Source organism: Nycticebus coucang, chromosome 1 (assembly GCF_027406575.1).
Source record: "Nycticebus coucang isolate mNycCou1 chromosome 1, mNycCou1.pri, whole genome shotgun sequence".
NCBI lineage: Eukaryota > Metazoa > Chordata > Mammalia > Primates > Lorisidae > Nycticebus > Nycticebus coucang.
The window spans coordinates 161,821,636-161,964,906 of NC_069780.1; the positions used below are offsets into that span (position 1 = coordinate 161,821,636).

General features: G+C 37.6%; 1 protein-coding gene across 3 annotated transcripts; it reads left to right on the forward strand.

Annotated features, from left to right (window-relative positions):
* Positions 1–16,844: 16,844 nt before the first annotated feature.
* Positions 16,845–118,556, forward strand: C6 (complement C6). 3 transcript variants are annotated; one of them, XM_053591624.1, is made up of 18 exons: positions 16,845–16,986; positions 22,017–22,179; positions 23,517–23,673; positions 25,284–25,428; positions 31,678–31,819; positions 42,929–43,067; positions 48,085–48,285; positions 62,558–62,798; positions 67,080–67,202; positions 91,448–91,614; positions 92,920–93,145; positions 93,913–94,084; positions 94,369–94,480; positions 98,291–98,423; positions 99,364–99,552; positions 111,646–111,736; positions 114,253–114,494; positions 117,802–118,556. In XM_053591624.1, exons 2-18 carry the CDS (start codon positions 22,037–22,039, stop codon positions 117,981–117,983), a joined length of 2,805 nt encoding a protein of 934 aa, XP_053447599.1. In that variant the 5' UTR covers positions 16,845–16,986; positions 22,017–22,036; the 3' UTR covers positions 117,984–118,556. The 3 variants fall into 3 exon arrangements, with proteins under 3 accessions (XP_053447599.1, XP_053447608.1, XP_053447615.1); XM_053591633.1 differs by lacking the exon at positions 16,845–16,986 and adding an exon at positions 17,254–17,408; XM_053591640.1 differs by lacking the exon at positions 16,845–16,986 and adding an exon at positions 18,443–18,550.
* The last annotated feature ends 24,715 nt before the right edge of the window (positions 118,557–143,271 follow it).

Consider the following 143,271-nt stretch of genomic DNA (forward strand, 5'->3'; position numbering starts at 1 on the left):
TTGTCTATAAGATTTGGCATGATCTGTTTTTTGAAATTATTTTTTATTTTTATTTATAAATATTAGTTGTCTATTTTTTGAGACTTTGGGAAAAAAATAATAAGAAGAAGTTAATTGATGACTCCATACTGAACCTCAGAGTCAAAGCATTCTATAATAGATATACTCTTATTTGACAATGTGAATGTTACTTTCTTTGCATTACTTTATTATTATTGGTTAATACTTCATTGCAGCAATCATCTGATTTCTTTTCTGAATGTATTTATTTTCATTCGTTCTTTACAAGGTTTTTGTTTCTAGTCCTTATCTTTAAAATTATTGTTGTTGTTAAATTTTAAATGTTTTTAATTTTTTGAAGGCAAAATGTGGAAACCTAATAAATACATGTACATGTAAAAAATTTTTAAAATGAAAAATAAAATATATTATTAGAAAGGGAAAATACAAACATATTTCACTTATAAGTGAGGATGCAATATCCTAAACAACATATTAACAAGTTGAATTAAAAATTAATGTTCAAGTCTGGACACTGGGCTGGAGGACGGCCGCCTCCAGCAGGATGCCTCAGAGAGATCTTCACTGAAGCCGTTTGAGGAGCAGGGAGGAGAGCAAGATGGCGGCCGAGTAACAGCTTCCTTGCATCTGGGCACCGTGAGTCTGGGGAGATAGGACTCCAGGCACCTCTGGCTGGTGGGATCTGCCTATCATCACCCCTGTGAGGATACATGAAGTCAGCAAGAGACTTCTGGACCCCAAGAGGAGGACTAAAACAGTGGAAAACTGGCAAGTGGTCTTGTGTGTTCAATCGGTCTAAACCCGCCCGCAACTGTAAGTTCAGTAGCATCAAGACTGCAAACCGGAAAGGCCTTACCTGTGAACTGTTTTGGTGTCTTTGGACTTGGCACTCAGCTGAACTGGCTTGGGGAGAGCCTGAGTGGGAGAGCGGAGAGCTTTGGCCATTGTCTAGGGCCCCAGTCTGAGCCGCTGAGCCAGATGGAGCTAACAGTGTTTGGCTGTGGGCCACAGGGAGCCATTGTGAGTGATCTGCCCCGGCAAGCTCCACCCTCAGGGTCGCAGAGCTAGAATTGGGTGGGAGCTGGTAACCTGGTGACTGAGTAGCCTAAGGGTGGGGTCTGAGCCACCTTGCAGCCCTAACGCTCAGGGGCAGAGTGAGACCGGTTTTGGCACACTGGGTAAGTGGATAGCCATTTCAGCAGTGATTCCAGTGACAAGAACTTTCCTGGGAAAGCTTCTGCTCAGCAAGTTTATAAGTCCAAAATGACTTTTAAGTGGGCTGAAGAGAGATTTAGGGTGTCTACCTGCTGGGGTTTGAGAAATCAGCAGACTCCAGTTGTATCAGAACTGCGATTAACATCTCATACCCCAGAAGACCAAGTGTTGCCCAGACAATATTCAACAACATATACATACTGCTTTGTTTTTGGTTGTGTTTTGTTTGTTTTCTTGTTGTTTGTTTTTTTTGTTTATTTTGATGTTGTTGATGTTGTTTTGTTTTTTGATTTCAATCTTTTCTGTACAGATATTTTTTCTTTCTCATTTTTTCTAGTTTAATTGTAATTTCCCATTGTTGCCTTTTTCAATAACTAGAACTTCATTTTTGCTAGTGTTTCTACGGCTATTATTTGGATTTCCACCCAATTTTATCCCGTAAAGTTTTCTGTTTGGTTTGATTTATAGCATTTTCATCTTTCCTCTCTACTTGGTGGAGGTGGGGTACTGTGTCTGATCAGGTTAGCAAAGAGCTGCTGACCTCAAGGGAACCACCCCACTGGGCACCCCCAGAAAGTGGTTTTTTTCTTTAAGGTTGTATGAAAGTACCCTACCCTACTGTACACCTATATTGCTCTGTCTCCCTCTTTCTGTGCCTCTCTTTTTTTGTCAATATTCCTTTTACCCACCCCCTCTCCTTTCTCTATTTTTCTTTCTTTTTTTTTTTTCTTATCACTCGGTCCTCCTTTCTTTCATACCTTTTTTGCTCTTAAACCTTCTCACCCTTCTGGTCCTGTAACCCTTAGTCCACAGGCACGAGAACTTAAAGAGCAAGAGGAAGTGAAAGGAAAATTAGGGCAAGGAAACAGATAAAAGAAATCACCCATGAGGAAGAATCAGCAGAAAACTCTAGGCAACATGAAGAACCAGTCCAGAACAACCCCGCCAAGGGACCATGAGGTAGCTACTGCAGAGGATTCCACCTATACAGAAATGTTAGGAATGACAGAAAGGGAATTTAGAATACACATGTTGAAAACAATGAAAGAAATGATGGAAACAATGAAGGAAACTGCTAATAAAGTGGAAAATAACCAAAAGGAAATTCAAAAACAGAATCAAATAAGAGATGAATGATATGAAGAATATAAAAAGGATATAGCAGAGCTGAAGGAAATGAAACAGTCAATCAGGGAACTTAAAGATGCAATGGAAAGTATCAGCAACAGGTTAGACCATGCAGAAGAAAGAATTTCAGAGGTAGAAGACAAAGTTCTTGAGAGAACTCAGATAGAAAAAGAGGCAGGAAAGAAGAGAGAGAAAGCAGTACATTCACTGTCAGAATTATGGGACTTTATGAAGCTTTCCAACATACGAGTTATAGAAATACCAGAAGGGAAAAAAGAATGCCCCAGAGGAATGGAAGCCATACTAGAGAATATTATAAAAGAAAATTTCCCAAATATCACCAAAGATTCTGACACACTGCTTTCAGAGGGATATCGGTCCCCAGGTCGCCTCAAATATAACCGAGCTTCTCCAAGACACATTGTGATGAACCAGTCCAAAGTCAAGACAAAAGAAAAGATTCTGCAAGCTGCCAGGAGTAAGCGCCAGTTGACCTACAAGGGCAAATCCATCAGAGTGACCACAGACTTCCTCAAAAAAACTTTCCAAGCAAGAAGACAATGGTTATCTACCTTTAATATACATAAACAGAATAATTTCCAGCCCAGAATTCTGTACCCTGCTAAGCTAAGCTTAAAAATTGACGGAGAAATCAAATCATTTACAGAAATACAAACATTGAGGAAATTCGCCGCAACAAGACCAGCTCTGCAGGAAATAAATGAACCTGTTCTGCACACTGACCACCACAATGGATCAGCAGCAAAGTAAGAACTCAGAAATTAAAGGACAGAACCTAACCTTCACACTGATGCAAAAGATAAAACTAAGCAATGGACTCTCACAAAATAAGACAAAGAGAATACTACCACACCTGAAAATTATCTCAACAAACATTAATGGCTTGAATTCCCCACTGAAGAGACATAGATTGGCTGACTGGATTAAAAAACACAAGCCATCCATTTGCTGTCTGCAAGAAACACACCTGGATTCAAAAGACAAATTAAAGCTCCGAGTCAAGGGTTGGAAGACAATTTTTCAGGCAAATGGAATTCAGAAGAAAAGAGGAGTTGCAATCTTATTTTCAGAATCATGTGGATTTAAAGCAACTAAAGTCAAAAAAGACAAAGATGGTCACTTTATATTGGTCAAGGGAAAATACAACAAGAAGATGTTTCAATTCTAAATATTTATGCACCCAATTTAAATGCCCCAGATTCTTGAAACAGATCTTACTCAGCCTGAGCAATATGATATCTGATAATACCATAATAATAGGGGACTTTAACACTCCTCTTACAGAGCCGGACAGATCCTCTGAACAGAAATTAAACAAAGATATAAGAGATTTAAATGAGACCCTAGAACAACTGTGCTTGATAGACACATATAGAACACTCCATCCCAAACATAAATAATATGCATTTCTCTCATCACCCCATGGAACATTCTCCAAAATTTATCATATCCTGGGACACAAAACAAATATCAACAGAATCAAAATAATTGAAATTTTACCTTGTATATTCTCAGACCATAAGTCACTAAGGTTGGAACTCAACTCTAACAAAAACACTCGACCCCACACAAAGGCATGGAAATTAAACAATCTTCTGTTGAATAACAGATGGGTGCAGGAAGAAATAAAAGAGGAAATCATTAACTTCCTTGAGCATAACAACAATGAAGACACAAGCTACCAAAACCTGTGGGATACTGCATAAGCAGTTTTGAGAGGAAAATTCATCGCTTTAGATGCCTACATTCGAAAAACAGAAAGAGAGCACATCAACAATCTCACAAGCCATCTTATGGAATTGGAAAAAGAAGAACAATCTAAGCCTAAACTCAGTAGAAGAAAAGAAATATCCAAAATCAATTCAGAGATCAATGAAATTGAAAACAAAAGAATCATTCAGAAAATTAATGAAACAAGGAGTTGATTTTTTGAAAAAATAAATAAAATAGATAAACCATTGGCCAGACTAACAAGAAATTGAAAAGTAAAATCTCTAGTAACCTCAATCAGAAATGATAAAGGGGAAATAACAACTGATCCCACAGAGATACAAGAGATCATCTCTAAATACTACCAGAAACTCTATGCCCAGAAATTTGATAATGTGAAGGAAATGGATCAATATTTGGAATCACACCCTCTCCCTAGACTTAGCCAGGAAGAAATAGAGCTCCTGAACAGACCAATTTCAAGCACTGAGATCAAAGAAACAATAAAAAATCTTCCAACCAAAAAATGCCCTTGTCCAGATGGCTTCACACCAGAGTTCTATCAAACCTTCAAGGAAGAGCTTATTCCTGTACTGTAGAAATTATTCCAAAAAATTGAGTAAGAAGGAATCTTCCCCAACACATTCTATGAAGCAAACATCACCCTGATACCAAAACCAGGAAAAGACCCAAACAAAAAGGAGAATTTCAGACCAATCTCACTCATGAATATAGATGGAAAAATTCTCAACAAAATCCTAGCCAATAGATTACAGTTTATCATCAAAAAAGTCATTCATCATGATCAAGTAGGCTTCATCCCAGGGATGCAAGACTGGTTTAACATACGCAAGTCCATAAACGTTATCCACCATATTAACAGAGGCAAAAATAAAGATCACATGATCCTCTCAATAGATGCAGAAAAAGCATTTGATAAAATCCATCATTCTTTTCTAATTAGAACACTGAAGAGTATAGGCATAGGTGGCACATTTCTAAAACTGATTGAAGCTATCTATGACAAACCCATAGTTAGTATTTTACTGAATGGAGAAAAACTGAAAGATTTCCCTCTTAGAACTGGAACCAGACAAGGTTGTCCTCTGTCACCTTTACTATTCAACATAGTGCTGGAAGTTCTAACCAATACAATTAGGCAAGACAAGGAAATAAAGGGAATCCAAATGGGAGCAGAGGAGGTCAAACTCTCCCTCTTTGCTGATGACATGATCTTATACTTAGAGAATGCCAAAGACTCAACCACAAGACTCCTAGAAGTCATCAAAAAATACAGTAATGTCTCAGGATATAAAATCAGTGTCCACAAGTCAGTAGCCTTTGTATACGTCAATAACAGTCAGGATGAGAAGCTAATTAAGGACACAACTCTCTTAACCATAGTTTCAAAGAAAATGAAATACGTAGGAATATACCTAATGAAGGAGGTGAAGGACCTTTATAAAGAAAATTATGAAATCCTCTGGAAGGATATAGCAGAGGATATTAACAAATGGAAGAACATGCCATGCTCATGGATGGGAAGAATCAACATTGTTAAAATGTCTATACTTCCCAAAGCAATCTACCTATTCAATGCCATTCCTATCAAAATACCAACATCGTACTTTCAAGATTTGGAGAAAATGATTCTGCATTTTGTATGGAATCGGAAAAAAACCCGTATAGCTAAGGCAGTTCTTAGTAATAAAAATAAAGCTGGGGGTATCAGCATAGCAGATTTTAGTCTGTACTACAAAGCCATAGTGGTCAAGACAGCATGATACTGGCACAAAAACAGAGACATAATCACTTGGAATCGAAGTGAAAACCAAGAAATGAAACTAACATCTTACAACCACCTAATCTTCAATAAACCAAACAAGAACATACCTTGGGGAAAAGACTCCCTATTCAATAAATGGTGTTGGGAGAACTGGATGTCTACATGTAAAAGACTGAAAATAGACCCACACCTTTCCTCACTCACAAAAATTGATTCAAAATGGATAAAGGACTTAAATTTAAGGCATGAAACAATAAACATCCTCCAAGAAAGCATAGGAAAAACACTGGAAGATATTGGCCTGGGGAAAGACTTCATGAAGAAGACTGCCATGGCAATTGCAACAACAACAAAAATAAACAAATGGGACTTCATTAAACTGAAAAGCTTCTGTACAGCTAAGGAGACAACAACCAAAGCAAAGAGACAACCTACACAATGGGAAAGGATATTTGCATATTTTCAATCAGACAAAAGCTTGATAACTAGGATCTATAGAGAACTCAAATTAATCCACATGAAAAAAGCCAACAATCCCATATATCAATGGGCAAGAGACATGAATAAAACCTTCTCTAAAGATGACAGACGAATGGCTAACAAACACATGAAAAAATGTTCATCATCTCTATATATTAGAGAAATGCAAATCAAAACAACCCTGAGATTTCATCTAACCCCAGTGAGAATGGCCCACATCACAAAATCTCAAAACTGCAGATGCTGGCGTGGATGTGGAGAGAAGGGAACACTTTTACACTGCTGGTGGGACTGCAAACTAGTACAACATTTCTGGAAGGAAATATGGAGAAACCTCAAAGCACTCAAGCTAGACCTCCCATTTGATCCTGCAGTCCCATTACTGGGCATCTATCCAGAAGGAAAAAAGTCCTTTTATCATAAGGACACTTGTACTAGACTGTTTATTGCAGCTCAATTTACAATCGCCAAAATGTGGAAACAGCCTAAATGCCCACCAACCCAGGAATGGTTTAACAAGCTGTGGTATATGTATACCATGGAATACTATTCAGCTATTAAAAAAAATGGAGACTTTACATCCTTCGAATTAACCTGTACGGAAGTGGAAGACATTATTCTTAGTAAAGCATCACAAGAATGGAGAAGCATGAATCCTATGTACTCAATCTTGATATGAGGACAATTAATAACAATTAAGGTTATGGGGGGAAGGAAAAGCAGAAAGAGGGATGGAGTGGGGGGGCCTTGGTGTGTGTCACACTTTATGGGGGCAAGACATGATTGCAAGAGGGACGTTACCTAACAATTGCAATCAGTGTAATCTGGCTTATTGTACCCTCAATGAATCCCCAACAATAAAAAAAAAAAAGAAAAGAAAAAAAAAATTAATGTTCAAGTAATGTACTTTGGTCAAAATTGTGACCAAAGTGCAGCCATATTTTTATTATAAACAGAAGAGAATAGTAAAATAATTTAATGGAAGAATTATATGAAATGTAATTATATAGATAGATAAGGTTCTCCTATCACCTGATAATAATTTATCATAGCTGGAAGGAATGTTCTGGTCTTGTCCGGATTTTGCTGTTTGTCTCACAGTGCTTTTTCACATCTTGTAAGACAGTATAGCTATTTTTTTCCTTTTCTGTTTTTATTCATGACCGCAATTATTTTTTTCTTCTGCACTTACTTAGAAGAAAAGAGTGTTTATATATTTCTGTGGATGTGTTTGCCTCCTTCCAAAGTGCTGTATGAAAAGTGAATTGCTTGCTTTGCTGCAATAGAAATAGCTACATCTTGCTTTAAGTTTACATTGTTTCTTATTCAGCTGCTCTTGACACTCTTCCTCTGCCATAATAGAAATACTCTGTGTTTGAAGAGCTTTGCTGGGAAACGAAGAATCATACACACGCCTTCCTTAGAGATTTGAGGTGAACATGGCCCTCGTATTACACAACCCAACGGCACAGTTTGGACTGCCCATAAAGCAGTAGTGGGAACTACAGTTTAAGACATCATTGTGCTACCTTTTCATGTACAACGTATTTTATACCCACAAAATCCTTGCAGATTAGTGGTCTCATTTCCTTTTAAAAAATGATCAGAATGATCATAGTTAGAATGCTTGTTTTCCTTTTTAAAGATAAAGATACCAGTTGCTAACATTTCTGATGTCAAATAATTTGTGACTAAATTGGTATCAGGACCATAACTTTAGATGGATAATTTTTATGTTATGTTCTCAAATTAATTTTTAAAATACAGAAAATACAAGAACGCACATAACATTATATGCATAATAGAATACTAATTGAAAATGTGTACATGCAAAATATGAAAGTGGTAAAGCACATTCTATAACCGTAAAATGTCAGCTATGTTCTAAACTGGGATAGATACTGGGTTTACAGAGATAAGTAAACAGCATCTTTATCACAGTGGAACTAATAATCTAATAAGAGAGAAAAATATTAATTAAATAAACACAAAAATAAATATGTAACAACATATTTTGTAAAAGATGCACAAAAAATAAGTTGCTATGAATAGCACCTAATTAAAATAAATGAAGGCTAATTCAGCTCTGAAGAAGTTAATTGAAACTGACAGGAGAAAAATGAATAGGAATTAGCCAAGTCAAGATTATCAAGAAAAAGATCATGGATGATTTTCTTTTTGCTTTTCTGCCTTTCCAAATTTCTAAATATATGTGTGTGTGTGTGTGTGTGTGTGTGTGTGTGTATTACTTTACTAATCAGAAACAATGCAAAATAGCTATTTTTAAGAATAATCTTGTATTCTAAATGACTTCTGATTCTGACTCTGGCAGAGGACTCCTTATTGATACAACAAACCTCCCAGCAAAAGCAAATCTAAAAACTAAAATTAAAAAGTCAATAACCAAGGCAAAAATACTTTAGTAATCAAGATACCATCCCAGTGAGTACTTAAAGAACAAAGTAAAACAAGTTTGCTCCAAAGAGCAAAAGACCTCTAATTCCTCTTCTATCAATTATTTGTTGCATTAACTTGGCTAATTGCTTTAGTATCCAGCACCTTAGATTTTCCTTTACTAATATGATTTTACCTGCATGAAAATGGGGGTTGACACAAAGCCTTCAGTCTTTCTCAGCGAGAAGAAAATAATTCTCTAACTCATCCTTTTTACCTGTTTCCCTCCACTCTACTTACTAAACTCCTTTTTCAGTCTAACAGGTCTTAGCTCACATATTTGTCCTCCAACCTCTGCTACCTTCCAAATCTAATTCCACGTTCTTTCTCACAGCACTCTATCATTTCTTATGGCATTTGTCAAATCTGATATTATATGCTTTTTGTGTGTTTGTTTAATAATATTGGCTTCAGTTAGCATATTGTAGGTATATTCATGGGAGAAAGGATCATGTTTGCTTCACTCACATTTGTAAACAGGCTTTCAAAATACTTCTAATTTCAGGGTGGATTAGAAAATAGTTTGGGTTCACATTCAACTCTCTTAAGATTAAATTTTGACAGATTGATAAGAACACATGGCTTTTTATCAGGTCTTAAAAAGAATAAGTACAGCTAAATGACTGGCCTCAGTTTTGCAACTGTTTAAAAAACTAATCAAGAAGTCAGGAAAGGTTTTGTCCTTGTATTATATACTGTCCTATGTCAACAGAGTTTGGGTTTTTTGTAACTGTAAGAATGTTTCTTGTCACATTTATAAAAAATACAATTAGTCATTAGAGTGTGGTTGTTTTTAAAAGCAACCTCCTGAAACACTTTTCAATTTTTTCCTTTTCTTTCATTTCTCTCACTTCTTTGGCCGCAGTCCTGGTAATGTGCAGGATGACTGGGGACTGCTGTCTTCCAACGCTGGATTAAATACTCTCTGCATGGTGATGGTAATGGGATTGTCAGGCTTCCAAACATTTGATGGAGATGATTTCTCTCCTTGAAGAATTCTGAAAAGAATTAGTGTAATTTCTCAAAGAGAAGGTATGTTTCATCTCTCACTTTCTTTCACCCTTTGATGTTGTTAAACTTGCAGTTGTTTACATGACCCAATACAGCATTTCTTCCTTTGCCCTACAACCGCAAACATAACCTAAACACCAATAATGTCTAACCTGGACTTTTTTTTTTCTTTCTTTCCAGGCTTCAAGTGTTGCCTCGCAGAGGTCCTCAAACTTTTTAAACAGGGGGCCATTTCACTGTCCCTCAGACCATTGGAAGGCCGGACTATAGTTAAAAAAAACAACAACAAAAAACTATGAACAAATTCCTATGCACACTGCACACATTTTAGTTTGAAGTAAAAAAAACAAAGCAGGAATAAATACAATCACGCTGCCTCATGTGGCCCGCAGGCAGTAGTTTGAGGACCCCTGGATCATATCACCAAAATTGTTAGCTTTTCAGTAGTTTTCCACAACCTCAAAACTCAGAATAGAAATTTTCTCTCAAAATACTTTGTCAGTGCTATATCTAGGACCTCACATCTCTGTTCATTGCTTTTATTGCCTTGTTTATGAGATACTTAACAACCTAGAGAATAAGTGGTGTTCAACACAGCCCACTCAAAACTCTCTCAGCCTCCATATCTGAACTGGGAATTGCCTCTCTTTTTCAGCCTCCTCTCTCCTAATGACCTTGTCTCAAGGAAGCAATCCTGGCCTGGAAGCATTTCTATCTCTACACTGCCCTAGGACAGAAAGCATTTTAGCAGACATTTAATGAATGTATTAATTTCTATAATCTCTGGTCATTGTATGTAGTTCATAGAGATCAGGTCATATGTACCATTGACATAAGTTTGCACAGGGCTAGGGCTGACACCAGGTGACACATGTAGCTTGGATGAAGAGGACAACATTTATTCCGATTGAGCAGTGCCATGTCATGCAATTATGAAAGTATTTGAATATATATTTTGAAATCGTTTGAAAACCATAAAATACATCTTAGTTAGGGATCACTTGTTGTTAAGTAACAAAAACATATTCAAAGTAAATTTATTGGAAAACACAAGGTGCACTTTACAAAATACAAGGGAAGGAAGTGCAGGTGGACATCAGGAGGGAAATATTTACATTTTCTGAAGCCACATGGTCTTACATTTACATTTATTTATTCAAGTCCCCACCTCTTTCTTCTTTTTTTCTTATGAAAGACATTCTCTGCTCTTCTTCATTGCTGCTGAAGCAAACCTCATATTTAACTGGTGTCTCTAAGTCTTACACCCCAATCTTGGCACATGAAGTCCAATTGACCCAAACCCGATCCTGGCCTATCATCTTTGTCTAAGAGTCAGAATCATGAGATCTGAAACCAACTTAATCCTGTAGGATTAGATTTTCTGAGATCAGGCTGGACAGATTTTCTTTAAGAAATCATAGATCTAGGAGAAAATAGACGCAAAGAGAATAACCTGCATTTTAAGAAGACATAAGATTTAAATAAACATTAAAGAAATACTTCACCATATAATTTGCCTACTTATTTTGTTTTCTCTCTACTTGCCCCAATAGATCATAAATTCCATGAAGGCAGGATGTGATTTTCCACTTTGTTTGAAAACAGTGCTTTACAGTAAATTCTTAAAAAGTTAGTAAATAAAGGTCTTTGAATAATGATAATAGTGGCAATGACAGTGAATATGACCTAAAAACAAGTGAATAAGTGACTATATGCATAAAAGAGGTTATGATTTATGATTTCTGTGAGAAATGGATTTTAGACAATTTTTAATACCTCTTACATTTCTTTTCTATCTATCAATATTTTAAACAGAAGTTCTTGAAAGAATTAGCCAAATACATTCATCTTTGAATCTTTAGGTCTCATCATGGTGCTTGGTGCTTAATGGGTGGATGTTTATAGATTGAATGAAAAGGATATATCACTGGATTAACAAATTGTGGTATATGTACACCATAGAATACTATGCAGCCATAAAAAAGTTGGAGACTTCACATCTTTTATGTTTACATGGATAGAGCTGGAACATATCCTTCTTAGTAAAGTACTCAAGAATGGAAGAAAAGTATCCAATGTACTCAATACTACTATGAAATAAGTATGTAATCACCTATACATTCATAGGAATGGTTAAACATAACTCTAGTCCAGAAAGAAGGAGGGAAGAGGAAGAAGAGGGGAGGGGAGGGGAAGGCCAGGAAGAGGGAGTGTATTTGAGGGGACCTAATCTAATGTGCATAATGCAATGATACATTTCCAAACTATTAAGAATAGAGTATGAATCTCTTACCACAACAAATAAGTAAGCAAGGAGATGGTTGTGTTAATCAGTTAGATGTAAGCATTCCACATTGTATGTTAAATCAGCACATTGTACCTCACAGATGCATTAATGCACACAGTTATTATTTAATAAAGAATTTTTAAAAAGGATATATTGAGTTATTGTTGCTCCTATAGCAATCTGAAAAGTACTTTGCAAGCCATAAAATGCTAGCCAAACATTAGATAGTTATTTTCACTATAGCAGAGCTTTGGGGAAATTGCTGTGGTAACAGCATTCAAAATGCATGGGACAACCAGAGGTCAAGAGGCAAACTGAAAAGCTGACCTAAAAATCTAGGCAGGAGCCATTTCACCTCAATCAACTTTTTGTTGTTTTTTCCCAGAAGGCCCTAAATTAGAATCTAATTTGGTTGCTGTGCAATCCCAGAGAGGAAAAACTTGCAAAGGTTTGAGTTGTTTCATCTCAAACTGTACATCTAATCCTATTCATGTTAGATCAATTTTAGATTACAAGCCTAAATAATAGTTTGTTTTCATGCCAAAGAATCACCAAGAGTTTATTTGATTTAATATCATCAATATACATTGCTCAATGATTAAGCAAATGTCATAATAAAAACAATTCCTAGAGCACTTTGCTGCAGGAAAAATTGTTGCCTTATGCTAAACACATGAGAATCTACAAAGTAGTATTTACCTATACATAGGTGTAGGCATATTCAGCAATTTTCTCACATTCATTGTGTGTAAGACAATTCTATAAAAATTTATTTGCTTTTATGTTAATTAAATATAAAGATAAATATTATTTAGGCTTAGTCATTAAAAACTTTGAATTTATTAGGAGGATAAGAGAGAATAGATTATAATAAAACATACAACTATCCCAATACCTGGCAATATTAGGTAAGTTCCATGTAAAAGAGAGCTATGTAAGTTTAAAAGATGGAGGAATCACACAATATTTTATCTAAAAGGTGGACGTGATAATAAAATATGAAAAAAAATTAAGAAGTAAATACATTTGGAATGTCTCTTGAAGAAGTTATGCAATACACTGAATTTGAAATTGAGGAAGAAAAAATTGCAAGGAATAAATACATTGGCCAGAACAATGGTTCAAGTAGGGACTAGAACTCTGTTCTTAATTCAATGATTTCCTTGAAAGAATAACACTGAGATTTTGATGCCAGTAAGAGATCAGCTGTAGAATGAATAACTTGGCAGAAGAGATTAGAAGAAATTACAGGAGTCCTAAAGTTTAGAGACCAGCTAAACCACTTATGCAATCTATGAGATATGATTTCTTAAGGGCTGGAAGTGAAGTTGTAGCCCTTCCAGGTGGTGAGGTGGAAAAGATGGCGAATACATAGACAAGAGACACTTCAAAGACAATGGCTAAATAGAAGACAAAGTCTTTTTGTCTTTTTTTGAAAGCATTTTATCTTATCTCATAGGGCAGGGTAGTGATGGATCTTATCTTCAGAGATTTAGCATCTAGAAGGATTAAAAAAAATGGGGGAGAGAGGATTCAATTGCCATAATATGGTGTTCTATTTGGATATTATTAGTGGACTTGGAATACTGAGACAGGTGGACTAGGAAGCAATCAACACAACACTGGTGGATAATCCCATGGAAGTAGACGAAATCTCTAATAAAAGGAAAGAGGCTGAGGACAGAATATCCCAGAAGAGTATAGGAAAAGGATCACAGAGGAAAGCAAAAGAGGAATTTCCTAAATGTTCAAGGAAAATGCATGTATTGTATTGTGTCCAGAAATCCACCAGTGGATTGAGAAGAGGCTATTCTGTTTGACTTAAGAGCTTAGTAATAGTCATTGACAGACGAGTTCATGCAGGCTGGATGTATTGCAAAGAGTAAAGTGAATGAGCAGTAGATAATAAGACATTACATGTAGTCAATTTAGACCATTGTAATAATTTTAGTGGTAAAGGAAAAGAGAAAAAGAGCATGGTAACCTGAAGTCTATTTCCTCTGTATTTGAGAGTTTTGATCTATGATTTTCCAAGTGAAATAGTTCCATTAGCCATTTTACTTCATTTTATCTACTCACATATTGACTGACAAAGTACACTCTCAACAGTTTGTGAAATAAATGAGGTCATTAGCTTTGGCTCTAATGAGAACTTATAGTATTTTTGCTGTAATGTTAATATGTAAATACTTAGCATGCGAAAAAGCCTTCAGATAGAAGCTTCCACTGTTTCTTATCTTATATTTGGGGTTATTTTCTTGGCAGGAAATACCATCTGGCTGTGAATCTATCATCATTAGAAGAGGAATAATGGTTTGTAACAGAATACATATTCTTCTGGAAAATGATAATTGTTTCATCTTAACTTTCAATGTTCTGTCTCTAATTTCCTCTTACAACCTTCTGTTTCTTTATAATTATTGGCTTTTTCTACTGGTCAGTCACTAGCAACTTTCTATTTTATGAAAATAGGGCATTTTATGTGAAAAGATATTCCATGTCACCAACCAGTACTTTACAAGGCCTACAATTGGTGAAACAGCTCACTCAGTTCCAATAAATTTCATAGCAAGCTCCGTTTCTCAGCAGCACAGCAACATATCCAAATATTGTTTAGAAAGCATCTATACTCTTTGCAAAAGCAGACCTGAGTACAAGGGAACACAAGTAATTGACTCCTGTCTCAAAGATGATCTCCCACTCATCATTCCCAAGCAAGACTACGTCCCAAAGCCAAACAGACAACATGTTGTGCTTATCAGACCAGAAATTTCTCCCTATAGCTCATGACTTTTTCTGTAAAAGGCCCAACAGTAAATATTGTAGGCCTTTCAGTCTACATGTACAGTCTCTGCTCAACTACTTAACTCTACTGTTACAGTGCAAAAGCAGCCATAAACAATGATTATTCCATTTCATTCCAATAAAATGTTCTTTACAAAAACAGACCGGAGGCTAGATTTGCCTCACTAGCCGTTTTCCAATAAAGCTCTAAAAAATGTCTCAGAAGGGTACTATATAACTTAACCATCCATGAGGACCCAAGGTTGGGAACCCAGATAAATTGTTGAAAAGTTGTTACATTCTTAGTTGATCCCAAGTCAATTCTAGCGTTTGGATCACAGACATTTGTATTTCATCTCAATGATTCCCCCATACCACCTCTCTCCACCCTGTGTGGCGTCCTGCCTCCTTACTTCTCTTTCCTTCTTATAGTCCACATTACCTAAAAATCCTGCTGAACCTCATCCTATAGTTTCTGACCTTGCATCTCTCTAGATTATTACTTCTAGAGTTTGCCTTTGACTCCAAATACCTTGACTCAGGAAACATGTCTTTTACTTTAGAGCTTACAGGACCAACTAGAGAAAGAAGCATACACCTTAAATGATATGTTTTCTTGCCCAATTACCAAAGATACCTCTTTTATTTATTTTTTGGCTACTCAAGCATAAAGCTATATCAGCCCCACATCATTGTTAACAGCGGACGGCACCACCCCTTTACACCACTCAACTTTCCTCATAGCCTCAACTTTTAGTCTTTGAAGTCTCAATATAATATAGGAAAAAGAAAAAAGACTATATTTCAGATCATCTATATTGTGATTCTGACTTAACTCTGGCCTTGGGAAAATTGCTACGCTGCATATTAAAGTATGTTACCTTTGAGTGGTGGTTTCCCAGCTGTGCTCCAAAGAATCTTTAGACCTATTGAGATCATCATTTCCTACCATGTAGTGAAAATTTAAGTTGTCTGGGGAATAATTGTTTGAGCTGTTTTCCATATTGAAGATATAATGAATATTTTTAAAAAGATATTTTTCACAGCTTTGGAAAACATTTGAAAAAAACTCATTCTACAAATGAAGTAAAAGAGTTCCAATGAAGTAAAGTGATTGAGATCACATGGCTGGGTAGTGCAGAATTAAAACCAGAATATGTCTCATCAATCCCTGCAGTTTTCTCCTTTCTGTTGAACTATTTTTCTTCTTCTTCACCTTATGATGATATCCATATTAGTTAGTCTCAAGCTATATTATGACCCCTCACAGAAGCATCATTCTCATTAGTTATAAAGAGCCCTTTTGACCAAGGCTGTTTAAACTTTCCCAATTTTTAATTTTCTATTTTGTTTTACTGACATATGGAAGCATTTTTTCTATAATCAGTTTATATCCAGCAATCTTATTAAATTCATTTATCAATTCTAATGCTGGTCTATAGAGTATTTAGAATTGTCTTCATAGGGCGGTGCTGTGGCTCAAAGGAGTAGGACGCTGGCCCCATATGCCAAAGGTGGCAGGTTCAAACCCAGCCCTGGCCAAAAAAACTGAAAAAAAAAAAAAAAAGAAGTATGGAATTGTCTTCATATATAATCATACTGTCTACAAATAACATTTTCTAAATATTTCTCAATATTCTATAATCAGAAAAGATAAGAATCTATACACACTTTGAATAAATGGACACATTCCTAAGGAGGACAGCAATTTTAAGTAATTAATTTACAGGGCTTGTAGAAATGGAATCAGAGATTTTCCTGCAGTAACAAGTAAATCAACTTGCTATTTAGCCCTTGAATGATAAAAATCACTGAAAATTCAAGCCCCTGTGTAATATCTCACGCTTAGAATTTCAGGGTTACTGCTGATTAGCATAATCATTAGCAAAATTCGAGTTTGCACTGACAAACAAAATTCAAGTTTACTTTGACAACACTAGGTGTTGCTAGGTCTCTAGGATATGACAACATTACCTGTGTTAGCCAGCAGTTGGGAAAGGTCTGTTTGGATTAACGTATCAACCCTCTTCATTGTTTCCTTAGTAAGTTGCTGGTTAAGTCCCTGGACCCCACAAACTCTGCTTTAAAGGTGAGTGACATAATGATTTCATTTTCAATCTTAATATTTCAAAATCATTTTCTTGCATAAAAACACATAGTTCAGCCAATAGCCATCTTTTTGTTTTTCTTATAACATAAGAACTTACTACTTTGTTTAAATCTCAAAAAAACCAGTGGTTCATGTTTTTCAAATGTCTGTTCTTTCCAGAGGACATTTGAGATCAAGTTTCTCTATAAGTTAAACTGAAACTAAAAGTAAAACAAATATAGACTTTAGCCGAGGTAGTCATTGCCTGGACATCGGTCTACCTTGGCAACAGTAAATACCACTTCTTGAGCCTCTGAGCACGTACAGAAGGCAAAAAAAAAAAAGTAATAAATAAGAGATTCCAGAAACTTATAAGGAGATGGACAGGAAAAACCTGCTGTTGAACTAGAGCACCCTGTCAGGTAAGATGTTGAACTGCCTTGTGGACAAGTAGTTCACGTGCGTAAAGTATGTCAGAAGGTGACAGGTTAGAATAAAATGAACTGCATTTTAACTAGAATTCTGTAAATGGTTTAATGGGACCATTGGTTTTTAGAAAGTTCAAAAAGGGGGGGCAATTATGAGAAACCTGCAGAACTGCTGCCCTTGTCCTGTGGCACTGAAGGGGTGGTTTCTCCCAGCTCTTCCTCTATTCACTGAACTTTGTGTTGTTCCACGTTTGTATGAAAATCATATGGTAATGGGTAAAATAACTACAGGTAATTTTAGATGCCTCCAAAATGTCTAGAGATGTTGGAAATTTATAAATAAGGATCCATGTTATATTATATGCTGGGTATCATAACAAAAAAAATTCACAGAAATTATTATCTCCATTTAAATGAAAATTGTTTTTACATAAACAATGTTCTTCCTAACAATAAAATATTACAAAAGAAGATATCAATTAGCCCTTTATTACCATCTCAATTTAAATATCACTTTCTAAATTGTTTCCAAACAATTGTAGACAAAGAAGAGATCAGAATATTTTATACGGGTTCCAGTCTTGCAGTTTTTGATGATAACTGGAAAAAAACCTACCTATACTTTTTAAGCTTATGAAAGATAAAACAGATAGTGTCAGTTGAGAAATGGGAACTAGTAATCTCTTACAATTTAACTTCTTCCCATCATTTACATGCTAATTTCCCAAAATGCTTTAATAATATGTTTTCTCTACAATTGAGAGATTTTTGGAAAATATGTCTCTTCCAACACCTAATTAAAAAGAAAAGCACAAGTAAAGAGCAACAACAAAGATACATGTTTAGGTTTTCTTATTGAAAGGTTTCTGTGTGAGAAGATCCTGATTTTGGCAGGGTGGGGAAGGGGGGGGAAGGGAGGGGATTTGTCCCTCTAATCTGTTGACAGAGAAGCTTCACATTGCTAAGGAGCCCCAGCCCTCAAGGTCCCTGAAACTAGTAAAAAACTACCCAATCTGGGACTCAGGTCAGATGTTTAGGACCACACCATTCTGTGTGATCACAACATAAATTCTAACTGGCCACTCTTACTTGTCCCAGTGTCCTGTAGTTCTGTGTTGCCAAGAAAATCAAGAAGGGTAAGTTACTTGCCTGGAAATTAAAATCTGCAGGTGAATGGAGTAATTTTTAAAAGGGCCTTTTATTTTTATGATTGAAATAGTCTAGCGCTATCACAGCTTATCTGTGAGTTGGATAAAAAAGCACGTGTAGCGTCTTCAGTTCCTCTCTGCTCTCCCATACAGTGACAATGGCTTATAATTATTGGTGTCTCACACGATGCCTAGCAGCAAACAATGGAGACACAAATGTGTGTCAATTCTATATTAAACTGAAAGACACATTTGGCTATATGTCAATGGATTTTGTTGCCTTTATTCCAGCATTTCTCTCTGAGCTTGTAAGAGAGTTCAAAAAGTTTACTGATGTATTGCTAAGGAATAGTCTGATTTCTGGGCATATTGGAGAGACAATTTTTATATTTATCTCAAGACATTGGCTTGAAACAAGGTTTATAAAATGATGAACCCCATTTTAATTTTAGTAAAGTATCCTTTTATCACAACTAAGAAACAAAAACTTTATCATGTTAAAATATAATCAAAAACTCATCCTCTGAAACTCTTGAGAAAGCCATTATTTCTCAAGGAAATTTGGCAATATCTATCCAAAATTCAAATTTACATATCATTTCACTAAGCTATTCTATTGCTAGGAATACATCCAATGTTGCTATGAATATACTAAAAAAACATGCTTGCTAAGGAACAATAACAAAGATACTACAGCGTGTGTACTAAATATTCATAATTAGGATAATGGTTAAATCCAATAAAGTATATCCATATGATATTTAACTATTTAGCCATTAAAAATAATGAAGTATATATGAATCTATTGATATAGAAAGATCTTCTAAGCATATTATGAATTGAAAAAAGCAAAGTATAAAATAGTATACACTATATGTTCTCTTTTTGTGTATGTATTTAAATAATATGCATACATGTATATACATACATGTAAGCTGACATAGACATATGAGAGAATTTTCCCTCTATTGGATACATAGAGGGGAAAGTCATGATTACATGTGGGGAGAGCTTCTGGTCATAGGTAGATGAAAACCAGGACTTATATTTTTCTCTCCATTCTGCTTAAAATTTTAAAATATAGTGATGAATTATTTGTATTTTTTTAATGTCAGCAGAGGTTTTCTGGTTAATATTATAAACAATCTTAGTTTTCTTCATATATTTTTACATTTTTCAGAACACAATAAATGTTATCCAATAAACAAGGTGGACTAAACAAATAAATTACAAATGTATTAAAAATAAATTTGAATATCAAGAGACCTAGTTTATTTCAATCACCTATTCAAACTTCTTTAAGATAGTCACTCTTTCTGAAACAATGGCTGATGGATGGACAGATGAGTGTAATTCTAAAGTCTATGAAATAGCCACAATCCAGCAGAAATTTAAAAAAAATTATTACACAGAAAATGTCTGTAACTATGAGATCAAATTAAATTATTGAAATTTCATAAAAATGCATTTTTAACATGTGATCTAAATTCAATTGATTCAACAAATATTTATTCAATACACACTATTCATGCTTTCGGTCTTCTAAATGCTGAAATGAACAAAACAGACAAAAGAGATCAATACCATTTTAGTGAAGAGAAGAAAGGAAAGAGAAGATATTTATTTAAGCTTAAGTAATCATGTATATATTAGGAAGGGTTGTATATCAGGGAAACATACATCTGTGAAAGAGGAGAGAAAACACTACGGGGAAACTGTAATTTCAAATATGGTGATCGGGAATCTGATTTTATTTGTAAGAGGCAAAAGCAAGTAGAGCCTTATTTCTAAATATTTTGAACATGAATAGTCTTATTTAATATCAAAACTTATTTTTAATTGTCACTTGCTCTACTAATTTTGAAAATAATTTACCTGGGCAGCGCCTGTGGCTCAGTGAGTAGGGCGCCAGCCGCATATGCCAAGGGTGGCGGGTTCAAACCCAGCCCCGGCCAAACTGCAACAAAAAAATAGCTGGGCGTTGTGGCGGGTGCCTGTACTCCCAGCTACTCGGGAGGCTGAGGCAAGAGAATCGCGTAAGCCCAAGAATTAGAGGTTGCTGTGAGCCGTGTGACGCCATGGCACTCTACCTGAGGGCAGTACAGTGAGACTCTGTCTCTACAAAAAAAAAGAAAATAATTTACCAATAGGTGCTAGTACCCTTGTAATACTTCTAAAAGTTATTTTAATTTGAAAAGCTAATATTGAGTGATGATTCTATGCCAAAGATTATTCTGAGAATTTTATACCAACCTTCCTACCAAATCCTAACAAAAGCCTTATGAGAAGGTAAAAAATATTATTCTGATTTTAAAGAATTAAAATAATAATTTAAAATATATCTTTTTAAAGATAATGAAGCTGAGACACAGAGAAGTTGGGTGAATGGGTTTTGCTTTTTAAAATAAAAGTTACTACATTAAATGTCGCATCATTGTGTACACATAAATAGATATTAATTATGTTGCATATTTTGTTAGTGATAGTACAATCAAACTGGCAATATAAGGGGACAGAGATGGTTTTGCAAATAACTCACACGATCCATAGTGGATCTTTAAGGATCCATAGCATATCACTGGTCAAAATTTTTGCTGGCCACCTTCTTATGGCCTGGATGGTGGAGCTCATAGTAAGGAGAGTTGTTAGAAATTCAGTGAATGGGGCCAGACACAGTGGCCTACACTTACATAATCCTAGTACTCTGGGAGGCTGAGGTGGGAGGATTGCTCTGAAACTAGGAGTTTAAGACCAGCTTGAGCAAGAGTAAGACCCTTGTCTCTATCAGAAAACAAAAAAGATACCAGAGGAATGATCAAAATTTCTTCAATCTCAGAAAAGTATTAAAAACTAAAATGAATTTGAAGGTACTTTACACAAAAAAAATGAGCAGTTGTTTTAAGTATATTATAATACATGTCTCAAATACTTTTTTGAATGAAGTCTTATAACCTATCTCTTAGTGGTAACTTAGTGGTCTTGGGGTTGTAACTATGATAATCTCCACCCTAAAAAAAAAAAATTGTTAAAATAGGTATTGTATCATGAGTATGTGAGTTTGTAAAAATGGATTTAAGGCAGAGAAATGCAGGTATTTTAAAATCACATTTGAATCAGTGGACTTGTAAAGTTTTTTTTTTTTTTTGTAGAGACAGAGTCTCACTTTCACTTTATGGCCCTCTGTAGAGTGCTGTGGCTTCACACAGCTCACAGCAACCTCCAACTCCTGGGCTTAAGCGATTCTCCTGCCTCAGCCTCCCGAGCAGCTGGGACTACAGGCGCCCGCCACAATGCCCGGCTATTTTTTGGTTGCAGTTTGGCCGGGGCTGGGTTTGAACCCGCCACCCTCGGTATATGGGGCCGGCGCCTTACTGACTGAGCCACAGGCGCCGCCCGACTTGTAAAGTTTTGCTACCAGGAAGCATTTGTTATGTGTTACATCATTTTGTTTTAGGGCCTGCAGGCTCTCAAGGCATGACTGGACACTTCATCTTGTATTGCATCCTGCTGAGTGCTCTGATTGACAAGGGCCGCACCTGCTTCTGTGATCGATACCCATGGATTCAGTGGTCCAGCTGCTCCAAAACCTGCAATTCTGGAACCCAGAGCAGACACAGGTAAGTGTGAGCTACTCAGTTGGATGTTGTGCCCTGGGAAATGTCAAGGTTGGAATCAGCAGTATCAGAAGTGCCACAGTAAGTAAAGGAAAAAATTTCTCAAAGTAAGAACTCATAAATTTGGATGGAATTTGAGGTATTTTCCAAATGAGAAGGAAATGGAAAGGAAGTCTACTTTTGTTCTCTCTATAAAAATGAGGAAATTAAAAAAAAAATTGAGAATCTGTGCAATACTTCCAGTTGACTATTTAACTTACTTAGAATCACTATTCAAGCTTTTTTTTTTTTCAATCAGTGTATAATTCTGCTTGCCTAGAGTTAGTGAGTTAATTACAGAGAATCTTCTACTCATTAAACTGAGTTTAACAGGCCCTCAATTGAGTGGCACTTCTAGCTATTAGCCTGATTGTTGGCACATGCAAAATGGCAACAGAATTGTGCTTACTTGATAGCATTTAATAACTCAGTCTTTTCATCAATTCACACCACGCATCCCCCATGGTTTGTTCAAATCTGTTAGATGTTTCAGTACTATAGAGATGGTCCCACAACTTAGGAGGGAAAAGTATATATTTATTTCGACTATTAAAGTACCTTTTAGAGACTTATTTTAGGAAATTACTTTTATGTATGCAGTGTGAATCTCATTAAAATCACCATTTGACCTCCTCAATAAACTATCTACTAGGTATGTGAAACAAATTTGTTTATAGTAGGCCTCACCTCCAGAGTCCTGCAGGAGCTCAGCTGCCTACCAGCCAAAGCACAACAATATCCAATAGCTGGTCCCAAGAGTTCCTTCCTGGAGAATCCCCTGAAAATTCTCTCTTCCACTCCAAATCTTTGCACATGTCATTTCCCCTGGATGCCCCTCCCTTTGTTACCCTAGGAATTTACATGAATTTTTCAAGATGTCTCTCTCATGTCACATTCCCTGCAAATCTTTGGCCCTATCTCAGTTGCTGTACCTAATCACACTGTGTCGTCATCTTGTCAACAACTGCCTTTGCTTTCTTTCTTCCTTTCTTTCCTTTCCAGTCCCCTTTAGGAGACAACTTGACAGTCACAAAGTTTCTCACACTTAAAAGGGCTTCATGCTTCTGCCACCACCACCTTGAAATTTTTAGTTTTTGAAATAGATCCTCCATTTTCATTTTGCCCTAGGCCCCACAAATTATGTTCTGAGTTCCAAATAGATCGAACTGCCAACCTGCTTGATTTTCCATGAAAACTTTCCTTTTATTCTCTGTACTTAACGCTCATTGATATTTATTCTCATGGATCTGGAGCCACAGTGAGTACGCTCATTCTAAGCAGCTTTGTCCTCATGATTACAGACAAATAGTAGTAGATCAGTACTACCAGGATAACTTTTGTGACCAGATTTGCACCAAGCAGGAGACCAGAGAATGTAACTGGCAAACGTGTCCTATCAACTGCCTCCTGGGAGAGTACGGACCATGGTCAGACTGTGACCCTTGCCTTGCGAAACAGGTGAGTGAAGTACAGGCATTTCCAGGAAAATCTGAATCATGACAGAGGGCTTTGATTCCCACACAGGTTCAATGAAATAAAAATGCTAAAGTTCTTCAATTTCTAAAGATAAACTCTTCCAGCTTCCACCGAGGGAAAATTCCATTTAGCATTTTTTTGAGGAGGGAGACAATTAGTTTTACATGTTTTATTGTCTATGAACACCAAAAGGAAATTCTGCCCTTATTAGTATTGTACTTAACCAGTTCTGAATTCCACTGCTTATGCCTTCTGAGAATTCTGAAGCCAAAAACAGGTTGAATATTTCTTATCCAAAATGCTTGGGATCAAAAGCGTTTTGGATTTTGGACTTTCCTGGATTTTAGAATATTTGCATATATATAATCTTGGGGATGGGACTCAAGTCTAAACATGAAATTTATTTATGTTTCTTATATTCCTTATACATACATAGCCTGAAGGTAATTTTACACAATATTTTGATTAATTTTGTACATAAAAGAAAGTTTATGTTAAGTACTTATGCGTAGATTTTTCCACTCGTGGAATCATGTTGGTGCTCAAAACTTTTAGATTTTGGAACATTTCAGATTTCAAATTTTTATATTAGGGATACTTAGACTATACTAAAAAATGCGGATTGTGTCCAAAGTTTAAAGCAGACAGAAGTGAGGAAAATGAATCAAAAGCTTGGTTCTTTGACCTTCTTTGAAATTCCCTCTCCCATGGGAAAGTCCCTTCATTTGTTTATTATTCCCAGTTTCGATATTTACCCACCTTATTAGTCACTCCTGTAAGGACATTGTGAATCACAGTCAGGGCTCTGCCGAAGGTTTACACATTAGGTAAGAAAAAGAAACTCATTTATGGAGTGTCTGAAGCCTCTTACATACCTCATATTACTCAAACATCCTATTCTACTATGATTTTTCTACCCATTTTCAAGTTTAAGAAGTTATAGCACATCACAGGTTAAGTTATTTGCCCAAGATACACTATTGATTAACAAAGTAGCTATATTTTGAACTTGAATTTTTCTGACATCAAAGTTATTAATTTTTACTTTTATTGTAATTCTATTCTTCCCTGACTCTTGTCATATTTCTAATCTTCCCTGACTCTCCAATTTTACTACTCATATTTCAAATCTTTTAACGTGTTAAGACTCTGTCACCCTTGGTTTCCAGGGTGACTCCCTTACGCAAAAGAATCTCAAAATTCCTTCGCATTTGTTACTTCACACTATCTTTGTGTTATAGGCTGGCTATTGTTATTGTGTAGAAGAATTTAGTCTCCTGCACTCAGGAGACTTTCAGTAAACATCTGTGCATTTGATTTAATTTAAAACCATATGCTTTCAGAGTTAGAAGAAGCCTAGAAATATTTTTGCCCCACTTCCTCATTTTATAGGTTGGGAAACTGATGGTCAAAGAGGTAGTTACTTCCCTAAGAATACACAGTAATGCAATTGGAAGAATCATTAGTAAAATTTAGGAGATACTACCATTTAAAAAAAATCACCTCTGTGATTGAGAAGTCCGGTTTTCTTTGATATATTTTGACCTTGACCTTGCCGGAAAGTCGTTTTTCTTTCTCTTTTTTCCTTTCAGTCGAGGGTTAGATCTGTCTTACGCCCCAGTCAGTTTGGAGGACAGCCATGTACTGAGCCCCTGGTGACCTTTCAACCATGCATCCCATCTAAGCTCTGCAAAATTGAAGAGGCTGACTGCAAGAATAAATTCCACTGTGACAGTGGTAATGTACTTTGTAAAACGTTGTCTCCACTACAATCAAAGTTATTCCAATTGACTACCAGTCAAATCTATGATAGAAAAAGCCCATCCTATTTTAAACATGGGAAAAGGGGGTGTTATGCTGCCAATTATCAAGGTACTCAGATGTGAAATTATAGCCTTTAAGTTATATTATCTTGACCATTTACCTGATTCACTTTCTCATGAAATAGTGATATCCAGATCTTACACTATTATGAAGCAGGAAGAAGAGAGAGGAAGAGGAGAAAATAGAGTTAGGCCATGATGTTTTGTTTCATCCTGTTTTGTTTTGGAGATGGGGGGGTTTTATGTTCCCCAGGTAGGGCTTCTTGGACTCTTGGGCTCACGCAATCCTCCCAGCTCATCTTCCCAAGTAACAGGGACTATAGGCACATGCCACTGTGCCCAGATGAGGAGGCAGATATATTTTTTTGGCCGGGGCTGGGTTTGAACCCACCACGTCTGGCATATGGGACCGGCACCCTACTCACTGAGCCACAGGCGCCGCCCGGAGGCAGATATTTTTTAAAATTGACTTTTAATGTGCACAAATCTATAAGAATGATAATCAAAAAGAAAAGACATTATAAAGATTTTCAACATAATTTATTAAGTCAAGAATACGAAGATATTATGTCAGGGGGCAGACCAAAGATGATGTAGCAAATGTTTTGACTGGCTCTAAGGTTAATTCCAAAAGACTAGATCAAAAATGATTTGTTTTAGATCAAAAATGGTTTAAATAATAGCAACATTACCTGAATGATAGCAGCATTAATTGCATAAGTGCAATACTCATTCAGATGCACAAAATCTCATTTTTAGATTTCATTATATTATAAATCAAATCTTGAATATATTACTTAATCTTTTGTGTTCTCTTGTTAACTGTTATAGCAGCTTTTCAATGCCCACCATTTTGAATAGTCAAAATCAGATTTCTGCAAGGTTTTCAGTAATGATCCAGATAACAAATATTTTAGCTGTCATACACCTTACGGTCTATCTTTCAAGCACTTAACTCTGCCATTGTGACATAAAAGCTGCCCTTGACTATATATAAATAAATGAGTCTGGCTGAGTTTTAATAAAATTTTATTTATAAAAATAGTGGCAGGTTAGTTTTAGACAACAGGCCAGAGTTCACTGACCTTAAGCATTCTGAAATTTCAAATAAAATTAAATTTCATATAAATAAAATCTACATCCTCTCTGTGTACTCTGGAATATACTTAAAAGTAAAGTATTATAACCAAATAGCAGATTTGAAAATCCATACAAAATAAACTCAAGACCTAAGAATTTCCATTTTCCCCTCTTACTCTTCGCTTCCTTCCTTCATCCTTGCCAACTTTTTCTGAATGTCAGACAGAAGTGTTGGTATCAGGGTTTTCCCTCTGTGCTCCCCTACACCCTAAACCTGAGATATGAATATGAGGTGCCAGTAAGGAAATATACATTGTGGCTATATATTTATATTGCATCACAAATTGTCAAAAGAGGGAGTATGTAAAAAATCTTGACAATGGCTGAGGACAATACAGACCTGAGCATTACATCCATAATGCTAAAATCAAGATTTATAACTGAAGTACAGCAATTTGAAGCTTGAAAGATGTTTCTTTATGACAAATAATCAAGAAGGACTTCTTTATTCAGTAGATGGCAAACCTACAAAAAATTATAAAAGAGCTATGTTTAGACTCAAAATCCAAGTTTAAAAAGGCTTGAGATACTTCCGTGGGTCACCGATTTATAATAAAGGGTTTTAGAAAAGTTAGCAGTGTAAGCCCAGCTGATCTCCAGCTCATCAGCAGTTATGTCTATAGTCACCTATATTTTTAAAAACTGAAATATTAAAATGTGTCTGCAATAGTTAGTAAGCAGCTGCTACCGGTGCACTCTGAGTAACCCTTTCCCTGCTTCCCAGCCCAGAATTCCTAAATGTTTCTGTGATACAGCCACTGATTGATAAATCCCCAGCACACATGTAATTGGCATCCATTTTGACTGGCTCATGATGTGAACTTTGGTGGTTAAACATTCTTTGGAAGATGATATACTACTGTGTTCTCATAAAAACATCCACTAATTGCCACTGTCAATGAGAATAAGAGGTTGTATAGATGACCACCTGACTCAAGAAGATGTGTAGCCCTCAATACTGGAACTATCTGTTCCAGGAAGATTCGCCTTCCTCCCTTTCCCCTGACTGTTGTCTAGAGTCTCCCAAGAGTTCCCCAAAACCAAATGTGTTAAGGTATCCATGGATTTTGAAAATTATCAATGAGACTAATTCCCATGCATTGTGCTAACTTCTCTTTCAAAGTCCTAATTTTAACTGTAAGAGACTAGAGAATGTTCAGCTGATTATAAAGATATGTCATGGCAGTAACACAAATCACTTCAAGTAGACAGGAAAAATGTATGTAATTTCTAGATGATTGCAAAGCTCCAAGTATGTGTCTATGTGCACGCGCTGGCTAGCATGCTGACTTCCGCTAATCCTGCAATATTCAAAGTGCCCTTAATTTTCCCATTCTTTCTTTGTTATTTATGGCTTCCAGGCTCTCTCCCTTGTAGTTGCCAGTGCACTGAGTTTTTCGGGCACAAAATCATTCTCAGCCATATCCTAGCAGGCCTATATCACTTCTGTCATGTATTCTTAAACATTACTCAAGATATATCCTCTTTCCTTCACCCCTGCCCTTGCTAAGAGGCCATCCCTGATATCTCTACAAGTATCAAAAGAATAGAATTCCTTATATTCTCACATTTCCAGGAATTTGCTCACAAAGCTGGATTAATGAGAACTGTACCCTGAACATACATGCTTACCTCTATCTAATAAAACATGATTTTCTAATGTAAAAATATAAAAAAATAGCTGTTGCTTAAATTCATTGATGCTAGATTCAAACTTTTTAAAATTATAATGTATACATAGGTTCCCTTTTAATAAAAAAGTTCTCCCTGTTTCAAACTAAAATCCCCATGGTATTCTACCAAAAAAAAAGAAAAAGAAACAGAAACTAGAAATGCATTGTTTAAAAAGAACATCTTTCAGCTTATATCTTGGAGTTGACAGAAATTCAAGTCTTTCTATATTATATTTTAAGTCTTGTATGATTACAGCATTGATAGTTATAATTCTTTAAAATAGCACTTCAGACATGATACAAGATCTTGAATAATCAAAGAAAAACAATTATTTTCATTGCTCTCTACCTTCTAAGTGAGGTTTCTTTTTTCTTCTTCTTCTTTTTTTTTATTGTTTCAGGTTCATTGAGAGTACAAAGAATTAGGTTACACTGTTTGCATTTGTAAGGTAAAGTCCCTTTTATAGCTGTGTCCCACCTCCAAGAGGCGTGCCATACACCATAATCCCCGTACCTCTTCTTACCTCCCTCTTCCCGCTCCCTCATTCCCCTGCCCCTCACCTCGAATTGATTTAGGTTTTTCACTTATGCAATGTATTAGATCATCTACTGGCTTGATATTAGAATTGAGTACATTGGATTCTTGCTTCTTCATTCTTGTGTTACTTTACTAAGAAGAATGTGTTCCAACTATATCCAGGTTAATACAAAAAATGTAAGGTCTCCATCTTTTTTAATGGCTGAATAGTATTCCATGGTATACATATACCATAGCTTATTAATCCATTCCTGGGCTGGTGGGCATTTAGATTGGTTCCACATATTGGCAGTTGTAATTGAGTTGAGATAAACAGTCTAATGCACATATCCTTATGATAAATGATTTTTTTTAATCTACTGGGTGGATGCCTAGTAATGGGATTGCAATATCAAATGGGAGGTCTAATTTGAGTTCTTTGAGGATTCTCCAAAATTCCTTGCAAAAACGTTGTATTACTTTGTAGTCCCACCAGCAGTGTCAAAGTGTTCCCTTCTCTCCACATCCACACCAGCATGTGCAGCTTTGAGACTTTGTGATGTGGACTATTATAGAGAATTAAACATCATACTTGCTACAACAGTAAGCAATATTGTAACTCATATGAGGAATTACTGAGAAGAAGGCATTCTCCTGGCAAGCCTGGAAATCTCTTGTGACTTAGAAGGCAAGCCACCAAGTAACTCAGAAATCTTGGAGGAGCAAAGTTCAGTCTGTAGTAGTAAAGCTGATGTTAAACATTAAGCATTTTATGGCAGTTACTTGAAGGATTAGTGGAGAAAAATTGCATGCAGTATTTTTGGAGATCATTTCCCTTGCCACCCTTGAAGATCATTTCCTTAAACATATACTCTCTTACCACCCTTGGAGATCATTTCATCGAGTACATACTCTCTTGGCACCTATGAGATCATTTCCCTGAGCACACAACCCCTGCATGTCTTTGCTTAGCAATCTTTCTGCCCATTACGTATCTTCTCAATAAAAGAATTCTGCAAGAAGTGCTCAGTGCTATCTTGCACCTATGGTTAGCCTCACCTCTTGCAGTGTGTATTGTCAAACTGTGTCTCACGTGACCATTTATTTTTTTTTTTTCATGTGATCATTTATATGGTCATGGCAGGCTATTCTCACTGGGGTTAGGTGGTAATCTCATGGTGGTTTTGATTTGCATTTCTCTGAAGATCAGGGACCATGAGCATTTTCTCAAATGTTTGTTAGCCATTCATCTGTCTTCATCAAAGATTTTTTGTTTGTTTTGAGACAGAGTCTCACTCTGTGCCCTGGGTAGAGTGTGGTAGCATCATAGCTCACAGCAACCTTAAATTCTTGGGCTCAAGCAATCCTCTTGCCTCAGCTTCCCAAGTATCTGGGACTATAGGAATCCACCACAATACCCATCTACTCTTTCTTTTCTTTCTTTCTTTCTTTCTTTTTTTAGTAGAGATGAAGTCTCACTCTTGCTCAGGCTGGTCTCAAATGCCTGAGCTCAAGGAATTCACCCACCTCAGCCTCCCAAAGTGCCAGGATTACAGTAATGAGCGACCAAGTCGGGCTAAGTGAAGATTATTAACCAAAAGAGTTGAAACTAAGTGCTTTCTGGGTAACCCTTTATTAATAAAATTAATTCAATAAAATATCCAATTTCACCAAACATTTTAGTTAAAGCAGTCATGTATAATTGTAGTAAGATGCTAATCACAACTTAAAATAGTCAACCAGATAACCTGAGTGAAACATTTAATCATTGTGAGTCTGACATATACTTAATGGCACAGATGCCAACATCCCTGAACAGAGGGAAAAAATTGAGGAGCAGGAGAGGGGGGCCTCTCACTGCACATAAAACACTTCAATGTTGGTAGTATATAGCCATACACTGATTCCAAGAATCCTTATGAAATTCAGTAAGTCAAAAGGGGAAGAGAATTATTTTAGTATGTGGGGTTTGCACCACTTTCTAAATTCACTCGCTCAACTTGCGATCTAATACTGTGCTACCTAAGGCCTTAAGTTGCCCCCCAAATAATTAGGCATATTAAATTATATATAGTAAATCAACTATATACATGAATTTGACATAGTAAAGTATATAGTAAATATATTTAATAAAAAATAGTCAGTAGATATAGTAAAATAATTGTATATAATAAAACATACAGATCCCAAGAATGCAATTTCTTTCACAAATTATATAACTAAGTAAAGAACCCCAAATCAAAATATAGAAAATTCTCATAAACCCAAAAATATCCCCCCTTCTTCTGGTATTAATGCCCCCTCCTTATTCTTTAATGTCATAAGAAGGTGTCACATAGGATTATTCTTACGTGTTTGATTTCTTTCACTCAACATAAAATTTCAGAGATTCACCATGTTACTGTGGTATCTCTAGATGTGTATGTGCAGGTACACCTGTGTGTGTATGTGTAAAATTATATGGATTTTTTTTTTGTAAATAAATAACAGTGACTTTGAGCCTTTCATCCCAGATCAAAACAAAATTCTGAACCTACTGTTCATTTTCTTTTACAGAACCTGATCTCTATAGCAAGCTCACTGTAACAGGAATGGGATTCTAGAATTATTTCTCTTGTTAAAGACAATAAACCCAATGACAACTAAGTAATTCTATGGTAACTATTGTAATCTTGGAAAATACCAGTTTATCACTTCATTTCCATATACATACATTCCTGAATCTTCATCCACAATAATGAAAATTCATCCTCAACTTGCCCTTGAAATTTAAAGGATTTATATTTAAAAATGAAAATGTGTTACAATGTTGTTGTTTGCTTTTCTTGACTAGGCCGATGCATTGCCAGAAAGTTAGAATGCAATGGGGAAAATGACTGTGGAGACAATTCAGATGAAAGGGGTTGTGGAAGGCCAAAGGCAGTGTGTCCGCGGCAGTATAATCCCATCCCTGGTGTACAGCTGATGGGCGCTGGGTATGTAACATCTTTTTATCATTTGGGGGAGAAAATGTATCTCTGAACTAATGAGTTAGAAACATCAATGAAGCAACAAGACACATCATTGTCCATCTTCCTCATTAACTTCTTATTACTCCCACCAGCCCTGTCTCAGATACTTAGCTACCATGTCCAGGCAGCCTGTGGGCACAGTCCTCACTGTAAGAATAAAAGTTGGCATTGTCACATTTACTTTATGTTAGGTGATATTATGGGCCCTTCATAAACATTGCTAGTTTTATTTTTCATACATCCCTCAGAAAGCTCTGGAATGGATCAGGGCAGACTGGTGGGAAGCCAGACAAGCTGGGAGGTGCAAGGGTGGATTTCTGGAGTTAGACCTTGAATGGATGAGTAACTACTTAGAAATGTCGAGAGGAAATTGGGGAAAAAAGATATTAGAAGAGTATACTTATGGGTGTCTTGAAAGTTAGAACACTACAGAAACAAAAGCAGTGTTCTGGTATTAAAAAAACAAGCCCAGAGTCAATAAATGGAAAGGAGTTAAATGAATATATTAAAAAAGGGGGCGGGGCCTAATAAACAATATTATTATTGAAAATAGTAAAAGAGTAAGAGGTGAAGTGAATATAGCTAGGGCATCTGCTCCCATGAACATATAATGTATGGGTAGGTCAATAGGGTTTAAAGGCAGAAGGTCAGACCTATATTACTATCTGGTTACAACTTACAAATTTTTTTGATTCTCAGAAAGTTTAAAGAACTTGTCCAGGACTACCAAGTAGTACATGGTGAAACCAGGATTTAAACCCAGACTTCAAAATCCAGTTTATTTCCTTTTCATGCTGATTCAGGACAACACAAATCTTAAAGATAAGAACATCCTGGAAGAACTCTTCACACACCATGCAGTCCTATCTTTGAACAGTTCTCAGAAATTCTAATGTTCCTATTTCAGAAATATCTGGTTATGAGGGCATTGGGAGTTGAGCAAGGGGTTCTAAATTCATCAGATTAAGCCAATGGCTTAAAATACTTTAGGAAATATAAGAAAAGGCAATGAAGACAGAAGAACTAAGCCTTAGTTGGAAGAATAAGAGAAATCACTAAGGAGAATCTCCTGTACCCTAGCATTCCCATGAAAAAGAAACCTCACTTCAATTTTTGGCCAGAAGGCAGATAGCTTCCCATCTGCTTCTCTTGCTTAATATTGGACTTTTAAAAATCTATGCTGCCAGAATTGCACCATATGAAACCTCGAGGCATGAAAGACAAACAGTCACAATTTTAAATACAACCTCCTTTGATTTTGAATAAAACCCAGAAGCCATTGAATCAAACTCAAGGTCACCAGTGAAACAGATGAGTTATTACTCTAAAAGTAAGAGAAACTGGGTTCTAGACATAGCTTGGCACTAACTCGCTACACCACAGACAAGTTATTGAACATTTCTGGGTCTCAGTTTCCTTATCCATACATTGGATGACTACCAATGATTTGAGGTTCTGTCCTAAGAGTTCCTACTTAGGGATGATTTCAGTGAGAGTGCTTCAACATTGTGTTCTTACTAATGTGCAGAAATAGTTTCCTTCTCTTCCTTTCCCAGAAGAAAACATCGGCCAAATACTCCTACTGATAATCACATTTGCTAATGCTCTGATTGTTGAAAAGTGACATTACAAACTCACCTCTTGTTCATTTGGTCTAGACTTTAGAGTTACAGATGGGGAGGACCACATGCTATGTGTACTTTGGCAGAAGGACTGTGTGGCCCTCTGCCAACCAGAGCTGTTGTCCCAAGGATTCTCAGAAATGAGCAAAGCCTGCTAGATGGGGACAGCCAGTCCTTTCCTTACCTCCCCAGGGACTGAGATTTTTGAGAGTTGCTTATTGTAATCTCTCTCCAATATGCTGGCTTTATCATCTCTGTCTCTTCTCTATACCCTGCTCCCCAACTTATTTCTTCCCACAAAAAAATAGTTTCCCAAGTGTCCATTCCTCTCTTTAAATAGTATTTCTCCTCCTTGAAAAAAAATTAACAAGGAGTATGAGCCAATAGGTCCTAAACATAAAGCAAGAATCAGGCAGTAACAGCACTGTTTTTTCTCATGCTCAGCCAAAGTACCTGTATCCACACTTGCATGTATACACACATATATATTTTTAATTTACATATTTTTAGTGAAATTCAAAATGTTACAAAATATGACACACAAATCAGATCAGATAAAAAAACACTTCAGAAGCCTAAAGTATTAAGGGAAATAGTGTATTTGAAGCACCAAAATATTTAAAGTCAATGTAAACATCTCAGAAGGGAGAGGAAAGAATGGAGCTGCCCAGTTCCTCAGCACCTAAAAGATTCCCCAGGCCTGCCCTGATGGAAACTCACCCATAATATCCATCTTCAGGCTCTCTGCAAACAGCTGTCATTTTTATAGATTCTCATGACTTGAGAGCCATTTTATTCAAGCTCTTTCTTATTTGTGACAAATATAGGTACATAAAATAAGGCAGTATGAGGTCGAGAGTTCTTTTTTTTTTTTTTGCAATTTCTGGCCGGGGCTGGGTTTGAACCCGCCACCTGCAGCATATGGGACCGGTGCCCTACCCCTTTGAGACACAGATGCTGCTCTGAGAGTTCTTTTTTTTTTTTCATTGATCACTCTTAGAAAATGAAAATTAATGAACCTTAAACATCTGTGTTTGTCATGTTAGATAGTTTGGAAAGTTCTATCCAGACTAGCTCCTCCTACTTCCTCTCACAAATGCCCATTGATAAAAATGTGGATGAAAACTAACCCTAAACTCCCAAACTGTTCTTGCAGATCTGTGAGTATAATCTGCATCTAAGAGAACCCAAAGGAAGCACTGCTGTTTGAAAACAGCTTCACTGAGATAAAATTTACAAGCCATAAGATTTGCCAATTCAATTGTTTTTGGTTTAGTTACAGACTTATATAACCATGACTGCACTATAATTTTAGAACATTTCAACATCTCCAAAATGAAACTTCTGTGCATATGAAAGATCAGACTCCATTTATTTCCTCTTTCTACCCCACTCCTGTCCCCAGGCAACCACTAATTCCCCTTCTGCATGTAGAAAGAATTTTTTGTAGCCTAGACCTTTCATATAAATGGAATCCTACAATATGTAACCTTTTGTGTCTGCCTTCTTGCACTTAGCATAATGTTTTTAAGATTCATCCACATACACACAACTGATGCCACAGAAATACAAAGACTCATTAGAGATTATTGTGAACAATACACCAACAAATTAAAAAAACTTAATGGAAATGGACAAATTCCACTCAATTGATTTTCAACAAAGGAGCCAAAAACATACACTGGGAAAAGGATGATCTCTTCAATAAATAGTGATGTGAAACCTAGACATCTATATTGAAAAGATTGAAACTAGACCCTTATCTCTCACCTTATATATAAATCAACCCAAAGTGGATTAAAGATTTAAATGTAAAACCCAAAACTATAAAACTGTCACAAAAAAAAAAACAGGAAAAACACTGTAGACATTGGCCTGTGAAAATGGGGAAATATATAATGATAAGACCTCAACAGCACAGGCAACAAAAGCTAAATAGACAAATAGGATTACAGCAAACTAAAAAACTTCTGTACAGCAAAGGAAATAATCAGCAGAGTGAAAAGACAACCTACAGAATGGGAGAGAATATCTGAAAACAACTCATCCAACAAGGGCCAATGATCCAGAATATGTAATGAATGCAAACAATTCAACAGCAAAAAAGTAATAATAATAATGCAATTAAAAATAGGCAAAAAAACTGAAGAGACTTTTTATTTCATATTAATGTAAAGGTACAATTAGGTTACAATGTTTATGTTTGTTAGGTAGAGTCCCTCTTGTAGTTCTGTCCCACCTCCAGGAGGTGTGCCATATACCTTTACATTGTGCCCTTTAAGTGGGAGGCTACCAACCTACCTCTCTCCTCCTCTCCCCTGGCCCTTCTCCCATCTTGAATTTCATTGCATTTTTTCTTGTGTGGGTATATATTGGATTACCTACTGGCTTCACATTAGTATTGAGTATATTGGATACTTGCTTTCCATTCTTTTTTTTTTTTTTTTTTGGTTTTGTTTTTGAGACAGAATCTGAAGCTGTCGCCCTCAGTAGAGTGCTGTGACGTCACAGCTCACAGCAACCTCCAACTCTTGGGCTTAAGCAATTCTCCTGCCTCAGCCTCTCAAGTAGCTAGGACTACAGGCACCTGCCACTATGCCTGGCTATTTTTTGATTGTAGTTGTCATTGTTGTTTGGCAGGCCCAGGCTGAGTTCAAACCCACCAGCTGGTTGTACGTGGCTGGCGCCCTTAGCCACTGAGCTAAGACACAAAGCCTTGCTTTCCATTCTTATGATACTTTACTAATAAGATTGTATTTCAACTCCATCCAGATTAATACAAAGATTAATTAAGATCTCCATTTTTTATGGCTGAATAGTATTCCATGGTATATATATATATATATACACACACACACACACACATACCACAGTTTATTAATCCATTCCTGGGTTGCTGAGCATTTAGGTTGTCTTCACATATTTCCAATTGCAAATTGAGCTGTGATAAACAATATAGTGCAAATTTCTGTATGATAAAATGATATTTTTCTTCTGAGTAGATGCCCAGTAATGGGATTGCAGGATCAAATAGACATTTTTCAAAAGGAGACTTATGAAAGGCCAATAAATATATGAAGACATGCTCAACATCACTAATCAAGGAAATGCAAATTAAAGCCACAATGAGATATCATCTCATTCCAGTTACAATGGGCTTATATTCAAAGAAAAGGAAATCAGTTTATTGAAGAGATATCTGCATCTCAGTGTTTATTGTAGCACTATTTACAATAGCTAAGATTTGGAATCATCCTAAGGGTTCATCAGCAGATAAATGAATAAAGAAATATGGTATAAATATACAAAATAGAATGCTATTCATCCATGAAAAAGAATAAATCCTTTCATTCAATGAACATGAATAAGCCTGGAGGACATTATATGAAGTAAGCCAGGGCTAGAAAAATAAATACTGTATGTTCTTATCCATATTTGGAAGATTAAAAAAAATGATATCATAAAAGTAGACTTGAAAATAGCGGTTACAAAAAACAAGGATGGATAGGGAGAAGGGGATGGATAGAGAGACATTGGTTAAAGAACAAAAATTACGGTTAGATAAGAGGCACTATAGCTAACAATAGCTAACTATAGCTAACAACAATTTGTTATATATCTTTAAATAGTTATAAAATATTTTGAATGTTCCAAACATATACAAGTGATAAATGTTTAAGCTGATGGATATGCTAATTACCCTGATTTTATCACTCTACATTCATTATACTGAAGCATCACTATGTACTTCAAAAATATGTAAATTATGTTTCAATGAAAGAAAGTTCTAAAACATAATTTTAAGGAGATAAGTCCATCCGCACAAAATATATGTCAGTACTTCATTCCCTTTAATGACAGAATACTGGTCTGTTCATCTGTTGATGGCCATTTGGTTTGTTCCTACCTTGGCTGTTATGAGTAATGCTACTATGGACATTTATGAAGAAGGTTGCATGGATATATATTTTAAATTCTCTTGTTTACATACCTAGGAATGGAATTGAAGGTGTTAATTCTATGTTTAATTTTTGAAAAATTCCCAACAGTTTCGCAAAGTGGCCCTACCATTTTATATTCCTACCAGTTACGTATGGTTGAAAAGTCAGTTTCTTCGCATCTTCACCAATACTTTTTAATCCATGTTTTTGGTTAATGCTATCTTAGTGGGCATAAAATATGGTACCTAATTTTGGATTTAATTTGTATTTCCTTGATGACTAATAATGCTGAGCATCTTCTCATATGCTTATTCATCATTTGTATATCTCATTTGGAGAAATATCTATTCATATATTCAGATTCTTTACCCACTTTTTAATTAAGTTTTTTGTTTTCCATTCTTTACTTCTAAAAGTTCTTAATATATTCTGGATCTAAGTTCCTCATTCAATATATAATTTACAAATATTTTCTACTATTTGTCTTCTAACTTTCTTGATGCTGTCCTCTAAACTACAAGACTTTTTAATTCTGATGAAATTCAATACACTTATTTCTTCTTTTCTTTTATGTGCTTTTGGGTGTCACGTCTAAGAAGACTTTGCCTAACCTGAAGTCACAAAGATTTAGTCTTATGTTTTCTTCTAAGAATTCTATGGTTTTAGCTCTTAACTTAATGATCTAATTTTGTTAATATTTTGTGAGAAAGGGGTCCAACTTTATTCATTTGAACTTGAACATCAAGTTGTTACAGTACTATTTATTAAAAATAAAAAGAGAGGGAGACTATTTTCCCTATTGAATTGTTTTGGTACTTTTGTTGGAAATCCATTGACCATAGTTTTATGGATTCATTTCTGAGCTCAGTTCTGTTGCATTGTCTTCTATATCTATCTTCATGCCAGTAGCACACTGTCTTGATTATTTTGGCTTTGAATTAAGTTTTAGATCAGAAAGTGCAATTTCTCCAACTTTGTCCTTCATTGTGAAGATTGTCTTGACTATTCTGAGTGTTTTGCATTTCCACATGAATTTTAGGATCAGCTTGACAATCAGCACTTGGAGTATTGATAATGTGTTATTTTAAATCTATAGGTCAATTCATGAAGTATCGCTATATTAACAGTATCAAGTATTTATAAACAGTATAAACATGAATATGAAATGTCTTTCAAATTACTTAGATCTTATTTAATATGTTAACAGTTGTTTATACATTTAGAATAAAAGTATTAGTTTTTTGTTAAATAAATGCCTTAGGATTTTATTCCTTTAGATGCTATTGTAGATGGAATTGTTTTAAGTTTATTTTCAGATTATTCATTGCTAATGTATAGAAATACACTTGATCAGGGATGCAAGGCTGGTTTAACATACGCAAGTCTATAAACGTTATCCACCATATTAACAGAGGCAAAAATAAAGATCACATGATCCTCTCAATAGATGCAGAAAAAGCATTTGATAAAATCCAGCATCCTTTTCTAATTAGAACACTGAAGAGTATAGGCATAGGTGGCACATTTCTAAAACTGACTGAAGCTATCTATGACAAACCCACAGCCAATATTTTACTGAATGGAGTCAAAATGAAAGCTTTTCCTCTTAGAACTGGAACCAGACAAGGTTGTCCTCTGTCACCTTTACTATTCAATGTAGTGCTAGAAGTTCTAGCCAATACAATTAGGCAAGATAAGGAAATAAAGGGAATCCAAATGGGAGCAGAGGAGGTCAAACTCTCCCTCTTTGCTGACGACATGATCTTATACTTAGAGAACCCCAAAGACTCAACCACAAGACTCCTAGAAGTCATCAAAAAATACAGTAATGTTTCAGGATATAAAATCAATGTCCACAAGTCAGTAGCCTTTGTGTACACCAATAACAGTCAAGATGAGAAGCTAATTAAGGACACAACTCCCTTCACCATAGTTTCAAAGAAAATGAAATACCTAGGAGTATACCTAACGAAGGAGGTGAAGGACCTCTATAAAGAAAACTATGAAATCCTCAGAAAGGAAATAGCAGAGGATATTAACAAATGGAAGAACATACCAAGCTCATGGATGAGAAGAATCAACATTGTTAAAATGTCTATACTTCCCAAAGCAATCTACCTATTCAATGCCATTCCTATCAAAATACCAACATCGTACTTTCAAGATTTGGAAAAAATGATTCTGCATTTTGTATGGAACCGGAAAAAAACCCGTATAGCTAAGGCAGTTCTCTATAACAAAAATAAAGCTGGGGGCATCAGCATACCAGATTTTAGTCTGTACTACAAAGCCATAGTGGTCAAGACAGCATGGTACTGGCACAAAAACAGAGACATAGACACTTGGAATCGAATTGAACACCAAGAAATGAAACTAACATTTTACAACCACCTAATCTTTGATAAACCAAACAAGAACATACCTTGGGAGAAAGACTCCCTATTCAATAAATGGTGTTGGGAGAACTGGATGTCTACATGTAAAAGACTGAAACTAGACCCACACCTTTCCCCACTCACAAAAATTGATTCAAGATGGATAAAGGACTTAAATTTAAGGCATGAAACAATAAACATCCTCCAAGAAAGCATAGGAAAAACACTGGAAGATATTGGCCTGGGGAAAGACTTCATGAAGAAGACTGCCATGGCAATGGCAACAACAACAAAAATAAACAAATGGGACTTCATTAAACTGAAAAGCTTCTGTACAGCTAAGGACACAATAACCAAAGCAAAGAGACAACCTACACAATGGGAAAGGATATTTGCATATTTTCAATCAGACAAAAGCTTGATAACTAGGATCTATAGAGAACTCAAATTAATCCACATGAAAAAAGCCAACAATCCCTTATATCAATGGGCAAGAGACATGAATAGAACTTTCTCTAAAGACGACAGACGAATGGCTAACAAACACATGAAAAAATGTTCATCATCTCTATATATTAGAGAAATGCAAATCAAAACAACCCTGAGATATCATCTAACCCCAGTGAGAATGGCCCACATCACAAAATCTCAAAACTGCAGATGCTGGCGTGGATGTGGAGAGAAGGGAACACTTTTACACTGCTGGTGGGACTGCAAACTAGTACAACCTTTCTGGAAGGAAGTGTGGAGAAACCTCAAAGCACTCAAGCTAGACCTCCCATTTGATCCTGCAATCCCATTACTGGGCATCTACCCACAAGGAAAGAAATCCTTTTATCATAAGGACACTTGTACTAAACTGTTTATTGCAGCTCAATTTACAATCGCCAAAATGTGGAAACAGCCTAAATGCCCACCAACCCAGGAATGGATTAACAAGCTGTGGTATATGTATACCATGGAATATATTCAGCCATTAAAAAAAATGGAGACTTTACATCCTTCATATTAACCTGGATGGACGTGGAAGACATTATTCTTAGTAAAGCATCACAAGAATGGAGAAGCATGAATCCTATGTACTCAATTTTGATATGAGGACAATTAATGACAATTATGGTTATGGGGGGGGAAACAGAAAGAGGGAAGGAGGGAGGGGGTGGGGCCTTGGTGTGTGTCACACTTTATGGGGGCAAGACATGATTGCAAGAGGGACTTTACCTAACAATTGCAATCAGTGTAACCTGGCTTATTGTACCCTCAATGAATCCCCAACAATAAAAAAAAAAAAAAAGTTAAAAAAAAAAAAAGAAATACACTTGATTTTCATCTGTTAGTCCTGCATCCTGCAAGCAGTTACTCTTGAACATAGTATGCAACTCTTTTAAAGAAATTAAGATATACTTTTCACTAGTGGCAAATTGAGAAGACTAATGTGTTCTGTTTCCTCTTAAAAGACATGCCAACCCTGTGCCAATCACTATTAATTTCCACAGTTAACACTAAAGAAGCAATCATTATCTCCATTTTCAAGTGAGGACATAATTTGGGGAATTTATAAAAACTATGTGTGTCTGTGTGTACACGCCAACCCTGTGCCAATCACTATTAATTACCACAGTTAACACTAAAGAAGCAATCATTGTCTCCATTTTCAAGTGAGGACATAATTTGGGGAATTTATAAAAACTATGTGTGTCTGTGTGTACATGTACGAATATATAGTTTTCCATTAATTATTTGGTAGAGAACTCAAAAATATTTACATTGGCTATTAATTTCTTTTAAATGTTCTAACATTATTTTACAACTTTCAAGCTATCTTTTCTCTTGTTTGATAGAAAATATTGAGTCAGTTGGTTAGAACAAGTGCTTGAATAGTTAATAGTATTTTCTATTTTAAATCCAAATATCTAGCAGCAGATTATGAAATTCTTGAACTTTTTCTTGATGCCCTCTCAAATGAATGAGTCTGTCTTTTCATAGATCTGTGTGGTGGTCATGAAATCCAATGTTGCATCTTTTGGTAATGGTAGTGACTTTTAGGTATATTTTATCTTGTGAGTCAGTACCATAGAAGTACAAGAAACAGAATTGTAAGTGGTGGATTGTTAGAGTCCCCTGAGACTCCCACCATTGTCACAATGGATGAGTGTTCATATGGATCAGAAGGTGGGGAGTAACAATACCATTCCTTCTACTTAGACTTTTCTATTGATATTCTGTGGGGCTTTATTATGTGTCCTATTGAAAACGAGGTTATTGGTCAAGTGTATTTGGAGACTGACAATTTATTTTCAAAGACTGTCATGTGGCCTATAGCAAACAATTTTTTTAAATCTATGTAATCCAGGATTTCCAATTTTTTTTGAGAAAAAATATTATTTCACAGAGAACATATTAATATCTCTAAGAATTTGGAAAAGTATTAGCATCTTTTTATCTACCACAAAACCACTTCTTAAATATTTTATGTTAAGCTAATTAATCTCTATGTGCCTCTATTTCTTAATTTGCAGAACAGGTATAATAATTGTATCTATATCATATGTTATAAATATTAAGTCATTATTTGTAAAGCACTTAACTAAGCTAATATTTGTAGAGTGCTTACTATTTCTTGGCTTATAGTAAACAGTACGCAAACATTTGTTAAATAAAATATATTTTAAGCATTATAATCACATTTATTAGTGAAAGCAATGATATTATTATAATTCCATTAAAATATTATTATCACTAGTTTATTATTAACTCTGTATTTTAATTCCACTAAGAAGGGAGTGAACTCAGAATGGCATTTATTATATAAACATTTATTCCACAATTGGCTTTCAAAGTTTGCACTGAATTTATAGGTCATGAAATAATTATAAACCCAAATTTCATATTATGCTAAAATCCCAGAACAATCAATTGACTGAAATAGAAAAATCTTACAAAGCCAGCAGGGCTGAGTTTTGGCTTCCATTCCTCTTTGAATGACTTACCATGGACTACAAGAAAGGACTTTTCCTTCCATTCATTTGTCATGAGTCAAAAATGTCTAGAAGAGGAATTTCTTTCACACAAGTAAGGTCAATTTTAAAAATTGCTCTACATCTACTGAATTCTTGAAAATTACTTTGTTTCTAGGTTTCATTTTCTGGCAAGAGAGCCCAGAGGAGAAGTCCTTGATAACTCTTTCACTGGGGGAATATGTAAAACTGTCAAAAGCAGTAGAGCAAGTAATCCATACCGTGTTCCAGCAAATCTAGAAAATGTCAACTTTGAGGTATGAAAGCCTATTGTGGTGGCAGCTCCAACACCAACGGGGATTATAAGCTAAACTTTTCCTGAAAAATTAGTAGTGAATGAAGGAACAGAATGCAATAGTAATGAACAATTTTCATCACCTATTCTGTGTTTGTTTTTCATCTGTCCACAATCTAATGTCGTTAGTGTTATCAACAGTTTACAGACGACAAACCTTAGGTGACTAACCTGCCCCAGTCAAACAGCTAGTTAGAAGTGAATTAGAGGCTCAAGCCCAGATTTCTCTGAGCCGAGTCCTTGCTTTCTCCAGTGAATATTGCATTCTAACATATCCCCACACAGATAAATGGCTTGTCTTGCTCAAATTTTCTCCTTCCATAGCTTGTTCTCAGAGATAACCAAGAAATATAGACACTAAGAAAAGTCTTCTTCAGCACTTGATTATTATCTAAAACTTATGGTGATATTTCTTCAAACAAAGATGGAGAAATGACTAGATTCAAGGTCACAGCTGTTGTTTACTTTTCACTGATCTGTGTATCGCTTTAAGTCCTCATTCACGCCTTTAACAGGCAGCTATATCTTGCTGAAAACAAGAGAAGAGAAAGTCAGCAGGCATCTGACTTCCCTCCTCCTTAATATTGGAGCTTATTAAGACAAGTAAGACAGATAAAATTATGGATTAGTTGGCACATAAAGATTAGAGAGGCTCAAGAAAGGAGCCTCTGGGCAAGAAGGTAGAATAGAAAACCATAAAAAAAAAACTATCGGACGGTCAATAGAACCCAGATAGGGACTTTATCCATGAGAATAGGCTGGGTTATGGTGGAATGACACTTTTAAGAGGTGAGTATCTTAAAACACTATCACTTATACTGCCTGTCCAATGAAAGTTAACAAGGACTCTACTTATAGTAGTCACTCAGAAACCCGAGGACTTCTGAGGTTCTGCCTTAACAAATGCTTCCATGATCAATTTCCAAAACTAAGTGACCTATTGCCCAACGACTCTTAAAATGACAGCTATAACTTGTATTCACATTTCATTGGCCCAAAGGAGTATGGAAATGCAAGCTTTTCTTTTCCTAGAAAGTGGAGACGAGAGAAGATTATAAAGTAAGTAATAACTGACACAAGTGTCAGCAAGAGTTTGTCAGCACTGGGGACTTTGATGGCAGGCAGTGGGGACCTAATCAGAGAAGCTGTGATCCCTACAGCAAACTCCAGTCTCTCTCTCTCGAAAAACTATAAAAAAAAAAAAAAAACACGGTGGGTCTTGGTTATAAAGAATAAAGCCAGTTGTAAGAACTGTGGTGCACAGTGTAAGGACATATTTGAGTTATATTTTGCCCAAGGCTCAGGATCACCCAGGCTCTATCATTCATGCCCAACTTGAATCTGTTTATGGAAAACAGTTGTGGAGAGAGGTCAAGAGTCCATCAGGGCAAGTCCTTGACTGTTACTTCATCTCCACAATCAGTATGTTATAGTATATGACTGGTGCCTTGTGTATGTGTGTGGGTGTGTGGGTGTTAATCTCTTCAGTGTTTTATGTTGTGTGTGAGAACTTTCAAAAGAGGTCACATTAGCAGTAACACCAAAATTATGTCACTTAGGCATCCCCCAGCTGCTAAATGCAGAGCGCATTAACTCTTAGATCCCTGTCCCAGTGTCTGGAGTTCTGTCAATTACTCTGGAATCCTCCCCTCTTTTCTTGGTGCTGCTGCTTTGCTACTGGCTGTCAGCTAAACATTTGCTGTTACCAGCAAACTCACAGCGCAGCTACCACCACTAAACTTTTCTTACCAATTTACTGACTTACTCAGACACTGCCTCTTGCTGCATCCCAAAGCCTCCAGGCACCTCAATATGTAGCAGCTCCACAATCCCTTAATTCTTCCCTAAATTCCTAATAAAATTCACGATGTTGGGTTCTGTCTCTAACCCTTACAACAAAGGAAACTAGATGCCACCATACATGCCATGTCTCTCCACTCTTTTCTGCCTCTCCCAGCAAACCCATCTCCTTCTTTCCTCAAACACAAAATGAGAAGATGTTGATGTATGTATATGGAGCCCTTCAGAGATCATCAGCCCACCAGAATCACAGATAGTCAGGAGTAGCTCAGAAATAATATGTTGAATAGGGAATAAAACTTTTTTCCCCAGCTTCCGGGCAGCATCTCTTACTGGGAAAATCTAGGGAAACGGAGTTTGAGAGAGGCAACCTGCTATTCCTTACTTTCCATTAGAAGAAACCTCATCTTTGTCCTTTTGAAAGTTGCCTTCAATTGCTGTGTTTCCTTTCACAGACCAGCATTCCCATCACTCTCGACTCCCCTTCGCCTCCTCTCTCTCCCCAACATCTCCTTGGTCAAATAACTCATATAGATTTACCACCTAAATATTTTTCAAATTCACCAATTTCTCTCCATTCAGTCACCACTCCCCTAGACTTGGCCATTATTCTGTCTAATTTGGCTTATTGTATCAAATTTTTAAACTGTTTTCCTTGCTTCCTGCACTTTAGTTAAATATAGTAAATGTCATCTTCATGAAACATATGTGATGGTGACTCTTTCTTTCTTTCAAATAATATTGATTAAGAACTTGTACACATGTGTATATACAAAATCTTGCCTTTAGAATTAAATCCAAATACTTTAGCAGGACATACAAGACCTGGTCCCAGTTTTCCAGTATAAATTTAATTTAGCACCACTTCTAACCCATAATAAACTTGTCCTCCCACCCACATGGCATATATAGACAGATGCTCAAATCCTCTTGTTTTTATGATAACATCTTTTTCTTGTGATGACACAGCTCTTCTTGCATGAAAGCGATTTCATAAAACAAATATTTGTTGTCTGAGTTTTTAAGGAAACAATAAAGAAATGTAAGCAGGTATGTTTAAATACAATTGTATTATTTTATTATTAACTACAGAGTTTCATATCATGGACATTTTAAATGCCAGCTAGTACATACTGCAATATCTGAAAGTAACACTGAATTTTGATTGTATTTTATTGTTGAGCAATAGTCTTTTGCAGCTGGATTATTTTGTCTTTTCTTAGCTAATTGTGCCAAACTCTTTAATGGTGACATGTGGTTTGTCTTACAGTGCATTTTAATATTGAATATTTTAAAACAGGAATAGATCTTTCCATCCCAAATCAGAAAAGCATCTTTAACATAAAGAAGTATAGTAATTCCTCATTTAATATTATGAATAAGTTCCTGGAAACTGTGAATTTAAGAAAAACAACATATAACAAAATCAATTTTACCATAGACTAAACAAGAATTAAGTAATGTTCCACAGGTGACAAAACCATCACCAAACTTCTAAATAAAGGCCAAAACGCTTCTAATATTTAACATTTAAAAAAATGTGAGCTACACATATATTTAAGAAAGATTAATACAAATAAGTTAAAAGAATGATTTACCCAATTTCTGGTGGATCAGTGAGTGATAAAAGTCATAGTGGTGGTGGGTTAAATCAAAGAATAAATATTCACAAAGAGAAAATTGTATGGAGTTTCTCCTACCAACATATAATTCAAAAGCAAACAATCACAAATACAGCAGCTTTACCAAGCATTTTTGTATTGCATTTATTGTTGTGCATTTGTATGATAACTATACACTTTACAATTTTCTTTTTTTTCTGAGACAGAGTCTCACTCTGTCCCCTGGGCAGAGTGCCATGGCATCATCACAGCTCTTTACCTTAAGAAATCCTCTTGCCTCAGCCTCCCAAGTAGCTGGGACTATAGGCGTCTGAGGCCATTTTTCAATTTTTTTTTTTAGTAGATATGGGGTCCTACTTTTGCTCAGGCTGATCTTGAGCTCCTGAGCTCAGCTTATCCAGCTGCCTCAACCTTCCACAGTGCAAGGGTTATTAGGCATGAGCCACCACAGCCGGCCAACTTTACAATTTTTTTATTTTACAGTGATTTGTATTTATTTATCCATTCAATTTTCAACCTTCTTATTTCAGTTCAGGGTCACATATTGACTGGAGCCTCTCCCAGCAGCTCAGGGCAAAGTGGGAATAGCCCTGGACAAGATACCATCCCATCACACTTATGCTTACACTCACATTCAGGCTGAGACCAATGTGGACAGCATTAGAATGTGGGAGGAAAACATTGCCCCCAGAGAAAACCTGGGGAGAATGTGCAAACTCCACACAGACAGTAACCTAAAGGGATTTATTTTTTTTTCCTCATCAATATTATAAGGAAACAATGTTGAACAAAGATGTTAGTCAAAGACCTACTCTACTCATTAATCAATTTACTTGGTCACTTGGTTTTATTAAATTCATCCATTTTTCTCTTCTTAGCTGCATAACCATATCAGGGATTTGACTTGTTCCTGGGAAATACCCTCTTCTGCATGCACCTTAAGTCAAGTCCTACTGGCTGTTTCTTCTGTTCTTCCCAGAACAAGTCAGTGAAGACAATCAACCACCCACAATTCAGAACCACTCCATTTATTTGTCCTCTGTGTCACAGATGTGGCTAGGAGAGTGCTGAAGCCCAGAATGTCAATAATGCTAAGGGGTAGAGATAGAACTAGGAAAAACCTCACAGCATCTGCTCTCCCCTTTTCTAAGCGTCAGTTTTCTGGAAGGCCCCTTAAATTAGGTTGCACATTGCATCAAAATCACAGGCAGACTAAAAATAGCTCTTATTGCTTATCCCGTTAAATCTCAGTTTGGGTGTCATTTCCTTAAGAAAGATTTTCCTAATGCTGCCTCTCTGGGTCTTAGCTTTATCTGCAGGAGCCCACTGGCATCATAATACTTACCACATTGAATTAAGTTATTTGTGATTATCTTTTCCCAGCTAAACAACTAACTTTCTGAGTGAAGGGAGTAACATTATTGTTTGTTCTCTAGCAAAATGCATCCTTAGTAAATATTGACTGAGTGCATAAATGAATGATCATTGCATTCAATATTCACAAGTTGCTCCAGTATTTCCTAAGTTGTGTTTTATTTCACATGGATTTTTCTCCAGGTGCAAACTGAAGAAGATGATTTGGAAACAGATTTCTACAAGGATTTAACTTCTTTTGAACAGAATGAAGATCAACAAGCCTCATCTTTGAGTGAAGATAAAAACTCTTTTACTGTACCAGTTTTGTTTTCCTCAAAGAAAAGTCAAAGATCCGATCATAATTCTGCCTTCAAAGAAGCCATTCAAGCCTCCCACAAAAAGGTAATAAAAATGGCTTCCAATTTTTTTCTTTCTTGAAAATTAATACAATTCCAGCAATCACGAAAAAAATAATGGGAGAGTTTTGATATCAGTAGAATTTCTAACATAGAATTAAATAGTTTTACTTTTTTTCTTATATAGCCTTCAAAAATTATAGAGATAATATGTATATTGAGACTTTCTTTTTGTAATATTTGATTTTGCTGTTATTTTCTCTTTATTTTCACTTTTCTTTGTCATACTGTTTTAGATGTGTTTCTTATAAACAACTTATAAAGGTACTCTGTGTTTTTACATAATCTGATAGTCTCGGGCCTTTGCTAGGGAAATTTAGCCAACTTACATTTAGTACACAAACTGAAATGTTTAATGGTATTTCTTCCTTCTTTTCCATTTCACTTTGTTTCTGTTTCTTGTTTCCTTACATTTGCTACTTTTATCACATTTTTATTTAATCCCTTTTATCCTTTGAGTCATTTTGGAAGTTTTTGTATACTTGTAAGTACTGCTTTTTAGTTATCTTTATGTAGTTAGGAATGATTAAGTCCATATTTTTCTATTGGCACATAAAATCACATCTATAGTCCCCTGAAGATATTTTACTTACCTATTCCCCACATACCTTTTCCACTATATCCTTGAGAGTACATTTGTTTCTCTGTTTTCCTCATAAAACCAGTTTTAGTGAGACAGTTAAAAACTTTGTGTTTTAAGCTTTCCTAGAGATTATTCTATATTTGTTTTTGTATCATGTACCTATATGGTAGTTTGCATTTTATTATGACTGTTCTCTACTTTTTAAGATTCCTCACTTAACACTTGTAATTTCAAATTTCATAGTATATATTTTATATTTATGTTATATTTTACATATGTCACATACAAACACACACAAATGTACACATACACATTTATCTATCACCATTTTCTTTCCTCTCGTCTTCCCTTTTTTGAGATCCTTGATCTCATTCATTGTTGTCATTTTCCTCAGATATATGTATGTATGCAAGGTATATTCCCTCAATCCTTGTATATCTAAATTGCCTACCTCTTCTCTGATCAATAAAGATAAAGAATATCTTGGTTGCATCATGGTCTTGGTCTCTTGATAGTCAATGTTTTGTTATTGTCTTCTAATTTTCATTATTGCATAGGAAAAATCACATGCAGAGTTGATTTTCTATTTTGTTTTCCATATCTGAAAAAAATTTTTTTATTTATTCATTTTTTAATTTTTATTTTATTGTTAAATCTTAGCTATGTACATTAGTGCAATCAAGGGGTACAATGTGCTTTATTTTTCAATTTCATTTAATTCTGCTCTGATTTTAGTTATTTCTTTTTTTTCTTTTTCTTTTTTTTTTTGTTTAACATTATTTGAATTTTTTTTCTTATTATTTATTTATTTTTTTTATTGTTGGGGATTCATTGAGGGTACAATAAGCCAGGTTACACTGATAGCAATTGTTAGGTAAATTCCCTCTTGCAATCATGTCTTGCGCCCATAAAGTGTGACACACACCAAGGCCCCACCCCCCTCCCTCCTTCCCTCTTTCTGCTTTCCCCCCCATAACCTTAATTGTCATTAATTGTCCTCATATCAAAATTGAGTACATAGGATTCATGCTTCTCCATTCTCGTGATGCTTTACTAAGAATAATGTCTTCCACTTCCATCCAGGTTAATACAAAGGATGTAAAGTCTCCATTTTTTTTAATGGCTGAATAGTATTCCATGGTATACATATACCACAGCTTGTTAATCCATTCCTGGGTTGGTGGGCATTTAGGCTGTTTCCACATTTTGGCAATTGTAAATTGAGCTTCAATAAACAGTCTAGTACAAGTGTCCTTATGATAAAAGGATTTCTTTCCTTGTGGGTAGATGCCCAGTAATGGGATTGCAGGATCAAATGGGAGGTCTAGCTTGAGTGCTTTGAGGTTTCTCCACACTTCCTTCCAGAAAGGTTGTACTAGTTTGCAGTCCCACCAGCAGTGTAAAAGTGTTCCTTTCTCTCCACATCCACGCCAGCAACTGCAGTTTTGAGATTTTTGTGATGTGGGCCATTCTCACTGGGGTTAGATGATATCTCAGGGATGTTTTGATTTGCATTTCTCTAATATATAGAGATGATGAACATTTTTTCATGTGTTTGTTAGCCATTCGTCTGTCATCTTTAGAGAAAGTTCTATTCATGTCTCTTGCCCATTGATATATGGGATTGTTGGCTTTTTTCATGTGGATTAATTTGAGTTCTCTATAGATCCTAGTTATCAAGCTTTTATCTGATTGAAAATATGCAAATATCCTTTCGCATTGTGTAGGTTGTCTCTTTGCTTTGGTTATTGTCTCCTTAGCTGTACAGAAGCTTTTCAGTTTAATGAAGTCCCATTTGTTTATTTTTGTTGTTGTTGCAATTGCCATGGCAGTCTTCTTCATGAAGACTTTCCCCAGGCCAATATCTTCCAGTGTTTTTCCTATGCTTTCTTTGAGGATTGATTTTAGTTATTTCTTTTATTCTGCTGCATTTGGGGTTGGAATGTTCTTCCTTCTCCAGTTGCTTGAGATGTCCCATTAAGTTATTAACTTCCTCTCTTTCCATTTTCTTAAGGAAGGCTTGCAGTGCTATAAATTTCTCTCTTAGGTTCTGATAATTCATGTCTTCATTGTTGTTTTGTTCCAAAAATATGGTGATTTCCTTCTTAATCTTGTGTATGACCCTTCTATCCTTCAGAATAAAGTTACTTAGCTTCCATGTTTTTATATGGGTACGCAGATTCCTGTTGTTATTGAGTTCAACTTTTATTCCATGATGGTCTGAGAAGATGCAAGGAATAATTTCTATTTTTTTAAATTTGCTGAGGTTAGATTTGTGGCCTAGGATGTGGTTGATTTTTCAGTATGTTCCATGGGCTGATGAGAATAATGTGTATTCAGTTTTGTTGGGATGAAATGTTCTGTAGATATCTGTTATGTCCAGATGTTGAATAGTTAAGTTTAAATCTAAAGTTTCTTTGCTTAGCTTCTTTCTGGAGGATCTATCCAGCACTGCCAAAGGGGTGTTAAAATCTCCAACTACTATGGAACTGGAAGAAATCAAGTTGCTCATGTCTATTGGAAGTTTCTCTTATAAATTGAGATGCATTCTGTTTGGGTGCATTAATATTAATAATTGAGATCTCATCATACTGAGTATTACCTTTTACAAATATCAAGTGTCCATCCTTATCCTTCCTTATTTTCATTTGTTTAAAGCTTATTGCATCTGTAAATAGGATTGTAACGCCTGCTTTTTTCTGCTTTCCATTTGCCTGGAATATAGATGACCATCCCTTCACCTTGAGTCTATATTTGTCTTTTAATGTAAGATGAGATTCTTGTATGCAGCAGATATTTGGCTTGAGTTTTTGTATGTAGTCAGCCAACCTGTGCCTCTTTAGAGGACAATTTAAACCATTCACATTAATTGAAAATATTGATAAACCTTTCGAGAGTCCGGTGGACATTTTTAATCCTTTTGCGACTGTGAAAGTTGGAATTTGATTGAAAGTTTCTGGGTGGTTTACTTTCGTGGTGGAGGATTACGCTGGTCTTTATGGAGGATAGGTCTGAGAATATCCTGGAGAGCTGGATTAGTTTCTTCAACATGTGAATGTCATTAAAGTATTTAATTTCTCCATCATAAATGAAATTCAGTTTAGCTGAGTACAGGATCTTGGGTTGAAAGTTATTTTGTTTTAGGAGATTAAATGTCGATGACCATCCTCTTCTAGCTTGAAAGGTTTCAGAAGAGACATCTGAAGTTATTCTAATATTCTTCCCCTTGTAGGTGATGGTTTTCTTTTGTCTGGCTGCTTTCAGAATTTTCTCCTTCATATTAACTTTAGTGAAATTGATTATGATGTGTCTTGGGGATGTCTTATTTGGGTTGAATCATGCTGGAATTCTGAAACTGTCTGCTATCTGAATTTCAGAATCTCTTAGCATGTCTGGAAAGGTCTCTTTCATAATCTCATGGAGAAGAGACTCTGGGCCTTATGAAGCCACTTCATCGCTTTCCGGGATCCCTATAAGACGAATGTTGGTTTTCTTTGAATTATCCCAGAGCTCTCTGAGAGAGTGATCTGTTCTTGCCCTCCATTTCTCTTCCTCTTTGAGAGTTTGGGAGCATTTGAAAGCTTTGTCTTCAATGTCAGAAATCCTTTCTTCTGCTTGCTCCATTCTCTTACTGAGGGATTCTTCTGTGTTTCTCAGATCTTTGAGGGAGATCTTTGAGGGCTGCAACTTCTTGTCTTAATGCGTCAAAATCTTTGGTCATTTGGTCTTTGAATTCATTGAATTCTTGAGATATCTTTTGGGTTACTGCTTGGAATTCTAATTCAATCTTATTTGCTTTCCAGATTCTGAATTTGATTTCTGACATCTCAGCTATTTGTTTGTGCATGGGATCTTGTGCTGTGTCTGCCCCACTGATCCTTGAGGGAGTTGATCTACTCTGATTATTCATATTGCCAGTGTTTTTCCCTTGATTTCACCTCATGATTGTTTTTCACCATTGCCTCTAGCTGTCCTCAGAGTTTGGGAGGTGTCTCTCCAAGATTAGACCCCAGTGGGATCACTCTATTGTTGCTGGATATTTGTAGGGAGTGATCCTGTGTAGCTCCTCTGGGGCTGCCCTCAGCCAGGGAGTTCTGGTTGTGGGAGCAGCCCCAGAGTTGACACACCCGAATCCAGCAACAGGGTGGGGGGTTATGCACACATTTCTGGGAGTGCCTGGCACCCACTGACTTTGGCACAGAGAGCCCAAGGCTCAAGCAGTCTCTGGCTAGGGGTAGGGCTCTGCACAGAGGCAGGGAGGACTCCGGAGGGCATGCTGTGGCTACAGAGTCCCTGGCCCGATGAGCAGGAGGTAGAGAAGGTACTGGAGGGGGCCCATGTGGTTTGTGTGGCTCCTGGAGTTCCTGGTCAGGGCGTGTGGATGCCCAGTGGGCACAACTCTTACTGGGGTCCAGGCAGGCATGGATGGCTGATCATGCGCAGCTCTTACGGAGGTCTGGGCGCTGATCCCTATCTGAAAATTTTTGATAATTTTCTTTTATACTTGGAATTTATGGTATGTCTAAGTATTGTATTTTCCAGTTAATCTTGCCAAGAACTTATGGAACCCTTTCCTTTTGTGAAGATATAACTTTATCTGTTAATCTTTTTTCATATGTTCCTTTCTTATCTCATTATTTTCACATTAAAACTTTTGGATATGTCTTCCCACTCTTAAATTATTTAGGAGATAGATTTCTATTATAAGTTTTTAGACATTTGCAAAGGTCTTCTAGAATTATGTCCATTTCTCACTACAACCACCACTCTAAGAAGTGTTTGTTCTTTCCCAAGAGTTTCATGGGGGAGAATGAGACTTGAATAACAAAACTTGTGAGGGAGGAGACAAAGAGAAGGCTGAGGCACCAGCGCCAGAGCCAGTGGGACCAGCAGTGCAAGGGCACCATTTTACCACTCCTTCTGCCTTTACCACACTGCCTCTCCTATTCATATTTGTTTATTTATTCATGCCCTTTTATAACTTTTCTAATCACTTCACTTATCATCATAAAAAACCTAAAAGGTAACCAGAATAAGCATTTTAACACCATTTTGAAGATGAATGCACTGAAGTACATACACTGATTTTTAATTCAATAAATATTTATCAGTTAAGAAGCTAAGTGACTTTCATTGATGTTTTAATGAGTAAATGCCAGATCTTGGGATTGAAATCAGGTGGTCTGATTTTTGTCCACAATTATTATCCACTACATTACACTTCAAACTACCTGAGTATTTTTGTTTTCATTTATTTTTTCAGAAAGTCAACAAACTATGGAAAGAATACAGTTCTGGCAATATGCACGTGCAAAAAAATAAGAATAAAATAGATTCTTTTTATGACTTACCTTGTTACTTTAGTTTTGAGTGGGCTGTGAATCACATAGTGTCCTCCAAACTTCCTAATTATATTCCTAAATCCAGTTGGTATTAGAATTTCTAGGTAGTAAAAATACCCATTTCCAGAACTTTTATTTAATTTACAGATTCAGAATATGTGGGGTTGGACATGTGATGTAATTCTGGATTTTTTTATTGCTTTTTATTAAATCATAACTTTGTACATTGCTGTATCGAAGGGGTTCAGGGTACTGCTTCAATATACAATGTGAAATGCTTACATTGAACTAAGTAACACATCCATCACAATTATACTTATTTCTTAAAAGTTTTGAAATGTACCATTGCATCAATGCACATTAGGCGAGATCCCCCTTCTCTCCCCTCTCTCTCCTCTTCCCTTCTACTTTCTGGATTATGATTATGTTTTGCCATTCATATGAGTGTGTAGGTGGTTATATATTGATTTCCTAGTAGTATTAAGTACACTGGATACTTTTTTTTCCATTCTTGAGATACTTTACTAAGAAGAATATGTTCCAGTTCCATCCAGGTAAACATAAAAGATGTGAAATCTCCTTTTTATGGCTGCATAGTATTCCATGGTGTACATATACCACAATTTGTTAATCCATTCATGGGTTGATGGGCACTTCGGCTGTTTCCATGTCTTGGCTATTATGAATTGGGCTGCAATAAATATTCTGGTGCAAATGTCTTTGTTGTAAAATAATTTTTGATTATCTGGGTATATACCTAGTAGAGGAATTGCAGGATTGAACGGTAGGTCTTACTTCTAGTTCCTTGAATGTTCTCCAAACTTCTTTCCAAAAAGGTCGTATTAGCTTGCATTCCCACCAGCAGTGTAGAAGCATTCCCTTCTCTCCACATTCTTGCCAGCATCTGTAGTTTTGTGATTTTGTGATGTGGGCTAATCTTACTGGAATTAGATGATATCTCAAAGTAGTTTTTATTTGCATTTCTCTGATGACTAAGGATGAAGAGCATTTTTTTATGTGTTTGTAGGCCATGTGCCTGTCTTCATCAGAGAAATTTTTGTTCAAGTCTCTTGCCCACATAGAAATAGTGTTATTTACTCTTTTCTTACTGATTAGTTTAAGTTCTCTGTAGATTCTAGTTATCAGACCTTTGTCAGAAGCATAAACTGCAAAAATCTTTTCCCATTCTGAACATTTTCCACTTGCTTTACTTACTGTGCTCTTGGCTGTGCAAACGCTTTTTAGTTTGATCAGATCCCAGTAATGTATTTTTGGTATTGCTTCAATTGCCCGGGAGGTCCTCTTCATAAAATATTCTCCCAGGTTGATTTCTTCAAATGTTTTCCCTGCACTGTCCTCTAGTAATTTTATAGTTTCATGTCTTAAGTTTCAATCTTGTATCCAGTGAGAATAAATTTTTGTTAATGGAGAAAGGTGGGGGTCCAGTTTCAGTGTTCTACAGCTTGCCATCCAGTTCACCCAGCACCATTTGTTAAATAGGGAGTCTTTCCCCCACTGAATATTTTTGATAGGCTTGTCAAAGATCAAATGGTGATAAGTAGTGGGGTTCAGCTCTTGGTTCTCTATTCTGTTCCATAAATCTACCACTCTGTTTTTGTGCCAATACCATGCTGTTTTGATCACTATAGATTTATAGTATAGCCTGAAGTCTGGTAATGTGATACCTCCTGATTTGTTCTTATTTCTGAGTAATGTATTTGCTATTTGAGTTTTTTTCTGATTCCATATAAACCTAAGTACTATTTTTTCAAGTTCTTTAAAGTATGACAATGGTGTTTTAATAGGGATTGCATTAAATCTGTAAATTGCTTTGGGTAGTATGGACATTTTAACAATGTTGATTCTTCCCAGCCGTGAGCATGGTATGTTTTTCCATTTGTTAATATCTTCAGCTATTTCTTTTCTCAGAGTTTCATAGTTCTCCGTATAGAGGTCTTTCACATCCTTTGTTAGGTAAATTCCCAAATATTTCACCTTCTTTAGCACTATTGTAAAAGGAATAGAGTCCTTGATTATTTTTTCACCTTGACTATTGTTGGTGCATATAAAAGCTACTGATTTGTAAGTGTTGATTTTGTATCCTGTGATGCTGCTGTATTCCTTGATCACTTCTAAGAGTTTTGAAGTTCAGTCCCTGGGATTTTCCACGTATAGGATCATATCATCAATGAAGAGTGAGAGTTTGATCTCCTCTGACACTATTTGGATACTCTTGATCACCTTTTCTTGCCTGATTGTGATGGTTAAGACTTCCATTACTACGTTGATTACCAATGGAGACAGTTGGCATCCTTGGCTTGTTCCTGATATGAGTGAAAATGTTTTCTTTCTTTCTTTTTATTTATTAAATCATAGCTGTGTACATTAATGACATCATGGGGCACCATACACTGGTTTTATAGACCATTTGACACATTTTCATCACACTGGTTAACATAGCATTCCTGGCATTTTTTTACTTATTGTGTTAAGATATATTTACATTGTACATTTACTAAGTTTCACATGAACCCTTGTAAGATGCACCTTAGGTGTAATCCCACCAATCACCCTCCCTCCGCCCATCCTCCCCCCTCCATCCCCTTCCTTTCCCCCTTCCCCCTATTCTTGGGTTATAACTGGGTTATAGCTTTCATGTGAAAGCCATAAATTAGTTTCATAGTAGGGCTGAGTACATTGGATACTTTTTCTTCCATTCTTGAGATACTTTACTAAGAAGAATATGTTCCAGCTCCATCCATGTAAACATGAAAGAGGTAAAGTCTCCATCTTTCTTTAAGGCTGCATAATATTCCATGGTGTACATATACCACTATTTATAAATTCATTTGTGGATCGATGGGTACTTGGGCTTTTTCCATGACTTAGCAATTATGAATTGGGGTACAATAAACATTCTGGTACAAATATCTTCGTTATGATGTGATTTTTGATCTTCTGGGTATATGCGTAGTAGAGGAATTATAGGATTGAATGGCAGATCTATTTTTAGATCTCTAAATGTTCTCCAAACATCTTTCCCAAAGGAATGAATTAATTTGCATTCCCACCAGCAGTGTAGAAGTCTTCCCTTTTCTCCACATCCACGCCAACATCTCTGGTCTTGGGATTTTGTGATATGGGCTAATCTTACTGGAGATAGATGATCAAACTTTCGCTCTTCACAGATGATATGATTGTATATCTGGAAAACACTAGGGATTCTACTACAAAACTCTTAGAAGTGATCAAGGAATACAGTAGTGTCTCAGGTTACAAAATCAACATTCATAAATTGGTAGCCTTTATATATACCAACAATAGTCAAGCTGAGAAAACAGTTAAGGACTCTATTCCATTCACAGTAGTGCCAAAGAAGATGAAATATTTGGGAGTTTATCTAACAAAGGACGTGAAAGATCTCTATAAAGAGAACTATGAAACTCTAAGAAAAGAAATAGCTGAAAATGTTAACAAATGGAAAAACATACCATGCTCATGGCTGGGAAGAATCAACATTGTTAAAATGTCCATACTACCAAAGCAATATACAATGTTAATGCAATCCCTATTAAAGCTCCACTGTCATACTTTAAAGATCTTGAAAAAATAATACTTTGTTTTATACGGAATCAGAAAAAACCTCGAATAGCCAAGTCATTACTCAGAAATAAAAACAAAGCAGGAGGAATCACTCTATCAGACCTCAGACTATACTATAAATCGATAGTGATCAAAACAGCATGGTACTGGCACAAAAACAGAGAAGTTGATGTCTGGAACAGAATAGAGTACCAAGAGATGAATCCAGCTACTTACCATTATTTGATCTTTGACAAGCCAATTAAAAACATTCAGTGGGGAAAAGATTCCCTATTTAACACATGATGCTGGGTGAACTGGCTGGCAACCTGTAGAAGACTGAAATTGGACCCACACCTTTCACCATTAACTAAGATAGACTCTCATTGGATTAAAGATTTAAACTTAAGACATGAAACTATAAAAATATTGGAAGAGAGTGCAGGGGAAACCCTGGAAAAAATCAGTCTGGGCAAGTATTTTATGAGGAGGACTCCCCGGGCAATTGAAGCAGCTTCAAAAATACACTACTGGGACCTGATCAAACTAAAAAGCTTCTGCACAGCCAAGGACACAGTAAGTAAAGCAAGCAAACAGCCATCAAAATGGGAGAAGATATTTGCAGGTTATGTTTCCAACAAAGGTTTAATAACCAGAATTCACAGAGAACTCAAACGTATAAGCAAGAAAGGAACAAGTGATCCCATCGCAGGCTGGGCAAGGGACTTGAAGAGAAACTTCTCTGAAGAAGACAGGCACACAGCCTACAGACATATGAAAAAGTGCTCATTATCTTTAATCATCAGAGAAATGAGTGGAAATGTTTTCAATTTTACACCATTTAATATGATATTGGCTATAGGTTTGCTGTAGATGGCCTCTATTAGTTTAAGAAATGTCCCTTCAATGCCTATTTTCCTAAGAATTCTGATCATGAAAAGATGCTGGATATTATCAAAGGCTTTTTCTGCATCAGTTGAGAGAATCATATGGTCTTTGTTTTTTATTTTATTGATGTGATGTATTATATTTATAAATTTGTGTAATGTGAACCAACCCTGTAACCCTGAAATAAAACCAACTTGATCATGGTGTATAATTTTTTTGATGTGTCATTGAATTCTATTTGCTAAGATCTTATTGAATATTTTTGCATTGATGTTCATTAATGATATAGGTATAAAATTTTCTTTGTTGGATCCTTTCTTGGTTTGGAGATCAGGGTGATATTTGTTTCATAAAATGTGTTGGGAAGTATTCCTTCCTTTTCTATGCTTTGGAAAACATTGTATAATATAGGTCCTAGTTCCTCTTGAAAGGTTTGATAGAATTCGGATGTAAACCTGTCTGCTCCTGGACTTTTCTTTTGGTGGAGTTTTTGTATTGTTGATGCTATTTCAGTGGTTGATAAAGGTCTATTCAAGGTTTCTGATTCTTTCTGGTTGAGTGTAGGAAGGTGGTGTGCTTCCAGGTATTGGTCCATTTCCATATTTCTGGGAATAGAGTTTTTGTAGTAATCATCAAGGATTTTTTGAATTTCTGAGGTGTCTGTTGTTATTTCTCCTTTATTGTTTCTGATGGACAATATTAAAGATTTTACTTTTCTGTTTCTTGTTAGGTTGGCCAAAGGTTTATCAATTTTATTAATCTTTTCAAAAAAACAACTTTTTGTTTTGTTGATCTTCTGAATGATTCTTTTGTTTTCAATTTCATTTAATTCTGCCCTAATTTTGGTTATTTCTTTTCTTCTGCTGGGCTTGGGGTTGCACTACTCTTCCTTTTCCAGTTGCTTTAGATGATCCATTAGGTTGTTGGCTTCCTCTCTTTCTGTTTTCTTGATGAAGGCTTCCAATGCTATAAATTTCCCTCTTAGGATTGCCTTTGCAGTATCCCACAAGTTTTGATAATTTGTGTCTTCATTGTCTTTTTGTTCCAAAAATTTGGTGATTTCCTTCTTAATCTCTTCTTTGACCTAGCTATCATTCAGCCTAAGATTATGTAGCTTCCATGACTTTGTTTGAATATAAATATTCCCTTTGTTGTTGAGTTCAACTTTCATTCCATGGTGGTCCAAGAAGATAGAAGGAATAATTTCTACACTTTTAAATTTGCTGAGGTTAGACTTGTGTCCATATGATCTATTTTGGAGGATGACTGGTGGGCTGATGAGAAGAATGTATATTCAGTTTTATTAGGGTGAAATTTTCTGTAGCAGTCTGTAAAGTCCATTTGTTCTAGGGTCAAGGTTTAATATTTCTTTGTTTAATTTCTTCTTGGAGGATCTATCCAAAACTGTCAAAGGGGTGTTAAAATATCCAACTATTTTAGTGCAGGAAGATATCAAGTTGTTCATATCCATTAAAGTCTACTTTATGAATTGAGGAGCATTCTGGTAGGTTCATAAATGTTTATTATTGAAATCTCTTCATGTTGGGTGTTTCCCTTGACAAATATGTAGTGACCTTCCTTATCTTTCTTTATCTTTGTTGTTTTAAAGCCAATTGTGTCTGCCACTAAAATTGCAACCCCTGCTTTTTTCTGGTTTCCATTTGCCTGTAATATACAAGTCCATCCCTTTACCCTGAGTGTGCTTTTTTTTTTTTGGACTCCCCAGCTTCCTCTGATATAGTATCCAGGATTGAAAATAACTGCCTTAAAATACAGTCAAAGATGAGAGAAAGAGGGAGATATTTGAATGAGACATAGATATAGTTATCAGTCCTGACATTAAGACTTGCTTCACATAATGGCTTTGTAAATATTTCAAACATATTGTTAAACCCTTATTTGTAGATAAGCAGCAGATAGTCTGCCCCAAATTGTAAACATTTGGGGCTATACATAGTGTCAGTTTGGAACATATGAAACTTCTATTATTCAACCACTTTTGATTTACAAAATTTTCAGCCCCATATGGTTCAACCCAACATCATGACTGTTGTCTTTAATTAGGTCTGAACAGAATAAAAGAAATCTTAGTCTAAGTAGAAAATGGTACTACAATCTCTCTTCGTCTTCAAGTAGGGAAACAAGATACTACAAAATTGAAAAAATCAATGTAAGCCTTTTAGTAGCACTTAATGCTTTGTTTATTTTGTCAATCACAGATCTGAGTAGACATTTGTTGGGCAAATAGTCTGTTTCAAAACAAAATAAGAGTTAATGCAGTAAGATTCAGTGTTACAGTGTACAGACTTCTCTGATACACTTTACAAAATTGAAACCACAAAAATGTGATTAAAATAAAGACCTCACAAATTGCTGAAATAGATTATATGGTTTAATAACCAATTGTAATTTTTAGTCTAAAGTATCTGGTTCCAGCCATTATGCGCTAGCAAGCAGAGCACTGTGGAAGCCCTTCCGCTAACTTGAGCTACCAAAATGTAACTTGTGTTTTTCATGATATAGTCTTTAAAGCAAGCTGGAATTTTGAACCTCTGAGAGAAGGCATTTCAGATACTTAGGAAGCAACATACTAAAAGAACAAAGGTCTTCCAACTATCAAAAGCTATTATTCTATAACAAAATCTAAAAATTAAATTTAAAATTGGAATTGATGGACATTTAGGAAAATGGAAGCTCCACAAAGGCACAAACTTTGTCCGCCTTGTTCATTTCTCTGTCTGCAGCATCTGAGAGGGCTGAGCAATGAAGTACTGAAGATGAGAAAGTAGGAAGCATGGAAGGGGAGGAAGAGAGGAGAAGGAAGATGAATAATGATTCTTTTTTTATCTTGTGGTTTTTTTCTTTTGTATTAGCAGTCATTTAATACCATAATTATGGTATATAAGAAGATGACTATTGGTGCCTGTGGCTCAAAGGAATAGGGTGCCAGCCCCACATACCGAAGTTGGCAGGTTCAAACCTGGCCGTGGCCTAAAAAAAAAAAGAAGATGATGATGACTACTCAATAAGAAACATTGCAAGAAAATTCTTTTGCTAAAATATCACGCTCATTCTGTTATTATTATTCAAACACTATAATTTTTTAAAACTGAGCAATCAGATAAAGCATATAAATTTTTTAAAAAACCGTAAAAACAATATAATGTATACTCTGTAGAAGGACATTTTAAGCATAATATCAAGCACTGAACCCTAAATTAACTGACATAATAAGAAATGGTAAACAAGTACATTTGCAAACAAATAATTCATATATTTCTACATATGAGTAAAAGAGAGACTATGAATAATGTTGTTTAATTTTACCCCTTCAGTAATTTAGAATCATAGCACTTTAGAGTCGAAGGTGTGAAATATCACTTGGTACACAGTTGTCATCCTATCATTTGACAGCTAAAGTCTAAAGAAATGAAATGCTTTATTCAGTTAATGACAAAGGTGCTACTTGAATCTCGGTTGCATAACTTCTCATTGCAAATGTACACAATCCCTTTCCAATCATTTGTATTACCAAGCATTCTAAATAAAACTTAGTAGGAGTGCAGTCATAACTGGCAAATAAGAGGGAAAGATCACTTTTCTGGTAATTGATCACTTCTTTTATACAGAACATATGCTTCAGTCACACAGTTTATTGAGATAATCTTATCTGTTTAGTACCTTGAACATCTATACTGAAAAGTAAAATGAAAATTACAACTTTGTATGTAAGAACACACAATAAAGAGTTAAAGTTGTTGTAATACTATGGGAGGAGTGAAGCTAATGATAAATCAATGACAGTTAAATACTTGATACCTTTAAATCATTTTTTTAAAACTCTTTTCTCTTCTTCCATGTAGGATTCTAATTTTATTAGGATCCATAAAGTGATAAAAGTCTTAAACTTCACAATGAAATCTAAAGATCTGCAGCTTTCTGATGTTTTTTTGAAAGCACTTAACCATCTGCCTCTAGAATACAACTATGCTTTGTATAGTCGAATATTTGATGACTTCGGGACTCATTACTTCACCTCTGGCTCCCTGGGGGGCACATATGACCTCCTCTATCAGTTTAGCAGGGAGGAACTAAAGAACTCAGGTATGCTTTCTTCAGCCCTCACTCTTTTTAACTGGTGATGATAGCATGCAATACATTTTTCTCCTACTCAATCATTTTAATTATTTTAGTTGGCTTTATTTAGATCCTACTTTGTTTCCACGGTGATATAAAAAACAAGCAAACACATGCATACTCAAATAAAGAAAATTAAAATTAAAAATTAAGATAAAAAGAAGTGTGCTTAACCTCTGTGATCAGGCATCATGTTTGCTTTGAATTTCCTGTCATCTGGGAACATCAGAAGCTACACCGTAGTGGTTACCCCAAAGAGAGATGCATGCCGGTACCTCAAGGGAAACAAAGCTTGCCCTGGCACTAAATTCTATCAATAAAAGGTAGCATACTTATAGTCTATTTATAGGGGGTAATTTTATAGAGCAATAATTATGGCAAATTCAGTAGCAATGTACTTCTTTTAATAATTTTGACCAAAATCCAAGAGTTTAAACTGAAAGAACAATTAGGACTTGCCAAGGGACTAAGTTAACATGGACCAGATCTGCACCTACTGGTAATGAAACTTAAAAACAAACGCAAAGCACTTTTATTGGAGGGAAGATTATAACTTTGTATTTTCACATATAAAGCAAATAGATTTCTACTTGCCTATAAAATAGCAACATAAGCCAAGCATGTTGGTTTATTTAAGAATTACCTAAAATTGCTAATATTAATTGTTATTTCAGTCTAAACACCTTTGGAAAATTTTTGTTTCAGGCATCTGTGTAAAATGACACAGGGTCCTGGAGGCAGGTATTTCTGAAGAACAAGGTTAGGAAACTGCATGGTAACCAAGGTTAGGAAACTGCATGGTAAACTCATCAGTCCCCCCAAATAAATCAGAATTTTTCATCATCAAACTTTTATAAAAAGTAACAAGGAATTTTTTAAAAATTACAACATCAGGCCAGCCTTGGGATCAATAGATTTTCAGTCCCTCTGTTCTTAACATCTCATTATGGCAAACACTAACATTTCATATGGCTGTCCTGAGTCTTCCAAATCCTAAGGGATCGATGTTTCTTGTGGTCTGCTCCCTAACAGAGGAGATGGGATAAATATCTTTCCAAAGGGTATTCAATAAGAAGGACTTATAGAACTTTCACCTCACATGTTCACTAAAATCTGAAAGCTTTGAGCTGTGCTAAAGCTTTCCTGCCTGCCCCTTATGTTTCCTTCCAGTTATTCTTCCCCCTGGAGCAGCTTTTTCATGTTAAATTTGATATCTTCTGCCGCTGCGAATGGCATTGAAATGCTGAGCGAAAATAGTTGTGGAAAATCTCTGAGCGAAAATGGTTGGGGAAAATCTCTGGCCCTTGACTCAGTTTTACTTCATCTTTCAAATGAAATTATTCTACGATATTCTAGATGATAGTTTCTCACTGAGTATACTCATCATGCATTAAGAACAAAGCCTCTAAATGCCTACAGACCAGGTCAGTTAAAGAACTGAGTGAATCTTTAATCAAAAGCAACCACCCAGCATTTCAACAGTTGAAGCCCCATGACCAAAATGAAGAAAGATGAGCTCCACTTCCTGCTAAACCATTGTCACCTTCCTTCTCTTTTTCTACAAATAGACAGAGACTGACAGATACATATAATGTGGCAAGAAGGGGAGTTAGAGATGTGACAGGAAACTGGAAATGAATACCCATGTGTATTCACACGCACACACTATATGTAAATATATACATACTATATGTAAGTATTTATAGTGTGTATGTATGTAGATAAGTGTATAGTCAATGTACTCAATAAGACATATATTACACTCAATATTCTTATATTTTATATATATTTCTCCTAGTCATAATAATAATATTTCTATAAAATTTTATTTGTGGTTAAAATGAAGCACAGACAGAAACAAATTCTCAATAGAATGGAATTTTCCCTTAAGTCTGTTTGCCTGCTTTTGCCCGCTCTCTAGATGAGTATGTATTCTGGCCTTTTCCCTTTTATCTCTTCCTATTCCTTCTCTCATTATAACATGAAACTAGAGTATAGATTTAATTTTTGTTATACTTTCTTCAATAAGAATTATATCTTATCATTGATATTAGAAAAACAACTTGACTATTTCACAGGACTTGCTTGCTTTTTCTCCAGAAGAATAAAATTAAATTGAATTGTATTTTGTTCGCATCCCTCAATTTATTCCTCCATTGTTCAGCATCCTATGGTCAAGTTAAAACCTTGAGTAAAAATTGACATTGTGTCAAGGTAAAAATAATTTCATAAATGCAGTGAAAATGTTTAACAAAAATAGCATAACAGGCAAGATGTTAATTTTCAACTCCTTTTGTTGAGACATCATCTTCTGCTCTAAATTGGAGGTAAAAATTTATTCACCCCACTATTTGTTAAAAAGATCTTTTTGAGTATATTGATTTTGGTTCAGTCAGAGTGGTGAGGAATTACTAAAATACTCATCCTTGTGCCACAGAAAAGGGACACGCAGGTTTAAGAGAGAAAGGTGAGGTAGCATGGAGCAGCTGCTTACTTAACAGAGGTAGAGGTCAGGTAGCATTCACCAGGCATATTGCAGTAAGAAAAATTTATTGATAAAGTCATGGTATTTTAATCACTACCTGTCCAATGCCATCCAAAAGGTTTATTATTTAAATATGACCCTCATAAAATGAAAATAAGTGAATTATAGTGAATATAGAATTAGAATTATAGTGAATTAACTTGACACATGCAATTTAATTTTCACTTACAAATAATAAAATCTACTTAAAAAGTAGAGAAAAAATAAGAGTCATGCACTATAGACACATTACATTTCTAGCATGACCTAAAAACTTGGCTGACCCACTTATAGAAACAAGGCTACCAGAAGAAAAATGAACGATGTTTATTGAACTAGATAGAAACAGCCATCACTTTTCTTGTTTGTAAACATGAGGGCTTCAAACCAAGAATTTTCTACTTCCAAATAATAATATATCTCTTCAAATGTGTCAAATGACAAAAAAAAAAAAAAACTATGGCATAAGCACACCCAGTTTGTATCTACTCAGCCTCATTTCTCAGTGACCTGTGCCCTCAGGTTTCCATATCAGCATCCTGCCCAAGCAGTGCCTGAAGGTCTGAACATGCAACCCTAAATACCAGTATTTGATAAACTAATACCATCTCTGCTTACTGTAACATGCAACCCTAAATACCAGTATTTGATAAACTAATTTGCTTTCAGTTTCTTAAGTGCTGATATTAACAGCTCTAGCTCTCATGTGCTTCTATTTTCCAAGACAAATTTTAACTAAACATCAAAAGATAGAAGATATTGGCTTTGATGTTTCCAACAATGGATTAGATGGCTTGGGAAAGTGTTATGAAAACATCAAGTCCCCTCAAATTACCCCAGACAGGTAGTACCAAGTCTGACCACAAAGATGCTAGATTTGTTACCCTGTGCTCTTCCACTCACACACCGATTTTGAGGTCATTGACAATGATCACAATCATTGTGGTGGGAGTGACTGAGATGCCCAGTCTTCAACAAATGATGCATGAGAGATTGGTAAAGAATTAAGATATTATAACTGGGTGGCCTAACCCTCAGAGCATCAGAGTTTTTGTAAGACTTATAAGACTGTGTATAGTAAGAGAGTCATTCATTGGAAGCAGCACCAGAAAACTAAGAAGATATCAATCCCAGCTCCCACACCTCAAGTGAGCAGGAATGAGGCAGTGTCAACCTCCCTGTTGATAATAGAGGAAACAATATCAAGTGCAGTTTTGAATAACATAGTGACATAGACTGAAAAGAGTCCTTAGGGAAGAAAGTTTGAATTCAAGTTTAAGCTAAAAAGCTTTTGCACACTATCAGGGTCATGAGCATACTTATAACTTTGACTCAAACTGTACAAAAGCAATTCATATAACCAAAGCAGAAAGGACCAGCTCAGAGCTCCATTGTGTGGAGTGGCAACAAGGGACAGGCCAACAGAATCCTCATGGGATGAGCCACAGTAGTTCAACATGGCTTCTTAGGGTCAGGGTTGAAGGAGGAGATGGTGGGACTTACAGATACCCTTCTTTTCTGTGCCATCTCAGATCATATGCAGCATGGAATCTGTACATAAAACTGTTAATCACTGTTAATCATTCAGGTCTATGGCAATTGGGGAACAAGGGGCTGATATACTGTAGTATCTGTGGCTGCAGAAGTGACCAGAGCCCCAGGTTCCTCTTTTCTGTTCTTACTGGTGTATTCTCAGTGACGTTTGTTTATATTCAACCTCCTAGGTTTAACAGAGGAAGAAAGTAAAACCTGTGTCCGGATTGAAACAAAGAAACGTGTTCTTTTTGTTAAGAAAACAAAAGTGGAACACCGGTGCACAACTAACAAGCTGTCAGAAAAACATGAAGGTAAACAGTGCTCGCTCTCAGCAGCTTATCCAGTGTCTCCTGAGGCTGGTTGTCTTTTAAATATCATATTGAACATCACTGTGCTATTTTTAATTTTTCATTTATTTTATTTATCTGCCTCAGAGCCCTATTTGGGGGGTGAGGGTTGCAAATAAGATAACATGTATCATTAACAATGGTTAAGGTTTTCTTTACCTTATACTTACATTGTTCAATCTAATGAACAAATTATTGATTTTTCTCATGGACAGAACTCAATGTTAGACATTATGAAGTAAATATAAGCATGAGCTAAGCCTTTCTATTAAGGCTTGCAAAGTAAGGGCACATATAAATAGCTATTAAAATTATAAACTGGCTGGGGCTCATGCCTGTAATCCTAATACTCTGGGAAGCCGAGGCAGGAAGATTAGTTGAGCCCAGGAGTTCAAGACCAGTCTGAGCAAGAACAAGAGTGAGACCCTGTCTATACAAAAAATAGAAAACTTAGCCAGGTGTTGTGGCAGGCACCTGTAGTCCCAGCTACTCAGGAGGCTGAGGCAGGAGACTTGCTTGAGCCCAGGAGTTTGAGGTTGCTGTGAGCTAGGCAGTGCTATGGCACTCTAGCTTGGATAACAGGGTGAGACCATCTAAATAAATGAATTAAATAAAATAAATAAATATCTAAAAGAGGTATGTATTTTTTTAAGCCTATAAGACTACCATGGGCAAAAGAAAATGAGTAGAAGGAAATCTTGAAATCAAAATACGTCATTGTTCCTGAAAAGAAATGTTTCAGTTCTAAGCAGAAGACTTCAGAAAACAGAAAGAGAAAAAAAAAATCCAGATAAAACTACAGAAGAACAAAGATAGAAGTTGGGTTTCGTAGGATGTTCTTACCAGAGTGTCAGCTTTGGCCCCCAACCCAGACATCCCCTCTGAGCTCCTGACACCTCCTGTCCACTAAACGTCTCTACCTGGAGGTCTCCAGGCAACATTACTTCACATATGCTCTCCCTGCTGCCAGTGGTTCTCATCACTATCTACTTAACAGCAAAATCCAAGTAGCTGAGGAGTTTATACCTGAATAGGACTATTGTGAAGATTAAGAGCCTCACACAGTGACCAGCAAGGGCTGGTTCCCTTCACCTTCCCCCTTCTGGAGCAGTCCCAGTCTTGATGAAAGGCATTGCCATCAACTACATCAGCCATGCCAGAGACCTAACTTGTAGGTTCTTTGCTCTTTCTAACCTCCATACCCACCATGGGTAATCCACTCTACCCCCTGGATACCTCTCCTAATAGTCATCATCTTTTGTTTCCATGGGCAGACTCTACATTCATTATTTCCAGCCTGATTTATCACAGAAGCTGCTTGTCTCGTCTCCTTGCTTCTTGCCTCACCTCCTTCCAGTGTCTACACATTTCTGTGAGGGGAGTCTTCGCCACAGCAAATCCTACTCATGGAACTCTCATATTTTGAGTATGTCATGATTCCTCGTGGTCATGATAAGTTCCTGCCCCTCTCTGCATAGCTAAACTTTATGCAGCCTTCTAAACAAGTCATGCTCTTGCCTCTGCCTTGCTGTTAACGATAATCCCTCCTCTTTGTAAAATTCTCACATTCCTCTATTTTATCTAACTGATTGCTACTCATTCTGCTCAGAACAAAGGGAAACAGATTCACAGAAACTCTCAAATGGGGAAGACAGAGAAAGAACAAATAAAGATGTAATATTTGCTATAATAATAAATAGAAATTTTTAAATATATTATCAGAACCTACAGATGGTCTAAATATAGATGCCTGTATTAAGCATAAGCAAAATGGGAAAAACTGACTTAACAATTGCAATTTGTATTACAGCAAAAAAAGAAAAAGAGGGCAAAAACGAATATAGCATGCAAAGCGAATAACCTAGCAATATAAATAAAAAATTAGATATAAATTCTATACTAGTTTACCATGCAACAGAATAATTTACTAAGAACATGAATTTAATAAATCAAAAGCTCAAAGATAAAAGATTAAATTTAAAAAATTGATTAAAAATGAGATGTCAAAACTCAGGTACAAAAACAAACATAGGAAAACATCAAAATTATTATAAAAAAAATTAGACACTGAAAGTACAAAATATAATTGTCTAAAAATACAATGAGTGTAAGAAAGATCTAAAGTAATCACAGCAAAAACAGAAAAATTCAGATATTATTAAAGAAAATCTAATGGAAGAAGAATTAAAGATGTAATTTAATACATAGGAATTAATGGCTCAGAATTACAGATTATGACAAATGAAACAGAAAAACAGTATTTTAAAAAATTAGCACTATGTAAGAATATATTCCTGAAATAAAGCAAGAAATTTTTCTTGATTATATATGTCAGAAACATTGTTCATATATACAACTTCAAGACAAATTCTGGTTAACTTATTAAATACAAAGATTTTTTAAAATGAAGTTTACAAGTATCATGGCTGAAAAAACAACTCTACTGTAAAACAGCAGCAATAGCAAAAATCAGGCTGGCTTCAGACTTATCCATAACAAAGTTTGATAAAACAAGACAATAAAGGTATGTCCACAAGTTTCTGAAAGAGGAAAGAAATGAGTTCATATGAAAAGGTAACAGGAAGACATTCGCAAAACATAAGAGAATTCTGGAACTATACATTCCTGAGTATTTGCTGACAAAACTACTCCACTAAAAAAATCCAAGAAACAAAGAGATGAATAAAGAAAAAAAAAATAGCTGAGTTAATGCAGGTGTTTAAAGTTAAGATTTTTTTTATTTCTCTAAAATGAAATAACTTATGTCTCAGATCCCTATTTGTTCTAAGTGACAGAAAATATAAAGTTGCCAATGTGATTTAATCCGATCATTTTGGGTTTCAATTTTTAAATTTTTAGTTGAATTCAAGATTACCTTACTCTTCTCTTTTGCTGCTTCCCAGGGATATTCTGTGTGTATGTATGTACCCATGTGTGCACAGATTTGTTGGACACACGTGTGTGCATATGCATACATGTTGAGGGAGGTTGGTTAGATAGTATCCTAGCATCAGAGGAAGAATGAGACCTTTGTTAGCATCTTGCCCTTTGCCTTTGCCGGCCTCAGCTAATAAGTCATTTGCTCCGTCTGGTTCTCAATGCTACTCACTGGTACCCCCTGCCAATATCCATGGTCCTGACTTGGTCTTTGGTTATAAGGCCCCTACCCATTGAATCTTCCTCATACCAACCAATACCAGCTCCTTTTTTTTGTCTACAGCCTTCTCTAAGACTTCCTTACCTTTTTCAGGGTTTAGGAAACTTCTGCCTGTTTTTTGCACATCACAGTGAAGTGTCAGGGCTTTTAAAGTTACTCAAGGAACCACTTGCTTGGATGCCATACTGGATATTACACCTTCTCTGCAAGGCTTTCCATTCCCATCCTACTACTTGATAAGAGTTAGCTAATATGTATATGAGAGAAATTCAAAAAGTTCCTGGGAAACTGGAATTTAAAGATAAAAATAAAAAATATATTGCAAGGGTACATGTCTGATCATTAAGTATAGAGTATAAATGTATTAACATAATAAGTAAATTAGGTGAGGGATATATTAACTAGTTTGATATAAGCATCCCAAATTGTGTATGAAATCAGCACATTGTACTCCATAAATGCATTAATGTATACATGATCTATGTGTTTATGACTTAATAAAAAACAAGTAAAAACCTATTTTTAGGTAAAAAAAAATATGAACTTTATTTCTCAACATAACCTCCATCAATTTTAAGACTTTTTTTGTAAGTGGTAGTACCACCATTGAGTTCATTCTAAAGAACAGATGGTTCTTAGAATTAACCATGTCAATGCAGTCTTTTTTACATTACTAACTGAAAAAAAAAAGGGTACTGCTTTAAAATTTTTTTAAGATTAGAAAACCAGATGAAGTCAGAAGGAACCAAATCAGGACTATAAAGTAGATGCATAATAATTTCCTATAATAATTCTCACAAAAATTGTGTTTATTTGATAAGAGGAATAACCAGGACATTGCCATGATGGAGAAGGGTTATCTTGTGAAGATTTCTCCAGTGTTTTTCTGCTAAAGGTTTAGCTAACTTTCTCAAAACACTCTCATAATAAGTAAATGTTATTATTCTTTGGTCTTCCAGAAAGCCAACATGCAGAATGGCTTGAACAAAACACTGCTTCCTTGACCTTGGCTTTGGTCTGTTTTGCTTTAACTGAACCACTCCCACCTTTTGGTATCCATTGCTTTGATTGTGCTTTGTCTTCATGATCATACTGGTATTTCCTCTCTGGTTAAAATTCTTTGAAAAATGCCTTAGGATTTTGATCTCACTTGTTTAAAATTTTCATAGAAATCTCTGCTCTTGTCTGTCATTGATCTGGGCACAATTTTGGCAGCTATCAAGTTTGCACAACTTCAATTTTTCAGTCAAAATTATGTATGCTGAACCAGTTGAGATGTCTATGATGTTGGCTATTCATCATAAATCTTCAATTAGGGCTCAAACAAGATTCATTTTTTTTTTTTTTTTTATGTGATTGGTCTGCTGATGTGGGCTTCATCTTCAACCTTGTCTCATTCCTTCTCAAAGTTGAGTTTCTAATTGTAAACTGCTGGATTTCTTTGAAGGCATTGTCCTCATAAACTTTTAATAAAGCATTAATGATTTCACCATTTTCCACTCCAGCTTCACTATAAATTTGATGTTTGTTCTTGCTTCAATTTTAGCACAATTTATGTTGCTCTAATAGGCTCTTCTCAAACTAATGTCTTATCCTCTTAGTGTCTCCATCTAGATCCTATTCAGACATGTTAAAACAAGTTAGTAAAAGGTAATTTGGATGCAATAAAATATTTGAAACCTATGCATACTTCTTTCATAATACAGTTTCCACCAATGTTTTTGCAAACTCCTCATATGAGTTTACACATACTACATATAGAATTTCTCTCATACCATCATCCCTCCCAAGACTCTGCCCAAAGTGGCAGAATCCTAGGTCTTAACTGAGTAATCCACAAAGTCTAAATCTTAGTTACCACATGCTCAATATTGCCCCTTCTCCTAACTGCTTAAAGTATTTTCTCCTTTTGGGAAGGAAAATGGTTCTTATGGTATCATGCATTCTTTTTCATTCTATGGTTGATGTTATAAATTCTACAATATAGTCTAAATCCTTGCAGGTTTGGTTTTTGATATTTAAATTCAAGCGTTAAGAACTGAAGAACCCTTTCTTTTTTCTTCCAAGAATAAGACTGTTTTTCTGAGTCCTCCCAAGCCTGAGGCTATATGTATTGAAAGTTCATCCTGAGCTTCAGTTATGAGAGGAATGGCAGAGATAAAGGAAGTTTGAAAACACAAAAATTAATATCAAAAATTGATTCAATAGATAAATATGGAGCTCAAGAATAAAGAAATGGTGGGCAAAAATGAGCCAATGGATTATGGATTCATTTCTTATATAAAATTAGGGCTAAACAAGGGGAATAATGATTAATTCTGTTTTATATATTGCTTAAGTGTTTACTATCCTAAAGATGTAATTATATTAAAGCAACAAAATCTTGAAATTATACCATTTATCGCATAGTTCAGAAAACCTTTCCTGGTTACCACCTCTGTTCATAATTAGGGTTAGATGACATCCTCTTTGCTCTCATTATAGCACTCCTCATATGTTTACCTTCTATTTTGTCCATCATAAGCAAATCTAAAACATGGTATCTATGTCTTCAGTATTTAGTACCACATCTAGCACATTATAAATGTTTAGTATGTGTATTTCAATGAACACATGAATGCTTGAAGTAATCCTAGGTATGTACTCAACAAAAATATGCAGCAAAAGTAATGTACAAGAATGTTCAAGGTGATATTATTTATTAACTGGATACAAGCTAAATGTCTACCAAGAGTAAAATGGATAATTTGTGATAAGAATTAACTGCTATACACAACATAGATGAATTTCACAAACATAAGGATGACTGTGGAATTAAACAAGTATAAGATAGTACACACTTTGTGATTTTATAGGTTAAATTCAAAAATAAGAAAAACTATTCAGAGCAACAATAAAATTGGCATTTGCATTTGAGGATGGGGTAATTTGGGTGCTTTAGGAGTTCTATTTTTGCAGGCAGTAATCGCACGGGTATGTTCACTTTTTAAAATTTAATTGAGCTGTATACTTATGATTTGTGTATTTTGTACAAATATTATACTTCAGTAGGAATGATAAGTGAAAATCTGAGAAGATACTAGACAGAATGAGGGCTATTTAGAAAAACAAGTTGATATGGTGGAATTAGGATAAAATAATACCAAATATCGACCCATCGTTTTCAGACTGTAATAATGAGAGGACATTGCAAGGTCAGACACTGTGGAGTCGTCTCCAAACTGCTTTTCAGTCATCCATTGGTACTAGTTAACACAACACTGCCAGTATTCCTGAATCACCTCAAAACCTTCCACTGTTTCTAGAGAATGCAGTTCTTTCTAAACCTAGGGAACAGTCTAATTTCCTTGGCTTTACATCCAGATCCTCTCAATTCTGCTGCTCTTCCCTTACCTGAGCCCTCATCTGCAACTCTAACTGATGTCCATGTATAACTGTCGCCAGAGCATGGTGCATATTCCCCTGACTCTAAATCCTTGCCTGTGTTGCTCCTCTGACTTGGAAGTATACCATTCACCTAAAAAGTCTTATTTTTGCTTCCAGGGTCATGTCAGTCTTCCCTTTAGAGTGCCACCCTCCCTAACTGCCAAAGATCTCAGAATTCCTTAATGTTCCTAACTCAGGAATGATTAATCATTTTTACCACTCAGTAACACTTAGCAAATCTGATTCTTTAGTTGGCCTGTTTGTTTCTTTCCATTTTCTCGTTCCTCCCTCCCTTCCTCTCTTCCTTCCTTTTTTTTTATTATTAAATCATACTGTGTACATTAATATCATCATGGGGCAACATACACTGGTTTTATACACTGTTTGACACATTTTCATCACATTGGTTAACATAGCCTTCCTGGCATTTTCTTAGTTATTGTGTTAAGACATTTACATTCTACATTTACTAAGTTTCAAATATACCCTTTTAAGATGCACCACAGGTGTAATCCCACCAATCACCCTCCCTCCGACACCCTCCCACGTCTCTACCCTCCCTTTCCACCTTCCCCCTATTCTTAGGTTACAACTGGATTATAGCTTTATTGTGAAAGCCATAAATTAGTTTCATAGGAGGGCTGAGTACACTGGATACTTTTTCTTCCATTCTTGAGATACTTTACTAAGAAGAATATGTTCCAGCTCCATCCATGTAAACATGAAAGAGGTAAAGTCTCCATCTTTCTTTAAGGCTGCATAATATTCCATGGTGTACATATACCACTATTTATTAATCCATTCATGGATCGATGGGCACTTGAGCTTTTTCCATGACTTAGCAATTATGAATTGGGCTGCAATAAACATTCTGGTACAAATATCTTTGTTATAATGCGATTTTTAGTCTTCTGGGTATATACCTAGAAGAAGAATTATAGGATTGAATGTCACATCTATTTTTAGATCTCTAAGTGTTCTCCAAACATCTTTCCAAAAGGGATGTATTAATTTGCATTCCCACCAGTAGTGTAGAAGTGTTCCCTTTTCTCCACATCCATGCCAACATCTCTGGTCTTGGGATTTTGTGATATGGGCTAATCTTACTGGAGTTAGATGATATCTCAAAGTAGTTTTGATTTGCATTTCTCTGATGAAAGATGATTAAAGATGATGAGCATTTTTTCATATGTCTGTAGGCCATGTGCCTGTCTTCTTCAGAGAAGTTTCTCTTCAAGTCGCTTGCCCAGCCTGCGATGGGATCACTTGTTCGTTTCTTGCTTATACGTTTGAGTTCTCTGTGGATTCTGGTTATTAAACTTTTGTCAGAGACATAACCTGCAAATATCTTCTCCCATTCTGAGGGCTGTTTGCTTGCTTTACTTACTGTGTTCTTGGCTGTGCAGAAGCTTTTTAGTTTGGTCAGGTCCCAGTAGTATATTTTTGAAGCTGCTTCAATTGCCCGGGGGGGTTCTTCTCATAAAATCCTTGCCCAAATCTATTTCTTCAAGGATTTTCCCTGCACTGTCTTCTAGTATTTTTATACTTTCATGTCTTAAGTTTAAATCTTTAATCCAGTGAGAGACTATCTTAATTAATGGTGAAAGGTGTGGGTCCAGTTTTAGTCTTCTGCAGGTTGCCAGCCAGTTCACCCAGCACCATTTGTTAAATAGGGAATATTTTCCCCACTGAATGTTTTTAATTGGCTTGTCAAAGGTCAACTAACTGTAAGTAGCAGGATTCATCTCTTGGTTCTCTATTCTGTTCCAGACATCTACTTCTCTGTTTTTGTGCCAGTACCATGCTGTTTTGATCATGATCGATTTATAGTATTGTCTGAGGTCTGGTACTGTGATTCCTCCTGCTTTGTTTTTATTTCTGAGTAATGTCTTGGCTATTCAGGGTTTTTTCTGATTCCATATAAAACAAAGTATTATTTTTTCAAGATCTTTAAAGTATGACAGTGGAGCTTTAATAGGGATTGCATTAATATTGTATATTGCTTTGGGTAGTATGGACATTTTAACAATGTTGATTCTTCCCAGTCATGAGCATGGTATGTTTTTCCATTTGTTAACATTTTCAGCTATTTCTTTTCTTAGAGTTTCATAGTTCTCTTCGTAGAGATCTTTCAGGTCCTTTGTTAGATAAACTCCCAAATATTTCATCTTCTTTGGCACTACTGTGAATGGAATAGAGTCTTTAACTGTTTTTTCAGCTTCACTATTTTTGGTACATATAAAGGCTACCAATTTATGAATGTTGATTTTGTAACCCAAGACACTGCTGTATTCCTTGATCACTTCTAAGAGTTTTGTAGTAGAATCCCTGGTGTTTTCCAGATACACAATCACATCATCTGTGAAGAGCGAAAGTTTGGTATCCCTATATGGATACCCTCGATCGCCTTTTCTTCCCTAATTGCTGTGGCTAAAACTTTCATTACAATGTTAAAGAGCAGTGGAGACAATAGGCAGCCTTGTCTGGTTCCTGATCTGAGTGGAAATGATTTCAATTTAACTCCATTCAATACGATATTGGTTGTGGGTTTGCTATACATGGCCTCTAACAGTTTAAGAAATGTCCCTTCTATATCAATTTTCTTGAGTGTTCTGATCATGAAGGGATGCTGGATATTATCAAAAGCTTTTTCTGCATCAATTGAGAGAATCATATGATCTTTGTTTTTTAATTTGTTTATGTGCTGAATTACATTTATAGATTTACATATATTGAACCAGCCTCGAGACCCTGGGATAAAACCGACTTGGTCATGATGTATAATTTGTTTGATGTGTTGCTGGATTCTGTTTGTTACGATCTTATTGAATATTTTTGCATCTATATTCATTAGTGATATTGGTCTATAGTTTTCTTTTCTTGTTGGGTCTTTTCCTGGTTTGGAGATCAGGGTGATGTTTGCTTCATAGAATGTGTTGGGTAGTCTTCCTTCTTTTTCTACATTTCGGAACAGGTTGAGTAATATAGGTACTAATTCCTCTTTAAAGGTTTGGTAGAATTCTGATGTAAAGCCATCTGGTGCCAGGCTTTTCTTTTTAGGGAGGATTTGTATGGTTGATGCTATTTCAGAACTTGATATGAGCTTGTTCAACATTTCCACTTGATTCTGGCTAAGTCTTGGAAGGTGACATGCTTCCAAGTATTGATCAATTTCCTTCAGATTTTCATATTTCTGAGAATAAAGTTTCTTGCAATATTCATTAAGGATTTTTTGAATTTCTGAGGAGTCTGTTGTTATTTAGTCTTTGTTGTTTCTGATTGATGAGATCAGAGATTTTACTCTTTTTTTCCTGGTTAGGTTATCCAAAGGTTTATCTATTTTATTGACCTTTACAAAAAAACAAGTTTTTGATTTATTGATCTGTTGTATAATTCTTTTGTTTTCAATTTCATTTAATTCCGCTCTAATTTTGGTTATTTCTTTTCTTCTACTGGGTTTGGGGTTGGAATGTTCTTCCTTTTCCAGTCACTTGAAATGTCCCATTAAGTTGTTAACTTCCTCTCTTTCCATTCTCTTAAGGAAGGCTTGCAGTGCTATAAATTTTCCTGTTAGGACTGCCTTTGCAGTATCCCAGAGGTTCTGATAATTCATGTCTTCATTGTCGTTTTGTTCCAAGAATTTGGCAATTTCCTTCCTAATCTCATCTCTGACCCAGCTATCATTCAGCATAAGGTTATTTAACTTCCATGTTTTCGCATGAGTATGCAGATTCCTGTTGTTACTGAGTTCAATTTTTATTCCATGGTAGTCCAAGTAGAGGCAAGGAATAATTTCTATTCCTTTAAATTTACTGAGGTTAGACTTGTGACCTAAGATGTGATCGACTTTGGAGTATGTTCCTTGGGCTGATGAGAAGTATGTGTATTTAGTTTTCTTGGGATGAAATGTTCTGTAGATGTCTGCTAAATCCAAATGTTGGATGGTTAGGTTTATCTAAAATTTCTTTGCTCAGCTTCTTGTTGGAGGATCAATCGAACGCTGCCAAAGGAGTGTTGAAATCTCCAACTATTATGGAGCTGGAGGAAATCAAGTTGCTCATGTCTGTTAGAGTTTCTCTTATAGATTGAGGTGCATTCTGGTTGGGTGCATAGATATTAATAATTGAGATCTCATCATATTCAGTATTATCCTTAACAAATATGAAGTGACATTTCTTATCCTTCCTTACTTTTTTTGGTTTAAAGCCTATTGTGTCTGCAAATAGAATTGCAACACCTGCTTTTTTCTGATTACCATTTGCCTGAAATATGGATGACCATCCTTTCACCCTGAGTCTATATTTATCTTTTAAGGTAAGATGTGACTCTTGTATTTAGCAAATATCTGGCCTGAGTTTTTGTATACGGTTAGCGAACCTGTGCCTCTTTAGAGGACAGTGTAAGCTGTTTACATTAATGGAGAATATTGATAAGTCTGGTAAAATTTTGGGTATCGAGTTTTTCGAAAGTCCAGTGGACATTTTTAATTCTGTCACCACTTGGAAGTTGGAGTTTGATCAAAAGTTTACTTTTATGGTACAGGATTGGGCTGGTCATTATGGAGAATAGGTCTGAGAATATCCTAAAGAGGTGGTTTGGTTTTGGCAAATTTCTTCAACATATGAATGTCATTAAAGTATTTAATTTCTCCATCATAAATGAAACTCAGTTTAGCTGGTACAGGATCTGGGGTTGAAAGTTATTTTGCTTTAGGACATTAAAAGTCAATGACCACCCTCTTCTGGCTTGAAAAGTTTCAGCAGAGAGATCTGCAGTCATTCTAATAGTCTTCCCTTTGTAGGTAATGGATTTCTTACATCTGGCTGCTTTGAGAATTTTCTCCTTCATATTAACTTTAGTGAAGTTAATTATGATATGCCTAGGGGCAATCTTATTCAGATTGAGTCTTGCTGGGGTTCTGAAACTGTCTGCTATCTGAATTTCAGAATCTCTAGGCATGTCTGGAAAATTCTCTTTCATAATTTCATGGAGAAGGGCCTCTGTGCCTTGCAAGGCCACTTCATCACTTTCAGGGATTCCAATGAGGTGGATATTAGCCTTCTTCGAATTATCCCAGAGTTCTTTCCATTTTTGCTCTCTGTTTTTGCTCTCCATTTCTCTTCCTCTTTGAGAGTTTGGGAGCGTTCAAAGGCTTTGTCTTCAATGTCAGAAATCCTTTCTTCTGCTTGCTCCACTCTGTTACTGAGGGATTCTACTGCATTTTTCAGATCTTTGAGGGCTGCAAAGTCTTGCTTCAGTGTGTTAATATCTTTGGTGGTTTTTTTTTTTTTTTCTGATAAAAAAATAAATGAATGCAAGTTTTATTTTTTTTTTCACCATTGATTAGTTTCGCATGTTCTTTTTTTTTTTTATTAAATCATAACTGTATACAATGATATGATTATGGGGCATCATACACTCACTTCATAAACCATTTGACACATTTTTATCACAGTGGTTAACATAGCCTTTCCGGCGTTATCTCAGTTACTGTGCCAAAACATTTACATTCTACATTTACCAAGTTTCGCAAATACCCCTGTAATATGCACCACAGGTGTGATCCCACCGATTCCCCTCCCTCTACCCACCCCCCCCCTTTCCCACTTCTCCCTATTGTTAAGTTATAGCTGGGTTATAGCTTTCAGTTGAGAGTCCCAAATTAGTTTCATAGTAGGGCTGTGTACATTGGGTATTTTTTCTTCCATTCTTGGGATACTTTACTAAGAAGAATATGTTCCAGCTCCATCCATGTAAACATGAAAGAGGTAAAGTCTCCATCTTTCTTTAAGGCTGCATAGTATTCCATGCTATACATATACCACAATTTATTAATCCATTCGTGGATCGATGGGCACTTGGGCTTTTTCCATGACTTAGCTATTATGAATTGGGCTGCAATAAACATTCTGGTACAAATATCTTTGTTATGTTGTGATTTTTGGTCTTCTGGGTATATGCCCAGCAGAGGAATTACAGGATTGAATGGCAGATCTATTTTTAGATCTCTGAGTGTTCTCCATATATCTTTCCAAAAGGAATGAATTAATTTGCATTCCCACCAGCAGTGCAGAAGTGTTCCCTTTTCTCCGCATCCACGCCAACATCTCTGGTCTTGAGATTTTGTGATATAGGCTAGTCTCATTGGAGTTAGATGATATCTCAAAGTAGTTTTGATTTGCATTTCTCTGATGATTAAAGATGATGAGCATTTTTTCATATATCTGAAGGCCGTGTGCCTGTCTTCTTCAGAGAAGTTTTTCTTCAAATCCCTTGCCCAGTCTGCGATGGGATCCCTTGTTTTTTTCTTGCTGATGCGTTTGAGTTCTCTGTAGATTCTGGTTATTAAACCTTTGTCAGAGATATACCCTGCAAATATCTTCTCCCATTCTGAGGGCTGTCTGCTTGCTCTGCTTACTGTGTTCTTAGCTGTGCAGAAGCTTTTTAGTTTGATCAAGTCCCAGTAGTGTATTTTTGAAGCTGCTTCAATTGCCCGGGGGGTTCTCCTCATGAAATACTCACCCAGACCAATTTCTTCAAGGGTTTTCCCTGCATTCTCTTCTAGTATTTTTATAGTTTCATGTCTTAAGTTTAAATCTTTAATCCAATGAGAGTCTATCTTCGTTAATGGTGAAAGGTGTGGGTCCAATTTCAGTCTTCTGCAGGTTGCCAGCCAGTTCAGCCAGCACCATTTGTTAAATAGGGAATCTTTTCCCCACTGAATGTTTTTAATTGGCTTGTCAAAAATCAAATAGCGGTAAGTAGCTGGATTCATCTCTTGGTTCTCTATTCTGTTCCAGATATCTACTTCTCTGTTTTTGTGCCAATACCATGCTGTTTTGATCACTATCGATTTGTAGTAAAGTCTGAGGTCTGGTAGTGTGATTCCTCCTGTTTTGTTTTTATTTCTGAGTAATGTCTTGGCTATTCGAGGTTTTTTCTGATTCCATATAAAACGAAGTAATGTTTTTTCAAGATCTTTAAAATATGACAGTGGAGCTTTAATAGGGAGTGCATTGAAATTATATATTGCTTTGGGTAGTATGGACATTTTGATAATGTTGATTCTTCCTAGCCATGAGCATGGTATGTTTTTCCATTTGTTAACATTTTCAGCTATTTCTTTTCTTAGAGTTTCATAGTTCTCTTTATAGAGATCTTTCACGTCTTTTGTTAGGTAAATTCCCAAATATTTCATCTTCTTTGGCGCTACTGTGAATGGGATAGAGTCCTTAACTGCTTTTTCAATTTGACTGTTGTTGGTGTATATAAAGGCTACCGATTTATGAATGTTGATTTTGTAACCTGAGACACTGCTGTATTCCTTGATCACTTCTAGGAGTTTTGTAGTAGAGTCCCTAGTGTTTTCCAGATACACAATCATATCATCTGCGAAGAGCGAGAGTTTGATCTCTTCTGACCCTATATGGATACCCTTGATCGCCTTTTCTTCCCTAATTGCGGTGGCTAAAACTTCCATTACAATGTTGAAAAGCAATGGAGACAATGGGCAGCCTTGTCTGGTTCCTGATCTGAGTGGAAATGATTCTAATTTAACTCCATTCAATATGATATTGGCTGTGGGTTTGCTGTAGATAGCCTCTATCAGTTTAAGAAAAGTCCCTTCTAGACCAATTTTCTTGACTGTTCTGATCATGAAGGGATGCTGGATATTATCAAAAGCTTTTTCTGCATCAATTGAGAGAATCATATGGTCTTTGTTTTTTAATTTGTTTATGTGCTGAATTACATTTATAGATTTATGTATATTGAACCAGCCTTGAGACCCTGGGATAAAACCAACTTGGTCATGATGTATAATTTGTTTGATGTGTTGCTGGATTCTGTTTGTTAGGATCTTGTTGAATATTTTTGCATCTATATTCATTAGTGATATTGGTCTACAATTTTCTTTTCTTGTTGGGTCTTTTCCTGGTTTGGGGATCAGGGTGATGTTTGCTTCATAGAACGTGTTGGGTAGTCTTCCTTCTTTTTCTACATTTTGGAACAGGTTGAGTAATATAGGTACTAATTCCTCTTTAAAGGTTTGGTAGAATTCTGACGTGAAACCATCTGGTCCCGGGCTTTTCTTTTTAGGGAGGTTTTGTATAGTTGATGCTATTTCTGAACTTGATATGGGTCTGTTCAACATTTCCACTTGATTCTGGTTAAGTCTTGGAAGGTGGCGTGCTTCCAAGTATCGGTCTATTTCCTTCAGATTTTCATATTTCTGAGAATAAAGTTTCTTGTAATATTCATTAAGGATTTTTTGGATTTCTGATGAGTCTGTGGTTATTTCGTCTTTGTTGTTTCTGATTGATGATATTAGGGATTTTACTCTTTTTTTCCAGAGTAGGTTGGCCAGAGGTTTATCTATTTTATTGAACTTTTCAAAAAACCAGCTTTTTGATTTATTGATCTGTTGTATTATTCTTTTGTTTTCAATTTCATTTAATTCTGCTCTAATTTTGGTTATTTCTTTTCTTCTACTGGGTTTGAGGTTGGAATGTTCTTCCTTTTCCAGTTGCGTGAGATGTCCCATTAAGTTGTTAACTTCCTCTCTTTCCGTTCTCTTGAGGAAGGCTTGCAGTGCTATAAATTTCCCTCTTAGAACTGGCTTTGCAGTGTCCCAGAGGTTCTGATAGTTTGTGTCTTCATTGTAATTTTGTTCCAAAAAATTGGTGATTTCTTTCTTAATCTCATCTCTGACCCAGCTATCATTCAGCATAAGGTTATTTAACTTCCATGTTTTTGTATGGGTATGCAGATTCCTGTTGTTACTCAATTCAAGTTTTATTCCATGATGGTCTGAGAAGATGCATGGAATAATTTCTATTCCTTTAAATTTACTGAGGTTAGACTTGTGACCTAAAATGTGATCAATTTTGGAGTAAGTTCCGTGGGCTGATGAGAAGTATGTGTATTCAGTTTTTTTGGGATGAAATGTTCTGTAGATGTCTGCTAAATCTAAATATTGGATGGTTAGGTTTAAATCTAAGATTTCTTTGCTCAGCTTCTTTCTGGAGGATCAATCCAACACTGCCAAGGGAGTGTTGAAATCTCCAACGATTATGGAGCTGGAGGAAATCAAGTTACTCATGTCTGTTAGAGTTTCTCTTATAAATTGAGGTGCATTCTGGTTGGGTGCATAGATATTAATAATTGAGATCTCGTCATATTGAGTATTACCCTTAACAAATATGAAGTGACCATTCTTGTCCTTCCTTACTTTTGATGGTTTAAAGCCTACTGTATCTGCAAATAAAATTGCAACACCTGCTTTTTTCTGATTACCATTTGCCTGAAATATGGATGACCATCCTTTCACCCTGAGTCTGCATTTGTCTTTTAAGTTGAGATGTGACTCTTGTATGCAACAAATATCTGGCTTGAGTTTTTGTATCCAGTCAGCTAACCTATGCCTCTTTAGAGGACGGTTTAAGCCATTCACATTGATGGAGAGTATTGATAAGTCTGGTGGAATTTTGGGTGTCGAGTTTTTCAAAGGTCCAGTGGACATTTTTAATCCTTTCGCCAGTGTGGAAGTTGGAGTTTGATCCGAAGTTTCTGGGTGATTTTACTTTTGTGGTATAGGATTGGGTTGGTCATTGTGGAGGATAGGTCTGAGAACATCCTGAAGAGCTGGTTTACTCATGGCAAATTTTTTCAACATATGAATGTCATTGAAGTATTTAATTTCTCCATCATAGATGAAACTCAATTTAGCTGGATACAAGATCCTGGGTTGAAAGTTTTTTTGCTTTAGGAGATTAAAAGTTGATGACCACCCTCTTCTGGCTTGAAACGTTTCAGCAGAGAGATCTGCAGTTATTCTAATATTCTTACCTTTGTACGTTATAGTTTTCTTTCGCCGGGTTGCTTTGAGAATCTTCTCTTTCATGTTAACTTTAGTGAAGCTAATTATGATATGTCTGGGAGATGGCTTATTGGGGTTGAATCGTGCTGGGGTTCTGAAGCTGTCTGCTATCTGAATTTCAGATTCTCTGGGCACGTCTGGAAAATTTTCTTTCATAATTTCATGTAGAAGGGCCTCTGTGCCCTTGGCAGCCACTTCATCGTTCTCCGGAATTCCTATAACCCTTACGTTGTTTTTTTTTCGAATTATCTGAGAGTTCTCTGAGTGAGTGATCCGTTTTTGCTCTCCATTTCTCTTCCTCTTTGAGAGATTGGGAGCGTTCGAAGACTTTATCTTCAATGTCAGAAATCCTTTCTTCTGCTTGCTCCATTCTGTTACTGAGGGATTCTACTGTATTTTTCATATCTTTGAGGGCTGTAAGTTCTTGTTTCAGTGTGTCTAAGTCTTTGGTGGTTTTGTCTTTAAATTCGTTAAATTCTTGAGACAATTTTTGAATTTCTCCTCGAATTCCTAATTCCATTTTATTGATCTTGTCTGCAAACCAAATTCTGAATTCGACTTCTGACATCTCAGCCAGTTGTTTATGAATGGGATCTTCAATCACATCTGCCGTATCTTTTCTTGGGGGGGTTGATCTATTCTGGTTATTCATGTTACCAGAGTTTTTCCGCTGATTCCGCCCCATGGTTTACTCCCTTTGGTTTTTCCCCTGGGGTTTTATCGAGGGCCCGTACAGTGTTGTGGCCTGAGAAACTGGGGCCCTGTCTGGTGTGGTGGAGCAAAGTGGTTCTGTCTTGTTTTCAGCTGGTTTCTGTTCGATCCTATTGCAACTTCTACTCTGGCTTGAAGTCTCAGCTGTGTGGAAAAATCAGCAATTAAGTCACCCCGCCTGCCCACCTCTGGCCCCAGTTGGAAAAGGAGAATCAAACCTTCCTACAATCGCACACCCAGGGCACCGCCTGAAAAGTCCTCAGTCTATTAGCCCAGTTCAAAAGGTCCGAATCAACTGTCTCAATCGGCACTTGTCTCGGGTGGAAGGGTTCAAGAGGTCTCTGGGAACTGGATCACAGGGGCCTGGTGACTCCTCTGACACAGTTCACCCCAGTGCAGCGTGGAGTCAGGAGGAGCCACCCAGCAAACAGAGCAGTCTGGGAAGGTTGACGTCTCCTTCCCCACTTTGCCCCTCCGTCGGACCCAGTCACTGGTATCTCTGCAGATGGCTAACCCAGTTGCCTGCAGTGAACAGACACTCCAGGGATTTGCACCTGCCTGAATCGCAAGGAAGTCTGCCAGGCCCCCGCAGACTGCCGCTATCTAGCAGGAGGAGATGGGGCCTGACATCTTTGAGTGTTTGATGCAGGTGATGGGAAGGAGGTGTTCACTCAGGCTTAGCCCCGTCCCTGATGGATGCTGCTAACAGAACAGAACAGAACAGACAACTTTGTGAGGTTCTGTCTCTGTTCCTGTCGTCGCCTACAGAAGACGGGCTGTTTTGAGTTCAAACGTCTTTGCTGCTGGAGAATTGTGTCTGAACACCTCTCTGGGTCGGCCCCGCCCTGGAAGCTTCCCGGGTTTGTGAGCCGCGTCACCCGGTGGCCTCCTCTGGTTGCCCAGGGAGACAGGGGGTGTGGCCTCAGAATATCCAGAAGTGAGCGTTCTGCCGTTAAAGAAAAAACGGCTGTTGATCTACCTCCAGGGAACTGCTGCTCTGGTGTGGGCACTCAGGCGACCCTTTTCTCCTCTGTCCCGCGCCCCAGAGTCAGCACTGAGCGGCCACAGTTTGTGCTGGGTTCACACCCCTTAAGAGATCCCCCAAGAATCAGAACTCTTGGGGGATGGGCCCCCAGACCCCAATTGGGAGTGGGGGGGGGAAGCTAGAGTTTCATTCAGTTTCACACAATACTACGGTCCGGGGAGGGCTCCTGCACTGCACCGCAGGGAAGTGCCGCCAAGGCTTGATTTCCCCTCAGCAGAGTGCCCTCTCCTCGCTCACATATCCCAGAGTCAGCGCTGACCTGACGCAGCTCAGGCACTGTGCTCTCCCCTCGAGAAATCACCCAAGGAGCCGAACTCCTGGGGGATAGGCCCTCAGACCCCGAGTGAGAGTAGGGGTTCTCAGCTCTCAGCAGGGAGGCCAGAGTCTTATTCAGTCTTGGGCCCGTATGCCTGGGGAGGGTTGCTGCACTGCACCGCAGGGAAGTGCCGCGAGGCGTGACTCCCCCTCAGCCCGGTGCCTTCTCCTCACTCGCGTGCCTCGGAGTCAATGCTGACCAGTCGCAACTCGGGGACTGTCCACTCCCCTTGAGAAGTCACCCAAGGATTCGAACTCCTGGGGGATAGTCCCTCAGACCCCGAGTGAGAGTAGGGGCTCTCAGCTCTCAGCGGGGAGGCTAGAGTCTTATTCAGTCTTGTGCCCGGGGAGGGTTGGTGCACTGCTCCGCAGGGAAGTGCCGCGAGGCGTGACTCCCTCTCAGCCCGGTGCCCTCTCCTCACTCGCGCGCCTCAGAGTCAATGCTGACCAGTCGCAACTCGGGGACTGTCCACTCCCCTTGAGAAATCACCCAAGGATCCGAAGTCCTAGGGGACAGGCCTCCAGACCTCAGTGGGCGGGAGGGGAGCGCCGGGGATTCAGGGTTGCCGGCAAAGGATTCCCAAAGTTTTATTCAGCCCTATGTCCGGCAGGAGAACGCCACGGCACCCCAGTAGGGGAGGTAGGTCCAGTTTTTAGAAGGTCTCTCCCGTGGAGTGTAGTGGGAGGGCCTTTAATTTCTGCCCGCTTGTTCAATTTTGGGGCTCTTGAGCCGGTCTCATGGGGGAGGGGGACTCCCGTCCGCTTGGTGGTGGATTTTGTACCTTTTGTTTGCGTCCTTGTGATCACAGCTTGCCTCAGCGGTGTTGATGTGCGTTCTTCAGCCTTCTCTCTTGGTGAGGCTCAAGTCCACCAGGATACTTACTAAATTCCTGTCCCTTAACTCTCCTTCTGGACGGGAGCCTTTGTTGAAAGCTGGCTTCAGTCCGCCATCTTGTCTCCCCCCTGCCACATGGCCATCTTGATCTTATCCTCTTCCACGCTGGGGTCACAGGCCCAGAGTTTCCCAGAGCCCCTCAGTTTTGCAGGAAGAGTAGCTCGAATGGCAACTGTGTGGTCCTTTCTACAAGGTGCTAAAAGCTCCAAATCTGTCACTAAAGTCAGGAGCCGCGATGCCGGTGTCCAATACCGGTGGGCAGCATGCTGGGTCTGCTCTGGCGTCCAGGACACTAAGTTGAGCTAGCGCCCCACGTAGCCGGCAGAGCTTCATTCACACAGCCCAACCGGGTAGGAGGGGGAGCCGAGCCTCTTTGGTGGTTTTGTCTTCAAATTCATTAAATTCTTGAGACATCTTTTGAATTTCTCCTCGAATTTCTAATGCCAACTTTTGAATTGCTGCTTGAATTTCTAATTCCAAATTTTCCTCCATTTTATTAATCTTGTTTGCAATCCAAATTCTGAATTCGATTTCTGACATCTCGGCCAGTTGTTTATGAATGGGATCTTCAGTTACATCTGCCATATCTTTCCTTGGGGGGGGGAGTTGATCTATTCTGGTTATTCATGTTACCAGAGTTTTTCCACTGATTTCACTCCATGATTGTTTTACACCATTTCATTTTTCCCCTGGAGCTTTGTCAAGGATGCGTACAGTGCTATGGCCTGAGAAACTGGGGACCTGTTTGGTGTGGTGGGGCTAAGTGGTTCTGTCTTGTATTCAGCTGGTCTCTGTTCAACCCCAGTGAAACAGTTATTCTGGTTTGAAGTCTCAGCTGTGGAGCAATATCAGCCATTAAGTCACCCCGTCCCTGACAGGCAACAATTGGAAAAGGAAAATCAAACCTTCCTACAACCACACACCCAGGGCACCACCAGAATAGTCCTCGGGCGATTGGCTCAGTTCAAAAGGTCCAAATCAATTGTCTCAGTCAGCACCTGTCTCAGGTGGGAGAGTTTAAAATGTCTCTGGCTACTGAATCGCAGGGGTCTGGTGACTACTCAGATATGGATTGGTCCAGTGCTCCGTGGAGTCACAAGGACCCACCCAGTCAATAGATCAGTCTGGGAAGGTTCGTGTCTCCTTCCCCACCTTGCACCTCTGTCACACCCAGTCACTGTTAGTCCTTCAGGGCTTTGACCCAGTTGCCTGTAGTGAACTGATACTCCAGGGGTTTGCACCTGCCTGAATCACAAGGAAATCTATTTCTGCTCAGCCAGGCCACTATGCTCTGCCTCTATCTAGCAGGGGGTGGTGAGGCCTGACAACCTCAGCCGCTTGATGGAAGCTGGAGTGATGTTCACTCAGTTCCAGCCCCTCCCCTGATTGATGTTACTGACAGAAAAGAACAGAACAGAACAACTTTGTGGGAGTTTGTTTCTGTCCCTGCTAAATTCCCCTGCAGAAGAGAAGCTGTTTTGAGTTCCCAGACCCTGCGCCTCAGGCCCTGTCTATGCTCCTGCAGGTTCGTATTCGGTTACCTGTAAGTTCTAGCCTCCTGTCTTCCTTTGTCTATAGGCTGACGATCCCCTGAGGGCTGGGTGCGTCTTAGGCTCAGTAAAGCAGTCCGCTGGGTCTGCCCCACCCTGGGAACTTCCCGGCTCTGCACATGTGTTTCTAGTCCCCACACTCCACCCAGGCCGATACTGCCTCAGGCAAACCCTTTACTCACGGGGCCTGTGTTTCCGTTCCAGATCTGTTCAGTGCTGGTTGCCACCTGAGTAGATGCCCAGCCTCCTCTGGTTGCCCAGGGAGACAGGGGGTGTGGCTTCAGAATATCTGGGAGTGAGCTCTATTGTTGCCAAAAGATGGCTGCTGCTCTGTGCCTCTGAGCACCACCACTCTGGTGTGGTTCTCTCTCAGTGGACCATCCTTTCCTCACTCCTGTGCCCCAGAGTCAGCACTGACCAGCTGCAGTTTAGACCCTGTACACACCCGTCAAGAAATCACCCAAGAATCTGGACTCCTGGGGGACAGGCCTCTAGACCTCTGAGTGAGAGTGAAGGGGAGTGCTGGGAGCTCAGAGTTGCAGGTAGGGAATATTTACAGTTTTATACAGTTTTATGCCTAGTAGGAGAATGCCATGGCACCCTAGTAGGGGAGGTTGGTTCAGTTTTTAGAGGGTCTCTCCTGTGGAGTATAGTGGGAGGACCTTTGAACTCTGCTTGTTTGTTTATGGGGTACTCTGAGCCATTCTCATGGTGGAGGGGACTCCCGTCCACTTGGTGATGGATTTTGTACCTTTTGTTTATATCCTTGGGGTTGCAGCTTGCCTCAGTGGGGTTGATGTGCATTCTTCAACCTTCTCTCTTGGTGCAGCTCTAATCCACCAGGTTACTTGCTAAATTTCTGTCCTTTAACTCTCCTTCTGGACGGGAGCCTCTGTGGAAAGCTGACTTTAGTCAGCCATCTTGTCTCTGCCCCCTCTTCCTTCCTTTTTTCCTTCCTATCTTTCTTCCTTTCTTTCTTTTTTATTTCTCCATAGGCTTCCTGGCATATTTATTTACCTATTCCGTCTTCTAATTGATGGTCCAAGTTCTTCCAACACAAATACCATATTTTACTTTTATGTCAGTCTTTAGTACCTGGCACATAGTAGATTCTCAACAAAAATTTTTTTTTATTATTGTTAATCATAGCTGTGTACATTAATGCAATCATGGGGCACCATACACTGGTTAACAAACTTTTATTGATGACAATTTTTCCTAAAATAAAAGACATATTAAAGAGCAAATCACATACAGGAACACAGACTTGCCTATTTTTAAGCCTGAGTTATTTCAGTTAAATCATTGGACTTCAATCTTTTCAAATCTGTAATGATACCATTTAAAAAAAAATTTAGGTATATCCATAATATATGTACACTCACTAACAAATTTTATAAATATGTTATTCTATAACTACATTAGGCATGAAAAATATATGCAAAAACAGAAAATTTCAGAAACAAATAACCTATATGAAAGAAAAGAATTTCTAATTATCTTCCTCACAGTGGTGCTTTCACACACTTAGGACTAAAGCTCATTATTAATGATAAATCCATGCATCATAAAACCACATTGAAAGTCTTGACATGTTTTTGGTCAGCTTTGGTGTTGATCTCATGTTGTGGATTATGAAAATATTTAAAAACTGAGGTCACTAGCCCCTGGGCCACAGATCAGTTTCATTGCATGGCCTGTTAGGGACAAGGGTACACAGCAGGAAGTGAGTGGTGGGTGAGTAAATGAAGCTTCATCTGTATTTACAGCCACTCCCCACTTACATCATTGCCTGAGTTTGACCTCCTGCCAGATCCCTGCTCCCCCCCACCACTATCCATGGAAAAATTGCCTTCCATGAGACTAGTCCCCAGTGCCAAAAAGGTTGAGGATTGTTGCTGTAAAAGACTAGAAATCTTCATTCTGTCTTCTACTAATTGTTTTTCTTATGTTTGCATTCCTGGCCTCATCTTCTACCTGCATTTTCTTTCTAGAACCTTTTTAAGCCATTTGTTTACTTGTAAGAGTTACTTCTGTTCAAACTAGCTAATGAAATAGTAAATAAACTGAGCTCCAACTCTTTCTTTAGGATCCTGTGCCTACCACAGATAACCCTTGCCAGGGTCAGTCCATGTGTGAAATACATGCTATCAATCCAAATAGGAATACCATGACAGAGCCACTGTTAATGAGTATATAACACACTGGAAAACATTAATTTCTCTCCCATGTTTATATGAAAAATAAATGCTAAAATTTTCTTCTATTCTGTTTTTTCTTGTGCACTTCAGTCTGAAAACAGTCATACTACTTTCTTCATAGAAAGAGGGCTTCCTCCAGTCTTCTAATTATCTAACTGTAGAATTTCTGAACAGTAGAGGCATTGCTAAACCTCCTGGCACTTCAGAATAGATACCAAACTAATGCTATTAACTATTACCCATATCACTAGGCTTCTTTCTACTGGACTTCCTTACTGCAATTTCCTGTTAGTCAATTTCTACCCATATTTGTTGAAGTTACCATCACTTAGTGAGAATTGTTCAGAAAATTTATGTGAAAGCTGTGTGCTAGGTAGTTCAACTCTGCTGTTGCCTCTGAAGAAACATTGTGCCAACTCCTTAGGTTTAATTTTTTCTTTGTGTTACTCGTGCTTTTTGCCCCGTCTATAAGTTAAAAGCATTCCAATATTTTGGGTTTTTTCTCTATAATTGGACGGTTTAGGTATAGCAGTCAATTGACTGGATATCAGAAGCCATGTGATGTATGTTAGTTAGAGTCTCAAGACATATACTAATATGAGCCAAAAGCTGAGTGATTGGCATCAGAGAGTAAAGAGTGAAAGATTCAAGGACTGGGAGCATTCGCATCCCACTGCTGCCTCTTTGTAACCATGTGTTCCAGGGCAAATTACTTGCAGCTTTAATTTCCATGTTTATAATAATACCTACTTCTCGGGGTTGTCATGGGAATTTTATAAGATAATGTGTGTAAAGAACCTGGCATATGCCAGATGCTTAATAAATGGTGCCCATTAGTACTATTATTATCGTTTCTATTATTAAACTCCCCACAGGGATGAGGAAGGTTGTCCTTTGCTTTTTCACCTAGCTTACTTAATGGAGCTACATACTGTACCTTCTACTTTTCCCTCCTGTGCAAATAGGGTGTTTTCTATACTATGAATATGCACTAAAATCAGATGGGTCATTTTTTTTTTCAATATTTTGCAGGTTCATTTTTGCAGGGAGCAGAGAAAGCCATATCCCTGGTTCGAGGTGGAAGGAGTGAATATGCAGCGGGTTTGGCATGGGAGAAAGGGAGCTCTAGTCCAGAGGAGAAGGTATTTTCTGAGTGGTTAGAATCAGTGAAGGAAAATCCTGCTGTGATTGACTTTGAGGTAAGATTAAAAAGTATTCTTGGGTAAGAGAGTTAAAGTAGTTCTCTAGCAGCCCAAATTGCACATTACATAATTTCTTTTTCATTTTCTGCTCAGACAATAAAGGAAGTGTCTTTCTTTAGTATTCATGTACAATGTACCTTATTCTAAATGTTAAATTGCACATTCAGTGCTTTTGCTATTCAAACAAGCATTCCATAGCACTGTATTTAGAATTGCTACCATGCATGAAATATCAGACAAGGGAATATAGTGAATAAAACTGCTCAGTCTGCCTTGAGTAGTGCTCTGCATCTTCCCATGTATACAATAAATCTGGAGTCTGTGTTTTTCTTGCAACTCTTTTGAATTGAACCCTTAAATCTTCATTTGTAGCTCTTTGGTAAATGGGATTTTAGACTATTTGACATCTTTTTTCATCACCATTGGTTCGATTTACTCATTTTGTGTTTGGTGTGCTTACATAAAAAAGTGGTTTTTATTATTTATAGAATACTTTGCCTACTTATCACTCATATGCCATTTAGAATCAGTTTCACCTAAAACATACCCATATTTTGAAAAAGGCCTCCAAAGAAGTTATTATATTCATTTCTTTTAAATGAAGATAAATGAGTCTAATCATTATAAAAATGGAAATGTTTACATGCAGCCTGAAGATGCATTGAGTTCTACAGGTTAGGGCAGAAAAATGAGACCCAGCTGCCCTTTGGCCACCTGTGAGTTACATATTGCACTAGATGGTTATTTCTTTGAGGTTTTACAATGTTAATAAAATGAGCCCTGATTTATCATTAGGTCCATTGTTTGCTACTGTGATTCTTCCATTTATCCCACCAACACGTTGATTTCTCCATTTACCCCCACTCCACATTGTCTCATCTGTCTCCACCAAAAGCCAAAAATGTCCCTGCAAAAATAAAGAACATGGAAAAACTTTCTTCATCCTCTCTAGATTTTTCTCCTTGAATCAAACTTAATGAGGTTTCAGCAGAGCATTAATGAGCTGCCTAATGTTTAGTCACCTATCTCAGTACTTGGATGTATGCATTTGATGCATAATAATCTAAGTAAGAGATGCCTCACAGTAGAATTACATGCAGGTAAGTTCTAGATATCCTACACCTCTCCTCAGGTAGAGGGCTTTACTGTTTCAACACGCAGCCATATTGTATCCTGCAGTAATCCCTTTGAGTTGTGGAATTTTTCCAGACCTTGCCTCTCATTCCATGAGAATGGGGAAGTGATGGCAACATATTGCCCAAGGGAATGTACCTGGATGTCCTCTCTCCCTTTTGCTCTTAGCTCGCTCCCATCGTAAACTTGGTAAGAAACATCCCCTGCGCAGTGACAAAGCGGAGCAACCTTAGGAAAGCTTTTCGGGAATACGCAGCCAAGTTTGACCCTTGCCAGTGTGCTCCCTGCCCTAATAATGGCCGCCCCACACTCTCAGGGACCGAATGTCTGTGTGTGTGCCAAAGTGGCACCTACGGAGAGAACTGTGAGAAACGGTCTCCGGATTATAAATCTGGTAAGTGTCAGTGATCTACTGTGAAGTAGGTGCCTTTTCTCCTCCAAAGGATATTCTAAACAGGTTCAGTCAAACAAAACAAAACTTCCATTAGCAAGTTCAACCTAGCGCAAACTCACAAGGAAAATAACCCTGCAAGACATAAGCCTACCTGCTATGACCTTGGGAAAGTCATATGACCTCCCTCTACCTCAATCTGTTCACCAATAAAATGGGAAGAATACTAGTATCTACCCAGCACAGTGCCTGTCACATAACATCAATGAAATAAAATGAGGTGTGCTATAAAATAAAAACGTGATCTATTATTATAAGCCTCTTATGTGCTATAAAATAGAATGAAGATGGCTTCGTAATAAAGGGTAAATTAAGCCACAACCAATGTTTTCATCCAGGACCAAGGAGTGTGCAATTTCCTCCTTAGGGAGAGGATGAAGGATGGGTGTGAGAATATATTCCACTCCCTTTAAAAAGGCAACTTGAGATATATTCAGAAGATGTCTCAGATTTATACACGTACAAATGTTTGTTATGGTTGAAGATCCATCATGGTTACCATTTTATTCAGGCTATAAAAACAAGAAAGGGAAATCAGGCAAGGTATCAGGCCCCCTCCACTGGTAATTTCTTTTTAATTCTTACAATCATCTATAATATTTCACAGAGGTCACACAGCTAAAAAATGACAACAACACCTGGGCTAGGCTTTAAAGCCCAAATTCTCTCAGCTGTGCCATAATCCATGGGTGGCTCTCCCTCTGCTCCAGATGCAGTAGATGGAAACTGGGGGTGCTGGTCTTCCTGGAGCAACTGTGATGCCACTTACAAGAGATGGAGGAGCCGAGAATGCAATAACCCTGTTCCCCAGCAAGGAGGGCAACCCTGTGCTGGGGAGAAGAGGCAAGAAGAGGACTGCACGTTTTCAATCATGGAAAGCAAGTAAGTCTGGGGAAGAAGGAAGAACAGTCACTTCCCCCACTAACATAGATAGTTCAGTGTTACTATCCTACTGCTAAGTAAAGAAATAACTAGAGTTTTACCTATTCCAATACATGGTATATGTCAGGCATTGGGTCTGCTGGCTTTGCCTTTCTCTGTAACATTCTCTCTATTGAATATGTGTGTATGGGTAAAGTGTACCTAGGCACACACATGTCTACGCATATACCTGTAAATACACATATGTATTTATATATGCACACATATTTATTTTTCCCTTTTAGTGGACAACCGTGTGTGAGTGATGATGAAGAAATGAAAGAGGTAGATCTTCCTGAGATAGAAGCAGATTCAGGGTGTCCTCCACCAGTTCCTCCAGAAAATGGGTTTCTCTGGGTAAGCACCCTGACTTTCACTTTTGGTTTGGATTCCAGAAAAAGGGAAAACTTGAAAAGTATGAATTTTATTTTAATCAGAGTTACTGTTCTCCTGTTTTAATAATCTCCTATTGACTTAAAAAGTACGAAATAGTACTGAGAAACACTTTGTCATTCTTCCATCTTGAATTCCCTGGAGACGTCTTTATCCCTGACTGTCAGACCAAGAAATAGCATATTGACTGTGTTCCTTAGTACTTCCTAGTCCATGTGATAATGGTACATTTACGTAGAAAGAGAAGGGAACTTCAGCATAATGTAGGTCTGGACGACTTGTAAGAATCTTCCCATAAGATCTGGCTGTTTATTTCTGATTTTAAGCAAGTTGATGCCCTTCATCTAAAGCATGTTTTCAGAGAGACAAACTGACTTGGTTATAATTATAAAAGGTATTCAGTCTATATTGTCTTAAGAGATTAGAAACATATAGAACTCTTAAACAGTCAAAACATTTTAATGTACCTTTTAATTTCATCTTTTTTTCATTAAACTACATTATGTTTTTTTAAAAAACTGAATACATCTTGTCATATAGGTCTCTGGCTGTCGATATAAATTTTTCAGGAGGTATGTAATATCTAAAATTGAATATGGAAACTCAATAGTATCTTTAAATTACTTTTCCCAACTGTGTTATATTTATTATCAAACATCAATAACACTCACTTCTCCAAGGCCAGCAAATAAATATTCCTGGAGCATTGTCTGAGCTAATATGTAATACCTTCCATGTTCACTTCTCTTCTGCCCTTGTATATGGCTTCTTGCCTAAACATTTAAGGGGAAGAAATACATGGAAAGGAAGTAATTTTAGTCTTTGCTCTAACAAAGGTTTTAGAGACTCAGAAGTGCACTGAGTATTTGTTAAAACACAGATGGCTAGGTCCCACTCCCAGAGTTTCCGGTTTGCTAGGTCTTGAGGAGGGCCCCCAAATGTCCATATTTAACAAGTTCTGGGTGATACTGATGCTGCTGGATCAGGAGTAACACTTTGGGATCTTATTCTTTAAAATACAAGTTGGCTAACTATGACCTAAAGGCCAAATCTGTAGTGCCAAATTTTTTAAAATAAAGTTTTATTGGAACATAGCCGCATTTATTTGTTTATATGCATCTATAATGTCTATAGCTACTTTCATATAATAATGGAAAAGGTAAGTAATTCTGACAGACCCCACATGACCTGCAGCTGACTATATAGTCCGTTCATGGAGAAAGCTTGCTGGTCCCTTCCTTAGAACATTATCCTCAACATTAAATATTGTCAGATCTAGACACCCAAATAATTTATAATCTATTTATGCTGCATACAAAGCCTATTAAAATTGGCATTCTCATTTTAAAAATACACAAAGACTTTAAGTAGTGACGTATTACTCTTCTATCTCCTTTTAAAAGTTATATTAAATATTTCCATTTTCATAGACAAATTCACTCCTTGTTTTAATTTGTTCATTATTAAAAGCCTGATTTCTGTCTGCCAATAGTTTGTGCTCAAAAGTAACATAATTTTAATATTTCCTAAAAAGCACCTTCTGGAATTTCTATAGATTCAAACAGAGGTAGATATGCCTAATTCCAGGCTAGAGCAATGATGAGATGAAGAGATTTGTTCAGAGACCAAAAGCAATCCAACCACAGTAAGGGACAGCAATTTTTGGCAAAGTTACTTTGTTGGCAGTCTGGCATATGTGTTGGCCCAAACCTGATGATTGCAACATACGCTTACAGGTTATAGTTTCATAATAGAAACAGAAGCAAACATTTGGACAATGATTTACTTCAAGAGGAATGCAAGAAAAAATGTGTAGCCTTTGAATAAAATATCCAACTCATTAACACTATTTCCAAGTCATTAAAACTATTAATCAGCTTATTGTCCTTTAAAACAAAGAATACCAGTAATAATCAAAAGTACAATTGCATTTTTTATATTCAGGAAATTAAATATCTTCCAGGAGATGAGTTTAATCATGTAGCCAAGTAATAACAAAAGTTCACAACTGAGCTTTCACCTTCCTTCAAGTACCCAACTCTAGTCCTCAGAGAATATGCTGGGGTCTGGATTCCTGGTGCTGTTCTTCTCACTGAACAATAAGAACAACAAAAACTTGTGTTGTGTTACCATCTCCTTAAGAAGGCTCATGTTTTCATGCTTGCATACATTGAGTAGGGTAGTTAAGTCTTGTGGAAAGATTTCTGAGACAGAGACCTTGTTGTGGAGTCACCTCTCCAGGGTCAGAGTGGGTGGATAAATGTGATCAGGACTGTAAAAATAGAGATTTATACAAGTTCCCCCAGAGCAGGAAGGGTGGTACACGTCATGCAGCTGTGAAGTCAAGAAGGTTTGTACAGAGAATGTTCTATTTGATCCAGGTCTTGGGAGAAGGAAGAGTGAAGATACTCTTAGGATATGGCAAACAGCCAAGAGAAGACATGGAATCATAAAAGATGTGCAAAGTTCAAAGGATGGAAGGGGGGATTGTTTTGTCAGAACATAGATTTTATGGGAGAAAATGGCTAAAGCTGAGACAGTGAGGTAGTTAAAGCTAATATTCTAAACTGAAAATTATAAGGCCCATTTTTATCTTAAAAATTGTAGTGAGCCTACAAACACAATAGTAGTTGTACAATCCATTAATTGAGAAAATATATAATAACCTATAGGTTATTAAAAAGTGAGTAACACTTTTAAATGATTTGCAGTCTGTCATTATAGCAACTGCATATGTTTGTTTTATAAATAAAATAGGAAGTCTGACAATTCAGTTCACAAACTTGCCACTGTTAGCCAACATTGGCAGCACTGTATGAACAACTCGATAAGGTTTCAAAACCCTAGTATATCAATATTTCAGAGTTGTGCTCACGTCAGCACATGGCAGTGTCTTGCTGGGTGGTGTTCCTTATTGTTGTATGGTTTTGTGCACTATCATGAGAATGTTAGACCTTGAATTAGACCAATTAACAAACATTTGTTAAACTTAGCAAGAGTGAAAGTGAAATCAGGAACATGGTAGTCCAAGTTTATGGGTCTAATGCCATGAAGAAAATGAAGGTGTACAAATGGATTAGGCATTTTTCTAAAGGGAGAGAAAGCAACATTGACGGAGGTCACATTGCCCAGTAACAAGCAGAACTTGCAAAATTTATTGACTTGTTCCTTGAAATCATCAACTGTGAAAGCATAAGAGATGAAACAAACATCAATAGAGAAATAGGAAAATCTTAACTAAGATTCTTGGCCAACAACTCCTGGCTGTTGCCTCATGACAAGGCACCAGCCCACAGAGCACTGACTGTGAAGGAGTTTTTAGACATTAAACAAATTAGGTAGATAGCACTTTTTCTAGGATAACTTCACAAACTTAATTGTCAAACCTTGTGTATTATTGTTCAATTTATAGTCACTACATGGTGCATATATAGTTTTTCTATTCTAGCAATAGTAAGCTATCCCATGTGTAGTGGGTGCAAGTTTTAAAAAATAATTTAATGGATTTAGAGCAGCAATATGGAAGATGGGTTAGAAGAATGATCAGTTAGAAAGTTGTCCTTATAAGAGACAAGGAATACCTGGAATAAAGACAGTGATGATGGCAAAGGAAGGAGAGAACTTCAAGAGATATTTAGAAGTAGAAGTTGAGAAGACTCCATGACTAAGTAGATACAGAAGTGAAGGATTAAAGAGAAACCAGATGACCCTGAGGTGTTACACAGTATTGTTTATATAGCACTGATAATTTGCTGGTTTCTGTTTTAATTTTAGAATGAAAAGAAACTATACTCAGTTGGGGAAGAAGTTGAAATTTCATGCCTGACAGGGTTCAAAGCTGTTGGATACCAGTACTTCAGATGCTTACCAGACCGTACCTGGAGGCGAGGGGATGTGGAATGCCAACGTGAGAACTGGGCAAACATGTTGTGAGACTATTCTAATGGACATGTTTAAAATATAAACACTGCAAAATGACACCCTTAGCTCAGTACATTTTACTACCTTCTAGTAACTCTGGCAAAATGATGTAGTGAAGCAGAAAATAGGGCTCATTTGCTAAAATTAGATTTCCAAGCATCTCTACATTTTGGTCCTCCTGCCCCTGTATATTAACCATGTACTCACAGGACTACAAAGCATGCATTCCAAAAAATAAAAAATCCAGGAAGTCCACAGGCTATATCTAAATACAGAGATCTGCATTGCCCAATGTACAAATTGATGCAAATTATTGAGTCCCAGATAATATTTACATTCTTTATATATCAGAAATGGGATTTGGGGTGAGATGAAGTTTTCTCCCAGGCACTGATCCTTGGAGCATGTTCACATCATTTGCTGAGAAAAAGTAAATAAGCTTGTAGGCTCTGCACACACCTATGTTAGAGTAAAGTAAAAAATGAGATGCAAACTAGGTTCCAATGGGAACCCCAAAGACTTACTATAGGACATCATGAAGCAGGGTCGACACCAATGTCAATTAGAATTCCTGCCTCTGCGTCACTAGCAATATAGTCATTTGAATTTGAGGAAACTCACTAGAGAGAAAAGGAAAGAAAATATTTCTTGAAAGGAATACATCCTAAAGATGTAATGAAAGTTGGAAGTGTCTGAGGCCAATTCCTTAGCAAGGGGACCTCACATAACAAACTAAAGAGATTTTTTTTTTTTTTTTTGGTGGAGGAATCTCTGAAAGGAAACCTGGGATCCTTTACTCCCAGGTTTTCTGATCAAAAGAAGGCACCAAAGTTGAACAAATGAAGGATATCTCATTAAATAGCCTCTTGGGTTGCACAGAGTGTTCTACTCCACCAAGCAAATCTGAAATAGCATTCTCCCTGCAGGGACAGAATGCCTCATGCCAGCTGTGCCAGAAGTCCTGAAGCTCACACCATTTCAGAGATTATATAAAATTGGTGAATCCATTGAGCTAACCTGCCCCAAAGGCTTTGCTGTTGCTGGGCCATCCACGTACACATGCAGGGGGAGTTCCTGGACACCACCCATTTCAAGCTCACTCACTTGTGAAAAAGGTGAGTAGTAGCAGCTCAGGATTCGGGGGTCTGATAAGCTGATGCACACCGAGATTGGTAATATGGCATCTATCACCGTGCTATTTCTTAGGCGCAGAGGCACAGAGGGACTAAATTAAACACAGTTAGTTAGATGGTCTAGGTCAAACAGGAACTATGCGACAGCTCTCCTAACGCTCTAAGCTCTCTGCCAGCCCACCTTCTTTATTCTGTTCTTATATAATGTATGCAGGTAAGCGGGACAGTTAACCTTTTGAATACCTTTAAATAAAACTATTAGTAAAGAGATTTCGTGGGAATTGGTGAGAACTTTAGGTTAATATTGCATTGTCTTGGTTTCACTAGACTTTCGTCAATAATGATAAATTATAAATAACTTGTGCATATAAATGTAATATAAAAGGAATATATTTATAGTTTATAAATAATAGAAAAGGAATGAATATATTTGAAAGCTATCGGCTTTAGATGAAAGTTAAGATCCTCTGGACACTTTGGGTAGTATCTTCTTCATAAGATACATGTGTGTAGACACACACCCATATACCCAGCACACACACACACACACACACACACACGGCTCTGCCCTTGGATGAGAAATTAAAATCGTAATCCAAAGTGAAAAATATGAAATGCTTTTATGTCTAGATAAAGGAAATCAATATTCTACCTCATGTACTTTCTCTTTGGTAATACTGATAGAAGGAGCAGTGAGAGGGAGTCACAAAAAGAGAAAAACAATGATCAATAAAACTGGACATTGTGAGGTAAGGAGACTTTCAGGTTGCCCTTTGGCCAGGGAAGCACTCTTGTTCAGCAAGAAAAATGTTTGCTTCCTGAAGAAGTGGAATACTGCATAGATCCAAAGTTACTTTCCTTCCTCTCTGGGAACACCACACCTCCATCAGCCCTTCCGAAGATGCCCTCCCCCTCAGCACCTTAAACACTGTGGTGTCCTCAGAGCTGAGGGGCTCCTGTGCTGAGCAGTGTGGGCTGCTTAGAGTAAGCAGCAGCTTCAATCTGACTCTTAAAGGAGGAGTAGACTCTTTGCTTGGGACCACTGACTGTTCCAGATCACTAGTGACAGAGCAATGTTCTGTTGCCCACTTGAAAACTAACTCTCCTTAGTCACAAGGTATAGCTCGCTGCTCCTCGCTGGCCTAAGTGTGGATTTATTTACACAGGACACAGAGGCATAGCCAAAGAAAGTTAACCTCATGTTAGTGCAAATCTTAGTAACTGAAGCCTCTTGGAGCTGCAGGTCTCCCACGTTCATGAAGAGCCTGAGCCAAGCTTCACCAGATGGAATGAGGGTCCTAACCAAGGCTACTACCAGGAAATGGAAATAGCAGTGAAGAAAAAAAATGTGAATTTTAAAATTCTTATTTTTGCTTTTAAGATAAACTACCTTCTCTTATCAAAACTTTTACCTGATAGACTAAGACAAACAATTGTGAGCTGAGTCTCCAGTTCTGCCGCATAATTCGTGAGACTATCTAAACACAGCTGCCCATTTCCTGTCCCCACAACTGACTTGCTCACAGAGGCCATTTGATTCTACGGGTGCTTGATTAGTCAGATCCCCATTGAGGAGGATGGTTTCATTCATCAGTTTCAGGAAGTGGACATCAGCTCCAGGTCCAGCTCAACCAGTCTAAAGGTGCTCTCGGTGGGCCTCAACATCAGCAAAATAACAAGGTCTCCCATTCTACATAATGTATCCCAACTATCAATCCTCTAGTGTCATCCTCCTCCCTTGTATACTTATACACATGTACACATAGACAGGTGCACACATATGTGCCTACGTACATACGTGTGTATGTATGTACTCATCATCTTTAATTCCTCATCTTTGTTCAAGCAGCATTTCCTTTTAGATCTTTTCATACTTTTTCTATTTGGGGTCTCTATGGTATATGGCCTTCTGAAACCATGTTCCTTCCTTTCAAAATATCTGTCTCAGCCTTAATTATACATCCACTGTGATTATTTGATTACTATCTGTTTTCCAGTATCTTTTAGATTCATGAAAAAGGAACCACTGCAGTTTTCATTTCTTCCTTCCTTTCTTCCTCCTCTTTTCCTTTCTTTTTTCCCTTACTTCCTTTTACTCTTCCTTTCTTTTTTTCACCATCCTATCTTAGTGACTAGAATATCATGCAGGAATAAATAGCTACATAGAGGAGCTGCATTTCTCCACTGATTCTTCTTATAGAAAAATCTTACTTTCAAGTTACTATCCCCAAATCAATATTGGCACAACTGTCATTGTTAAACATCCTTGTTTCTGTCCCCCTCTTCTTTGACCTCATAGCAACCTCCAAGTGCTGACATCCACACACATGCTTTCCTTAGTTTCCAAGACATAGCATTTTCCTATTGAGCTCCCACTCTCCAGCTGTTACCCTCTGTTTTGCCCAGGCCTGGATATTAAATATTGGAGCTCCTCAAGGCTCAAATTTGTCCCCTTATCTCAAACTGCACTGTCCTGCTAGGAGACCTCACCCACATCCTTAGTTTTCAAAGATTCCCCCATAGACTAACAAATTTAAATCTTTGGCACAGACTTTAGACATAAATTTCCAAATTCCTATATCTATTTTGTCACAAATTCAACATACACAGAGTAGAATTCTTGATTCGTGATTGCTTCCCTTTCTAAAACTGAGCATTTTCTAAAATTTTCTCTTTCAGATAAGATACCTATGTCTACTCTTTTATGCAAACCAGAAACTAAAGAATCAGGCTTGACAACTCTCATAACTTACCCACCACATGTAATGTCTCCTATTTTACTGCTGTTTGTATCTCAGGTTCATGCACCTCTCTCCATTTCCACCTCTGGCACCTTGTTCTAATGACCATCCTTTTGCACTTCAACTACCATAATACCCTCACAGTTGTCTACCCAAATGCTCTGGACCACCTTGCCTTTCCAAATCCATTCTCTGCACAGAATTCAAAAATTTTTTTTCAAAACACAGAACTGATTTTTGTCACACTTCCCCCTGCTTACAGCCCATCCAAGACTTTCTACTGTTGATGAAATGAAGATAAAAATCCTGCAGGTCCCCTAGTGGCCCTGTGCAGCCTACGGTGCACCCACTTCTCTGGCCACATGTGCCTGCTCTTGTTTTTCTGTACTTAAACCCCCTGGATTATTCCAGGTCCAGGAAAGTCACATGCTGCTTCCCTCTGACCACTTCATACCTGATGTTTCCTCTGCTTAGAATACTCTCCCTTTTCTTTCTCTATATAGCATTTCTAATCTTTCTAGATACATCAATTTTTATGTGCTTTCTCTTTAATAACTCTAATAATGACAGCAGTTCAATATGTTTATTAGTGTGCTTGTTTGATTAATTTCCATTGGCCCCCAGAAGATTATGTACTCTGGAACATAAGATCCGGTTTGTATTTTGGTCAATCCACTATCCCCAGAACCTAACAGAGTTCTGAGAACATCGTAAGTGCTCAATAAATATTTGAAAAACAAATTTTTAAAAATGTCAGTGATTCCATTTTCTTTAGTTCTCTAAACATAATGACCATTTTAGGTCAGAAAATGACAGCTTGGGCTGGGCATGGTGGCTCACGCCTATAGTTGTAGCACTCTGGGAGGCCAAGGCTGGTGGATTGCTTGAGCTCATGAGTTCAAGACCAGAAAAGCAAGAGCTAGACCCCATCTCTAAAAAATAGCCAGGCATTGTGGCAGGTGCCTGTAGTCCCAGCTACAGGAGGCTGAGGCAAGTGAATCCCTTGAGCCCATGAGTTTGAGGTTGCTGTGAGCTATGACACTGTGGCACTCTGCCCAGGGTGACAAAGTGAAGCTCTGTCTCAAAAAAAAAAGACAGTTTATGTGAGTTGTAAATGACCTTTCAAATGGAATCTTTTATGACAAGATATTTATTTTTTTTTCCAGCTTTATTTTTATTGAATTATTTTACAGAAAAGGAAAATACTAATAATGATAGTTACTATCCAACCTGTTTCTTAATATGTTGTCCCTATTTTTTCTATCATTTTCAAAATTACCAAATTTTAAGCAAGAAATGAGAATGGGAGATTTCCAAGATTTATATTTTGATTTGATAATACGCAATAATTTTTAATTTTGTATTTGTACAGTATCTCTATTTAGAAATAATGATGTTTACCTTCTTACCTACTCCTGGTAATTATTTTACTGATAGCTGTCTTTAATTAATTAACTTAATACTATTTTCAGTAAGTCCCCTCCTTTATGTTACAATTTTTCTTATAAATCCCACAATAAACATTCTTCTGCAAAGAGGAGCCTTTGTCCTTTTCCATTCATGAAGGGTCATTCTTTTTTTTTTTTTTTTAATGAAGCGTTATTCTTTAGCATTGTTATTTGTTTAAGAGCAACTCTGTACAAATGGTGGTGCCAAAATGGCATACGAAATGACCCCAAATAGAGGTCATTAGGGCTCAAACTGTCTCCTGGTAGGTCCATTTCTGGATCTTTCATGGTGATCAGCGACTATGATTTTTCCTTTTTTGGTAAACCTGAGATAGCAAGGTGAATTTCACATTGAAATGTTTAAACTAACGTACCTTAGAAGAAAAGAAGTCCTTAATGTTTATAGTCTTTGGTCTTTAAAGTATTTGGATGGATCTCATATAGGCAGTTGTTGAAGTACTTATTAAGATTTGATTAGAAAGTTTCATTCCTAAAGTAAATTCTTTTTTTTTTTTTTTTTTTAGTTTATTTATTTTTTTTTATTTTTGGCCGGGGCTGGGTTTGAACCCGCCATCTCCAGCATATGGGACCGGCGCCCTACTCCTTGAGCCACAGGCGCCGTCCCCTAAAGTAAATTCTAATGGTGAGATTTGTTGTTGCCATGATCGAGCAATTCCTTTTGATAACCCTATGAAAATACCGATATACCCTACTATTGATTGCCAAATTAGGAATAATGTGGTAGATACAAATTGATAAAAAAAAAAAAATACTGAAAAATGGAAAGATAGGTGTGTAAGAAAAAGACATTTGTGTGAACTGAAAAATTCTCAAATGATTTACACAATAGGAAGTTTTGGCCTCCAGACTGCTTTGCCTGGGCCTTTCAGTTTGAGTTCTTCTGGTGTGGTAATTATCTCGCCCCATCCTAATTTCTTCCTGGAGGTAGCTGATGTCTCTTTTCAGGCAGTGCATTTCAGGTCTTTCTCTCTTTTTTTTTTTTTTGGATAGTATTATCTGGAACTTTATGCTGATTCCATGCAATGGCAGAGTACTATTGTGGTAATCCTCATACATTTTATAGCATCTTTTTTTTTTTTATTGTTGGGGATTCATTGAGGGTACAATAAGCCAGGTTACACTGATTGCAATTGTTACGTAAAGTCCCTCTTGCAATCATGTCTTGCCCCCATAAAGTGTGATACATGCCAAGGCCCCACCCACCTCCCTCCTTCCCTCTTTCTGTTTCCCCCCCATAACCATAATTGTCATTAATTGTCCTCATATCAACATTGAGTACATAGGATTCATGCTTCTCCATTCTTGTGATGCTTTACTAAGAATAATGTCTTCCACGTCCATCCAGGTTAATACGAAGGATGTAAAGTCTCCATTTTTTTTAATGGCTGAATAGTATTCCATGGTATACATACACCACAGCTTGTTAATCCATTCCTGGGTTGGTGGGCATTTAGGCTGTTTCCACATTTTGGCGATTGTAAATTGAGCTGCAATAAACAGTCTAGTACAAGTGTCCTTATGATAAAAGGATTTCTTTCCTTCTGGGTAGATGCCCAGTAATGGGATTGCCGGATCAAATGGGAGGTCTAGCTTGAGTGCTTTGAGGTTTCTCCATACTTCCTTCCAGAAAGGTTGTACTAGTTTGCAGTCCCACCAGCAGTGTAAAAGTGTTCCCTTCTATCCACATCCACGCGAGCATCTGCAGTTTTGAGATTTTGTGATGTGGGCCATTCTCACTGGGGTTAGATGATATCTCAGGGTTGTTTTGATTTGCATTTCTCTAATATATAGAGATGATGAACATTTTTTCATGCGTTTGTTAGCCATTCGTCTGTCATCTTTAGAGAAAGTTCCATTCATGTCTCTTGGCCATTGATATATGGGATTGTTGGCTTTTTTCATGTGGATTAATTTGAGTTCTCTATAGATCCTAGTTATCAAGCTTTTGTCTGATTGAAAATATGCAAATATCCGTTCCCATTGTGTAGGTTGTCTCTTTGCTTTGGTTATTGTCTCCTTAGATGTACAGAAGCTTTTCAGTTTAATGAAGTCCCATTTGTTTATTTTTGTTGTTGTTGCAATTGCCATGGCAGTCTTCTTCATGAAGTCTTTCCCCAGGCCAATATCTTCCAGTGTTTTTCCTATGCTTTCTTGGAGGATTTTTATTGTTTCATGCCTTAAGTTTAAGTCCTTTATCCATCTTGAATCAATTTTTGTGAGTGGGGAAAGGTGTGGTTCCAGTTTCAGTCTTTTACATGTAGACATCCAGTTCTCCCAACACCATTTATTGAATAGGGAGTCTTTCCCCCCAGGTATGTTCTTGTTTGGTTTATCAAAGATTAGGTGGTTGGAAAATGTTAGTTTCATTTCTTGGTTTTCAATTCGATTCCAAGTGTCTATGTATCTGTTGTTGTGCCAGTACCATGCTATCTTGAGCACTATGGCTTTGTAGTACAGACTAAAATCTGGTATGCTGATGCCCCCAGCTTTATTTTTGTTATAGAGAACTGCCTTAGCTATACGGGTTTTTTTCCGGTTCCATACAAAATGCAGAATCATTTTTTCCAAATCTTGAAAGTACAATGTTGGTATTTTGATAGGAATGGCATTGAATAGGTAGATTGCTTTGGGAAGTATAGACATTTTAACAATGTTGATTCTTCCCATTCATTAGCATGGTATGTTCTTCCATTTGTTAACATCCTCTGTTATTTCCTTTCTGAGGATTTCACAGTTTTCTTTATAGAGGTCCTTCACCTCCTTCGTTAGGTATATTCCTAGGTATTTCATTTTCTTTGAGACTATGGTGAAGGGAGTTGTGTCCTTAATTAGCTTCTCATCTTGACTGTTATTGGTGTACACAAAGGCTACTGACTTGTGGACATTGATTTTATATCCTGAAACATTACTGTATTTTTTGATGACTTCTAGGAGTCTTGTGGTTGAGTCTTTGGGGTTCTCTAAGTATAACATCATGTCGTCAGCAAAGAGGGAGAGTTTGACCTCCTCTGCTCCCATTTGGATTCCCTTTATTTCCTTGTCTTGCCTAATTGTATTGGCTAGAACTTCCAGCACTATGTTGAATAGTAAAGGTGACAGAGGACAACCTTGTCTGGTTCCAGTTCTAAGAGGAAAAGCTTTCAGTTTTACTCCATTCAGTAAAATATTGGCTGTGGGTTTGTCATAGATAGCTTCAATCAGTTTTAGAAATGTGCCACCTATGCCTATACTCTTCAGTGTTCTAATTAGAAAAGGATGCTGGATTTTACCAAATGCTTTTTCTGCATCTATTGAGAGGATCATGTGATCTTTATTTTTGCCTCTGTTAATATGGTGGATAACGTTTATGGACTTGCGTATGTTAAACCAGCCTTGCATCCCTGGGATGAAGCCTACTTGATCATGATGAATGACTTTTTTGATGATAAGCTGTAATCTATTGCCTAAGATTTTGTTGAGAATTTTTGCGTCTATGTTCATGAGTGAGATTGGTCTGAAATTCTCCTTTTTGTTTGGGTCTTTTCCTGGTTTTGGTATCAGGGTGATGTTTGCTTCATAAAATGTGTTGGGGAAGATTCCTTCTTCCTCAATTTTTTGGAATAATTTCTGCAGTACAGGAATAAGCTCTTCCTTGAAGGTTTGATAGACTTCTGGAGTGAAGCCATCTGGACCAGGGCATTTTTTGGTTAGAAGATTTTTTATTGTTTCTTTGATCTCAGTGCTTGAAATTGGTCTGTTCAGGAGCTCTATTTCTTCCTGGCTGAGTCTAGGGAGAGGGTGTGATTCCAAATATTGATCCATTTCTTTCACATTGTCAAATTTCTGGGCATAGAGTTTCTGGTAGTATTCAGAGATAATCTCTTGTATCTCTGTGGGATCAGTTGTTATTTCCCCTTTATCGTTTCTGACTGAGGTTACTAGAGATTTTACTTTTCTATTCCTCGTTAGTCTGGCCAATGGTTTATCTATTTTATTTATTTTTTCAAAAAACCAACTCCTTGTTTCATTAATTTTCTGAATGATTCTTTTGTTTTCAATTTCATTGATCTCTGATTTGATTTTGGATATTTCTTTTCTTCTACTGAGTTTAGGCTTAGATTGTACTTCTTTTTCCAATTCCATAAGATCTCTTGTGAGATTGTTGATGTGCTCTCTTTCTGTTTTTCGAATGTAGGCATCTAAAGCGATGAATTTTCCTCTCAAAACTGCTTTTGCAGTATCCCACAGGTTTTGGTAGCTTGTGTCTTCATTGTTGTTATGCTCAAGGAAGTTAATGATTTCCTGTTTTATTTCTTCCTGCACCCATCTGTTATTCAACAGAAGATTGTTTAGTTTCCATGCCTTTGGGTGGGGTCGAGCATTTTTGTTAGAGTTGAGTTCCACCTTTAGTGCCTTATGGTCTGAGAAGATACAAGGTAAAATTTCAATTCTTTTGATTCTGTTGATATTTGTTTTGTGTCCCAGGATATGATCAATTTTGGAGAATGTTCCATGGGGTGATGAGAATGTATATTCTTTATCTTTGGGATGGAGTGTTCTATATGTGTCTATCAAGCACAGTTGTTCTAGGGTCTCATTAAGTCTCTTATATCCTTGTTTAATTTCTGTTTAGAGGATCTGTCCAGCTCTGTAAGAGGAGTGTTAAGGTCCCCTGTTATTATGGTATTATCAGATATCATATTGCTCAGACTGAGTAAGGTCTGTTTCAAGAATCTGGGAGCATTTAAATTGGGTGCATAGATATTTAGAATTGAAATGTCTTCTTGTTGTATTTTTCCCTTGACCAAAATAAAGTGACCATCTTAGTCTTTTTTGACTTTAGTTGCTTTAAATCCACATGTATCTGAAAATAAGATTGCAACTCCTTTTTCTTCTGAATTCCATTTGCCTGAAAAATTGTCTTCCAACCCTTGACTCGGAGCTTTAATTTGTCTTTTGAAGCCAGGTGTGTTTCTTGCAGACAGCAAATGGATGGCTTGTGTTTTTTAATCCAGTCAACCAATCTATGTCTCTTCAGTGGGGAATTCAAGCCATTAACATTTATTGAGATAATTGATAAGTGTGGTAGTATTCTATTCGTCTTATTTGGTGAGAGTCCATTGCTTAGTTTTATCTTTTGCATCAGTGTGGAGGTTTGGTTCTGAGTTCTTACTTTGCTGCTGATCCATTGTGGTGGTCAGTGTGCAGAACAGGTTGAAGTATTTCCTGTAGAGCTGGTCTTGTTGTGGCGAATTTCCTCCATGTTTGTATATCCGTAAATGATTTGATTTCTCCATCAATTTTGAAGCTTAGCTTAGCAGGGTACAGAATTCTGGGCTGAAAATTGTTCTGTTTAAGTAGATTAAAGGTAGATGACCATTGTCTTCTTGCTTGGAAAGTTTCATTAGAGAAGTCTGCGGTCAATGTGATGGATTTGCCCCTGTAGGTCAACTGGCGCTTACTCCTGGCAGCTTGCAGAATCTTTTCTTTTGTCTTGACTTTGGACAGGTCCATCACAATGTGTCTTGGAGAAGCTCGGTTAGAGTTGAGGCGACCTGGGGTCCGATAGCCCTCTGAAAGCAGTGTGTCAGAATCTTTGGTGATATTTGGGAAATTTTCTTTTATAATATTCTCTAATATGGCTTCCATTCCTCTGGGGCATTCTTCTTCCCCTTCTGGATTTCCTATAACTCATATGTTGGAACGCTTCATAAAGTCCCATAATTCTGACAGTGAACATTCTGCTTTCTCTCTCTTCTTTTCTGCCTCTTTTACTATCTGAGTTATCTCAAAAACTTTGTCTTCTACCTCTGAAATTCTTTCTTCTGCATGGTCTAACCTGTTGCTGATACTTTCCATTGCATCTTTAAGTTCCCTGATTGACTGTTTCATTTCCTTCAGCTCTGCTATATCCTTTTTATATTCTTCATATCATTCATCTCTGATTTGATTCTGTTTTTGGATTTCCTTTTATTTATTTTCCACTTTATTAGCAGTTTCCTTCATTGTTTCCATCATTTCTTTCATTGTTTTCAACATGTGTATTCTAAATTCCCTTTCTGTCATTCCTAACATTTCTGTATAGGTGGAATCCTCTGCAGTAGCTACCTCATGGTCCCTTGGCGGGGTTGTTCTGGACTGGTTCTTCATGTTGCCTAGAGTTTTCTGCTGATTCTTCCTCATGGGTGATTTCTTTTATCTGTTTCCTTGCCCTAATTTTCCTTTCACTTCCTCTTGCTCTTTAAGTTCTCGTGCCTGTGGACTAAGGGTTACAGGACCAGAAGGGTGAGAAGGTTTAAGAGCAAAAAAGGTATGAAAGAAAGGAGGACTGAGTGATAAGAAAACAAAAAAAGAAAGAAAAATAGAGAAAGGAGAGGGGGTGGGTAAAAGGAATATTGACAAAAAAAGAGAGGCACAGAAAGAGGGAGACAGAGCAATATAGGTGTACAGTAGGGTAGGGTACTTTCATACAACCTTAAAGAAAAAAACCACTTTCTGGGGGTGCCCAGTGGGGTGGTTTCCTTGAGGTCAGCAGCTCTTTGCTAACCTGATCAGACACAGTACCCCACCTCCACCAAGTAGAGAGGAAAGACAAAAATGCTATAAATCAAACCAAAACAAGCAAACAGAAAACTTTATGGGATAAAATTGGCTGGAAAAACCAAATAATAGCAGTAGAAACACTAACAAAAATGAAGTTCTAATTATTGAAATAGGCAGCAATGGGAAATTATAATTAAACTAGAAAAATTGAGAAAGAAAAAGGATCTGTATGGAAAAGGTTGAACTTAAAGAACAAAACAACAATCCAGAACATCAAAATAAACAAAAAAAAAACAACCAAACCAAAAAACAACAACAACAACAAAAAAAAAAACACAACCAAAAACAAAGCAGTATGTATATGTTATTGAATATTGTCTGGGCAACACGTGGTCTTCTGGGGTATGAGATGTTAATCACTGTTCTGACTGGAGGCTGCTAGTTTCTCAAACCCCAGCAGGTAGACACCCTAAATCTCTCTTCAGACCACTTAAAAGGCACTTTGAACTTGCTCACTTACTGAGCAGAAGCTTTCTCAGGGAAGTGCTTGTCGCTGGAATCACTGCTGAAGTGGCTATCCACTTACCCTGTTTGTCAAAACTGGTCTCCCTCTGCCCCGGAGGGTTAGGGCTGCAAGGCGGCTCAGACCCCGCCCTTAGGCTACTTGGTCGCTGGGTTACCAGCTCCCACCCAATTCCAGCTCTGCGACCCTGAGGGCGGAGCTTGCCAGGGCAGATAGCTCACAATGTCTGCCTGTGACCCAGAGCCAAACACTATTAGCTCCGTCTGGCTCAGCGGCTCAGACTGGGGCCCTAGACAAAGGCCAAAGTTCTCCGCACTCCCGCTCAGGCTCTCCCCAAGGCAGTTCAGCTGAGTGCCAAGTCCAAAGACACCAAAACAGTTCACAGATAAGGCCTTTCTGGTTTGCAGTCTGGCTGCTACTGAACTTACAGTTGCGGGCGGGTTTAGACGGATTGAACACACGCGACCACTTGCCAGTTTTCCACTGTTTTAGTCCTCCTCTTGGGGTCTAGAAGTCTCTCGCTGACTCCCTGTATCCTCTCAGGGGTGATGATAGGCAGATCCCACCAGCCAGAGATGCCTGGAGTCCTATATCCCCAGACTCATGGTGCCCAGATGCAAGGAAGCTGTTACTCGGCTGCCATCTTGCTCCGCCCTCTTCATTTTATGACAAGATAGTTAAAGAAGCCAAAATGAATAACTCCAACTCCAGGAATTAAATAAATGAGAACCCTTCAACACTACTTCTTCTCCCAAATTTGAGCTTATCACTTAGAATTCATGATGTGCACTGTTCTGCTCTTCCTTGTCTTTTGTTTCAGATATTCTGACAAAATTAAAAGGCCATTGTAAGCCAGGACAAAAACAATCAGGATCTGAATGCATTTGTATGTCTCCAGAAGAAGACTGTAGGTAAGAGATACTCCATAAAGTCTGCTTAGAAATCTGGAAAACAAGTCTAGTATAAACCAATCCAGCTTGATGGAAGAGCTGAGCTTCTGGAAGCAAAAATGTGAAATATGAATTTTTCACATAACTGATACCCCTGTGCTTCTGTTGAATTTCTCTTTCCTCACTGAGTAGCAACTTTCATAATTATCCCTCAGCCCAGTTCCCTAAGTTTGCATGACTTGTTTATTAAGAAACTCTCATTGCAATCATAAAGACTTAATTCTTGCCCATTTAAAAACTTCAAACTAAATTACAGCAGAACCTCTATAGTTGACTCCCTCCCCACATTGACCATCTCTTCATTCAGTTGACCTAATTTTCATAGACCAGACATGCACCCCATGTACTTAATGGAAGTTCCTCATGTTAACCACCTCTATATGTTAATCAGTTTGCTGTAGTCCCTTTGGTGGTCAACTCACAGAGGTTTTACTATATATCAAAACCTTATCTACTCACTCAAAGTATAGGAGATGGTTATAACTAACCACTTGGAGTAAAGGAAGTAGTGTCAGAATAGACCACATACACACACACCTACCTTTGCCAGTTGAGTTTTTCATACTGGGGAAGAGAGCATGGACAGGAAAAATTATATTAAATAAATATTGATGTGACTGCCATAACCAGATAGCCATCTCCTCTTTGTTGATGTAATTGCTTTTTCTTTCTATAAACAAACCCAAGAGTATCAAAGCTGCTATCAATTTAAGGGCTAGTTTCAGTCTAATTTAAAAGCAAATCCAAAATACCATTTGCTTGAGATAAAATGTGTTTCCTTATCTCACTAAATTAATACATAGCTAGCCAGTCCAGGGCTAATACAGTGATAACCCAATTTGAGGAAGGACTGAATCTTCTTCCCACTCTCTGTTCTGCCATCTTTAAAGTTATTTTATGGTTTATATTGCTCTTCTGGAGCAGGAAGGAAGGCAGATCTAAAACAGGGCACATTGTCTGTTTTGAAGATATCCTAGAAGCCCCAGTACTTAGGTCCATCTCATCAGCCTTCTCTGCTTTACATGAACACATGTACCTGCAAAGGAGCTGGGGAAATGCCCCTCTCTGGCTGGAAGGATAGTCACTCCAAACAAAATTAGATTAAAGCACTGAAGAGATGAAAGGATAGGAGTTGGTGTAGGAAACCAAAGGATAATGCACAGTTGTTAATATTCACTTTTGACACTGAATAGCTCTCCTGTTCCTCTGTGCTGCAGGTGAAAAATACTTGTGGGGCTCATCTATTGTCTTTTTGGAAAATACTGCAGAGTCTATTACTGCATAATTCTGATGAGGTATTCAGTCCTAACATACCTATATTTGTGCCTTCCTCAGTATTCCCTAGAATGGTCCATCAAGTAGCTACTTGCTGCTGGAGTCCCTACACCCAGCAGATGGCCATCTGGACCCCACTTGTAATATTCATATTGTCTCCTTGACCCACAGGACATGGCTATCTTTATCTATGCAATACTAAATCATGAGAATACACACTGCCCCCTTAAACTCCTGCTTCATCCCTACCATATCTCCCCAGCCTCTTTCTATGTACCTCACTTCCTTTTTGATGGGATACAAGTATTTGTGGGAATGGCTGGCCCACTGCAAAGTTCTATGAATAATAGTGACCTTTTGTTCTCAGCTACAGGCTTTAGTTCCTGGAAACAATCTTATACACTGGGGTGTTGATCATTCAATCTGAAGTTGGTGTCAGAGAAGCAACTCAAATGTGAAGTAATCAAAGGCATCTCTCCCTCTCATCAAGAGAAGGGCAAGATCACATGTTACCTCTTGGTGGAGAGATACATAGCCTCTGCTTATACAGATTGAAGAATTGCCCAGAGAATGATTTCAAAGCTCATACCCTTCATCACAATGCAAATATACTTGAAAAACTATGTCATGATTATAAGACTCTATATGACATATCCTTAATGGCTGTTGGAATTAGTGAGTGTTTTAGAGTTCAGAGGAGGTACAGGCCACCATGGGCTAGGCTGATCAGGATAAACCTCAGAGTATAGCCAGAAATTAAGATGGACATAAATGGGCAGAGAGGAGAGACAATAAAATGCTGATGAAGCAGGACACATATGGCAGAAAAAGAAAAATAATCTTATCAGTGTAAAAAATGATCAATGCAGTTACCATGTGATAAAGAAGGACTGAGGAGTTTGGACAATAATACTAGAAAAGAAAGTTGCTTGGAGTCAAGTTACGGAAGCTCTTGATTACCCGAATTTCAGAATTCTGTGGTTAATGTGAAGGCAATTGGGAATAATGCCAACATCAAGATGAAATTTTAGAAAGATCAAGCACAGGCAGCATGTAAGGTGAAATTAAATTAGGTTGTGAAAGGAAAAAAAAAAAAAGCAGGGGGAAGAAAACTGGGTGGTGAGTTATCATGTTACCTTGGCTACATACCCTCTTTTTTTCTGGCCTTCATCTTGAAATACTTACTTTTCTTTCATGGGCAGCCATTACTCAGAAGATCTCTGTGTGTTGGATATAGACACCAACCATTACTTCACTTCATCTGTTTGTAAGTTTCTGGCCGAAAAATGTTTAAATAATCAGAAACTCCATTTTCTACATATTGGTTCCTGCCAAGAAGGTCCACAGTTAGAATGGGGTCTTGAAAGGACAAGACTTTCATCTAATAGCACAAAGAAAGAATCTTGTGACTATGACACCTGCTATGACTGGGAAAAATGTTCAGGTAAGCTCCAGGTGACTGCATGCTAGAAATGCTCTCACTCCACTAGCATATCTTATTTGCATTTATTCATCATTTTTCTTAAAATCAAAAGTCCTTTTTCCAAAATCAAAAGTCCTTCCTTTTCATTGTAAAAAATTATAGAAGATGATTTAAACAGAAAGGAAAAATATAACCACCTGCAACAAGAATAAGTACTTTAATAATTTGAATATGTATCTTTCCAATCTTTGTACATACATAATTGTTACCACCTTAAGGCTTCAGTGAGAAGAGCCCCTCTCATGATCTCGAGTTTCAGGTGCCCTTCTCCATCCCTACCCTTGGAAGGCCTTCATCAGAACTGTCTAAGTTTCTCTCTGGTGGTTGGGAACATCTAGGGCTAGCAGTGCGTTCCAGGTAGGACTGGGCTTCATATGGATGCCAATTGCCAGAGCACTTTTCCTAGGTCCTTTCACAGTGCCTGGGACCAGCCGAGGTTGGCTGTGTTATTCAAGCAGGGTACCCTGATCCCAGACCAGCTCCCACATGGATCCAGCAATGTTTCTCCCCTGGGAACACACTCTGATTCTCTACTGCTTCTCCTCCCCACCATGCATGTGGTCAACCAGATGCCCCAAAGAACCCTGGGACTTATACCTATTAAGTCATCTTGGGCCCAGAGCTAGACCCTCATTCCCAGAGAGCAGCTTGGTAAGCGGATTGCTCCTCCTAGCCAGCAGGGTATGCTTGCTCAAATTGTTTGAGATTAGACTGCCAAGATGGTGTTGACACTCTAATTTGGGATGACTAATTGTTTATATACAGGCACCCTATAAGAAATTTTGCCACAGGGCCTCACACTCCTCAGGTGTGGCCCTGCATATAATTCAAATATTTAAAATAAAATAGAGTCCTACTCTACATGCTTTTCGATATATTGCTATTTTTACTGTTATGAAACTGTTTCCATGTCATCGTATATTATTTTGCCACATAGTTTTCAATGTCTGAAAAAGTCTATATGAATATTCTGTGATTTATTTAATCACATTCTGAATAGATATTTAAATTTTCCCCTGTATTTTGCTATTATAAAAAATGCTGTGATAAATCTATCACAGATAAATCTATAATCTAAGATATACCTTAGATTATTGAGTATCCAGGTAAATACTATTTTTAAAAAGAAATGTTTTATTGATGCAATGTATCAACTCACTTTCTGGAAATGTTTTTATGATATTACATTCCAATCTGTAGCACATGAGGAGCATCACCCCACCCATATTCAAAGGCAACTGCATTTGTATGGGTGTGGAGGCTTGAGTGCTGCCCCACCAACATCTGCAGGCAGTACGTTTGTTGATCTGTGGTGGCTGGAACACCCTGGCTGCATTAGGGGCATCTGGCTCCTGCCTATGAAATACAGGCAAGCACTCAGTCTCCTTGCTCCCTCCTCAGGCTGGCAGGGATGATAGGTAGGCAGTAACAATGCATCTGACCCCCAGGTAGACACAGATTCTGGGTCTAGAGTCTCAAAATGGCTTCAGCACCAGTCCTCAGTTCTCAAGCCAGTGGTCCTGCTATACCCTCTCTCTGGGGAGTACCACTGCACCTCGCTAGTCAGTTCTCTAATTCACTCCAGCAGCCTCCTGCAGTGGAGTCGCCCTCCTTCAGCTCAGATAGTAACGTCCACAGAAAGTACAGAGCACCAGGATTCTCTCCTAAGTCCCTTCCCCATATGAGTGCCTTCCCTGCTTGCTCTGATCCCTCAGAACTCTCCGTCACTGTGGAAGCCTCCTGCAGCCTGTCTGTTGGTTCCCAGTGCTCTATTTTAGATGATTGACCTGGAGATGAGTCTCCTCTCATCTCTTGCAATTCATGAGAGCAGCATAGAAGAGACCCCTCTCTAAGTGATTATAATATTCTAGAAGTTAACAAATAAATGTGACAAAAAGTCACCCCAAAGAGGGGCGGCGCCTGTGGCTCAGTGAGTAGGGCGCCGGCCCCATATGCCGAGGGTGGCGGGTTCAAACCCAGCCCCGGCCAAACTGCAACCAAAAAATAGCCGGGCGTTGTGGCGGGCGCCTGTAGTCCCAGCTGCTCGGGAGGCTGAGGCAAGAGAATCGCGTAAGCCCAAGAATAGAGGTTGCTGTGAGCCATGTGACGCCACGGCACTCTACCCGAGGGCGGTACAGTGAGACTCTGTCTCTACAAAAAAAAAAAAAAAAAAAAGTCACCCCAAAGAGATCAGGTCTGTGAGTCATGTATTATTTAAAACTTGGCTATAGGCTCAGCACCCATAGCTCATTGAGTAGGGTGCCAACCACATATTGTGAGGCTGGTGGGTTCGAGCCTGACTAGGATCTGCTACAACAACAATGACAACCCCAACCAAAAAATAGCCAGGTGTTGTGGCGGGCACCTGTAGACCCAGCTACTTGGGAGGCTGAGGCAAGAGAATCACTTACGCCCAAGAGTTTGAGGTTGCTGTGAGCTGTGATGCCACAGCACTCTACCACGGGTGACATAATGAGACTCTGTCTCAAAAAATAAATAAATAAATAAATCTGTCTATAAAAAAAAAACAGACAAGTTCTCACCTAATGTGCACAATGTGAGGGTGTCTAGTATGCCCCCTGGGTGAAGGGCTCAACCTTGACTTAGAAATGAAAACAATGTAACCTAAACATTTGTACCCTCATATCAATCTGAAATTTTAAAAAATGGACTATTAAATTTTGTATGCTCACAATACCAAAAAATAAAAATAAACCTTGCTTATATCATTTACTAATTTTGTGACCAGAGGAAAATTGTTTAACTTCTCTGAGTTCAGTGTTCTTTTCTGTAGAATTTGTGTAACAACTTACTTTGTATGTTTGTTATAAGGATTTCATGAAATGAAGCACATAAGCATATTGTATGGTTTCATGCCACATGCTCAATAAATGAGAACTATAATTGTACTTGGGCAGTACCAATAATAAAAGGACAGGAAGTGCAATCCATTGTAGAAATGGATTGACAGGAAAAGAGATTGATGTGGGCAGCCGGTGAAAGGGAGCTGCCAAAGAAAGCTCAAATCCTGATTGGGTAGGGGCAGTGAAACAGGGAAGGTGTCAGAGATAACCCAACTCCTGAACCTCACCTGAACCTTGCTAGTGATCTCTTACATCCATTTAAGCACAATAGAGTCTTCTGGGTCTTTGCCTCTGTTTGAGCTTTCTCTTTCATTGCTACTGAGGAGCTCACCATGCTGAAGGTGAGTTAGGTAAAGCCAGACTCTAAATTACTGTGGTGAGTCACTCTGCCTTTCTCATTGCAGCCTCCACTTCCAGATGCATCTGCCTCTTGCCCCCACAGTGCTTCAAGGGTGGAAATCAACTCTACTGTGTCAAAGTGGGATCATCAATGATGGAGAAAACAGTGAACATCTGTGAGATGGGAGCTATCAGATGTGCAAAAAGGAGGGTGGAAGTACTGCACCCTGGGAAGTGTTTGGCTTAGCACAATTACTGATAAACTGATTCACATCCAAGAGCGCTTCCTACAAAAGGACATTCTTGTGCAAACAGCTGACTGGCATGCCCCACGTTACTGACAGAAATTCTTTTGTGTCAGTTTCAGATCACTAACCTCCCCTGACTCTCCTGTTTTAACGTTCCCTATCCAGTTCCAGTTCATGATGCCCTATAGCAAACCCCCAGGTAGTAACTTTCACATCAGCCTATTAAATTATCTTCTGCATAATGCACAAAAATAATGAAGCTTCTAAGGACCTATGATGCCTATGATATTAGGTATTCTCACAATTAGAAACAAGGGGGGAAAACATCATTTTTTTCAATGACTCAATAAACAGAAATCTACAGAATCTATAAAACACTTTCTTAAAACCAAACCTCCACATACTCTTTCAACAAATATTGAATAATTTATGACTCCCTGCAGGGTTTTAAATACTGTGGAAGATTCTGAGAAATCAGCAGTGACTAAAACAGACAAAGGCCCTTGCCTTTATGAAGTGCACATTCATGTGGGTGTCGATACACCAAAAATAAAACAAGCATGTAAGTTATACATGTAGTATGTCTGATGGTGACAATTTCTATGGAGAAAAGTAAGCAGGGAAATATTCCATAGCACCAAACATCACTTTAAGGTGATTTGACTCAAGTAGTTAAGAATAAATGTATAGGGTTCTATTCTCTGAGGAAGAATGGAGATTCTCTTTGCCTTAGTTCAAGTGCATCACAAAAATTTTAAGCTAAAGGGTGTGATTAATGAAAACTTGTCAGAGAATTTCAAAGGAATAATTTTTAAAATAAGTTTTATCTTGTATTAAACCAGATGAAGTAGATGTCTGTTGGGGACCAGTTCCAAACTACACTGTGAGTTCCCTCTTAGTGGCTGGCAGAGATAAGAGAATGAGTAAAAAATGAATCGTCAAGACACTAAAAGAAAGTTTTTAAGAGCAGCTGAGTTGGGGGACTGACCACCTCCAAGTTAGCGCGAGGACTGGTGGCAAACCCTCACTCCAGGATAGCTCTGTTTTTATTACATACATTTAAGGCAGGGGCTAAACTCTTACCTCATGGTTCTTGTTGGGCTTGCATTTTCAAACCAAACTATTTGTTTAACTAACTACCTTAATTGCTTTGATTTACGTCTTACTTTTACCACTCTATATTACTTTTGATCCTAACCCAAACAAAATCTTGGACAGGAACACAGTTCAGGTGCAGTACATCAAGGTTAACCCAAATTAGACTGGGCACACAAACCCCAAGATGAGCAATTAAGTCCCTGGGAAGCCTTGTGGTCAGTCAGGTGCCATGCCATACTGAGAAATGCGGGGGGGGCGGGGGGGACGGGGGGGAAACTTTCCCCTTACCTCCCTGAAAGACTTTTTCTCTCTTATGAGATGAAAGCATTTGTCTTGTTTTCAGTGCGTTTTGCCTTCTCTCATAAATCTTCTCAACCCCCTAAGCTCACTTGCACTCACTCCCTCTGAGACAGCAGTCCCACCTTCAGGAGCCCCAGAAAGGCTGGGGCCCAGTCCCACTGGAGGAGGGGTGAAGCCTCAGCAAGACAAGTCTTCCTGTCTTAAAGGGCCAGGCTCACAGGCTGTGCATTTTGAAACAGATTAGATAGATTTCTCAGTATGGATCCTATAGTCTGAGTGTGTCCATTCTTTTCTCTTATTCACTTCTCCCTTATCTCTGTTCCCTTTGCCCATCATCTACAATCATTTTCTTAATTCAAATAATCAACAATTGAATATTGGTTTTAAGCTTAATAAGTCATTATTTCTAGCAATGCAAGCACATCAAGATATGACTCTTCCCTTTAGTACCCATATTTCCACCCACAGACATCCATTTCCTAGAGAGGCTGGGGTGTCATTTTGAATTGGAGAAGAGAGGCATCTTTGGAGCAGCAGTTCTCAAATATCAGGGTACATCACAATCGCCTAGAGGGTGTGTTAATACAGATGCCAGAGACCACCCAGAGTTTCTGATTAAGTGGGTCTGGGGTGGGACCTAAGAATTTGTGTTCCTTCAGATGATCATCCCCCGGTATAGACATCCCTTAGTTTAAACATGGAATCATCAAACAGCCAACCCTAATTTAGTGATGAATCTCAAAACCACAGCCAGCCAACCTCCAAGCAGATAGGTGAAGCAGAATCCCTTCCATTAAAACTCAACTGGGATTCTCACCTTGTGGAAAGAGAATATAAGCCACAGCCAACAAGGAGCACTCTCACTAGACCTTGTACTACGAATGCAGCTCTTCCTATCTCATGAACCATAGGATGTCAGCAGAATCTAAAACATCTTGCAATATCAAAGGAGAAGAATGAGGAAGAAAAAAATCCTAGAAACAGAAATACCTTCCCAGCATAACAGAAGTTGAGTGGGTCCTTTCCTTTTCCCTGAAGTCAGGGACCCATCTTTTCCCCCTCACATCACTGGAATCCCTTCTCATCAGGAGTGGTGCTAGCCACTTTTGCAAGCGATCTGCCTTTAGCATGCCTAAAACACCAAATTGAGGGCAAAGAACCATTAAATTAGAACCACACCCTAAGGATAGTCACTAACAATCGAATCAAGAAACTTTCCCCAGGACAAAATTGGCTCTGCTTGACATAACTCTCATGCCAGCCCTACAACTTCCCAAGGCCATAAAATGGGATTAAGGGAAAGAAGGAAGTAAACCATGGAAATCTGTAACCACACAAATGCAGTGCTCATAATGGCAGGCCTGCTTCTCCTCTAAATCCTTTTCCTGATCTTGGTGAGGAGCAAGTGGATACTGGAAGTATCCACTGAAGCCAACCAAGCCCCAAGAGAGCCACCTGCAGGGTGTGGGGTTACCGCTGGTGAGGATATACAATACTGCGCTTGCTGGTGGGGAGCTATGGAATCTTGGTGCTGCCACTAGTGAGGAAGGTTCTGGAGATATTCTTGGGAGGTGCTGATCCAGGTCAGGACAGTTCTTCCTCACTTGACCTGAGACTACTTCCTGCCTCAAGAGTGCCAAAGGCAGGATGCTTATAATAGCAGCCTGTACCTCTTCATGGTAAGAAGGGCATGGGGAGGCCTGGCTGGGGAAAAGATGAGTGCAGCCCTTTCTCCATCTGAGTCCCATGGCCCAAGGAAGGAATGGAGAACCCAGTGGCTCCTGTAGCTCAGCATGGGGGAGCACAGGGAGGAGAGACAGGTGCTGGCACTGGAGAGAAGGAAGGAGGTAAACTGTAAATCAGACATGAGAGTCTCCAGACTTAAACTGGACCAACCTTAGAAAACAGAAACTGATCAGAAATCTATGTGATCTGTCCCAGACTTAACAGGAGAGGAAATAGAATTTGGCAGCCATAGTAAAATCTGGAGCTGCCATAACAAAGTACTCCAGATTGGGTGGCTTAAAACAGCAGAAATGTGTCTCATGGTTCTGGAGGCTAACAACCTAAAATCAAGATGTTGGCAGGGCCATGTTCCCTCTGAAACCTGCAGACGAGCATTCTTCTTTGCTTCTTCCAGCTTCTGGTGTTTGCCAGCAATCCTTGGCATTTCTTGGCTCGTAGACAGATTGCTCCAGTTTCTGCCTCCATCATCACATGGCTGTCTTTATTGTGACCTTTGTGTGTCTGCCCAAATTTCCATTGTCTTATGAGCACACTGGTCATCTTCATTTGCTTACATCAGCAAAGACTCTACTTTTAAGTAAGGTCACATGCAAAGGTACCAGTTGTTGAATTATGTCCACCCAAAAGATATAAAGTCTAACCCCAAATGTGATTGGTAAAAAAAATACTTCCTGTTTATATACACCATACGACCAAGGGGTTATGCCAGCTATTACATTCATATTGTTTGATTAAATTCAGTCATATTTGCTTTAAAGTATTTTATTCTTCTACTTGTAGCAATCTTCTTTTATAATGGTGATTAGTCAGTCTTTTTACCACTTCAGTTACCTTTGTTTCCAAAAAATTTTTGAGTTCACCAACCCATTAAGGTGTGCATTAGGCTAATTTGCATACCATTTGCCAGTTCAATTTTCACATTCAGATATTAATATTAATATAGCAATTTAGCACAATAACTGTTAAGAGCTAGTGCTAAAATTGTCATCATGAATCAGAGAACAAAATTGAAACATATTAAATACCTGGAATTTGAACCTCAAATCTCTATCTCTTTCCTAGAAGATTAAATTCTGGATCAAAGGTAAAAGCCTTATCATTTAGGCTTTTAGAGATGAATATTAAGCATTCATGCTTATAGCTCAAGTAACTAAAAAACATTTAAGGTCTTTCTTTTATAGGGATATTAATCTTTGTTTGTTCTGCAATATACTGACAAAGTAAGTAAGACCCCTAGTTTGAAGAACTTTAAGAATAGACATATTACAGGCAGTCCCAAGTTACAAACAAGCAACTTACGTACAACTCACACTTATAAATGTAAGTTATTACAGTAAGTCCCCAAGTTACAAACATTCAACTGATGTACACCTTCTGCTTACAAACAGACGCTATTACAGATAGTAGGTAAATGTACCTGTTCCAACTTACATAAAAGTTCAACTTAAGAATAAACCTGCAGAACCTATTTTGTTCGTTACCCTGGGTACTTCCTTGTGTATATTTCAGATTCCCTAGAAGCAGAGACATAAGCACAATTCTAAGACCATGATTTTAAAATTTCAATCCTCTGGTGGCTTGATATTCAAGCTTAATTAAACATTTCCTCTTTTTGGCAGTCTTTAGTGAAGCTCATTCAATTTTAGAATATGTGAGTGTTTTTTTCTTTTTCTACCAAAACCCTCAACTCCCACAAACAACACTCCTTAGTTTCAAAGGTTGAGCTACTCTATTATTTCCAGAAAAGGACCCACAGCTAAACCTAATGCACATCCTTTCCTAGATTTTCATTGTGAGTAACAAAAATCTGATAGATGATGATGTTTCTGGTTGGTGCCGGGTGTCAAACTTACCTTGAAGCTTGATTAATTGGATTCTAAGTGGCTGGCTCTCTCCAAGGTCACCTTCATTCTTTTAGAATACATCATGTGTGGAATCAATGAGGCATCGAGCTTCTAACCAAACAAATAGCCTGCAAAATTATAGCTGTATCCAGTCTGTTTTATGAACATGAGATAGGCCACTGTTACCCTATTTGTCTTTTTGACAAGTTCTAGCTGCATGGCTTCAGCTCCAAGTGTCAAATGTCAGTTAGTGGAGGTGTGTGTCACCAATCAAGGGACTCCAAGGCACAGATGGTGCTGTGAAAGTCATGCTCACAAAGATTTATGTAAAAAGATGTTCCTCACATTATTTATAATAGCAAAAAGGACAGACCCTAAAAGTACAATAACAAATTACAGTCTCTCCAAAGGATGGAAAATAAAAGGCCATGACAAGGAAGCATCTTTTAAAAACAATTTTAAGGGATACCATAAAAAGTAAAAAATCAGGCTATAAAACTATGTGTGGAAAATTGTGTATAAATGCTTACAAAAATAATAATCAGGGAAACAGTATCTATTGCTGAAATTGGAAATGATTTTTATTTTCTTATTATTATTTTTCTGTATTTTCGCCAATCAGCATCCCAGCATGCAATTTCTTTCCTTGGGGTGGGTGGCGGGGGGGTGTTTGGTTTTTTGTTTTGCTTTTTTTTTTATAAGTGGGAATGAAAAATGACTTCAGAATTTATCTCTTCTATGTAGGTTAGAAGAGCAGATAGTCAATTCTGGGTGATAAATACATTGATGGCTTGTATAGAAAAGACCACCCCTGAATGGGGTGTTTGGCAACTTTCAGCCAAATCTATGAGCCTCACATGCACTATTCATGCATTCACAGGCACTTGCTGACTACCTGCTAAGTCACAGGGGTCAGGTCTATACTCATGCAGAGATTTTGGAAGCACTTACTGATGAAAAAATTTTAAAATGTTCTGAAACCAGTATTATACAAGACAGAAAGCACTGAATTACTATTTACAAAAACAGGTACAGATAACATCTTAGGGAATAAATTTTAAAAACTAGATACTTAATAAAATAAAAGCAAGCCTAAATATTCAAGGTTTGATACAAGTTGGACATACCAAGTGGGCCTTTAAACTTGGACAAAAAATTTACTCAAAGGAAAAAAAGGCATTTTATCAAAAAGATACTTACACCCAAATGTTTATAGCAGCACAATTCACAATTGCAAAGATGTGACAACAACCCAAGTGCCCATCAATGCATGAATGGATTCATAAAATGTGGTATATGTGTACCATGGAGTACCACTCAGCCATAAAAACTGGTGATCTAGTATGTTTTGTAACAACCTGGATGGAACTGAAGACCATTCTTCTAAGTGATATATGTATCACAAGAATGGAAACGCAAGCATCATATGTACTCAGTACTAAATTAGAACTAGTCAATCAACACTTATGTGCACATATGGAAGTAAAACTCAATGGGAGTCAAATAGGGAGTAGGGGGGAGGAGATCTAGGGTAGACTCACACCTAATACACTGGGCCCACTCAGATAATCCAAAATAGCCTCCTTCCTTCAAATCCTTAACATAATCAATTTTGTAAACTCTCTCTGGCCATGTAGATTAGGATTTGGACATCTTTGTTGGGCTGCTCTTCTGCCCACCATGTCTGGTATATTTCAGATAGCATTAGCCATGACAGATAAAGGATTTCCATGAATTTGGTAGTTTGTTATTAATTATAAATTATTTTACAAAGTAAAAATCAAGATCACTTCTACTAATACTGAGGGTACCCTGACCTCTTTGTTCTAACCCCATAAGATAGAAATGGGGAGGCCAGGACTTTCCAAAATACTTGGGCTCAGGTTTATCTTTCTACCTATTTCAGTTTCCTTGCACATTATTCTGTATTGTCTGTCTCCACAGACTAGTTTTTCTCCCACAGTAGCAGCCAAAATTTAAGGAAAGAATAATTATATGAACCTTGGCTCCTGACCTCAAGATGAAACCTCGGGGAGGACTCATTAACCCTGCTTCAGTGAGTGTTATTCTCCCAGACCAGTCAACGGTGACCAACAGGAAAGGTCATGTAAGAGCAATGCAGCTCTGACACCAGCCCTGCGCAGTGTGCATGTGGACGTGATGGTGGTGGTGATGAAATCAGTTACCATAACACAAATAGCAGTGCAATGCCACGGCTTAGCTTCAAACCTCCCACTGATCTGTAGGACAATGGAGGATCTTGAATTGGGATAATAATCCCTCCTTTAGATGATAGAGACATTGTTATAACAATAAGAGATTTCCTGGTCATTCCCAAACCACATCAGAATCATTTGGAAAGCTTTGTAAAAATATCAGTTCTCAAGTTCTGTTCTAGACCTACTAAAACAGAATGTCTAGAACTTGAATAATAGTGCGCACTCACTGAAAAAACAACCAAGAGAATTGTTTCAGATCTGGGTTGAGGCAGGCAATGTATATCAGGAATCGTATTGCCTGCCTGCTCTGAATCCTTGAACACTATCCATCACCCATTCTCTTATCCACTTTAAGGCCTCCACACCATTCCCTGGTTTTTACCAGTGGGATCAGATCACATAGCTACCAACACTTTTTTCCTGAAAATTTGTTTATACTCAAGTCCTCTATCTTAGCCAACGGTATTGCCCAACTCTAATTTTCCCTTTAAGGCCAGAAATTATGGGGATCTCAACCCACGTACAAGTAAGTTGTTTCAATTCTACCTACTATTTTTATGCTGTTTATTACTCTAAAACAGCAAGGAACCAAGGAAAAATAAGAAGAGAAAATGGCAGAGATTAGGTAAAAAGAGAATACTATAGCGGTCTGGGGTGTCATCTTAAGAGCTAAGCAATTTATCCTGTAAATTAGAGATTTCTCAAAAGATTTTGCCACAATCTCCTGTACCAAAACCACCTCAGGTATTGCTACCCAATACCTGCACTGTCTGTATGTTATTTATCACGATCTCAGTGCCAGAATGTAAGTAAACAAACTACTTTCTTCATCCACAAAATCTTGCTACAACAAAAATAGTTAACTAAAACCTGTGACTAGTGACTAAGTTGATATACATTCTTCCACCAGGCTCCTTCTGCCATGAAAAAACAGTTAAAATTCTTAGACAAGCACTTTATATAGGCTTGACCTAAACAACGGCAGTAATAATATACTTAACATTTACTTCATGAAAAGCACGGTTCCAAGCACTTTACATTTGAACTTGACTACAACCCTATTAGACGGGCAATATTTTCCTCACTTTAAAAGACAGGAGACTGTAGCATAAAAAAGTCCAAGTAATTTTCTCAAGGGCACACAGGGACATGGACATCCATCACTCTTGTGACAAATCCAGTGAATCAAAATCTCTTAGTTTAGCAGCCACAAATTCTTATTTTTAGCTATAATAGATCTCCAGGGAGTCCTTGGATATGTTAAAGCAGGGAATAACAAAATTTAAATTTCAGATTAGAATGCTAATTCTTAGTCCAATTCGAAGGGCCAGCTTGAGGCAGGAAAGACTCCAGATAAGGAAATGCATTAGAAGATTCCTACATTAAGTCCATGAGGATAAAAGGGTCTTGCGGAGGCAGGAAAATAAAAAGGAAAAGATAGACATTGGAGAGGTGCTGAAGACAGAATTTAGCTAAATAATTGGTCCCCTTGCTAGGCATCAGATGTGGCATTAAACACTTTACATGCGTAACCCTGAAGTAACCAGATTCCATATGGACAATTTCTTACCATTCCAGGCCCACCTTGAAGCAAGAAGCAGCACGTTATCACATTCCTCAAAATGTTACTGAGTAATACAGATTTTCCAAAGATTTTGCAAGGCTTCTGGTTCCATATCTTCAAGCAAACATTCTCGAGAGTCTCAGGGCCAATCTGTCCTGCACGCTATAACAAAGCTGTTAAGCGCTGCTCCACCTGGCAGCAGCCACAATCCCTGTTAGCGGGACCTTCCACAGCTGTGGTTGTGCCCTCCCACGTGTATGATGGCAATGCAAAATGGATGCATGCAGAAGGGCACCTTTCAATAGGCTCTGGGTGGCACGTTGTTTGTACCCCCCAGACCTCTTTCTGAGTGGGAGAGGGATAATCTCGTGCCTTTTTCGTGGACACAATCTGGTTCCAGACTCCCTTTCTTCTAAGCCCTAGAACTGTATTTGTATAGCTCAGCATGGATTGCATACCTGGGCAGTGGTGGGGCACTCTGTAGGTATGCATGATTAGCCTCTTGCTACTATTTGGGTCCTATTCTATCATCACTAAAAGTCCAATTGATTTATCTCTCAGATTATGTCAGGAGGTGGCATTATGAAAAGAAATAAGCAAGACTGGTGAATGATCCCACAGGATCAGGTAATCTGCTGGTCAAGACAGGAAGAACTTATCCTCCCACAAGAAGCTCTCATTTAACTTCTTCCACCAGTAGCTGCTGCTGTCAGGCATGGTGACATGTACCAATGGGCCACCTAAGCTCCAGTGGTAAATAACCTGCATACAGGATTGTTCCCATGAAAGTGTACAGAGTGGAGAAGGGCAAGTACTGCTCCTAGAGCACAACCCGCTAGCCACTTTGTCCCACCCCTATATAACTCCTCTGCTGTCCATTTCCTGTTATGTTTGCCATTTAAAAAAAGTATACATTAACCCAATCAGGTGAGATATTATCTATCTCCCTTCATGAATCTTTTCATACCTGGAAACATAATTCTTTCTCATATATGCCATGTTTTATTCGATCCATGTCACGTGGATTTAATCCATATAACGTGGATTTTAATTTCCCCCTTTTATAGGTAAAGTTATAAGATAATAAATAACTTTCCCAAGCACATGAGTGGTCTGGCTAGGATTCAAGCATAGATCTGCTAGACTTTGGAAAATGAGAAAGACTGAATGATTTAGATATGTCTTGCTTCAGTATCTAGAATGATAATAATGCTCGGAGGAAGAGATTATTTTAGGAAAATAAATAAAGTCCAGTTTGAGATATCTGAAGCGTTCATATGTAAAGAGAAATTGTAGGCTCTACTGTTTCTCCTAAAATTGATTGCAATATACATGAGGAAAAGAGCTATATTAAAAATATTCTTGGTAGGCCTGAAAATAACTTGCACAGAGCTATTTATATAGCAAATGGTCAATGTATAGTTAATCAATTAAAGTAAAAGCATAAAGAAATAAAGAAAATGCCAGGTTAGAAATTCAAAATTGGAAGTCATCGACCAATAACAAAACCTAAGTAAGTAAATAATTTATTTAAGAAAATAAATTCCAATTTTCTTTTTTGAATTATTCATTTATTAATTCATTTCAGCCTTTGTTTATGCATCCAATTGAGAGGTTGCTAAAAGCACTATTAGAGATACATATAATTCTTTTCTCATAGAGCATAAATTAATATAAGAGGAATTAAGATGTTACTAATTTTTAATAAATTATTATACACTGTGATAAGTGCTATGAAAGGGGGGAACGGCAGAATTCTATGATGGAGAGCAATAGGCAGGAATGATATGAGAAAACCTTCCTTAAGAAGGAACCATTCAAACCGAGAACTGAAGAGTTGGAAGAAAGCAGACACCAGAAGTCTTAGGGAAAGTACGCCAAAGGGCCTGAATAGCACACGTAGACACATTAAGGTGAGAAAGAATCTAGGGCTTGTCCAGGAAATGAGGCTAATTTGACCTGTATTGTTACGTAGGCTGAAGCCCAATTTGCTGCTAAAAACAAGAATCCAGACAAATTTAAAAATCATATATTTAAAGCACAAGAAGTCTATAGAAGCAACAAGGACTGAAGAGGATAATATCTCAGGGAAAGTATCTTTAAGAGGTGAGCTGAGGCTCTGCCGCTGTCTCTGGTGGCACATGATGAGCCTGGACATAGGCTAGAGGCTGTGAATCCAGACTGGGCACAGGCAGTGGTCCACTGCTGGGGGCAGAGGAACCCATGGGGTCTTTTGGATGCAGAACAAGGCTAACACATTAAGCTGAGGCCTTAGAAAACCCAGAGAGAAATTTCCTTTGCTTTACAGCCAAACACCTGGGAGGAGAAAAGAGCAAGTTAAGAGTTGAGACTTCTTGAGGAAGTGATGAAATGACCCTGTCAATATCCAACCACTTTTGCCAGTAAGAGGAAATCAGTACATTTAGAGGCTGAAAATCTAAGCTGGGTCTCAATCAAAGAGCTCTTGCTAGCGGGGAGGAAAGCAGAGCTTTTGGCAGTTCTGGCAGTTCTACAGGGCAGGGGTGACAAAAATGGAGATTTAAGAGGCATCAGCAGAGTGTAAGTTTCTTCCTTAAGACATCTGCCAGTTCTGAAGCTACATGGGGTAGGAAGCTAACAAGCAACAACAGAGTGTTCTAAAATTAGATCATGATGGTGCTGCACAGCTCTAAATATACTAAAAACCATTGCATGATTAAAATGAGTGAATTTAATACTTTGTAAATTATTTCTCAATAAAGCTATTAAACAAAACTCTCAAAATTAGACTAGGTGTGGTGGTTCAAGCCGCACTGAAATGCAAAAGTTTTCCTAAAACTACCAACTAGTTAGAAGCAAAAAAAAAAAAAAAAAGGACTAAAATACAGGTATGCTGACTGTTACTCCAGTACTGTCTGCCATACTAAATCAATTTCCTTTAGGAATTCTATTCAGCAGTATTATATCTGTCTGTATTATAAAGACACTGCAGTCACACACACACACACACACACACACACACACAATTGGGTTTAGGAATCCAGCTTCCAAGAGTGGTTAATTACTAATTTTGTGGCTTTCAACGTGGTGACATAGGCAAATGCCTTCAGGGCCAGGAAACACAGATGGATAAAAATCAAGTTGTATGATCCAATAGGAAGAGTATTGGGAGAAACTTGTAGTATGGGATAAGAAAGAATTCCTGACACAAAGATTAGGATAGAAAGAAATAAAAAGTTTATATTACTTTCCTCAAGAGAGAAGAAAGTGATCAACATGACAGGGAAAAACAGGAATATTAGCACCAAACGTAAGGGTTTTATAGGGATAAAAAGAAAGAAAACAAAAAAAAGAATAGTTACTGCTGTAAGCTGATAGAAGGAGCCAGCTGCTTTTGTTTTTCCTTTTTTTTCTTTCTTCTCTGGAAGCTAACTTATCAGTTTCCCTGGAATGTGGTCTAGTAGGAACTCAGTTCTTTTCAATAAGTTAAGCCCCAGGTGTTTAATCAAAGGGGTAGTTGTGCGTTATGATCTTTCTCTCTTTTGTTCTTTCTGTTAATTTATTTTTCTAGCAATTTATTAGCAATGTTGCCCTTTCATAGGAAAGTTCTTTCAATGAACCATAAGTATGTATACCACCTAAATGTACTAAAATTCAATTCTTAAAATATTTTAATAACTTTCCTGGTCTGTTAAAACAGAATTATAAACAGTTCAACTCCTGCTAATTAGATGCAAATATATTTGGTAGCATGGTATTTTGACTTTGAACATAAACAAAAGACAGACAAGCGCTGTTCAAGACCTTTCCTCTTGTTCAGCCATTTATTGAAAATGACAATGTGATTCTAATCACATAGAGAAAAAATAGAAAAAAATTAGATCTATTTTAAACATACATATATAGAAAAAATTTAGACACCTCTTTTAAACATATATGTCTAATTTTTTTAGATATATGTTTAAAATACATTAAATAGATGTATTAAAGTTAAATTAAATTTAGACATCTAAAATTAAATTTAGACATCTATTTTAAACGTATATATAGATGTCTAATTTTTTCTATTTAGAAAAAAATAGAAATTATTTTATTTTTTCTAAGTGATTCTAAAATTATTTATTTTTTCTATTTAAACATATGTATATGTTTAAAATAAATGTCTAAATTTTTTCTATTTTTTCTATATGTGATTAGAAACACACTGTCATTTTCAATAAATGGCTGAACAAGAGGAGAGGTCTTGAACAGGGCTTGTCTGTCTTTCACTTATGTTTAACACATATTATTTATTTATTTATAAATAAATATAATTATTTCATTATATATAAATAAATATAATTATTTATAATTAAAATTAATTTATATTTTATGTGTAATTAAATATAATTTATTTATTTATATTATGTATATGTTTAAAATAGATGTCTAAATTTTATTCCATAAACCAAGAACTAAAAGAGGGCCTAACGTACTGATCAGAACACTTTGTGATCCATAGATTATGATTAATACAGCCATTTACAACTGGAACCAACATCAGGTTATTGGGTTATCTTTCCTGATGCGTTTATGATTCCCTTGAGATATGATGCCGGAAGCCTTGACCTCATCACCTGGGGAAGGGACAACAGGAAGAGGAAGAAAAGGACAGTCCCAAAGTAGAAGCTGCCAACAGGGTTAACATATGGATGTTCAGCAAGAAACCTTTGGGGAAAAAAATTGGACACAGAAAGAACTATTTTATACCTATTTCATGAAATCATTTAATGCTTAGATAATTTAATTGTGCATATTTCCACGGGAAGCCTTTCAGCTTATATGTTGACTTATATATTGCCAATTTTGCAATCTCTAAATGTATTCGTATAGACCCAAATGTGGCAGATTATCAACAAAGTGTGCCTTTGACAAAATGCCTGTCTTTTATATGCTTAATCCTTAAAAATGTATTTAATGAAAAGACAAAAATTCAGTCAGTTATATAATCTACAACAAAATAAATAATAATCCAATATGTTGAAAGCATGTATGACCTAAAGGACTGACATTTTCAAGTTAATGTTTTGGAATTTTTATTATCATTTTTACATCTGATTTTTCATAGCATTTTGTTTTTATTTTTCTTCCAAGATATCTGTTATGACTTAATTGTTTTCTTCCATAAGGCCTTAATAAAAGCAGGTAATTTGGTTGATTTAGCTCTTCTTCTAGCTTGTTATAAACAATAGCTTTCCTGGGACTAGGTGAATTTATTCTTTTCTCCCCTTCTGCTTAGGAAAATATATAAATGTACATTAAAAATAATGTGCATGTGAAAAATCAAGCACTGGCTTTGCAACAGTTTATATGTGAAAATATCTGAGACTTTTAGATGATAATAAGTTTTTTTTATACCCTATTTTTACTATATGATGACAAGCTTACTATGAACCATTACTGAAATAATTGCTACTACAATTTCTACTGTTAATACTATTACTAGTGATGATAACAGCAATAATGATGGATTTTAGTCAAAGTAGTAGTAATAATTATTTATTAAATAAGCAACTTTATTATATACACATACAATGGTACAGTATTTACATATATTTTGAAAGTTGTCTTTATGCTTAAAGCAATATTAACTAGATATTCAAGAACCAGAAAGAAGAGAATAAGTTAGGACCCCAAACCTACTGAACTTCAGGATGAAACCAGAACAAATATGTAGGTTATCAATGTCTAGTGGCTGATTAGAAACCATAATGCCACACATATTTTTGACAACTGAAGTAAGTTTTATAGTATGAATTCAGGGGTGACCACGGCTTCTTTCCATGGCCAAAGTCTTTATAGAAAGGTGCATCCTAGCAGGAGAGAACATAAGCATTCAAGATCCCAAACTTGAATCAAGCTCACCTGCTATCTTAGGAAATGACTGTTTGGTGTTCCTGCAGGATGATAGACCCATGCTACCAAAATAAGGTCTGATTCCAAGCTAAGGATTTCAGCACACTGGGTAAAGGCAATTGTAACTACTAACACAGAGATACATGCATGACAAGAGGAAAAGAAAATGCACGCCAGAGTACATGAGCATACACAAGTTCTACACAAGATGGACCTGCAGATAATAATTTCAAAGCATGTGTGAACAATGAACATCATAAAGCCGCTGCATCTTACAAGGGTACATGTGAAACTTAGTAAATGTAGAATATAAATGTCTTAACACAATAACTAAGAAAATGCCAGGAAGTCCATGTTAACCAGTGTGATGAAAATATGTCAAATGATCTATAAAACCAGCGTATGGTGCCCTATGATCGCATTAATGTACACAGCTATGATGTAATAATAAAATGAAAAAAGAAAAAAAAACATCATAAAGCCATAAAAAGAGAAAGGATTCTAAAATAATAGCAAAAATTAAAACACTCTTCTAAGAAGGACTTTAAAACCCTCATAGGAGGAGGAGGTGGAACATAAGGACAGCAATACAAGAACAAAATAATGACAGCTGAAATATCTGAGTACTTTTGTCATCATTTTACAGAAAACTGATTTATTTAATACAACAAATTGCTGAGGAAAATAAAGAGGAAAACTGCCATTTATACCTAAGCCTCATTAATCCACTGAAATTCTACTTAGCTTCTCAACTTCTGGACTTACGAATCAGCAAACATCTCAAGACAAAAAAAAAGAAATGGTGCTGACTACTGGATGTTCCTCTGTGAACTTCCTTCCTTGCCCTCGACTCTTGATCTAATATTAATAATTATGAAACTAAGACAGGAAATTATGAATCAAGAATAAGTAGAACTGCAGGAAAACTGAAATTGCTAAAGTAAAAAATATAATCACTGAAACAAGAAAGGATAGAATAAGCCAACTGATGAGGGAATTGGTGAGTTATAGGATAGTCGTTAGGAATATTCCCAGAACAAAACCTAGAGGACAACGAGAACAAAAACTTAAGACGGTACGAGAGAAGGAGAGTAGGTTGAGAAGCACCAGTGTATACCTCATAGTTGTTCCAAAATTAAAGAACAGAGAACATGGCTGATAATTTTCCTGAATTAAAGAAAGACAGAAGTCATCTGAAAAATAGGCACGGGGCATGAGAAAAAACAAATTAAGTAAATCCACACCTAGACGTTTCATTACAATAACAGTGTTTCCACACAGTTGCACCCTGCTCTGAATGTCTCGCAAAGGAATCTGCTTCTGGAAACAGGGTTTTTCAAGCTATCCTTCCAACTGAGAACAACTATGGATTTTATTTTTAGAAATTTGTACAAAAGCATCAGAAAACTACCATGAAAGTAAGGATCTGTGGTACCAGAGAAGAGAGGCTCAGAGAGGTAAAATCTTCCTTTCAAGGTAATTGCCAACTTTGAAAATGGCAGTTGAATGGACAGAAAGCTGAGCAGAGCTAGGTACCAATTTGTGAGGCTGCAAAAATTTGAGTTCAGGGACCACACAAAAAAGGGGCCCTAAGGAATGCTGGATGGGTTGGTTTGAGCCTTCCTTGAGCTACCATTTAGGAATAAAGCTGAACTAGAATTAGGTCACATGTAGGGTCCATCTACGTCAAATGGCTGAAAATCAAAGACAAAAAATTCTTGAAAGTCATTAAGAAAAAAACAATTTAAAATAGAAACCTTCACAATTGCAAGAGGGACTTTGCCTAACAAATGCAATCAGTGTAACCTGGTTTCTTGTACCTTCAATGAATCCCCAACAATAAAAAAAAAAAAAAAAAAAAGGGCGGCGCCTGTGGCTCAGTGAGTAGGGCGCCAGCCCCATATGCCGAGGGTGGCGAGTTCAAACCCAGCCCCGGCCAAACTGCAACCAAAAAATAGCCGGGCGTTGTGGCGGGCGCCTGTAGTCCCAGCTGCTCGGGAGGCTGAGGCAAGAGAATCGCATAAGCCCAAGAGTTAACGGCACTCTACCCGAGGGCGGTACAGTGAGACTCTGTCTCTACAAAAAAAAAAAAAAAAACCCTTCAAAGAATTAACCTTTTAATTAGCAAATTAACCTCACACCTGAGACAGAAATGATGGATGTCAAAGACAATTAAATTGTGTTTTCAAAGAGAAGTAATGAACATCTGTTTATCATATTCTATATACAGCAAAAATACCTTTACAAACAAAAGCAATAAAGAAAATGTAAGAGAAACACAAACTGCATTTATCATTAGCATAAAATTTTTCTTTAGATAGAAGAAAAATGATTTAAGCAGAAAGACAAATATGACTGAAAGTGAATGTAGACATATAAACAGTAGGTGTGGGGATGTTTCTTTATGAAGTTTAAAAGAAAATAGGAAGAAAAATGAGAAAATTAAATATATCGAAATAACATCACACAATTTGAGAAGCAGATAACTGGAGTTTTAAAGTGTTCTAAGGTCCTCATGCTGTCTGGAAGGTGCACCTGTATCAACCTATATTAGATCTGAAAGACTCAAAGATGCACACTGTAATCTCCAGACCCATAACAACTAAACAGTGGTAAATACATAGAGGGTGCCAAAAATATGGATGCTCATTTTTAGGAAGAAAAAACTGTAGTCAATTTGTAACACTCACTTATACCAATGCCAAAGATGGATATAAGTCACATTTGAGCCCCTCTTGTAATAGCAGAAGTCAAATGTCACTTGAGTATTATATTATATAAAATATAATGTGTATACATTTTCAGCACCCTCTGTATATATGGATAACAAGCAAGGTTATTTGACACTTTAAGTATAGTTGACTAAAAAATATGATTTAAAGGAAATCAAAAAAGTCATTACCAAACTTTGATGTTTTCAGGGAAAGAAGAGGTTAAAAGAAGGGAAAAGGAATTAACCACAGGCAAGGCAATTAGAAAGCAAATAACACTATAATAAATATAATAAGGGTACTAGTAATTACATTAAATATACAATAAGTACATTGTTTTGGTGGGGGTCCTCGAAGAGGCAGGCCCCAAGGTATGTTGGGGAAGTGCCAAAGATTCATTGACAGAAACAAAGGAGGAAAGGAAACAAGTATATGGGGAGAGCCGCAGAGTACAATGAAGATCCGGTACCTATGGGAAAACAGGGGGAAAGAAGGAGGAAAAGTCTCAGGCTGCAGGACACTTCTACCAAGGTGTCAGGCAAGCTGGTGTGGTGCCGGAGCGGACTGCCCACTAGATGAGTCACATATTGCATGGAATGGGCTTGGCTCCCAGACTCCTGGGGTGCTTACTCATTGGCCGGGAACAGCCTAAGTAAAGAATGACCTTGGATTGAATGCAGTGGCAGGTCCCCAGGTACTTGGAGGCTGTCAGCTAAGGACACTCCTCTTACAGACAGGTCTGAGCAACAAAGCTGAGAGACGTCACAGTCCACCCTTTGTGCTGCACAGAAGCACATCACCATACATGCCTGTGTTCACAGAGCAACTTCTCAAGGGCCTTCTTTACTGAGACAAACACAGAAAAGGAATGCGGGTGAGTTCAACTACAGTCTCTATCATTATAGCTGACCTTGGGGCTGCAACTGGTGCACACTGTTTTATTACTCCCTTATCCATTCTCAAGTCCCCTCACAGTCGGCAATCTTCTTCGCAAGTTTTGGTGCTTGACTGGTAATGTAACACCGCCCAAAGCCACACTTCCAAAAGGTCGAAAACGCTGGGGATCCCACACTTCTCAGCACGGGGGTGCTGCATTTTTCCATGCACAATGACACTGGGTAATGAGTAACCAAATGGACTCTCCTGCATCACTTGGGTTCTACACATGTTCTTCACTGTCTCCACTGTGTCAAAGCGTCCTTAATCCTGGATGTATCATTTGACCCTCACAGATTCGATTCTAGCTGCACCACTTCTGCCTTACACTAGATTGCAGCTGGACCTCTCTGTCGGCAGGTCTGACAGAACCCAAATCGTAATAAGAAATTAGGGCTGCATGTTCATATGATTAAATATTCTGCCAGGACTCAGTAACAAACACTCCATTTTTTCTTTCTAAAAATGAGCACAATACTGCTTCTCAAAAAGTATATCATTCTCTACTACAGATGGCTTGGTCTTTCTCCCAAATGCCAGAGGCCTGCGTTGTAATTCTTCCACTGGCACTTGCCATAAATTCTATAATGAAAATTTTTCTCACATCAGATGCTTCTGCTAGCATGACGTTGGCTAGATTGTATGACTAAAGGGGCGAGGGTGCTTGTGTCAAAGCTTGTAGCCTTTCATATTACTGTGTATGGGCCAGAGGAAATTTTCGAGGTATAGACTGTGCCGCCTCCAGGATGTAAAGAGAGTCATAAAGCACAGTATAACAATTTGCCTTCCACTTTGGAAGAGATATCCTGAAATACTCCTGAATACATGCGCTGAAAACTATTAAAGTGTCAGGTCCCTGAGTCTCCATCAGAAACATCTCCCCTTCCTGAGAGCACCAAGGCCTCTGCTGTGTTAGTGACTTCTTGCTTGTCTTGCCTGGTCAACATGTTGTCACCAGTGTAATGGATCAGCGTGGCCTTCTGCAGGGTTTCCAGATAGTCGAGGTGGTCCACATTCTTTGACTATGTTATGGCACGAATGAGTAGAGTTAATATCTGAGACAAAATGAAATGAATCATTCTCAACATGAACAAAGCAGAAAACTAAATGAACTGTTGTCCATATGGGTGCAAATTGCTTCTATTCTATTAAAAATGAAAGAGAACACATTGCAACGTGGTAGGCAGCAGAGTATGTGCTTTTGACTTTATTGCTCTGCTATACTGACGATGCTATGCCTTGCATGTCACCTGTATTTCAGGCTACTCCTTGGATGAGAGTGAAGTAGTCCACAGTCATTCTTTACCGTCCATCTATTGTCTGCAAGGGCAGGACTAGCTAATCGGGTAGATATGACAGGAACCACCACCCACATATCTTTTAGATCTTTATGTTTGACTCTGATTCTCACACGCCTTCCCCCTCAGCATTAGTCTGTATTTAACATCTTGTTGCAGGGGGGACTGAGGCAGTTTCAGAGTCTTACATTTGTCCTTCCCTATCATAGTAGCTCAAGCCAAAGACTGAATGTGAGAGTTACTCCAGTTGCCCAGTATGCTAATCCAAATTATACGCTCACAAAATATTGTGGTATTCTAACATACAGTTAAGCAGCCATATACCCTACAGTCTAGCCATTCCATTTATATAGGTATAGCTAGGAGAAATTAAGAAAAAGTCTCACTATAGAAAATATGGGCAAAAATAAAGAAGAAAATCTCATAATGTCAGCTTCAGTATTTGTCCTATGTATAAATACAGTTTAATGAGATCATACTATACATTTGGTTTTGCATTTTTTCCCTTTTGTGCTCAAACATTATTTTGGGGGGCTCATATTCAGCTGGAAGGCACAATACAACAATTTCAGTTACTAAAATATTGGAATATTCTCACATTGTTTGAAAATAACGTCCGCCCCAAGTCTTCTCATTTGCCCCGAGAGAACTTGTCTGAGATCCATGCCTAGACTTGCTCACATTTCAGCAACAAGAGGAATTATGTCTGACACTCCCAGAGGGTTCCAGAACTCTACTCCCATGTAACATCCAGAATCCCATCTTGTAAATTAGCATCCACACCATACAGGCTGTTAAATATTTTCACTGGGCCCGTATCATTCATTTTTAAATTATTATGATGGCCATGTTATGGATATGTCATAATTTATTCAATTTTCCTCTTATTATTAAACAACTAGAGCTTTAAAAATATTTTCATTTTATAAACATCACTGTGATGAACATCCTTGTTTCACTGGTTACTTGTGAAATTGCACGTAGGTCACAAAAGGATGAGTACTGCTAAAGAGCTTGGTACATGTTGCCAAATCTCAACAATACTTCTGAAGTATGGCATTCAGTCAATTTGAAAAGAAGCCTCTAAACTGAGTCTAAAGCACAGGAATTTCCAAGTTCAAAAGGTCCTGCAGAGCCAGATATGGTGGCTAACACCTGTAATCCTAGCACTCTGGAAGGCCAAAGCAGGTAGATTGCTTGAGCTCAGGAGTTTAAGACGAGCCTGAGCAACAATGACCCACCTTTACTAAAAATAGAAAAACTAGCTGGGCATTGTGGTACATGCCTGTAGTCCCAGCTACCCAAGAGGCTGAAGTAAGAGGCTTGCTTGGGCCCAAGAGTTTGAGGTTGCTGTGAGCCGGGCACACTCCCCAGGGTGACAGAGTAAGACTCTGTCTCAAAAAAAAAAAAAATGTCTAATAATGTAAGAGCATTCTACGTAAGGGTTGTGATGACAGCTAAGAGAAATATGTACAACACGTTGCCATTTGAGAAAGAACTTCTTTCTACATATTGTTTCTTTCATTTGATATTCAAAATAATTCTACAGAAGCAGTACAACAAATATTACCGCTGGTGACCTGTCCAAAATCAACCAGGAATTTACACAGTTAAGACTAAAATGGGGCTTCTGGATCGAAGTGCATTTTCCTTATTCCATAGCTTTCAATTTCATTTAATATAGTGAAAATATAAATGAAAATTAACTAATAGTAACCCTTTTCAAATGAGTGTTGCTAGAGTTTTATTCTGATCCACAAGCCGTTACTACGTTTATACATGATGGACCTACTATCTATCCTTAAAGTGAGCTGACCTGTATCTCATACTCATATACTCCAAGCTGATGAGCTTAAACAAAATACCATGGATTATTTTTATTTCTCACACGTTAAGAGTTATTATATAACTCCCACTCATCTTGTAGAAAATAGGTAAACATTGAAGTTAACCAGAAAAGAAAAATATAGAACGTTCGAAAAAATGATATACACATTTTAAGAAAGGAAAAAGGCTGTGTAAAAATGGTTTTACTCAAATCATGTTTGACTTCTGTCTGCAGTTACAAGAGATCGGACTTGTATTCATCTTTTGTTATTGGTACAAATTGAGTTTTATAATTTTAATACAGTTTTTTCCTTTCTTAAAATGCATATACATTTTGGGCGCCCTCTGATCCCAGTAGAGAGTATGCATGGTCCCAGCATCATTTTTTCTCATTTTGAGTGGAACTTTCATTTGGTCTCATTCTTCTATTCTGCCTCATCTACACAAATTGGTGTCTTTTTATAACCAAAGCCTATATTATTCTATAATGAATATATTCCTTCTGAACACCATTCTTTTGTTTTGTTTGGGGGTAGATTTGTTTAGTGTTTCTTTGTTTGTTGTTTGTTTGTTTCTGTTGGGGCAATTTTCAGACAGCCCTTGACAGTTCTTTTATGATAACAAATTTGTTTCTATCTAGTTCCGTAACATCAGTTTTGCTTCAAGCACATTACCCGTGCACTCCCAGCATGCAGTCTCTGTTATTTTTAGACTTCAACGTGATGCAGGTTCATTGAGAGTTCTGTGATATGTCTGTAATGCATGTTTATTTTTAGAGTTATACCACTTTCATTAGAAATCTCAAATCTACCTTAACTCAACTTAGACTTGTGTTCTCAAAAGGGAAATGTCTGTGCAAGAAGAGTTTCAATGAGTAGGTTTTAAAAACCGTTGAAGGAACTATAAATATGCTCATTTGTATCCCTCTTATAGAATTAAAAGAGTTCTTCTAGGTCAATTGACCCCAATCTTTTTGGCACCAGGGACCAATTTCATGGAAGACAATTTTTCCACAGACCAAGAGGTTGGGGAAATGGCTGTATTTGCAGCTATTCCCCTGCCCAAGGATCACCATGTCAGCTCCTCCTCCCATCACCCATGCAATCTAGATCACTCACATGGGCATTTTACAACAGGGTTTGTACTCCAGTGAGAATCTAATCCTGCCACTGATCTGACAAGAGGCAGGGCTCACATGGTGATGCCAGTGATGGGGAGCAGCTGTGAATACAGATGAAGCTTCTCTCGCTTGCCTTCCTTTCATCTCCTGCTGTGTGACCCAGTGCCTAACAGTCCATTGACCTGTACTGGTCCATGGTCCTCCATTCAGATTGGGAACTGCATTTCTAGGTATGTCTTTCAAGTCACCAAACAATATTAAATGACAGTTTCTTTAAAAATAGAGGTTATAAAATGATTCTGATAAATGAACCACAGCTCATGAAGCAAAATGAAAATATATTTGAAAGAAAAAATATCTATGGAGGGAGAGACCTGCCATTGATTAAATACCCGACAGGTTCTGAATACTTTATGCGATCATAAAAAGTAGGTGTTGTTATTATCTTCACTTTAGAGCTGACAAAACTGAGCAAATATGTAACAGAGCTAAGATGTGAATCCAGTTCTGTTTGAGTCCAAAACCATTGATCTCTCTAGCCTTGTGTATTATAGTGCACAAGTGGAAAGAGAGTGTGATCTGGCCTTACGTGGTAGACTGCATTAACATTCCAGTTCTTCACTGCTTGCTGTGTGTACACCATACGTGTAACTTTACAGGCCTATCTCACTGCAAGAAGAGGTAACTTCCATATCTCAGTTCGATTCTCAACTGTGTGACTTATTTTGGCCAATGAGATATAGCAGACATCATGCAAGCATGATGAAAATCATTTGCATAACGGGCCCACCCTCTTTACATCTCCATTAGCACCATGAGAAAGAGTCACTGTTCCAGAGGGAAGATGAGAAATCACATGAAGCAAAGCCACCCAACCTGGCTCAGATGAGTCCAGCAAGTTGCAGGGATATTAGTGAATGCAGCCAAGGCCGCCAGAAACATTTAGCCATGCCACACCCAGTTCAGCCACCCTTAATCAATACACAGACCTGTGAAAATAAATGTTATTGTTGCAAGCTAATAAATTTTGGGATGATTTATTACACACCAGTTTTGTGCCAATAGCTGACTAAATTCCTCCATAGACCCTGTCCCAACATGGCATAGGAATAAAGCTTTGGCACACTTTTTCTTTTTAATCCTCCAGTTGCAAAGCCTACCAAAGATTGAATATCATTTCTATGCACAAGGAAGAGAATTTTTTCAAATAATTAATCTCAGAAATTTTCCCTAAGAGCTCTCGAAATACTGAGATATTGGTTATAATACACAATTAAGCAACTATGGAATAATAAATCACAAGATGATAAGCCTTTAAAAATCACATAATGTAACCATTTTCTGAGAGCAAAGGTGATACACTGTTAACAGGCACTAGTAAGCTCTCGCTCTGAAAGACGGGCATATGAAAATGTTAAACTATGAAAATCGCACTTTGACTGATAAAGGGCTACAATAGGCAAGATGGCTAAGGAGAGACATTGATTGCAGATCATCTCAGAAAGAAAGAAAAGTTTCAGATGAAAAAATACATAACTCAGGTGTAATCCTGAGGGAAATGTGCCAGAACCTACTGTAGATCCCACAGGAAGAGATTGCAGAGCAATCTTCTGGAAGAAACAACATTTCAGCAGAGATCAGACCCAAATAATCTGGATCCCCATGGAGAAGGTGTGAGGGATTGTTTGTTGGTCTCCCCGCACACCTCTGGCAGACTATAGGTTTCAGAACTGCTGGAGAGCCCCTCTACTATCATGAGCCCCAGAGCTGCTGCTGCAAGTGAAATGGGAGTGCAGCCCCCTCCAGGTCACTCCCCTCACCACAGACCCAAGCTAGGCAGGCATCTTACCGCCTTTCCATCCTTTATGTGCCTTTGTCCTCTCTGGGGACCTTCAGCCCTTTAGTTATCTTGTCACTGTTACCCACACAAATATTTCCCAACTCCTGCCCAGAATGTGGTGGTAGGTCCCAGAGAAACTGTGTAATCCCAGATGGGCTTGAACTTTCAGGGCAAGCTGCCTTCAGAGAAGAGGAGAGTGCAGCAAGCCAGGAGGGCCCCTCAGGACAAAGGGAACAAACAAGCCAGGTTTCCTCCATTCAGACTTTTCTCCCTCACCCACATCTGCTGACATAGCTGTGGCTGTTCCCCTGTGAGTCAAGATGGGTACCTCAAGGGACAATAGAGCCAGAACTCTCAGAAGTGGCTGCTTCCCCTCTGAGGCTTCCAAAGAGAGTGGGGTTCACTCATTTCCCCTTAAAACTTGTAGTGGACCACTAAGCCCCTTTGGCGCTGCCTTCCTGGCTACTCCAGCAAAACAGAACATTCAAATATTTATTGCAGCATAATTCGCAATGAACAAAAAGTTGGTTATTTGAAAGGGTAAACAAAATTGATAGACCACTGGCTAGATTAACCAGAAGTAGACAAGAAAGGACTAAAATAATTTCAATTAGAAATAAAAAGGGAGACATTACAACTGATACCACAGAAATACAAAATATCATCTGTGACTACAATAAAAATCTCTATGCACACAAACGAGAGGAAAAAAGTTTGGAGAATACTCAAGGAACTAAAAGTAGACCTACTGTTCAAATCTCCAATTCCTCTACTAGGTGATCAAAATCATCTTACAGGCTCGGCGCCTGTGGCTCAAAGGCCTAAGGCACCAACCACATACACCTAAGCTGGTGGGTTCAAATCCAGCCCAGGCCCGCCAAATAAGGGCTACAACCAAGAAATAGCCGGG

Excerpts from the sequence above, each read along its gene's own strand:
- C6 (XM_053591624.1), top strand. The coding sequence starts at position 22,037 with ATGACTGGACACTTCATCTTGTATTGCATCCTGCTGAGTGCTCTGATT. Across the intron at positions 31,820-42,928 it reads GTACAGCTGATGGGCGCTGG|GTTTCATTTTCTGGCAAGAG; the intron begins GTATGTAACATC and ends CTTTGTTTCTAG. Across the intron at positions 67,203-91,447 it reads GCTGTCAGAAAAACATGAAG|GTTCATTTTTGCAGGGAGCA; the intron begins GTAAACAGTGCT and ends AATATTTTGCAG.